The sequence below is a fragment of the Castor canadensis genome, chromosome 6 (assembly GCF_047511655.1).
Source record: "Castor canadensis chromosome 6, mCasCan1.hap1v2, whole genome shotgun sequence".
Lineage (NCBI taxonomy): Eukaryota > Metazoa > Chordata > Mammalia > Rodentia > Castoridae > Castor > Castor canadensis.
Genome location: NC_133391.1, coordinates 80,581,345 through 80,698,873, shown reverse-complemented (window position 1 = coordinate 80,698,873; position 117,529 = coordinate 80,581,345). Strand labels below are relative to the sequence as shown.

The 117,529-nt window shown below is 43.0% G+C and overlaps 4 protein-coding genes across 6 annotated transcripts in view; all 4 read left to right on the top strand.

The window, feature by feature from the left end:
- The first annotated feature begins 7,175 nt into the window (after window positions 1–7,175).
- On the top strand, window positions 7,176–18,798 carry LOC109701368 (protein FAM53C). 2 transcript variants are annotated; one of them, XM_074076926.1, is made up of 6 exons: window positions 7,176–7,345; window positions 7,790–7,879; window positions 10,237–10,466; window positions 10,838–10,895; window positions 13,671–14,455; window positions 15,805–18,798. In XM_074076926.1, exons 3-6 carry the CDS (start codon window positions 10,389–10,391, stop codon window positions 16,060–16,062), a joined length of 1,179 nt encoding a protein of 392 aa, XP_073933027.1. In that variant the 5' UTR covers window positions 7,176–7,345; window positions 7,790–7,879; window positions 10,237–10,388; the 3' UTR covers window positions 16,063–18,798. The 2 variants fall into 2 exon arrangements, with proteins under 2 accessions (XP_073933027.1, XP_073933026.1); XM_074076925.1 differs by lacking the exon at window positions 7,790–7,879.
- Window positions 18,799–21,978: 3,180 nt separating this feature from the next.
- Window positions 21,979–93,851, top strand: Kdm3b (lysine demethylase 3B). The gene is made up of 24 exons (XM_020156092.2): window positions 21,979–22,257; window positions 39,967–40,134; window positions 42,779–42,892; window positions 45,746–45,851; window positions 47,761–47,885; window positions 50,492–50,566; window positions 54,068–54,667; window positions 58,474–59,716; window positions 60,689–60,890; window positions 63,764–63,978; window positions 65,671–65,823; window positions 72,282–72,389; window positions 73,571–73,698; window positions 75,465–75,744; window positions 76,438–76,694; window positions 79,115–79,381; window positions 80,136–80,307; window positions 80,718–80,808; window positions 80,940–81,070; window positions 82,256–82,375; window positions 85,190–85,329; window positions 88,422–88,598; window positions 89,598–89,732; window positions 92,424–93,851. The coding sequence occupies exons 1-24, from the start codon at window positions 22,063–22,065 to the stop codon at window positions 92,502–92,504; spliced, it is 5,283 nt and encodes a 1,760-aa protein (XP_020011681.2). The 5' UTR covers window positions 21,979–22,062; the 3' UTR covers window positions 92,505–93,851.
- Window positions 93,852–95,925: 2,074 nt separating this feature from the next.
- Window positions 95,926–102,090, top strand: Reep2 (receptor accessory protein 2). 2 transcript variants are annotated; one of them, XM_074076923.1, is made up of 8 exons: window positions 95,926–96,098; window positions 97,873–97,945; window positions 98,295–98,371; window positions 99,646–99,766; window positions 99,999–100,112; window positions 100,467–100,608; window positions 100,714–100,844; window positions 100,927–102,090. In XM_074076923.1, exons 1-8 carry the CDS (start codon window positions 96,067–96,069, stop codon window positions 100,993–100,995), a joined length of 759 nt encoding a protein of 252 aa, XP_073933024.1. In that variant the 5' UTR covers window positions 95,926–96,066; the 3' UTR covers window positions 100,996–102,090. The 2 variants fall into 2 exon arrangements, with proteins under 2 accessions (XP_073933024.1, XP_073933023.1); XM_074076922.1 differs by having other exon boundaries at window positions 95,930–96,098; window positions 100,461–100,608.
- A 13,076-nt stretch (window positions 102,091–115,166) lies between these two features.
- The window catches only part of Egr1 (early growth response 1), a 4,027-nt gene continuing 1,664 nt past the window's right edge, over window positions 115,167–117,529 (top strand). Inside the window, exons 1-2 of the mRNA XM_020156091.2 lie at window positions 115,167–115,995; window positions 116,661–117,529. The exon at window positions 116,661–117,529 is cut by the window's right edge and continues 1,664 nt beyond it. Coding sequence (XP_020011680.1) covers window positions 115,698–115,995; window positions 116,661–117,529 — 1,167 coding nt within the window. The 5' untranslated portion in view covers window positions 115,167–115,697. The remainder of the gene's footprint in view (window positions 115,996–116,660) is intronic.

Sequence of the window (117,529 nt, the reverse complement as noted above, 5' to 3'; positions counted from 1 at the left end):
TCTCCTAACAAGCGATAATGCCCATTGGAACCTCTGTCCAGGACTGAACCCTATGGGGACAACAGGGTCTCGGTCGTTCCGTGGCGCAGACGCTAAGAACTTACCTCAAGTTTGGAGCTGCTTTTGAAGAAAGGAAAGTGGGCAGGGAAGCGAAGACTTGAGCGAATGAAAGGAGAATCTGAGGGAAACAATTAGCTAGAGTAAATTCTGCTTCTCGCTGAACAAGCATAAGCGGAGGCCTGACTTTGCGGTTTCTCTCCCCAGCTGTCTAAGTTTAGCCTGAATGCAAAATATCCCAACACCCACAAGGCTGATCATTCAAACCTTCCGCCCTCCCAACAACCCATCCCCGTCCGCCTGTGAGCTGTGTCAGCCAATCTCCGCGTGCCCGCCTTCCCCCCGCCCTCCGAGCCACGGCCAATCGTTAGATTCGTACATTACAGGGGGCGCGAGTTTGCTCGGGAAGGCGTACGATTTGTCCCGTCCCAGAGAATGGTGATTGGTCCAACGACATTCGGCAAACTGCTAGGTAAACGCCGATCTGCAGGGAACCTGGAGCACCATTGGCTCTCCCTCTGGCCAATCGCCACACCCTTCTTGTACTCTCTATTCCCTCGGCCCCACCAACCCCGGGAGGTTTAAATTGCGCCCAGCTAATGACTAACTCTTGCTTGGATACTACTAGAAGGGGTTAACTTGAGTGGAAGTGTTTCTTTTTCCTTGCTTCTTTTTCGTGTCGTTTCGCTTTAATTTTGCTAGCCTTCCACTGGAGATGGAGCATTTGCCGCGGGCGTGGCAGGTGTTGGGGCGTGACAGGTGTGTGTGTTTATGCTGAGTGTCATTCGCCACTTCCAAGTGCTTTCCTTTTCGTTATCCCTTTTTGTGCTCAGCCTCGCAGAAACGATAGGTTATGTGAGTAAACAGAAATTTCTTTTCGAGGAAAGTAAGGGAGTTGAGCCATCTTTTGACGTAATCCTTACAACAGTCCAAAGGATCTCGGGTCTAGAGGTGGCTCAACTGGTGGAAACTTGCCTTGCAAGTGCAAGGCCCTGAGTTCAATCTCCAGTATCGGGGCGAAGTAAAGGATCTCAGATAATTTTTTTCTTCACATACAAACCATGCAGAATCTCAAGCTTTGGATGTTTATGGAAACTTGAACATTGACAAGGTGATATTTAGAGATTATTATTGGCAGTGAGGATGTGGCTCAGTGGTAGAATACTTGCCTAGCATGTATGAGGCCCTGGGTTTGATCCCCACTATTGAACAAAAAACCCCCAAAAAACCCAAATAATATATAATAATTATTATTATTATCAGTGTTGGGAATCAAACCCAGGGCTCTGAGCATGCTAGGCAAGCACTAGTAGTCACTGACTACATCCCCAGCTCTAGAAATTTTTTTTTTTTTTCTGCAGCACTGGTCCTCCTTACTGTATTACTGGTTGGACTCAGATCCTCATACTTGCCAGGCAGGTACTCTACTACTTGAGCCACACTTCCACCCCCAGAAATTCCTAATGTTGGGGATTTGCTTTTAGACAATCCAGTGACGGTGGGGGCTGGGTATAGATGAGAAGAAGTGGCCACAAGTGTTGGGCAGTGGATGAGAAGGATCCATTATATCATTGCTTCTTAGTATTTAATGTACATACTAACCACCTGGAGCTCCTGTTAAAATGCAGATTCTGGTTCAGCAGGTCTGCAATTTGGCCTAAGATTCTGCACTTCTGACAAGTTCCCAGCTGATGCTGATGCCTCTGGTCCTGGCACCAAACTTTGAGTAGAAAAACATTATGCTATACTGTTTTTGGAGATGTAGTCTCACTATATAACCCAGGCTGGCTTTGAACTCACTCTATAGTCCAGGTTGGCCTGGGACTTTAGATCCTACCACAGCTTCTGAGTCCTGGAATTACATATGTATGCCACCTCATCTGGCTTGCTATACTCTTTACTGTGTATTTGAATTTTTTTCATAATTGAAAAATATTTAAGCCAGGTGTGTTTGTGCCCACCCAAAACCCCAGTCCTGGGAAAGATGCAGCAGGAGAACCACAAGTTCAAGGCCATCCCAGGCTACACAGCAAGACCCTGTCCTTCCCAAAAAAGTTTAAAATTAGAAACTTTAAAATGCAGGCTCCTAAAATGATCAAACAGGTCTATTGTGTAGGACCCAGGAATTATCAATGCCACCAGGTGCTACCCAGGCAGATGGCTTGCAGACCACACTTTAAGAAAAAGTCAGGGCTGGTGGAGTAGCTCTAGTGGTAGAGTGCCTGCCTACAAAGCGTGAGGCCCTGAGTTCAAACTCCAGTGCCACCAAAAAAAAAAAAAGTCAGAAATATAACCTTTACCTAATGTCAGAATCTTGTTGCGATAGTGGCTGAGAGGTGCAGTGCAGTCTGCTGGGATTCATCCTAATACCTCCTTTCTGCTTCCCCAGAAAGGAGGTGTGTGAAGTCTTTGTTCTCTAGGATAGAGATGGTAAGTGTGGGAGTCAGCACAGAGCCTCCTCATACCAGGTGAGTTTGAAAATCAGGCTGGGGATTAAAGAAGTGTGGGATGCATCGACTTCTGCTTTGATAACTATAATCACATTTTGTGGGGCACTGTATATTTCCTGCAGGTGGGAAGTTGAGACAGATGAAGTTGTACTGAAGCAAAGGCAAAATCAGACAGATTATGGGAAGCGCACACAGGGTTACCAGTACTTTCTGCAGCAGGTCCCCAAGTGAGTGCAGTTGTGGGTAGTCATGATAAGGGCATCCACCAAATGGCCCTGGTTCAATTTCAGGTGATGAAAAGATCCTAGAATCTGAGTGCTGTGACAAAGTCACAGCATTACTAATTTTCCTGCATTCTAGTTCCAAAAATAAGTTTTGATATTTTCTCAAATGAAAAAAAGTCATATTTGGCTCATAAGACTTTTTAAAGCTCTGTACATGCTTCCTAATGAAGTTTTTTTCCTCCCAAACATTTTTACCATCTCCTCCTGACTTGACCAACTACAGCATACTTGATTATATACATACATACATACATACATACAAATGAAATGAGTGATAGGGTAGAATGTCTTTATGTCAAATATTGTCTTATATTTTGACTTCCAAGGGAGTTGTAATATAACTAATTTACCCTTTCTAGAAGAAAGAATTTAGGGAAATTAGTGATAATCTGATTTGAAGATATTAGGGAAATTAGTAGTGTTCAATCTAATTTGAACAGAAAAGATTCACATTTCTGTTGGATTGAGGGCATTGATCCTACATCTTTCTTGGGGAATTCTTATTTAGGGAATTCCCCAACCTGACTCATATTTGTTGTTGCAAGGGCACAGCAGCAGCCAGGGCTTCACCCTCAAACACCAAACAAGAGCAGTAGGTATAGCCGTCGTTCCTGGGATACCCAGATAAGGCACTGGAGAAGAGCCCTGCATACCTGGGACCCCCCCCCCTCCAGTCAGCATCTGCAGGGTAGAGGGACTGAAGGGTGTGTTCATTATTCCTGGTTCCTTCCCTCACTACTTTGCAGAGGTTTAGCTTTTATCAAGTGGGAAGGGAGAGTCTGCTTCAGTGTATGTTCTCTGATTCTGTTGCCTCTCTAGGCAAGGAGTGGAGAGTCTCTTAGAGCCAATGGATTCTACTGGTTTAGCTGACCTCCTGGATAACTGGCTCCAGGCCAGAGGGGGGCCCAGGTAGTATACTTTGCTGAAAGCCACTGGAGTAGGGTCACAGATGGGACCTGACCCATGAGAGCACAATTCAGAGGGGGTTCAAAGAAGTGGCCCAAGGACAAAAGAATAAAGAGGGGGCAGCAGGAAAAAGATTAGACCATGAGTAAAGCAACTTGAGCCAAACTGGACATAGTGACATATGACTGTAATTCCAGCACTTAGGAGACTGAGGTAGGAGGATGTCAAGTTTGAGGGTAGCCTGAGTTACATAGAGAATTTGAGGCCAGCTTGGAATACATAGCAAGATTCTGTCTCAATAAATAAATAACAACAACAAAAAATCTTGAGAATTAAAAGTGGCATAAAGAGAACTGGAGGTGTGGCTCAAGTGGTAGAGTACCTGCTTTGCAACCACAAAACCCTAAGTTCAAACCCCAGGATCACTAAAAAAAAAAATTTAAAAAGTGGTATAAAGAGACTTAATTATGGCTGGGTGTTGGTGGTTCACACCTGTAATCCTAGCTACTCAGGAGGCAGAGATTAATTGGATTGTGGTTCAAAGCCAGCTCTGGCAAATAGTTGGAGAGACCCTGTCTCAAAAAACCCTTCACAAAAATAGGGCTGGTGGAGTGGCTCAAGTTGAAGGCCCTGAGTTCAAGCCCCAGTACCACAAAAAAAGGGGAAAAAAAAAGAATTATGAGAAGGAGTGTTGACTGTACAAGGAAGCTATTTAATTAATGATTTATTTAAGACTATGTAGCCCAGGTTGTCCTTGAACTTGACATCCTTTAGCCTCAGCCTCAGCCTCTTAACTGCTGGGATTACAGATATGTATAACCACACTTGGCTTCAGGCTTGCTACACCAGGCCCTCTGGTGCTATTTTTCCTATTATTATTTTTTTTTTTTTGTGGTGCTGGGGAGTGAACCCATGCACATGTAGGTCCTTGCACATGTAGGAAAGTGCTTTATCACTGTGCTATACCCCCAGCCTACAGTTCTATTTTATTCTTTTTTTAGAATAAAAAAACTGCGGTTTGAACTCAGGGCTTTATGCTTGCTAGGCAGACACTCTAGCACTTTAGACACTTTGCCAGCCCTTTTTGTGTTGGGTATTTTCAAGATAGGCTCTCAGGAACTGTTTGCCCTGTCTGGCTTCTAAACTTGATCCTCCTGAGTAGCTACAATTAGAGGTGTGATCTCTGCCTTCTGAGTAGTTATGATTACAGGTATGAGCCACCAGCACCTGGTCCACTATTTTATTCTTGATGAAAGAGATGTAACCTTCCTTTGAAATGAGGACTGAAACCTAACTTGTAGTGTTTGTCTTTATTTATTTGGCAGTATTGGGTTTTGAATTCAGGGCCTTGAGCTTAGTAGGCAAGTGCTCTACCACTTAAGCCATGCCTCCAGCTCTTTTTTTTTTTTTTTTTTTGTTGGCTTTGTGCTTGCATAACAGGTGCTCTACCCACTTGACCCACAACTCCAAGTTTTCGGTTTTTTTTTTTTTAATGGTACTGGGGCTTGAACTCAGGGCCTTCACCTTGAGCCACTGTACCAGCTGTTTTTGTGTTAGGTATTTTCAAGATAGGGTCTCTCGAACTATTTGCCAAGGTTGATCTCTGCCTCCTGAGTTGCTAGGATTAAAAGGTGTGAGCCACCAGTGACCAGCCTAAGTTTTCAAAATTTTAAAAATTTGTTTTACAGGTTTTTTTTTAAGTGTTTGTTTCTTTAATGATTTGCAAATGAGCCAATGTCAACTTCTTTTACTCAACCACTTAACTTTAGTAAGCATGGTTAATAATAAAAAGGGGAACAACCTAGTGGGGTAAACACCAAGGGTGTTTGTGACTTAGAGGGTTTTTTTTTTTTTTTTGGCGATACTGGAGTTTGAACTCAGGGCTTTGCACTTGCTAGGAGGGCTGTACTACTGCTTGAGCCACACCACTAGCCTCTGTCTCCGAGTTTTTGATGCAACCTTTACCTACCTCACAGGCAGTCACTTAGCTTCTCAGGTGGTTTTTTATCTTTCAGATAAGATTTTTTGGGATTATAAGCAAAATAAGAATACATATTAAAGAATGTAGCACAATGCCTGGCACATAATACAATAGGTTCAATTAAAGGAACCTTCCATGTCTCCTATACTTCATGGCTCCTGTGTGCTCCTCTTTGCCAGGGGGAAGTGTACAGTGCAAAATAAATCTCTCCACCCCCATTTTCTTGATTAGTATTTCATTTTTCTTCTACTATTCTTTTTCAGTTTGCAGACTTGGAGTCTCCTTGTTTCTTCCCCTTTCTAGCTCAGTGAAGATCCCCACCACTGACTACTTTCTAGCGATCACAGCAACTTACCTGTCCCAGACTTGAGTAGGGCACAAAATATTTAGAACATAGGTTTTATTTTAGGAGACTTGCTGCTAAGTGTAGTAGTAAAGTTCCTGGCTTTACTACTTTCCAAAAACAAACAAACAAACAAACAAAAAATTGTTCTATAAAGACATCACAACATGAAAGCATTGTTCAAAACCTCTCCTTTTCTTTTTTTTTTTTGGGGGGGGGTTGTCTCTTTGATGCTGAGACTCAAATTTACAGAAGAGCCAGGAATCAAACCATCTATCCAATCTCTTCACTTGCATCTACATTCAGTCTCTTTAAAAGGACTTAAATTTTGGCTGCCGTGGGAGGTGGTGGACTTAATAAAAAGTGGTTTCCTGTTACTGAAAAGGAAATATAGTGCCGTCGACTTCGTTTCCTCATCTGCCTGTTTCCTCCCTCTTTTTCTGTCTTAAGTTAAGTGGTCCAGCTGTAACCACCGTACTCCCCCTCCACCTCCTCCCCCCCACCCCAGCAACTGAACAGCCTATGATGTCATAATCACAATCCCATTACCTCATCCTGCTGGGGGGGGGAGGGCGGAGGAGGCATAGAGGGAGTGAACAGCCCTGGACCCTCCTCAGCTTTGCAAAGTGTTCTGAGTGAGGGCAAATTACAGAACCAAGTGGGCAAGGCCCCGCAACCGTTATAAATTCCGGGTTTATAAGGTTCAAGTAGATCCGGCAGCTGGAAGAGGGGCTCCAGGGGCTCTGAGCAGGCCCTAATCGGCGATTGGACTACATTTCCCAGCAGCCTTCGCGACGCGGACCAGTCCTTTGCTGGGGGAAGGGGGAATTCTTTTAGGAAGGTGGCCGTATCTGACTAGACAGAAGATAAGGTGAGAGGCTCCGTGGCTAATTCTGTTACGCGGCCGGAATGGAGTGAGAGGCTACAGCTGAGTGGATGTAGGGATGGGGAGAGGGGGCAGTGGCTTTGTTTACTTTCGTTCGACATGGCCTCCCCCGCGGATTTCATGATATGCCTCAAACTGGACTCGTCCACTTTCTTCAATATTTTAGAGGGGATGATTCGTTGGTGAACAAACCACCCCATCCTTAATAAAAGCGCCAGGCTCCTTCCCGACATCCCTATAGTAGGAAAACTTTGAGAGTGAAACGACACGGGGCCCTGGCCTCTGCGAGTTATTCAGAGGGATTCTGCAAACTAAAACGTTCCTTCCACTCTCCTCAGAGGCCTGTTGGTTCGCGCCGACGCCTTTTAAGGGCACCGTGGGGCGAACCGAGCGCTCAGAGCTGCTCCGGCCGCGGCCCTGGGAGCAGGAGGAGCAGCGGTAGGTGGAGAAGGGCAGGTGGCGCTGGGGCCTCGGGGCGGGCACCTCGACCGTCCCTCCCTCTCCTCGCTTTCCCCTCCCCCAGTCCAGCGGCCCGCGCGGCCAGGCCTTGAAGGCCGCCTCAGCGGGGAGAACAGGGGACCCGGTGGGGGAGGGGACGGCGGAGTGCTAAGTCCCAGACCCTTCCCATCCCCTGCGTCCTGAGTTCACTTCCCGAGGCCAGATGAGGGAACTAGAGTGGGAATCGGCGAGCAACAGCACCCCCTCCCGCGAGAGCCCTGCCCCCCCCACCCCGGGGGCCAGCGGACACCCCATGCCCCACCCCGCAGGGACAGGCAGGGTAACAGAGGGAGAGGTTGACGATTGGAGGGGGGCCTAGCCGTTTTCTTCTTCATCAGGGTGGGAGGGAGGCGCGCTCCCACTTGTCACTACTCTCCCCACCAGAACCATATGGAAGAAGAGCAGTGAGGTCTCCATTTACCTGTTCTTGCACGTTCCTGCCTCGCTCATGTTTTCCTTCAGTCTCTCCCAGAGGTGTGGAGCTTGGGAACTGGTGTGTGTGTGTGTCGGGGGGGGGGGGGTGTCCCTAGGGGATTTGTGACTCCTGTGTCTTGGTCTGACTTGATCTTAGGTTGTCCAGCTTTCAGTATAACCTCAGCATCCCTGAAACACGAGTGTCAGGGGTTACTGCCATCCAACAGTAGATGGGGTGGGAGTTTATTTTAGGGGACTTGTGGTGGAGGGAGAGCCTGGACTGAGAAAGTTGGGCCTGGTAGGGTTGCTGGGAGGGCCTAGCGGCCTGCTGCACTGTGAAGGTTTGATACCAGTGCCAGTAGTTAAGCTGAGAAGTTTTAACTTGTTTAGTGAATGTTCAGGGCTGTCTCTACTCCCTCAGATACACAAAATGGAAGGGGAAGAAGGCCAGAGAGGGCTTCTTACACTTTTTCAATGCCTGCTTGAGAAAGAGGAGGCCCCTTGCGGAGCTGGTTTGCCTTCTTTTGTGTCCTGGTTTGATTCCTTATGGCTTCCATTCTGTTCCCCCTCTCAGGCTGGCCTGTTTTAGGAAACTCAGCTTTAGAGTATCAATTGCGTGGTAGTAGTTGCATTGTTCCAATTACCACCGTGTGTGGCCACATCCCAATAATTAAAATAAAGAAAAATACAAAATCACTCTCTTCATTTGGTCCTAGAGAGGGCTGGGATTTTACTGTTTGTCCAAATGCCTCATGAAAAGCTTGGAAGAGTTTGTTTCACTCCCTGCTCCTCATTGCTGGTCAGCCTGAGGCCTGGGGTCTCTAAAAGTCGGCAGTTGGGTTCCCTCTCTGGTTGATCTTTGAAGGCAGAGTTAAGAAACTAAGAGCAGAAGTAATAAAAAGCTTTAGCTTCTCTCACAAGAATGTAGGGGAAGCTGCTGAAGGGAACTTTCAGGAAGCTGGAACTTTGTTCAGGGTGGTAATAATGATATGCATGAAATTGATAGCTAACTATAATGATGATTGATTTCTATACCTTTCTTCCAAAGAACTTCAAGTAACATCCAAGGATATTTCTTTGCTCTTCCTTATTGTCTCCCTCTGTGCTGGGAATGAGATAGAGATAATTCCCTTTTTTTGTAGAGGGTGAACTGCCCCCCAAGGACACAGAAGGAATAGCCATCTTGGGCTCTTCCTTGGTAAGAAGGTGAGGGAGGATGGCATCCAGCCAGAAAGATAGACCCAACCCCACTGCCTTCTTCATCTTAACGATATCGTCACTTCTGGCATGCTGAGGCTTTGAAGAACAGCAGATAGGAGGGATGAGAAACAGTCTATGTGAACTTCTGATTTTTAATAGGCCAGATTATAGCTTTTGTATATTTTGATATTATATCACTCATATTGTATCACTCCTGTGACAGATTAAGATTATTGTGCCTATTTTACATATGGGTAATCTGAAGAAAGTTAATTGATTAGCCAAAACTGTCTCAGGAAATTGGTTTAAGACTTAGATTTCTTGATTGTTGATTTTCTCTACTGCTTAATGCTAAATTTAGTGAGCTGTCTGCCTGTTGGTAATTTCTGGGGACAGAACAAAATCAAGACACTAAGTTAACATAACACTTGCTCTTTCCTTGAACAAGTTCCCTCAGGTAGAGTGGGCTTGAAACCTGTTCTCCATCATAAGAGTCAGCTTGCTTCTATCAGAAATTGACAACAAGAAAGAATATTGATTAATTATACCCATGTCTTAGAGTCAGATCAGGCTATAAACTTAGTTGCATGAAGTTATTTAAAAAAAAAAAATCTGTAGAATTACCATGACCATTTCCTTATCTTCTTCCCACTTTATAGGATAATATACACACTATCTGTTGGAAAACAATATATATATATATATATATGTATCAGCTAGTCAGGCTATGGGAGGAGTTAGAATCCTATTTATTCTGATCTGAAGCAGAAAACTATGCCTATAACCATTGCTCCCCACTGTACTCTTATTTCTGTAGTTTTGGAGAAGGGTGCCTCTCTGGTTTCTGACAGGAAGATAAAGAAAATACTTAATCTTTATGGAAATAACCATTTTGGGCATCTTTTTCTTACTTGAGCTGTTTTCTAAGTGGTGCTGGCATTCCAGGTGGAAACAGGAGAGCATAAGCCAGGATAGGAGTGGTAAATAGGTTTCCGTTTCCTTTCCAACTCCATTTTATTTTACTGGATATCTGGAGTGTCAAGTTCAGAATGTTTTGAGGCTTTCTTTAGGCATAGCAGGAAAGAGCTGTGATCAATTAATGATGTCTGTCAGAGGCCTGGCATAGGGGTGCTGTGATATGTGTGCCATGCGTTTTCCATCTCTGGACCAGGTACATCTCTAATGTCACTTGGGGCTGGTCCCTCTGTAATTGGCAGACTCAGCAGGCATGACTGGAGAGGGAAATCCCAATGGTGCTAGAATGGTGCTACAGTGGCAGAAGACGGCTCACAAGTGAAGTCTGGAAGAACGTCAGGGAAGGCATCCATCACTTGCTCCAAAGTGTGCAATTCAGATCCTGGGGAGAAACATGATAACTCTGATCACTGAGCAGCTACAGAAGCAGACTCTGGATGAGCTGAAATGCACACGCTTCAGCATCAGTCTGGTAAAAGACCAGTCTTCCTGCTTCTCCATGACCCCCACCCCTCCTTTTTTTCTGAGGCTATTTGTTGCTATTTGCCCTTGTCCTGTGTACTTGTTCTGGAAGAGCCCACTCTTAAAATCCAGCCCAAAATGAAGGGGGCAATGATTTTTTCCACTGGTAGAAAAGGGACACTAAAACTTGGGTGGAGAAGGGTTTCAGATATTGGAAGGTGTGAATTGTTTTACTCACTAACTTTGGGAAGACAATAGGAAGAAAACACTTAGGAATTTCTAGGAGCCTGTTAGCCCATAAATTACAAGGAAGAATTGAAAAGGTCTTGCTAAAAATCTGGTCCTGTCACCAAATTCTAATGGATATTCTTTCTCTCTTAGCCTTTGCCTGATCATGCGGACATACCCAACTGTGGGAACCCTTTCCAGCTTGTGTCTGGTAAGGCATAATGTGTGTGTTTTGTATATTTGTGTTTGCTCTTGTCTTTTTCCACACACTTCTTTCATTGGTTTCCAGTGACCAAGACTAGTTAGCCTACCTCTGAACTTTCTTGCTTGGCTCACCTTCTGTGATTGACATCTGACTTCATTTTATTGGCTTGCAGAAAAGTTACCTGGTTTAGTTTGTGCCTTTTTTTTTTTTTTTTTTTGGGTGGTACTAGGGTTTGAACTCAGGGCCTTGTACTTGCTAGGCCAGCATTCTACCTCTTGAACCATGGCTGAAGCCTACAGTTTGCTCTTATTGTAGCTTGTAGGTACCTTTCTAATGTTTTTGAATAGGTAATACATTTACATGGTCCAGAAATTTTAAAAATAACAACTAAAATATCAAGCCTAAAAGATTATACTAATAAAAGTCTTCCTCTTCTGCCCCTATCCACCCAGTGCTTAAAGTAATTCCTGGAGGCTGTGGCTGTGGCTTGTGGTAGAGTACTTGCCTAGCATGTGTGAGGCCATTGGTTTGATCCCCAGTACTAAAAACAAACCCCCCAAAACCGAAAAAACTCCTATTACTAGTTTCTTGTACATCCAACTAGAATTTATGCAAATAGAAGCAAGCCTATATTTATTCATTCCTTTTTGGGGGTTGGAGAGCAGTACTGAGGTTTTAATTCAGGGCCTTGTACTTGCTAGATAGATGTTCTACCACTTGAGCTACACCCCCAGCCATTTTCACTTTAGTCATTTTCAAATAGGGTCTCTCTTTTTTTGGTAGGACTAAGGTTTGAACTCAGGGCTTTGCACTTTCAAAGCAGGCACTCTATTGCTTGAGCCACACCTCCAGTTCATTTTGCTCTGGTTATTTTTTTGGAGATGGGTTTCCTGAACTATTTGCCTTGGCTGGTCTCTGACTGCGATCCTCCTGATCTCAGTCTCCCAAGTAGCTGGAATTATAGGGGTGAGCCACCAGCACCTGGCAGGTCTCACATTTATGCCTGGGCCAGCCTAAACTGCAGTCCTCCTGTTTACATTTCCCACTTAACTAGGATGACAGATGTGCATCATCACACCCAGCTTTTATTGATTGAGATGAAGTCTTGAGAACTTTTTGCCTGGCCTTGAACTGGAATCGAGATCCTCCCAATCTCCACCTCCTAAGTAGCTAGGATTACAGGCATGAGCCACCATGCCTGGCCTATGTTTTTTGTTTTTTTTTTAAACTTAGTAAATTTGGGAGATCTTCTTTCTGTCAGTGTGCTGAGTGTTTCCTTGTTTATAACACAGCTGCATATTATCACACTGAATGAATGCACCTTAGTTCATTTAACCATTTGCCTCCTGATGTATATTTAGTTTGTTTGCATTTTTTGTTGTTGTTGTATTGGGGGTACATTGTGACATTTACAAAAGTTCTTACAATATATCATAGTTGAATTTATCCCCTCCATCATTCTCCTTTATCCTTCTTTCCCCAATTCCTGGAATAGTTTCAATGGGTCTCATTTTTCCATTCATTTGCGATCTTCTGTTCACTACATGAGACTATAGTGAATAACCTCATATAGGTTATTTTTCACATGTGAAAATATATCTGAGATATAAATTCCTAGATTATGAATTAGTCAAAGAGCCTATGGTCATGAGTATAATTAGTAGACAAGAGAACTCTATCCCATGCTGCTGCTTGGTTGTTCTGTATCCTGTTTTCTTTTCTGGGATACCTGGTAAGGAAAGTAAGTTGACAAAAGCATCTTCATTCATTCTATTCTTCCTCTTTGCTGAGAACTAGGTATTGTGCCATAAGGGACCCATGATCCACGGCCTCAAGGAGGTTTGTAGGGGAAGAACTACTGAGCAAATTGAGTTTAGGTATGAGTTTTACTAAACTCATCTGACTTCAAATACTTGTGATTTGCTCCAAATATTCAGCCCCTGCAAAATTCCACCCAGAGGATATTGGAGTAGGCCCTTTGTTCCTTAATGAGTGATCTCCCAAAAGTTACAATTTTGGTTGGAATGCAATGAGGATCATTCTTTTTAATCCATTTCACCTTCCTTCTTTAGGTCGTCCCATCTGTTTGGTTTTAAAAGAAGGCCTAAGGGAAGGGGAATCAGTATGTATGTAGATGGGCAAACACAAAGGAACATGAGCAGCAAAAAGTTTTAGGGTTTTCTAAGCACAGGTTCTACCATCAACATCCTCACCCCAACCCCCTTTACTCTCCCCAGGAATAAAAATGATCTCTTACCTGTTTGAATACCTCTTACTTCTTGGCAGCCCTAACTCCTGTTTTGGTCCTGTTGATACATGGGAAGGGAAAAAAGCTAAGAGCATAGATCTGCTTTTCAGAACCCAGGTGGAGAGCAGGGAAGAGTGCTTGGCAGATGCAGCTAGGTAGAGTGGAATTGGGAGGAAGGGTTTGAGCAATGCGCACACAGATATGTGATTTACCTCTGAGAGGGAGTGGCAGGCAGTATATGAAATATGTTGATTCCATGTGGTTTCTCATAATAGAGGCTGTTACAGCATAGTGGGTAACCTAACGGCATCATACAGACCTCAGTTTGAATTCTGGTTTGGTCATTTGATTGCCATGTGATTTGGGGCAAGCTACTGAGTTTCTCTCACTTATGAACTGGGGATAATCACAGTAGTTACTTCATGGAGATTTTTGGGAAACCACATGAAGTACTTAGTACATTGTTTGTCACATAAACTCATTAAAAAATGTTAGCTATTAATAATACTATTTTTATTATGAATGCCTTCCAGAAGGTGCTTCCTGGAGGGGCCTGCGCCACTGTTCCTGTGCTGAGTTCCAGGACAGCCTCAACTTCAGCTACCATCCCTCAGGCTTGAGCCTGCACCTCAGACCACCCAGTCCAGGAATCTCCCCACAGGAACAGCCCCTGTCCCAAGTTCTAAGCCCTGAAACCCGAGACACAGAGAAACTTCCTGTACCCCCTGCCCCTCCATCCAAGAGGCATTGCCGTTCACTCTCAGTGCCCGTGGACCTGTCTCGCTGGCAGCCAGTGTGGCGGCCTGCCCCCTCCAAGCTGTGGACTCCCATCAAGCACCGGGGCAGTGGCGGAGGGGGTGGGCCGCAGGTGCCTCACCAGAGCCCCCCAAAGCGGGTCTCCAGCCTCAGGTTCCTCCAAGCTCCCAGTGCCTCTTCTCAATGTGCCCCAGCCCACAGACCCTACAGCCCTCCTTTCTTCAGTTTGGCCCTGGCCCAAGATTCCTCTCGACCTTGTGCCACCTCCCCTCAAAGTGGCTCCTGGGAGAGTGATGCTGAGTCCCTGTCACCTTGCCCACCCCAGCGCCGCTTCTCCCTGTCACCCAGCCTGGGTCCACAAGCAAGCCGCTTTTTACCCTCTGCCCGGAGCTCCCCTGCGTCCTCCCCAGAGCTGCCCTGGCGACCTCGAGGCCTCCGCAGCCTTCCCCGAAGCCGCTCACAGCCTTGTGATCTGGATGCCCGCAAAACTGGGGTCAAGCGGCGCCATGAGGAGGACCCCCGGCGTCTGCGGCCTTCCTTGGACTTTGACAAGATGAATCAGGTAGGACCTGCTAGACAAGAAGAGCATGGATGAGAGTGGGAGGACTCAGTTCTACAAAAGTTCCTCCTTTTGAGCTATCTGCTAGCTCCACACCCTTCTGGTAGGGCTTCCTTAGGAACTCTTTCCTGTCTGAACTTTTGCTAGGATGACTATCATGGTTTGCCCCGGACAGTACTGAAAATCTCCTTTGTTGTGAGATTCCTCAGTCATGGGGATTCCAGAAGAACTAGAGAGAGATCCATGTTAAACCTTCCAACAGGGATCCCAGATTGTCCTGCCAGAGGCACTCTCCCTCTTTGAAAGCACATAAGCCACAAAAGTTCTTTCACCAGTGCCCCACTTCTTATGCTTAGGGTTGGTTTTGCCACTTGCTCTTCAGTGCTTCAAGTGGGTCTATGGGACCTTAAGCAAGATGGGCAACAACATTGTTTTGAGTTCAACAAATGTTCTTTGACTTCCTAGTGTAAGTGCAGTTGTTGCATGCACTTGGCCACTTTTTTCATATTTTTCTTTCTAAATCATTGGGTCACAAGCCTTTCTTAGAATTTGTTTCCTTATTCATCCAGCCGTGAATCAAACATTTATTGAAAACTCACTTGACTCTGCTCAGGCACTGTCAGAACAGAGTAGCCAAGCAAGCAGATGGTGTTCCTGCCTACATGGAGCTTATAAAAGAGCTTCTATTTTTTATGAGACAGCATCTCATTGGCCCAGGCTAGCCTCGAACTCAAGATTCTTCTGCTCAGCCTCCCAGGAGCTGGAATTACAGGCATGCACCACCAGATCTAACCTGAGTTTCTATTTATTTTTATTTATTTATTTATTTTGTAGTGCTGGGCTTGAACTCAGGGCCTACACCTTGAGTCACTCCACAAGCCCTTTTTTGTGATGGTTTTTTTGAGATAGGGTCTCACAAGCTATTTGTATTTGCCTGGGCTGGCTTCGATACTTGATCCTCTTGATCTTTGCCTCCTGAGTAGCTAAGATTATAGGCGTGAACCACCAGTGCCTGGCTCTGAGTTTCTATTCTTGAATTTGATTTCAGAAACTAGGCTCTTTCTTCAGAGAAATGTGCATATACACTAAATTTTTCAAATTTTATCAAGGAATTTATTAATGTCACTGGAAAACCTAGGATTCCTGCTTTCAAGTGTATCTGAGAGGGACACTTTGAAATACATCTTAGGCATGGTTCAAGTGGTAGAACATCTACCTAACAAGCACAAGGCCCTGAGTTCAAACCCTAGTATCACTAAAAATGAAAGGAAGGAGGGAAGGAGGGAGGGAGGGAAGGAGGAAGGAAGAGAAAGAAAGACATTTTTGTCTTCTTAATTTTGTCTGTTTGACAGAAACCATACTCAGGAGGTCTCTGTCTCCAAGAAACAACCCGGGAAGGCAGCAGCATCTCTCCACCGTGGTTCATGGCCTGTAGTCCTCCACCTCTCTCTGCTTCCTGCAGCCCTATTGAGGGTTCCTCCCAGGTGCTGAGTGAAAGTGAAGAGGAGGAGGAGGGGGCTGTGCGGTGGGGGCGGCAGGCACTGAACAAGCGGACACTGTGCCAGCAGGACTTTGGGGACCTGGACCTGAATCTGATTGAGGAGAACTAAAACTGAGAGGCTACTTCTGGGGCCACACAGACTGACTCTCTTATGGCTACTAACAAGTGTCGAGGCCCCAAGGCTGAGAGCCCAGCCTGGGAATGGGGGTGAGTGGAGGGCTCCGACTCAGGGCAGCCCGAAATCTTCTCGCTCCAACAAGCTCGACATGCCAAGAAACTGGCCGGGACAAGATAAACGGAGTTGGTGGCGGGAGGGACAGCCCCAGAGCAGACCCTCCCTGTGGCGGCCCTGAGTGTGAGTATCCCTGCCACTGAGAGAGCAATGGGCAGGGAAGGAAGGGGTCTGCTGACCCCAGCTCGGGGAATTTCACTAGCCCCTTTGCTTCAAAGGGCATTTGTGTCTTAGAATTTGGCCAGGGTGGGGGGGTTCAGTCAGCCTCCTTGGAGAAATTGCGTGAGAGTGTGTGCATGCATGGGAGTGTACTGAGGAGAGGTGTGTTTGCGTAGCCTTAGGGAAGGAAAGCAGTTGCTCCTTTTAACAGCAGAGCATCATGATATCCCCAGGATCTTGAGTTTTTATGGAACAGTGGGCTTGTTCAAGGAGTCAGGAAGAGGGCTCCAAGTTTTCCTTTTTTCTAAATAGCTTTGGAACCAGGCTTGTAATACATAGCATCACTGGCTCTGCAAAGGATTCTGTTTTGGGGTACAACAGTGTCTAAGTGCTTGTGACCTCAGCTCTGGTCTTTTCCTCAGCCCCACCCTCTCCCTACTAGATAAATCTAGTATTGAGGACTGCTGGGGGCGGGTTGCCACATTTATTCTGAGCTGGCCTTTTTTTCTCATCAGAGGGTCTAGGCTGCAAACAATCTGCCTCTCTAGCCCTCTGAGTAGGTACAGATGTATATGGGCAACTGAGGCAGAGCTAAAGGGAGCTCCATCTCTTTTCTTCACTGAGGGACCTTTTCTTCTCATCTGATCTTCCAGGTCAGAGATAAGGTAGCAGGCCCTATATTGGTCCCTAGCATTTGTTGAGGCAGATCTGCAGCAGGAACAATGTCATTCAGTCCCCAGAAGACAGGGGTTAGCTTGTCCTAGCATTGCCCTTTGGAAGCAGACTGTAGGGAAACCTATTCTTACAAGATCCAGGGCTAGCCTCTTTTCTAACCTGCTGGAGAAAGAGGAAGGGTGTTCAGCATTTAATAGTTTGCTTGTCTTCCACTCCTGCCAGGAAATGTTTATTTGCCTCTAATTAGCCCTGAGAGACCACAGAGAAGCTGGAGCTCACTGAGGGATTGGCTGAGGATGTATAAAGCAAAGACTGAGAAGCAGCTGGGAGTTTGTTGTTGTTGGATTGAATTTCCTTTTTTGTTACTCACCCACAACTTGAGCCAGGGCAGCAAGTCCCAGTGGCTGCAGTGGTGGATTTAAGGACTGTAGGTACCTTGGTAGGGCTGGAGCCAGTGGTTATGCATTACAGAAGCTGTTACTACGGTACCCTGTGAGGCTTTGTCCAGCTTTGATAAGAAGATTCTACATGACCAAATTGGACCTGCCCTTCTGGTTTATTGCAAGAAGGGCATTTTTCTGTTCAATTTCCTCATGTTAGGGAAGACCTAGGTCTTTGTTTTTTTCTTCCATGTGGAATTGAGCCTGACATTTTCTGCATCTCCCACATGTTGGATAGGAGGTATCATTGAGGCTTCAGTCTCCTTCCCTCTTCTGAGAAAGTAGGCATGTCCTTTTGATCCTGTGACTGTCAGTACTCTACTCTTCCAGGTCTCTCCATCTCCTGGGTAGTTACCACGTATTACCACTGGGCTACCAGTTCTTTTGGGATTTGAGAGGGGCTCTCTGGAGAATCCAGGGAAATTGTGAGCCCAGGAGTTAGCTACACATCCTTGGGTTCATCCTCTCCTGGTTCTTCTGCTTTAGTCCATAATTTCCCTTGTGCCAGCTTCTTTTCCTCCTGGGACATCCTCATCTCTGGGCTTTCTGCTGCAGATTGGCTATGCCAGCTTCGAGTAAGCCACTGGCAGTACCAATGGGATCTCTGCAGGCCCTAAGCAGAAGTGAGGGCAATGATTCTGCCTCCATCCTGGCTTTCCCAGAATCCTGGGGCACCATTCTTAATTCCATTACTTTAAGTCTGGAAACTAGTCAGAACTATCACCTTGCTTCCCAGTCTTAAGTACCTGTAGCTCTGGAACAAGCCTTTTCAAGAGTGGTTCATTTTGCTTTATACAATAGATGTTACAACAGTTCTGTGTAAACCAAATGTTATTTTTGATGCATTTGGACTGCTGACCATTTAAAAGCCAGCCTATGATTGCTTCTTTTGTAAAGCAAGCAACCATCCCTGGCCCTCTACTTCAGCTGTTTGACTACTTGGGTTTTCACATATTGGGCTTACTCAGAGTGGAGCACACCTCTAGGGCTTGTGGCTGACACTGGGTAGATATCTGCATCTGTGTGGTGTGTGTGGTGTGGCTGGCCAGTAGGTGAGTATTCCTGCGTGTGTGAGTGAAGCCACTCCCAGGCTGGTGCTCTCCTTCTGTGCCCGGTGACTGCCCAGTGGCAGCCCTAGCTGCCCTTCACTCCCACCTGCTGCCAAAGTCCCTGTGCTAATGGGATTACAAAAACAAAAAGTGGAAAAAATTTTTTTCGTAAACTTTGTTTTATATTAAAAAAAAATCCATAAGTCTGTGTGTGTTAAACATGAGGTTCTGCCTCTGTGGCTGTATTTGAAAAATAAAGTTTTATTAGAATAATACATTTTCCCAAGCAACTTTGTGTACTACAGTGTCTTTTTCCCTTTCCCAAAAAGAAAGATAAGGAGCAAAGAGAAGGCCCCCTAACTTCAGCCCCTTTCTCCAAGAGATGGATGGGCCACAGCAGATTTGATCCTGTGACCCAGGCTTCTGTCCAGGCCTTGGTTATTTCTGAGTTTGGTGTGTTTTCTTTCACTGGCACTTATACCTGTTCCCTCTTCCTTGTTATCACTCTCACTGCTAGCTAGTTAAAATCAAGAATTAATGCATCCCAGTTCCCTGAGAAAATGCTTGATGATACAGTTAGCAACTTGTCTAGATTGGTTTATAGTCTTTGAATGGTGGGACGAAGTCAGAGTGGGAGATAGCCAGAAATCTCTTCCTTACTTTCGACATTAGGTCCTGGAGAGATGGAGATTTGTCATCAGAATTCAGGCAACCTCTCCATCCTAAAAATACTGCTTTTACAAAATTATCCTAGCAGCAAAGCTTCTCTTTTGTCCTAGAGGATGGTATTTTCCCTAATGCTTTAATTTGGAGTGTTCGTTTGCTGAAAGAAGCTGTGTGGCTTAAGTCTTTAGACCTTTCTATTCCACCCTTTCTTCTCCCTATGTTAACATTCATCCAATGTGTGTGGGTGAAATGTAGTTGCTTAGAGATCTAGGCAAGAGCTTCTGTCCCTAAGGTTTGGTCTTTCTTTACCAGCTGTGGTACTGACTTGCCAGGCAGCAAGAAGAGTCAAGTTGTTTAGCCTATGTCCTACTTTCCTGCTTCAAATTTGTAGCATTCATCATTGAATACCAATGAAGTTTGCAGGATAGGATTGGCTTGGCTACCTGGAGCAGGAACCTTTGGGAGGGTGAAAATGTACTGTAGAAAGAGAGAGTTGTTACTTGCCTTGGAAACAAAGGAGGTGGGGTAGAGCACTAGTGTTTAAAGAAGCTTAGAATTACAGCTTTTCTTTCTTTGAATTGTTCTGTTCCACTTTCTGCTTGAGCAGAGGTAAACTTTGAACATATAAAATGACTTTGTCCTGTTTTTCTTTTTTTTCTATAAAAGTTAGGGGGTTTGTTTGGTTTTGCGTATTTTTTGTTTTGCAATGCTGGGGACCCAACTTAGAGCCTCACACGTACTAGGCAAGTGCTTTCCTGCTGAGTTACACACCCAGCCCTATAGTTGGGTTTTCCTACTGTTTATTTCCAGAGTTATTTTATTTTTCTGTGAGGCCAAGTGTGATATTTTTCATTCCTGAAGTCCTACTAGTATGGGAAAGAATATAAACTCCCATGAGGGCAGGAGTTTTTACTTGCTGTTGTGTCCCCATCACTTTGGAAAGTTTCTGGCATGTGAGAAGTGCCTTCTGTATTTGTTGACTAAATTTTCCTCTTTACCCTTCCCATCTATGAGCTTAATGAAATACATTTGTTCCTGGTGCTGTGTGAAACCAGCCTTAATCATCAGCAGTTAATTTTGGTAGAAAAACCATAAGGCAGAGAGGTCCTGTATGGATTCTCCCTTGTTTTCCTCCTACCACCTAAAATTTACCAGCTATGTGCTTTTTATTTTTTTTGGGGTGGGGGTTGTTGGTAGTGGTACTAGAGTTTGAACTCAGGGCCTCACACTTGCTAAGCAGCCACTCTACCACTTCAGCTATTCTGCCGGCTTGTTTGGTTGGGCATTTTTTGAGATAGGGTCTCTTGAACTATTTGTCTGGGCTGACTTTGAACTGTGATCCTCCTGATCTATTGCCTCTTGAGTAGCTAGGATTATAGGCAAGAGCCACTGGCCCCAACTGGGCTGTGTGCTTTAAGAGAAGTCTCTTAGCCCAGTAAAACATTCTGAGTCAGGACTGAGGTTGGCTGTGGAAAATAGAACAAGGAGGGAATGTTTCCTTGGTGTTCCACAGGAGTAGTTTTAGAAAGACTTACCTAGATGTTTTGGGCTTTAGAACTGAAGTTGATAGTTGGTGCTCCCACCCCAGCCTTTGCCACAAGAAAAATAGGTCAAGGGTGTAGCCAAGGTTAGATAACTGAGTGTACACAGAAACCTTGGAGAGAGAACTAGCTAGTTACATGTCTGAAGGGAAGATAAATGAAAGAGCCACCTTTAAAACAACAGTCATGGTTTATTACTAAACTACTGTTCTGGTTTGTTATCTGCTTTGTATATACTCAGTCTCTGCATCCATGAGACCACTGAATGTTAGTCTGACATTACCAACATTAAATGATTGAGGTTTCCTATTACTTTAATCATTGTGAATAACAATCTAGCCAAAAATCTCAGCATCTCCTTTTGTATAACCTCTTCTTCTAATCAGGAGTGAACAGTATCTCACACTTCTGTTAGACTAATTCAAATAGGAGTTATGAGACTTTCTTTGCCTTCAACCCCACTACTCTTCAGAGAAGAGAATCCCTTTACTGCTGATCCCTTTCCAATTCCCCTAAAAGTTGAGTTGAGAAATTACATTGACAGAAAAGGAGAAGCTCTGTGGGTTTAACATAAAACACCAAGATGTTGGAGGCAAATTGGCCTTTAGCCAACATAAAGTGGCATTAGCACATCCAATGGATGTAATGCATTGGCCAATTGGAAAGGAACCTGTAAAGTACTGGCAGTACACAACAGGATGGTTTCATGTTATGGGCCAATGAGAAGGAAGGTAGTGTGTCCCATGGGCCAATGGGAAGAACATTTCCTAAAACATGACAGGGAGGACAGCTCATTTTCAGGATAGGAAATCCATAATGGAGTATTGGGGTCACTAACTTCTTAGCTCAAAACACCCACCCTCTAGGTACCTTACCCCTCATCCTCCCACCCCCTTAAAAGTCTTTGGTGTTCGAGAAGGAAAAAAACTAAAGCCTTCTCAATATGTAACTCCCTGAAGTAAGACTCGGTGCAACCAGGGATGGTGCCATGGGGGTCTGAAGAACCCGCTCACTCCTCCCCCAACCAGACAGAACCTGCAATTCCCCTCCCGGCCGCAGGGGGCACTGCAGCCCCCGGGGAGGTTAGGGCGGAGTGCTGCGAGGGGCCCAGAGCTGCCGCCCCGCTCCGGAGCGCGGGGGGCGCTGTGCCGGGCCCCGGCTGCGGCTCCGCTCCCGGCCACGGGGGGCGCTGCGCGGCGCCGGTGGTTGGTGGTGGCTGTTGGGGGGGGTAGGGGGGAGCGGCGGCCGCGGGTGGTGCGGAGGGAGGCCTTGCGGGCGGATCGGGCGCTCGGCGGCGGAGGTAGTGGGAGGAGGCGGGCGGGAGCGCGGGTCCGGCTGGCCCTGGCGATGGCGGACGCTGCGGCCTCTCCGGTGGGCAAGCGGCTGCTGCTTCTGTTCGCGGACACCACGGCCTCAGCTTCGGCCTCGGCCCCCGCGGCGGCGGCAGTGGCGAGCGGAGATCCGGGGCCTGCGCTGCGCACTCGGGCCTGGCGGGCCGGCACCGTGCGGGCCATGAGCGGGGCGGTGCCCCAGGACCTAGCGGTGAGTGGCGGCTGAGGCGGGCACTCGAGCCCGGGGCTGCAGGGCCTGTGGGCGGCCTCCCCGGGGGCCTTTGTGAGGGGGCGGTGAGGTGGGGGTGACCCAGTTCCGCGCCCCCGGTTGCCGTAGCGCCCCCCACCGGCACCCCGGCATGTGAGCTCTGCCCGGCATGGCTTCCGCGTCGGGGTTCGCGCCCCAGTTTCTCTCGTGGGGGGGGCGGCCAGGGATCTAGGAGCTGCTGCTTCTAGCCTGCAGGCCCCGCCTCCTAGGCGACCCTGTGCTTGTCGTCTCCCTCCCCCCCCCCCCCCCCCCCCGCTTCCACGCCTGAGGAACAGGCTGTGGAACCCAGGGTGCACCGGCTCCCGCAGAATTCGGCCAGTGCTGCCGTTGCCCCATGGAAGACTCAGGACCTGTAGTCCCCAGGCTCTCCCGGAGACGTGCGCCCTATTTAGTGGGGCGGGAATGTGGGCAGTTGTGGGAGGCACAGAGGCTGCAGTTGGAGCTGCTTGGGGGTTTTTTATCTGGCAGTTACTTCCTCCTTGTCTGAGCCGGGCTCGGCCTGGCTGGGTCCCCAGAAAGGCCATCTCGCGGGACTGTTTTCGAGCTCTCTTCTCTTTGCGCTTCTGGGTGACAGGAGCTGCTGTTGAGGCTTTTTGATAAGTTTGAGATCCGTTTTAGGAGCCGCATGGGGCTGTGATGTGGTGCTTTTTTGCTGTCTATTCGGTTACTCCCCCAACCTTGGGAGAGGTTTTGTTTTGAAACTTTGTGTTGGGGCTTGGCCACTTTTTGCGTGCTTGCTTTGGTGTATTTTGTGATTAAAATAGTTAAGTAATGGAACTTAAGTAGCATTTGGGACTACGATGTGTTGTTTTTGTTAATGTGGCGGCAAAATATTACCTTCGAGTTTTGGCAAGCTTCTTTAGTTCTTCATTCTAATAGCGGCCCAAGGTTCCCTAGTGAGATAAGGCTATGGAAAAAAGGGGAGGGGGACTGTAGGGGTGGTCTTTTGGAATGTAATAGATCCGCAGGTAGAAGGTAAATAAATCTTCTTGATGAACTTGCTTCTGCAGACACTTTATTTACTAAACAGGAACGCTTTTTTGTGAGATTCGGAAGTAATGTAGGTTTCTGATGTTCGTTTTTCTTCCTATCGATCAACAGTCCTGATATGCAAGCTTTATGGGTTGTTTGGCTTGCGACTGGCTTTGGCTTTGCTTCTGTTGCTTTAGTTCACTTGCTTTGATCATTCTCCATGCTCTAAAAGAAAGGCTGCTAGGGCGTTTATGAAGCTTTACTAGGACGTACTTGTAAAAAGATACCTCGAATATAAGGAGGTGGGGATAATGATTAAGACAGGGATTTGGATCTAAATTCCCCTGAGGTCTTTTTAGAAGATGGCTGGATGTTGGGGGACAGGTGTTCTTCCTTCTCAAATCTACTAATTCACCCTAAGAGGCAAAGCATATTTCATGTCTACACTTACGTGCGTATTTTGACCTGAGGCTTCCCTAGCTTTTCCATGGGGATTTATTTTCTAGTTCTTTCAGTGGTTGTTTCCTCCATCGGATGAATTGCTAATGAGCTCTGCACCTGAAATGGCCACCCATTCACTTTATTGTTTGGGGGACTCCCTAAGGGCATGGATTTTGAAGCTTACGGAGATGCTGAACACCTACTAAGTTAAATAGTGAATAATTTTACCACTGGGCCCATGAAACTAGGTTCTCAAACCAAGTAAAAAGTTGCAGTGATTCTTGTAAATTAAAGCAAGGTGTTCTTACAACCTTGAGGTCTTGCGTCAGCCTGGTGAATATAAAAGCAAAGGCAAGTTTGGGTTTTGAGAATGCGTTTATGCTTGTACGTTTATCCATGAACATAGATAACTCATCAACAAAACTCAGAGCCTTTAGACTTGTTTTTAACCAGCTCGCAAAATTGCTCAGGAATTGCTGTTATGTTCTAAGGTTCTGTTAATGAGAATGAGTAGTATAGGATCAGAGCTTGCCGTTTTGTTTTCCTTTTTCATTGAAGAGCTTTACTTTGGACCCTAGGCATGTGGACCTTTCCAATTTGCACCACACACTGTAGTAAACACAACTATCTTCCAATCAAAAGTGTTCTTCCTGTACTCAAGGGTGGAGTTTGCAAGCAGCTGGACTGTGATTGGGCAGATTTTCTTTCAGTTATGTTTAAGATGCTTTCAGGCATGCTTGGTTTTGAGTAATGCATAGCAGGGCGCCCCCTGTTAAGGATGAGTAATTGAGGGTTGGATGAATGAATTTCTGAAGTGATTGAAAACACATTTCTTGATTTTAGGCTCCATTAATATTATCTTCCTAAATACTTTTTGAACCAGAAGTCCTTCAGAATATGATACTAATACATTTAATGAACCCTTTTTTGAAAAACTATACCAAAACCATGTGCTACTTTAAGGTACGATTTTTATTAATTAGGGTCTTATAGAGGAATATCTTCACCAACAAATAACTATGTCAGTAGCTACTGACATTTTTGGCCAAATACAAAAACAACTTTTTTTCCTCCTGATAGTAGCTTTGACTTTCAAAATAGACCATTTATGGTAAAAATAAAATTTAGTTCAGTGGATTTTTACTCATTTATCTTTAGCTCCTTAGCTTTTTTCTAATTGAGTTGTACTCTGTGTTCCTAAATCATTATTGGATCGTGGAACTTTCACATGTGTAGGTACAATAGATGGACACCTGGACGGGAAAACCATGGATTTTTATTTTTGTCGTTTTAAGGAAAATTTACTATTTGTAAAATATCCAGTAAGTGAAAAACCAGCAATCTCTCATCTGCCAGCTGCCACTTACCAAAGAAGGATAAGTTATATTGGCTCTTTCTTAATATTTAATACAAGTTTTTCTTAATACTTGTTCAAAAAATATGAAAGCATATACCTGTATACAAAAGATATTTTTTCAAGCAAATGTTATCTTACTTCACAATAATCTTCAGCCTGCTTGGTTTTTTTGTTGTTGTTTGTTTTTAGTTTGACAATTTATCATGGGCATCAATAGTTATATATCTTAAGATGCCACACTCATACCCTCTTTGCTGAAGGTGAATTCCACTAAGCAGTACCCCCAATCATATTTTTTGATAACTAGTCCACAGAATGGATGTACCATAATTTCTTCCATAAAATGGATGTACTGGAATTTATTCACTCCTTTTAGTGGACACCCAAGAATTACTTAAAAGTTTTTTAGAATGTACTAAAAAAACAAGTATGTGCACTAATATACTTGTGCATATATCTTTTTGTAATCTAGGTTTCAGTTCAGTTTTTAGCTACCCAGGAATGGGATTGTTAGATTGAGTATATTTTGGTAATGCCAGGTTATTTTTCAGCATTCTCCAAACTCTTTTTCTAAAAATGTATCAGCACTATATTCTGAAGTACTTCTGGATCAAAAAGCATTTAGAAAGAGGATATTAACGGAACCTAAAGTTCAGAAATGTATTTTCAATCACTTCACAAACTCATTCCTCCAACCCTCAATTACTTATCCTTAACAGAGAGTGTCCTGCTATGCATACTCTCACCAGCAGTGCATATAGCATTTGTTTCTTTCACCCTTGCCATCAATGATGTCATCAGTCTTTTTCATTTTGCCAATATGCTCTGATAGGCGAAAAATATATAGGATTTTCATGACTACTGGTCTTTTTCTGTGTAATGCATTGGAGTTAGTTATCACTTTACAGGAGTTCTTTTTCTTTTTTTCATTCTTTCTTTTTTTTTTTTTTTTTTCCAGTACTGGAGTTTGAGCTCAGGGCCTACACCTTGAGCCACTACTCCAGCCCTTTTTTTCCGTGTGTGTGTGTGTGTGTGTGTGTGTGTGTGTGTGTGTGTGTGTGTGTGTGTCAGTGTGATTGAGATGGGTTTTTTTGAGATAGGGTCTCATGAACTATTTGCCCAGGCTGGCTTTGAACCTCTATCCTCCTGATCTCTCCCTCATCAGTAGCTAGGATTACAGGCGTGACCCACTGGTGCGCAGCTCTTTACGAGTTCTGTGTCTAGTGTGTTGCAGTCATTTTTTTCTCATTTGTCTTTTGGCTTTGTTTTTTGCCATCCAGAAAATTAAAATTTTAATGTCTTTAGCACTCAAACTTTTCTTAATGGCTTGTAGGCTTACTTGCTTGGAAAGAACTTCTCCTGTTTTAAGCTTTTATGAATACCCTTCAAATTTTCTTTTTAATATTTTCATTTATTTTTATCTGTGGATCTTTGGTCCATCTGGAATATTATTTTAATTGGCATGTGAAATGGGGGAATCTTAAGTTTTTTCTACTGAGTAATCAGTTGTGGTAGCAGCAATTTTATTAAACCATTCTTGCAGTGTGGTAGAATTACATGGTGCTATAAGTCTAGGATTGTTTTGAATGCATATTATAGCTATTTCAGCTGTTCAGAACTTGAATGAAAGCATTATCTGCCTTAATTTTTTTATCCCTTAATCTTTCATCTCTATTTCAGGGAGAGATGGGTTCTAAAATACTCTTCTCTGTTGATTTGAGACCATGTAATAGTTATAGCAGCATCTAGGCTAGTACCATGTTATTTCATTCCAATGGGAATAAAAGTCTTATCTACCTTAATTTTTTACACCAGCCTTTCCTCTTTGTCTCAGAATAGTGTTATCGGCAAACGGTTATTTCAGAAGATCTTGGTCCTTGCGTTCCTAGTCTGCCTCAATAGGATAAGATGGACTACCTGTAAAATACTTCTCTACTTTTTTCTAGATAATGTAATTACAGTCAGGTCCAGGATAGTATCATATTTCTAGTGTACAATTCATTATTCCTGTTCTCTACCTGTATTCAAATTCTAGAATTTCAGCCCTAATTGAAAGGGAGTTTGTGGCTTTAGTTTATCCTAGATAAAGTAAATTCACCAAATGCTAACTATAGTAGAGTTCTGAGAAGAAGCCATTCTTGTTCTGTACCAACTTCATGTTATAAGCTTTTCCCTTTCAAAGGAGAGCAACCACCAGGTAGAATAGGCAGCATCCAGTGGGCTTTTCAAGGCTAAGATTTAGATAGACTCACTTTGTAATTTTGATGCCCAACACTGTAGACACTTACTAAATGGTTTTCAAATCACTAAAAAAAAAAAAAGCAAATAAAAATAAAATGTTTATTCTAAGTGTCCTTTTCTATAATTCCAAAGTTAAATAAAAATGAGTGATATCATAATATCTTATGCTCTGTTTATTAAAGTAAATAGGATATGTTTTTGTGGCTCAGTGAATGTTTAGAGAGCTTTAAGAAAATGAGATCTGGCTTATTGTAAGAATGTATACTGTTTAATTGTGAGCCCCTCTAAGTACATTTTTATCATCTTACACTGCAGGTCCATTTTTGAAACAGTAAGCCATGGTTGAGTTTTTCAGGCACTCAAAAGTATTGCATAGTTCATTTAAATTTCTTTGAGATTGGCATCTTACTATGTTGCCCAGGCTGACTCCTCCTGTGCTGCCATGGGTCATAAGGAACTCCTGGTCTCCATGGATTCTTCTATTCTCCTGCCTCAGCCTCCTAAGTACCTAAGACTATAGGTAATTGCCACCAGGCCCAGCTCAGTTCTTTTTTTGTGTGTGTGCTCAGCTAGCCCTTTTTGTGATGTGTATTTTCCAGATAGGGTCTTGTGAACTATTTGCCTGGGCTGGCTTCAAACCACAATCTTCCTAATCTGTGCCTCCTTGGTAGCTAGGATTACAGGCATGAGCCACTGGTGCCCAGCAACTCAGTTCATTTTTTTAAAAGTTTGTCTTAGTTTGTGAGTATATGATTATTTATTTATTTATTTATTTTTGGCAACAGGGTCTTGCTGTGTAGTCCAGGATGGCCTGAAGGCTGCAGCCTTCTTGGTATATGTGATTTTTAATAGGAGTTTTTTTGGTGCTGGGGATTGAACCCAAGGCCTTGCATAGGCTAACCACATGCTCTGCCACTGAACTACAGTAAGCTACATCAACTCTTAAAAGCTCTATCTTAATTAAACTTTTCATTCTGTTTATTTCAGGACTATGCAGTATGCCTATCAGTGATCACACTGTATACCAGTTGTTTTGTCCAACATCTTTCTTTACTACACAATCAGATCTTTCCTCTTAATTACTTATTTATCAGGAATATCCTTTACTAACTCCCCACCAAGGATTTATTCTTACTTCAAACTCACTTGCCTGGGTCTTGTCCCAGTTTGTCTGGTTGCTTTAGATTCCTCCTTCACAAGCAAACTCAAAATGCGGTGTAAGGAATATGGCATTTGTTGGTGATTTTCTTTTTTTTGGCAGTACTGGGATTTGAATTTAGGGCCTTGTACTTGCCACCAAGCTCTCTACCACTTGAGCCACACTCCTACTACCTCTTTTTCCTTTTCCTGTTTCAAATAGGGTCTTGCATTCATGTCCCAGCTGGCCTGGACCATGATCCTCCAACTTATGCTTCCCAAGTAGCTGGGGTGACATGCACCCACCACCATACTCAGCCTTTATTGGTTTAGATGGGTCCTCTCAAGCTGTATCCCTCCCCACTCCTCCCATCCCACTCATTAGTAATTTTCTTTTTTGGGGGCGAAGAGGGACGGTGCTGGGGTTTGAACTCACCCTTGCCAGGGCCTCATGATTGCCAGGCAGGTGCTCTACTGCACTTGAGCTACTCTGCCAACTCTTTTTAAATTTTTAAAATTCATTTACTTATTGTGGTACTAGGTCCTGAACTCAGAGCCTTGCAGGTGCTCTACAATTTGAGCCAAACTCCTAGTGTGATGATTTTCTTAACATTTGGAGTGGGTTCCTGTAGGCTTTGCCTACTCAAGGCCTGGGGGACACAACACAGTTTTCCACTGCCTTTGTCAGGTTAGTGGTTTTTAAGTTCTCCCCTCTCCATTGTCCCCACTGCCAAAGCGTCTTTTATCCTTGTTCTGCTGGTGGGCAAAACTTGCCTGGTTGTTTAGTATTGACTCAAATGGTATGACCATTCATAGTTTTGCAAGGGTGGAAATTCCATTTTCTTGTGACTTCAGGGAAAATTGGACTCTAGGGGACTGACTAACCAAACTCTCTGGAGACTGATTTAAAAATCCATATGTAGCATTATTAATTTACAGTGGGAGATGTACTTATGCAGATAAAAGCCTACTCCTAGGTTACACAAGGTCAAGTTATAGATAAGAGACTAGAAGTATGGCTCAAGTGGAGAGCACTTGTTTTGTAAGTGTGAAGCCCTGAGTTCAAACCCCAGTTGCACCAAAAAAAAAAAAAAAAAAAAGTGACCTTGGGACCCATCACATAGCTGTAGCTGTGATCCGGTGTTTCTTTTTTTTTTTTTTTTTTCACTTTCTCCATACCTTTTACTGTGTCTTAGGAGAGACCTGGGTTTACCAGGCCAAAGTTTATGAAGCTCTTCCTGGTTCTTTTTTTCTTTTTTTTTTTTTTTTTCATTCATATGTGCATACAATGTTTGGGTCATTTCTCCCCCCTCACCCCATGGTGTTTCTATGGTATAGAAGTCCCACTCCATCTTAGGGCTGGAGGTGTGGCTCAAGTGGTAGAGTGCCTGCCTAGTAAGCACAAAGACCTGCGTTCAAATGACAAATTTGCAAAACAAATTACAAATAAGAAGGATCCTTGCCGTGTGAAGAATCAAAGGGAAATGGGTGTGGCCAGATGATAATTACAGCAAGCAACCCTAATTTGGTGATTCTCTACTTTTCTAGTACTTCAGGTCTTCCATTGCTTTATTTCCCCTTGCCATTTTTTTTTTTAATGTTGACATTCGCTGAAATTCCTAAGAAAAAAGACAGCCTGCCCATGCTTCAAGCCCATTCAGTTTTTCTTTTACAGATACATAACAAGATACATAGCGTGTTTATCTCCTTTGCTAGATTGTAAGTTCCTATAGGACAGGTTTGCAAGGCCTTCCCTGACCATCCTGTCTAAAGTAAAATATTTAGAAGATCATATTAGGTTGATATTCACTTCTGATTTATTATAGAATTTCTCTTCTGTGGCCCCATGATGTAAAGTAATTGTAATTCTTAACGTTTTTTTACATGCTTTTGTTGATAGGAACTCACAGCTAACTTTGTCTGATATTATTAGAGTCATATTTGGGACCCCAATCCAGGGTACACTGTCCCATGGTTTTTGTGATTTACATCTGAATTGTTTTCTCAGAAGCATTCAATGTTTTGTTTTTCTGATTCTAAAGTAATATATGCCTGTTATGGAAAATGCAGAAATTAAGTCTGGTGTGGTTGTGCTCACCTGTAGTCCCAGTACTGGGGAGGCAGAAGCAGAAGAATCTTGAGTTCAGGGCCAGCCAAGGCTACCATACAGTGAAACCATGACCCCCCCAAAATTTATTTTGTTAGGTGGGGGCCGGTGGTTCACAACTATAATCCTACCTACTCAGGAAGCAGAGATAAGGAGGCTTGAGGCTTGAAGCCAGCCCAGGCAAATACTTAGAGAGACCCTATCTCAAATAAAACCCTTCACATAAAAGGGCTGGTGGAGTGGCTCAAGGTGTATGCCCTGAGTTCAAACTCCAGTACCACACACACACTCTCTCTCTCTCTCTCGCTATATATATATATATATATATATATATACATATATGTATATAAACAATATTAAGAAGGAAAAAATCTAGACCATGTAGTCTCATACCCTATTAGAAACTGCTATTTATATTTTGATATATGATCTAATATTTGGGGGGATTTTTTAAAAGTATAGTTGAATTCATACCGTATCTTCAGTTTTGAATTTTGCTTTTTTACTTAATTTGGTGCTGGTGTTTGAACTCAGGGCCTCATGCTTGCTAGGCAGGTACTCTTACCACATAAGCTACTCTACCAACCTGCCATTATTTTCCTTTTCTACTGAAAACTCTTTATGGATAAATTTATTTTCCTTGGTGCTTTTCTGTATTTTCCACAGATAACATGTTTATAACTGGAGTAAAACAGTAAATGCTTTATAAGAATGTTTTATGGCTGGTCATGGTGGTCCACATCTGTGGTCCTGGCTTCTTGGGAGGCAGGAGGATCTAGTTTAAGGCCAGCTTGGGCAACATAGCAAGACTATGTAGAGAAAGAAAGGAAAAAAAGAGATGATATATATATATATATTTTTTTTTTTTTGGGTTGGATAACTAAACTGTTCTTTCCTTGAGTATTGTTTCAGATTTTAGGCATTGATAAGTGATTTGGTGGTAAGTTTTTTTTGAGACAGGGTTTTGCTGTATAACCCCAGGCTGGCCTCCAACTTTTGATTCACCTGCTTCAGTCTCTCAAGTGCTGGAATTATAGCACTTGTAATTCTACCACACCTGGCTCAGTGATTAATGTTTGTATGAATAAAGTCTTTTCTGTGTTTTGGGGTTATTTCCTAGAGTTATTGCTGAAGTGGTATGATAAGAGTATGCACATATTTAAGATTCTTGATATATAACATTTCTTTTTCTTTCTTCTTTGTTTTTGTTTTTTTTTTTAAAGATCATATCAATTTATATCCTGACCAGTAGTATGAGTTTGCTTAAGGATTGAGTGTTTATTGGAAGCCTGTGTGCTGCTAGGTATTTTACAGCTTTATTTCAGGTAATCCTATGGCAATCCTTTGAGGACCTTATTGTCCCTATTTACAGGCAAAGTGAGGCTCAAACAGGCTAATATAATTCTATGCTACACATAGCTAAGCAGTGGAGGAGTTAAGATGCAAATCCAGATCTTTGTGATTCTACAACCCCTAAAAGCACTTATACATGTTTGAATATTTTAGCAGTTTATTATATTTTTGAATTAGCATACATTAATAATACACAGTTCATGGACACAGTGTACTTTGAACAAGTTCAGCCCATCCATTATATTCCCATTCCCCAACTTTTTCAAACGGTGTTTGGTGGGGTTTTTTGCTTTAGGTTTTTTTTTTTTTTTTTTGACACTACTGGGGTTTGAACTCAGGGCCTCACACTTGCCACGCAGTTGAAGCTATTCGAGGAATGCATCTAAAATGCATATCCCAAGATATCCTCAATTTTGTAAAATTATTTGTCCTTTTTTTTTTAATCTTGCCTTCTGTAAAATCATTTGTAATGGAGTTCACATTTTGTTTAGAATATAGGTAGGAAAATTGGAGAAGTTAGGAACCTTGGGAATGAAACTTGCATTTCGTTTATCCTCCTAATCATCACTATATCCTGTTATTTTTATCTCTGATTTCTCAAATAGACTTTCCACTCATATAGTCTTAAGGATTTAGTCTAATGGTTTAGGCTTTTATTTATCTCTTAACTAGCTTATTATTGCTTTGTAATTGGTTTCCCTTCTTCCAATTTATGCCTTCCATAATTTATCTTCTAGACTGACCCCAAAGTAATTTAACTTTCCTTTGAAAAAAAAGTTAAGGGCTAGGGCTGTGGCTCAGTGGTTTAGTGTTTGCCTAGCATGCATCATGAGACCCAGTACAGTGGTGGTTCTGGGGTTTGAACTTAGGGCTTCACACTTCTGAGGCAGACACTCTTTTACCTTTTGAGCTATGCCTTCAGCTTGCAATTTCATGTTTGAGTATTGAGAATTTATTTCCCAGGTGACATTGTCTTTCTAAAATGTATTTTGCCATGCCTCCCCTGTAATTTAAAAACTATCAGTGGCTCTTCCAAGTCCTATTAATAGATATTGTATATTCAGATGCATCCTGGGGACCAGACTTATTAGAAAGAGCTAGGTAGGGAAAAAAGAGAATAAATAGGATAAAAGAAAAAAAAAACAAATACAAATAAAAAGCAAAAAGGTAAAAAAATTAAAGCAATTATAAAAAGAAAGATAGAAAACAAAAGCAAAGCGCTGGGTGACAGACCAAAAGGTGTAATAGAGATTGGCAATTGTGAGAGTGCCGATACTGGCAGGCAGTTGGCTCACATGATAGAACGCCTGCATAGAAAGTGTGAGGCCCTGAGTTCAAACCCCACTGCCGCTAAATTAAATATACAAACAAATAAATGGTATTGAATTCAGAGTGTTGATACGCCTAAAGATGTTTAAAAACGAACACTCTGCTGGCCAAAGAAGACACTTTAGCCAACAAGTTTCAATTTGTTATTTGTTAACATGCCACGCACAACCCTTTACTACAACCACTTCTCTCCAGAATACCTGATCTTTATGTTTCTCTGCCTTTGTACTTGCTGGAAAGTATTTCCCTTTTCTACCAGAAGAATGCTGCTTGTCTTTAAGACCCACTTGCGTACTCTTGCATACACTTGCATACCTCTTCTACAAAAACTGCTCTAGTTTCCCAGGACAGATGTCTAACCTAGCTTAACGTAGCGTGTTTAGATCTTTATTATTGCCCGTATCTCATAGCTGTATAAGAATTTCTGTACCTTCATTGCCTTGTCTGGGATATGAGTCCCTCCTGCCTCTTACTTTGATATTCTAGAGCCTAGCAAGTACTACCCATGTAAGAGGCATTCTGTTTTTGTTGAGTGAGTGAATAAATGAATAATCTTGTTAATCGTAGTAGGAATGACTGGGGAGAGCCAGAATCCAAATTGATGAATAAATACATGACAAACATGAAAGCCCATTATTGCCATAGGATAAAGATAATTTGATCTTTTTTAGGGTACCAGTGGCTCACGCCTATAATCCTAGCTACTCAGGAGGCAGAGATTGGGAGGATTGAGGTTTGAAGCCAGCCCAGCAAATAGTTCCTGAGACCCTATCCTGAAAATACCCATCACAAAAAAAGGGCTGTTGGAGTGGCTCAAGATGTAGGCCCTAAGTTCAAACCAGTATCGCTAAATAAATAAATATTAAAAAAATTATTTGATTTTTTTAAAAAATACTTGATTTTAATGTCACTAAAGTGAATGTAGGTCTATACACATAAGGTCTATATGTGTATAGACTTTAAAGAGAATTTTGAAAGGAAAGCAAGTTTTAATACTAAGTCACCTTAATGGAATACTTTGTGACTAATTCTTGGATTCTAACTATAGAATGTATAGTAATTTGCTACTTTTCTAAGACTTCTAAAAAGCCATTTTTAAACTGTTTTAAGTCCTGTTCTGTTATCTTTTGATCATCTCTGACTCAAGTCTACCCACAACTATTGGTTTTTGTTAGTTTATATACTTTTTTCCAGTCCTATGGCCTGGCCCACTATTTTGAAAATTTGTGTTCTATGTACTTTGATTTTAGATGATTCTTTACCTTGTATATTCCAGCTCCTTCCATTTCAATAATTATGAAGTAAGCCTTATTGTTGGGAGAATATGTTTACATACATTCACATTCCATATTGATCCTGAAACAATTTTTTTTTTTTTTTTTGTGGTGGGACTGGTGTTTGAACTCAGGGCTTTGCACTTGCAAAGCAGGTGCTCTACTCCTTGAGCCCCACCTCCAATCAATTTTTGCTCTGGTTATTTTGGAGATGGTGTCTCACAAACTATTTGCCCCAGCCATTTGCCTCAAACTATTTGAACTGTGATCCTCCCAATCTCAGCCTCCTAAGTAGCTAGGATTATAGGCTTGAGCCACAGGTGCCCATCTGAAAAACAAATTCTTATCCTTAGTTTGTAGCTATTGCTTGATCTCAGAATGTATAGTATATGCTGTTGGAAAGTTAAGCACTTTATTCCATATCATTTGTCCAGTCAGGTTTAGAGATAATTGCTCTTAAATTAGATGAAAACTGGCTTCCAAATACTTCAGCTTTTTCCTGACATTTTCAGATGTGTGATTATAGGATTCTCACACTAACTTTTTAAATGTCCAAGTTCTTATTACAAAGATTACAAATTGTTACAGCTTTAGCACAGTGACTATTTTAGTTTAACTGTTATATTTGTATGTTGGTGTGACTTAGAATTTTATGACTCCTATGCTGATTTTCAAACAGATGAGCACATTAGAACTCCAGCGTGGCACCAATCTGTCAGTGGCCTTTGAGCCTCTGCTGGTCTTCAGAGTGACACCTGGTAAAATACTGTGTCACTCAAGATCACATCCAGTCTGGGCTTTGAATACTCCATTCTGCTTTGGACAGCTCTCAAGGTTTTGTCTGTCTTCCAGCTATATTGCCTGCTCTTGGCATAAGTTTGTAGTTTTATGGGGACCTTTCCTCCTAGTCTAGTTTTTTTTTTTTGGCGACACTGAGGTTTGAACTCAGGGCCTCAAGCTTGCTAGGCAGGTGCTGCTCTTACATTTTGAGCTACTCTACCAGCTGTTTTTCGTGATGAGTTTTTTCAAGATAGGGTCTGGAGAACTATTTGCCTGGGGCTGGCAAGCATGATTCACCTCTCTGGCTCCAAGTCATTTTTTCATTCTCCGTTTTTTCTACATTTACCCAGCCATCAAGTTTTGGATAGGCTTGTAGATTTTTTTTCTCTATTTTTTTTATTAGTATGTATTTGTTGTACAGGGTGGATTCATTGTGACAATTCCAAAGGGATTTGTGGATTCTTATAATTATGAATTGCTTCCATCCTCATTCCTCTGCTCCCACTCTGTTTTATTACTACTTATTTATTTTTGTTTAGCTTTTTTTGGTGATACTGGGGTTGAACTCGGCCTTGAGCTTGGTAGGCAGGCATTCTGCCACTTTAGCCATACCCTTTTTGCTTTAGTCATTTTTCAAGTAGGGTCTTGTGTTTATGTCCAGACTGGCCTCTTAACCACAATCCTCCTAATCTCCACTTCCCTGGGATTACAGGTGTGGGCCACCATGCCCTTCCTTCCTTCGCTTCCTTCCCTTCCTTCCCTTTCTTCCCTCCCTTCCTTCCCCCTCCCTCCCTGGTCTCACTGTGTAGCCCAGGCTGGCCTTGAATTTGTGAATCTCCTGCCTCAGTTTCCTGAGTGCTAGGTAAAAATTATAGGTACGTGCCTTCCATGTCCTGCTTTTGCCCCCATTCTAGATCGTATAAGAACTTCTATTCTTCCCCTCCCCCCATCTACCCCACAAACACTAAACCTTTTATGGCAATTACATATATATACACATATACACATACACATTCACAACTTGCTGTGGTAGCTGGATGAACCCCCCATTTTGTTTTTTCAAAGAGATAGGGTTTTGCAGTGCTGCCCAGGCTTGCTCCGAACTCTGAATGAGCCTCCTGCTTCAGTTTCCTGAGTAGCTTGAACTGCAGGCATGTACCACCTTGCCTGGCCATATCCCCAATTTTGTTTTACAGTATTCAAGATCTTCTGTATCAACTCCTAATCTTTTTAATTTCATTTTCTGTTGCTTCCCAACAGTATGCTATATAGTTCTTTGTCATCCTAGAACTTGGTTGGGCCTTTTGTTGGCCTTAACCCCTACCAGTCCCTCTTCACACCTAGAGTGATATCTCTGGTCTCTGAACACCCAGCATACTTTATTTTACTCTATTTATAATTATGACATAGTATTGCCAAAATAGTGCTTTATAGTTGACCAAAGTGTTTTCAAATTTGTTGCTTTATTTTAACAATCAGTCTGTGAGGTAAGCAAGACAGTATGTCTTATCACAAACAAAGAAAGCTAACATTTGAGGAAGGAAGAGTGAGTTGCAAAAGTTTTGCAATTAATAAATAGTGGAACTGATACTCAAATCCAGATCTCCTGGACCATAAGCCCCAAGCTTTTACATTATGCTACTACCTTTCTTGGTTCCTGAGTCTGCACTTAATATTTAAGTGTGAATAATTCTCTCTCTTTCCAGTTGCTTATAAGTTACTTGAAGACAAGAATTGTTTTATTCCCCTAAAACATGTATGTGTATATGAATGAACCCACTGTATATGAAATACAGTTTCATGTTATCTTTCTTTGTAAAATCATGTTTCCCTGCCCCCTCAACCTTGCATCTACATCCTGTTTTTCAAAAAGTAGAAATGAAGCTTACTTAGTATATTTTAAATAATAAAACTAGGACTTTATTTATATAAAGAATTTAACTTTTGGGATAGTTTTTCACTAATGTATTTCAATTCACAAGTATTTATTTCCTTTGAAGAAATTAAGCCTCATGATAAGCTACTAGCTATTTTTCCACTGTTTTTTTAAGTATAAATAGCCTGAATTTTCTTAGAACTATGATTTTTATGTTAGTTGGATGAGAACATGCTTAGCAACAAAACCTATTATGAATTCAGTAACAAATTTTTTGATTTTTTTTTATTATAGCAAATATACATAAATTTATTGTAACTATATATAAAAATTTTAACAGATTTGGCTTTTGTTCATTATGCTATCTACATGATTTTGAAAAAAATGATAATATATATATATATATATATATATATATATATATATATGCAGTCAAATGCTCTATCCCTGGCTACACGCCCGAAAAAAATGATACTACATATATATATATATATATATATATATATATATATATATATATATGTATATGTATATACAAGTCCTCCAGTATTCTGTCTATAGGAATTACCCTTAGTACTTACAAATCATTGTGGTCACTCTGCAGTTGCCATTAGGAGCCATGGCTTTGGGAATTCTGATATTGTCCTGTATCACTGAGTGTTCCCACAGGAAATTTCATATAAGAAACTTCTTTTTTTTTTTTTTTTTGAGCATACAGGTAGGAAAGAATGAAAGCTCCCATGGGAAGGGAGAGGTCCTGAGTGGGTTGCATGTATATATTTATTTATTTTGCAGTACTGTTGAAATCAGGGCCTCGGGCTTGCTAGGCAGGCTACCACTTGAGCCATGCCCTAGCCCCATGTGAGAAATTTCTTACACAGTCAAGTGGTTGGAAAAGCTTTGCTTTCCCAAGTAATTGCCATATGTTTTCCTTTTAGGTGGTGAGAACTATGCAACTGAACTTGTGTATTTTCATGTTGGTCTTTGGAAATCTCAGAGCCAAATATGTCACTCAATCACAGCAGCTATGTGGATCCTTACTGACTGATACAGTTTTCCTTTTCTTCACTTTGATGTTCCACTTGTAGTTTGCTTGGCTTTGATTTTTTAGATTTATATTTTGTCATTTTATTGAATGTGTTTCCCAAAAGCCAACTAAAAAATTATTTTGGTGGGGGGTAGTACTGGGGGTTTGAATTCAGGGCCTCTAATTTGCTAGGTAGGCACTGTATCATTTGAGTCATGCCCCCAGTCCAACCAACTAAAATGTTTTGAAAATGAACTGGGAAATAAATAGGAATCTAGCCCTTCACTTGTGACCAGCTATATTAGGCACCAAGCATACCTGTTGTAAATACTGATTGTTACAGGTGTAGGCCTGGGGAACAAGTGGGGTTGGTTGGTTGTTTTTTGTAGTAAAAGTAGCAATAAAGTTCATTAGGAAAGGAATTTAGTATACAGGATGAAAGTGGGGAGAAAGCAGGGAGAGGGGAAGGGAGAAACATTTCCTGTTCTCCATGCAGAAAGTGAGAGTAAAGACTCAAATTGGGATCTAGGGCATGGTTCAGGTGGTAGAACACTCACCTAGCAAGCACAAAACCCTGAGTTCAAAGCCTGAGTACCACAAAAAGAAAAGGAAAAAAAGACTTGAAAGTGTAATACAGGCTGGTCTAATACTCATGATCCTCCTGCTTCATCCTCTTTCCCTCATGGATTAGGTACGTGCACAAACACAACCAGCTTGTTTTTGTTTTTGAGATGGAGTCTCACTTATGTAGCCCAGGCTAGTCTCAAACTCATGATCCTCCTGCCTCAGTGCTGAGAGTACAGGTGTGTACCACCACATCCCACTGTCTTGTTCATACTGTGTTGAATCATATTCAGATGTCAGAATTTATATAGAAAACCAAATCTAAGCATAACGCTTATTAGAAAAACACAGTTTCATTTACTACAGATCACTTTCAAGAACTCCTTACAGTATCTACTTAAGTGTATTTCAAGAAGAAGAGTATCTGTTTAGGGAGGAATCAAAACATGGTTGTGGCTGCCTTGGCTAGCAGTTAGGAGGTCACTACTAGAGGCAAGAAAATCCATATGTAGGGGCACCCTCTCTTAGAATCTTTCCCCCAACTCTGGGGACTTTACTTTCCCACTTTACACTTTTCTATCTCAATAAACTCTCCTGCTTTACACGTAAACAAGGAAGAAAAGAAATTCACATGTAGCTGGGCACCAGTGGCTTGTGCTTTTTAATCCTAGCTACTTGGGAGGCTGAGATCAGGAGGATCACTGTTCAAAGCCAGCTCGGGTAAATAGTTCTGGAAACCCCATCTCCAAAATAATCAGACCAAAATGGGCTGAAGTTGTGGCTCAAGTGGTAGAGCACCTACTTTACAAAGTCAAACCCCAGTCTCACTGGAAAAAAAAAAAAGTCTGCATGTGGAAGTGGGAAGGCAACTTTTTTTTTTCCAGTGTTTATCCTTTTGAATTTTGTACATATGCTTATATCACCTATTCAAAAAAAATTAAGAAAAGCATTGCTAGTAGAAGTATAAAAAATTCTCTTCCTATTAAACTATGAGCTCTCAGAGACCAGGAAATGTGCCAGATTCCTCTCTATTCCTGGCTCTGAAGATCAGTTTTTATTGGCATTCTTTAAAAGAACTTAGAAATTAGTTAGTAGAATTTTTCCTAGTCAATTGTTCAGAAACAGAGGGGTATGTTTATGTGTTGTTCTGTGGGATTTCCCAACATTTGACTTCTTTTTAATCCCTCTTTGCAGATCTTTGTAGAATTTGATGGCTGTAACTGGAAGCAACACTCCTGGGTTAAGGTTCATGCTGAAGAAGTTATTGCGCTTCTTCTCGAAGGGTCACTTGTGTGGGCACCCCGGAAGGACCCAATCCTCCTCCAAGGCACTCAAGTCTCAATTGCACAGTGGCCAGCCCTGGTAAGTGGTTTTAAAAAAAAAAAAAACTTTTATTTTTTTCAATGATGGAGATCAAACCCAGGACTTCTTTTATTGGGTAAGACCAATGAAATACAAGAGCTCTCCTCCTATACTGTAACTGTAGTATTTAACCAATAACTTCTTCAAAAACTACATGCTCTCTCCTTAACATACTTTTATTCTGAAGTTACCAAAGATTAAGAGATCTTTTATCCCGTATCCTCTAAAACTTTGTATTTGATATTTGATACTTTTTTTCCCCTAAGGAATATATTTACCTTTATTTAGTCTTTTCTCATAGCAAAGTTTTGAAATAATGTAATCCTCAAAAGTTTTCTTTTAATAAAGCTTTGTTTTATGAAGTGAGATAAAATAATGTTATAAAATTTAATTCTGAGAGTATACATTTGTTTCTATATACTTTGCTAATATCAGAGTACGGGCATAAATGGTAACTCTGTTACTAACCAAATTAGATAAATAATATTCAAATACTGAATGAGTAGTATTCAAATTAAACCTGTTGGTTGTATATTCACTTACTGAACTATTTTTTTTTTCTGGCAGCACTGAGATTTAAACTCTTGGGCCTCTGCTCTAGGCAGGTACTCTACTCCTTGAACCACACCTCTAGCCCTTCAACAGTCCTTCTTTTCTTTTCTTCCTCTCTTCCACGCTTCCTCCATTCCACCTCCTTCCGTCTTTCTCTTTCCTTCCTTCCTTCCTTCCCTTTCTCTCTTCTCTCTCTGTCTTTCCTTCCTTCTTCCTTCCTTCCTTCCTTCCCTTTCTCTCTTCTCTCTCTGTCTTTTCCTTCCTTCATTCCTTTTCTTTCTTTCTTTCTTTCATTATACAGGCTCTCACTATGTAACCCAGGCTGGCCTAAAACTGGTGATCCTCCTGTGTCACCCTGTGGAGTGTTGGAATTACAGGCCACCTCTTTTTTGGTTTTTTGGTGGTACCATGTTTGAACTCAGGACTTCATGCTAAGTAGGCTTTCTGTGCTTGAGCCACACCTCCAGCCTATTTTGTCATGGTTATTTTTGAGATATGGTATCACTTTTTGCTCAAGCCAGCCTGAGCCTCAGATGTCTTATTTATGCTCCCTGCAGTAGCCGGGATGACAGGCACGTGCTGCAGTACCCGTCTTTTTCTGTTAAGATGGAGTCTCATGAGTCCACGCTGGCCTCAAACCATGATCCTCCCAATATCAGCCTCTCAAGTAGTTGGAATTACAGGCATTGGCTTCTTTTTTTATTTTTTTTTTTGGTGGTGGGGACCAAACCTAGGGCTTTGTACGTACTGGCAAATAACTCTACCACTGAGCTACATCCCCAGCCCAAAGTGTGTTTGTTTACTTAGTTATTTATGACAGCACTGGGATTTGAACTCAGAGCCTTATGCCATATTCATTATTTATTTATTTATTTATTTATTTATTTATTTATTTATTTATTTATTTATGTGGTCCTGGGGATTGAACTCATGTCCTTATGCTTGCTAGGCAGGTGCTCTACCACCTGAGCCATGCCCCTAGCCCTCATTTGGTGTTTTTTGTTTTGTTTTCAGGGTTTTTTTTGGTTTTGTTTTGTTTTGTTTTACGAAGAACTGGGGTTTTAACTCAGGGCCACTTCACCATACCTTTTTTTGTGATGGGTTTTTCAAGATAGGGTCTCTCAAACTATTTCTCGGGACTGACTTTAAACCGAGATCCTCCTGATCTCTGCTTCTTGTTTAACTAGGATTATACGTGTGAGCCACTGGAACCCGGCCTTCATTTCTTTTCTTTCTTTCTGTTTTTTTGTGTGTGTGTGTGTGTGTGTGTGTGTGTGGTACTGGGACTTGAACTCAGAGCCTACACCTTGAGCCACTACACCAGCTCTTTTTATGTTAGGCATTTTTGAGATAAGGTCTCTTAAACTATTTGCCTGGGCTGGCTTTGAACTGCGTTCCTCCTGAGGAGCTAGGATTACAGGCATGAGCCTCCAGCACCTGGCTCATTTCTTTTTTAAGACTACTTTCCAATTAAACTTTTAGGAAAGCTCTTTTATAAAGGATTTGGGGATCTCAGCATAATTTTTGCAGGCTGTTTATGAAATAGTAGTAAGAATTTATCAAGCCAGGCATGGTAGTACATGCCTGTAATCCTATCATTTGGGAAGCTAAGTCAGGAGGATCATAGGTTCTAGGTTAACCTGAGCTTACTAGTGAAACCCTGTCTCAAAAAAGAAAAAGAAAAGAAAATCTACCTATGCATATTTATATCAGTGATTATTTTTAAAATCTCACAAAGATTTCGGGAGTTGTAAAGTGTAACTCTTTATTCTGGGAATTTACTGTAACTTAGCCCTCTTAAAGCTGGCAAGAAGATTAGACAGAACTCTAGGGAAAATGAGGAATTTCTCATTCCATTTGTCCTTTTTAGTGATAAATAAGAGTACTGAGCAGATTCTGCTTTGCTTCCTATGACTATTTGAGGAACAAGTGGTGGATTGGGAATGTTTCCAAGGACTTAATGCTGTAGCTTATCTGTATTGGGATGAAGATACAATAATAATGGATACTTTCTCTGAAGTTAGAGATTGATTGAATTGTTACTTATTTTCATTCTAAGTTCTAATCAATTTCTTGATATTGTACTTCACAGACTTTCACTCCCCTAGTAGATAAACTGGGTTTGGGTTCTGTGGTGCCAGTTGAATACCTTTTGGATCGAGAGCTTCGTTTCCTGTCAGATGCTAATGGATTGCATTTGTTTCAGGTACTTTACACTTGCTCTAGTCTTGAGCCTGTTAATTCTCCTTGGTATTTTGTTGTGTTGATACAGACTTGGGTATTTACCCTTATTTGTTTTTGTTGTGGTTAGCAGCCTTTTGAAAGTTCAGGTTCTTTGTTAAATATTGTTAAAGTATAAGCCTTTATTGTAAACATCTTTTTTTTCTTTTTGGTGGGCCTGGAGTTTGAACTCAGGGCTTCACTCTAACAAAGCAAGAGCTCTATTGCTTGAGTCACACCTCTAGCCCATTTTGTTCTGGTTATTTTGGAGATGGGGTCTTGCAAGCTATTTGCCCAGGTTGGCTTCCAACAGCGATCCTCCTGATCTCAGCCTCCCAAGTAACTAGGATTATATATGGGAGCCACTGGTGCCTGTCTGTAAGCACCTTTTTGAAAGGTGCTTTGGCTCAACAGAATATCTACTGCCTGGGCTGGAGGTGTGGCTTAAGTGGTAGAGTGCCTACCTAGCAAGCTAGAGGCCCGGAGTTTAAGCCCTAGTACTGCCAAAGTAAAAAAAAAGAAGCAAGACCAACTGCCGTAATTGCCACTTCCACCCAGGCCAGGGGGACTGGGGACACTTTAGTCCAACAGAAGACCTGTGTTTAGTTTAAACACAATCTTTCATTTGCGTAGTGGAGTGTACTGTGATTGATGCAAACCTGAAAGGACTGTTGTAATTGATGTAGACACTCTCTTCCTTCAGGCTACATAAGCAGACTGTTCAACTCACTTTGCAAGCAGCTGGGAGACACTAAGGGTAGTGTTACAACAAAAGCACACACAGTAAAGACTTTCTCTCCCATGGTCTTGTCCACCTTTGCTGAGCTAGTAAACATGAAGCGGAAGTGGTGGAAGCAGAAAATAAGGCTGGCAAGCTGAGCAACCTGGACAAAACTGACAGGACCAGCAAGGGGCAGGTAGTGGCTGGCAGCAGAGAAGATCAACAGGCAGTAAGGATTTGTAACACTCAGGGCCTCAGATCACCTAGGGTAAAAACAGCTGTGATACTTAAGACCTCAGGTCGCCTGGGATATGGGATTAGTTGGCAGAGAGTTCCTCTTCCTGCACAGGAACTATAATGTTTAGGGTTCTAAGTCCTGTGCTAGCTGTACCTAGCTATCAAAAGACCCAGGGCTGACTGCACTGCCCATTGTCATCCACTGTGTTGCCTGCAAATACCCCAAGATCCTGGACTAACTGTAGGAGCTTCTCACAATTATTCAGGATTTCTATGTGGGTAGAGCAAAAGAACCCAAGCTGGTTTGTGAATTGGTGTCCTCCCCTAAACCCCGGCTTTGGCTCCAGGTGGAAGGGGTGGCCAGTTCACGCCAGCAATTGGCAGCAGCTGGCCTTCAACGTGGATTTGGAGTGCAGGAGATTGTAGCCCCCAGCAAAGGCCTAGCTCTAGATGACTACCTGGGCCACAACCCTTCTTGTTCTGTGATTGCTGCTGGACCTAGAACCACTTGGGCTCTGCTAAAGAAGACCTCACAAGACTGGGAGAGCTACTTCTACTCTGTGGACACACCTTGAGCCATCACCAGTTCTGTCCTTTTAGCTGAGGCAGCCTAGGCACTTGCAGGGCCTAAAAGACCCTGCCTGGCCCATCAGCCCTCCTGTCCTGCTGTCCTTTAGTCGTCATGGGTGTGGCTGAGATCTCTTGGGAGGTAGGTGGCCTCAGGGCACATTCTTTGTCCTGGTTTGGGTGTTGAAAGGTTTGGTACCTACACAGACCATCTCCTTTGGTAACTCCTGGCCTTTTTTAAGCATTTCCTTGATTTTTCCAATAAATTACCCTTTGCCTTGTAAAGTTACTATAATCCCATGAGAAGCACATTTGGTGACTGAGGCTACTTGTACATATCTCCACCCTAATCTAAAGCCACCCAAGATTTATGACCACAACTCCGAGGTCTCTTCAGAAAGATGACTTCTCTGAGGTGGCTGCTTTTGTAACTTGAGTCAAGTGGGGTGGGTCTATGCTTACCTTAGTAGCAGGTAAACTGAGAGGAGTATGGGCTGGAACCCAATAGCATTAAGTATTAAAGAGTTTAGCATATCTTTAATTAACAAAGAAAAAAAGTAAATTGTAGTTTAGACAAATTAGCACTTAAGTTTAGTTTCAGACTTTTTATCATTTCATAATTTAAGAAAGGTACTATTTATTTCTCACTTATAAAGGTTGGTATCTGAAGTTTAAAGATTGAGAGACTTTTTAGTGTTTTCTTTTGTTACTGAGAGAGCTAAGAACACTATTTCAATACTAAAGTGTTCTGTGATCTTTTTGTTTGTTTGTTTGGTTGGTTTTTTGCGGTGCTGGAGTTTGAACTCAGGGGCTCACACCTTTCTAGGAAGGTACTTTACCACTTGAGGCACTCCACCACCCCAATTATTTTTTGTTATATGTCTTCCTTCCTTATAGGCATTATTCCCTTTCAACACCTTGCTTTATTCATTTTTGTAATCCTACTGTTTATATGAGATGGCAATCAGTTAATGTTTGGTAAATACTAAAGTAAGCGAAAGGATTTACATGGAATAAAATATCTTGTGATCAAATAAGTATGTGAAGCACTAGCCTACGCAGGTATCTTTTCTGTGTGACTGTTCAGTCACATAGAATATATTTTGTACAGAAATATACAGTAAGTAATATTTTCTAAACCTAATTGATCCTAGTATCCTTAATTTTTGCCAAGAATCTCAGGATACTAGAGTTTTATAGGCATTTTTGGCAAGTGTTATCATAGAGCTCATTTGTGTATGATTTTTCTTATCTAGTTAATGTTACTATAATTCATTTTAATATTTAGGTGTTTTCTTCTTTTATCTTTACCAGATGGGGACAGATAGCCAAAACCAGATTCTTTTAGAACATGCTGCACTGAGAGAAACAGTTAATGCTTTGATCAGTGACCAAAAGCTACAAGAGATATTCAGCCGAGGTAAGAACAAGTAGTGTTTTGACCTGAACTCTGAATCAAGTGAATGGTCAGTATTGAATAATAATATGCAACACCATTCAGATTTAATCATTTGCCCTTACCTTCTTTTTTGTGGGTGGAGTCTTAAATATTTACAGTTAGCTGGATCTCCAAAATAAACTAGCAAAACAAGATCTCAGGTAGATTAGTGTTTTCTGTTCATTTCACATAATGCACAATTTTTTAAACTTTAGTTTTGTTATTGCTTAAATATTTTAAGGAGTACCATATACTAGACACAATGTTGTAGTGAAAATACTGCCATTGGTTAGAAAATCTTTGTTTTTGGGTTGAGGGCTGGTTCAAGTGGTAGAGCACCTGCCTTCCAAGTGCAGGGCCTGAGTTCAAACCCCAGTACTACCAAAAAAAAAGGAAGAAAATACTTGTTTTTGCTTTTAGTGAATTTAATCTCTCTGCAAGTTTCTCAAGAACTAAAGACTTTTTAACTCTAACAAGTAACAGAGTAAAAAGTATTTTCATAAAATAATGTATCCATCGACTCATTCACATTAACAGCATATTATCTATAAGAACCAAAAAAAAGAAAAAACTACTGGGGAAGTAGCTCAGTTGTTGAGCACTTGCCTACTATGTAAAAGACCCTGAGTTTGATCCCCAGCACTGCAAAAACAATTTATGAGCTTTTCTCTTTGATCAAAATAAATCTAAACAGGGAAAAGTAGGAAAACTCACCTTTTAGGGAAAGAGAGTATAAGGATGAAACAATGTTTAATAATCAAGGAATGATGTAGAGGAAAGAAGAATGTGAGGGAAAAATTGGTAGTAGAGAAGAAAATTGAATGTCCAGAGTGAGAGGTAGTGATATAGAATATAGAGGTAGTGTGTATAGAAAAAAACTTAGTCAGGCACAGTGGGTCACACCACTTCTTGGGAGGCAGAAATCAGGAGGACAGAGATTCCAGGCCAGCCTGAGCAAAAAGTTAGTGAGGCTGCATCTCAACCAATAAGCCACATGGGGTGGTTGCATTCTTGTTATCCCAGCTATGTGGGAGGTTATAGGTTGGAGGATCATAGTCTGAGGTGAACACCAGGCAGAAACATGAGACCCTATCTAAAAAGGCAAAAATGGCTGGAGGCGTGGCTCAAATGGCAGAGCACAGGCCTTTGGTTCAAACTCCAGTACTGCAAAATAATAATAATAACAACAATAATAAAATACATTTTAGAAATTAGGAAAACTTAAGTATAACATTGACTGGGTAATGTTTCAGATATATAGCCTCAAATGTACTATATGTGAAAGAGAAAAACTGTCCTTCTAGAAGGTGCAACTGAAATTTCAGGGTAATGATACCTGCTGATAAAGTAATATCTTTTGAAACTGTATTCCTAGGAAGACAGGTGCTGCATTTGTTCAGACTATTAGTACAGAGGCTAAAAATTTCATATATTGAACCCTACCTGCTATTATTAAAAGTCAGGTAGCAAAATGTTAATGGTCATATATCATTCCTATGATCATTTGACATAATACCACATTCAACTTAGTGGCTTCCCACTCTTTTCATGTGCCTATCAGGTGTCTGAGTACATTTTCATACTACCTATAGTTTGCTTTCCCTTCCTGTATTACTTCCAAAATTTTAAGATGGAGAAAAGGTAGAATTGGGGGCCTGAGAGCTTTTAAGGAAACTTCAAACAAATGAAGAATTTACAAAGATCACTGGAAAAAAAATTGTGTTTTATTTTTAAATTACTGAGTATGGTAAAACTAGAATTGTTCCTTTATTGAGGTTTATTACAGAAAGTACCAACCATTTACATCATACAATTTTCCTTCTGCTTTTAGAAGTGATTATGAAATAGAGCTTAACTAAAAATATTCAATTCTGACTGATCTCTCCTTTAGGTCCCTACAGTGTTCAGGGTCATAGGGTCAAAGTATACCAGCCAGAGGGGGAAGAAGAGTGGCTCTATGGTGTTGTAAGCCATCAGGACTCCATCACCCGTCTTATGGAGGTGTCTGTCACTGAGGTGAGGCTCTATTATTCTAAGGTCCATCCCATCTCCTTACTGAGGATGGTGTAGAGAAAGTGAGTACTTCAGTACCTGTAAGAGAGCTTGGGGTCCATCCCTAGCTTTATTTATTTGAGGATTGTATGATCCTGAGAAAGGCTGTGTAACTTTCTTCTGCGTTCCCATGTGTTTACACATGTGTTCTCAGAACCTGAGAACTTTACATATTACTATGTAAACCTGAGAACTTGTGTTCTCACAGGTTCACTAACCTCACACTAACCTCACAACACTTTTGAGGACTGAGATAATGTATTTGAAAGTACTTTGAAGCTGGGCATGGTGGTACATGCCTGTAATCCCAGCTCTAAGAAAGCTGAGACAGGAGGCCAGCCATATAGCAAGACCCTTTCTCAAACATAACAACAACAAAAAAGCCAGGCACTGGTGGCTTACGCCTGTAATCCTAGGTACTTGGGAAGCTGAGACCAGGAGGGTAGCTGTTCAAAACTAGCCCAGGCAAATATTTCAGGAGACCTCATCTCCAAAATAACTAGAGCAAAATGGACTGAAGGTGGTAGAGCACTTGCTTTCCTGAATTCAAAACCCAATCACACCAAAAAAATTTAAAAAGTAATGAAAAAAAAACCTTGAGAGTGCCTTGCAATATGTAAAACAGTACACAAGTGTAAGTGGTAATATTTATCATATTCATAACGGTTAGTTGTTAAAAAAAATACTAGTTCAGTTAGCATTTGCTTCTGTAATACTAATGCCACTATATCCTAGATGCTGAAAAAATTGTTGCTAGCAAAAAAAGCATAACCAAAAGAAAAAATTAAAAGTGCTTCTAATGAAGTAAACAAAATATAGCATCTAGAGGTATATGGAGAATTATTTAGGAAAAACAGTAGATGAGTGTTTTGAGGCTGATAAACACGTGTTAATATCTTTGAATCTTTGAATTGGTTTTAGACTTTTTTGGGTTTTTTTGTTTTTTGTTTTTTGTTTTTGGCAGTACTGGGTACTCAGGCACTTTATCACTTGAGCTACTCTGCCAACTCTTTTTTGCATTGGGTATTTTTGAGATAGGATCTTGAGAACTGTTTGCCTGGGCTGACCTTGAACCTTAATCCTCCTGATCTCTGCTTTCCAAGTAGCTAGGATTACAGGCATGAGCCACCAGCACCCAGCCAGACTTACCATTAACAATCAAATGATAGTGTAAGCAAAACTGCTTTTATTTGTCTTTATTAAATTTCTAAGAATTGCTAAAGTAACAAATCTTCATTTAAATTTAAAACTTTCAAATAATAAGCAAATATGTGTACACACACACACACACACACACACACACACACACTCTCTCTCTCTCTCTCTCTCTCTCTCTCTCTGAAAGCTGCTCCTTCCCGTAGACAAACATCACTCCCTCACTGTTAATGGTAACCACCATTAACAGTTTGGTTTGTATTCCATATTCTTCCGAATCTTTTCTATGTATGTGTATCTGTGATAATTATATATGGGGTATTTATATGACAAATAATTCTATACATTATACTTCAGGAATAAATGGGGTGGCACAGTACATAAAGTCATATATCTTTTTTACCTAATTGTATATAACAAACATCTTTAATATGTCAATACAGAGATCTGATTTATCCTTTTAAAGTAGACATACACTGTCCCACTAAATGGATGTACTGTAACTAATCTAAAATTGAGGGATAATTAAATCATTGCCAATATTTTTACTAATACTAATAATGGTCCAATGAACATGCTTGAACATCTTTTCACATTATTTGTTGGAATAAAGTCCTTGGTTTGTAATTGCTAGGTCAAAGGTATGCCCAACAAATTTCATGCTTTTTGTCAAATTGCTCCCATTCCCAAAGTTCTTTTTATTGGTGGGACTAGTGTTTGAACTCAGGGCTTCACATTTGAAATGCAGGCACACTGTAACTTGAGCCACACCTCCAGCACGCCCAAAGTTTTTAATCTTTTTTTTTTCCCTTGGAATCAAGGCCTTGAACTGAGTCCAGGCGGGCCTCAAACTGGTGATCCTTCTGCCTCAGCTTCCTGAACACTAGGATTATAGGCATGAGCCACCACACTTGGCTAAGTTTTTATTTTTTTTAATAGTATAGTGTGGTACTGGGGTTTGAACTCAGGGCCTACACTTGAGCCCTTTTTTGTGAAGGGTTTTTCCAAGATAGGGTCTCACAAACTATTTGTCCTGGCTGCTTTGAATCCAAATCTTCCTGTTCTCTGCCTCCTAAGTAGCTAGGGTGACAGCCTGGCTAGCGTGATTTTTAATGATTGTTGGAGCTGAAGGATTTTCATATTTTAATAATATACCAAACAGAAATTATTTAAAGGTGCGGAATTTGAAATGAACATTCCTAAAAAGATACACTTATGTCTCAAACTCAATTAGCTCATTCATTCACTTAACAAATATTTAAGTATTTACCAAAGACCAGACCTTATTTCAGATGTTGTCACTAAAGAAATCGCTATATAGATAAGGAAAATATACAGTTATGTCTTGGTAGACAAGACATTAAATATCTCTTTCCCCTTTTTTCATATGTTCTGCTATCCTGTTCCTACCATAGAGTGGTGAGATCAAATCGGTAGATCCCAGACTAATCCATGTGATGCTGACAGATAACTCAACGTCTCAGACCGAGGTATAGTAATGGACTGAGTCTCTGAGGAGACTTGTGAGCTTGTGTTATTCTGCTACGTAGTGTCCTTCTAATGTATATTTTCTACGGATGACTTTTGGGTTCTTCAGCTTTGACCAATGTACTTTTTGCTTTCTCCACAGTCTGTCCAGTTAAAGGATGATACTCTCATGAAAGTGATCTAGTTTCAGCAAACACTCTCAATTACATTCTCTAGTTATATAATCCAAGGCCTCTTTCTTCTTAAATTCTCTCAGGTCAAATATATGTAAAAGATGTAGATAATTAAAACAGTGAAAAGCTGTAGTAATTATCATGACCTACTCAATAACAGGAAATAAAGGAAAAGCTACATCCTCTTTTTTTTCTTTCTTTTGGCTGTACTGGGGTTTGAACTCAGGGTGTCACCTTGAGTCACTCCACCAGCCCTTTTGTGCAATGGGTTTTTTTGAGATAGGGTCTCGTGAACTGTTTACCTGGGCTGGCTTTGAACCATGATCTTCCTGATCTCTGCCTCCTGAGTAGCTAGGATGGCAGGCATGAGCCACTGGTCCCCAGCTCTCTCTTTTCTTTTGTTCTTTTCCCAATTAGGTGGCAATGAGATCCAAGGGAGTCTGAAATTCTATATTCCCAAGTAGAATAGAATCAAATAGGTGCCTAGTTCAGTGCTCAGCACACAGATTTTTTTATAATTATTATTTACCAGACAAACTCTTGGTTCATTCAAAATTGTAACAGCAAAAAAAAAAAAAAAAAAAAGTATGTTACAAATCATTCCTTGAACCAATCAAGGAATCCTGTGTGAATTTCCTTCAGTAAGCCAACAGTCCTCATATTCTTCATAGTATTTTAGCACGTATTATAGGTATTGCTTTCTTGGCCACTCCTACTAAGTATATAGTCCTCCCTTATCTTTTTTATGCAGTCATTCTTGTCTTAAAACAAGTTCAGAGTAGGAAAAGAAGAACAGAATTAAATTTTACTTACATTACCATGAATAGGATAAATTTCTTGATTGTGCTTACATGGCTGAAAACACCTATTATTTTGATAATGTATTGGGCCCCAATTTTATTTCTTTCCTTATTCATTTATTCATTATATTTATGCCAGGTACTGTTCAGCTGGCAAGATATAACTAAAGAGTGTGCAATGATGTCAGTGTTCTAGGCTCCTACTCACATCTAAGTAGCTCATTGTATGTGGGACACGTACAATGTTCAAGAAATGGAAGGAGGTTGCAGCGAACCAGGCTCTGTAAGTTGGCTAGATGAGTTAAAAATAGGATCTGTGATTTTTAGCAGCATATATTGGTTTTTGCCTTTCTGGCTTTGCCATGAAGTGTGACAACTTTTTATTTTTTTGACTAGCAAAGTATAATTATTATTGATGGTTTGGCAAGTTTTATAGTAACTCCCCCTAAAGATCCATGATCACCTCATTTCCTTTAAGTGTGAATATGAGTGAATGAGCAAGAAAAGACAGACCTCACTGAATGAATGTTCTTTAGTTTCAAAACACTGAAAACTGGATGGTGATAGAGGTTGAACAAAGGAAAAAGTTGTAAATGAGGATCAAATGAAAACAATGTTTAGCAAACAGAAACAGTTCTTTTGTTTGTTTTTTGGTGGCACTGGAGTTTGAACTCCAACCCTTGTGCTTGCTAGGTAGGTACTGTACCACTTGAACCACTCTGCCAACTCACTTGCATTTTTTTTTTTTTCTTTGCAGTTCTGGGGCTTGAACGTGGAGCCTACACTTTGAGCCACTCCACCAGCCCTTTTTGGTGATGGATCTTTTCAAGATAGGGTCTCACAAACTATTTGCCTGGGTTGGCTTTGACCTTCAGTCTTCCTAATCTCTGCCTTCTGAGTAGCTAGGATTATAGTCGTGAGCCACCGGCACCCAGCCAGAAATAATTCTTGAATAAAAGATTTAGGAAAGTTAGCTAATATTACTAGAATTATACTAAGTATTTAATCATAATAAGTATATTACTATTAATTCTTACCTGTTACTATTACTTATCTATTTGGAAACTCCGATAATATTGCCAGAAATATGGGGAAAATTGAAGTAAATCTTACCTTTTTTTAAGAGTTGTTGAAGGAAATTGAAGGAGAAAAGATAGAAAGGAAGGCAATAAAAAGAGGAAAATATAGAAACTAGAATCACCAAGAATAATTATTCTTATATTACGGTAAAGATATAGCTCTGCAAAGAATGTACAATTATTAAGAACCATAAGAGGGCTGGGATGTAGCTTGGTGGTACAGCGCTTGCCTAGCATGCGTGAGGCCCTGGGTTTGATCCCAGCACCAAAAAAAGAAAAGACAAAAAAAAAAAAAGAACCATAAGAATAGATTACTTAAGTTGGTAAATATTAGTGGCTAAATAATTATGCTTATTACCACCACAACATGTGTTTCTGAATAAACCTGAAACCAAATACCTGCTTCATAGTGGGACACCAGTAGAATAATGTTCTAGATGTAAGACTGGTGTACAAAGATTGCTTGAGGAATGTTAGCTACATCTCATAGCCCACTGTCTTCCTCCTTCTCCTTCTCTAGGAAGAATAATGATTTTCCTTTCTAATCTGTATCTTATTAGTTGCCTGGCTTCTCAAATAAGACATAAATAAAATTTCATGATATAGGGCTGGGTGTGTGGCTCAAGTGGTAGAGCACCTGCCTAGCAAGTAGGAGGCCCTGAGTACCGTACCCCTACACACATACACATAGAGAGAATTCATGACATGAGATAGTCTAAAATTACTAGAAAGAGAAGAAATTTGGCTTTTTTGGCCTCTGCTGCCCTGTTTGTTTGTTTGTTTCCTCTTTCTAGTGTCTAACACTTCGAAATGAGGTCTTTCCAGTGTCTAATGCTTTGAAAAGAGGTCTGGAAATCAGTCACGACTTTGTATTGTCTATAAGTAATACAAACCTGTGTATGTTGGGTTCACTTTGGTCACAGACTTGCAAATGTTGATTTTAGTGACTTCTGGATAGAGGAGTTTTCATATTTCAATACTTAAAATGCAAGTTTCTATCAATAACAGAGAGATAAATATGTACTAAAGGAAGTTACTTCATCAAAGGGTAAATGAGCTGCCAGCCTAGTTATGACAGTTTGTTTTGTAAAAGAAATTCCAGAAATTGTTACAACTCTCAAAAAAAAAATCCATTTGAGGAAGTAGTATATTTTATGTAAGAAAAGGTTACCAAGGGAATTAACTTCTAATAGCTATTATCTTAGAGAGAGAGAGAGTGAGTGAGTGTGTGTGTGTGTGTGTGTGTGTGAGTGTGTGTGTGTGTGTGTGTGTGTGTGTGTGTTAAGTGAACCATAGGAAGATTGGAGCCTTCTGACAAAAGGGGATTTCTTAGAGCTGGCATCAGAACTTGGTAGTCATCTGTAGAAGCAGATGGGAAAGCACCAGTGGACTATGGTTTTCACAGGATGAAAGGTCCCTTACAATAAATCTTTTTGAATTTTGTTTTGTAGAGGGGTATGTTAAAACCAGTAAAATCTTCCAAAGGAAAGAAGAAGAGAGAGAGCATAGAGGGGAAAGATGGCCGCAGGAGGAAAAGTGCTTCGGACTCTGGATGTGACCCTGCATCAAAGAAATTAAAAGGAGACAGGGGTGAAGTAGACAGTAATGGGAGCGATGGAGGTGAGGCAAGCCGAGGGCCCTGGAAAGGAGGTAATGCCAGTGGAGAGCCAGGGCTGGACCAGAGAGCCAAGCAGCTACCATCTACATTTGTGCCGCAGATTAACCGCAACATTCGCTTTGCCACTTACACCAAAGAAAACGGCAGGACTCTAGTGGTGCAGGATGAGCCTGTAGGTGGGGACACACCTGTACCTTTTACTCCATATTCTGTGGCCACAGGTCAGGCACCTTTGGCCCCAGAGTTAGGTGGAGCTGAAAACAAAGAAGCAGGAAAGACACTGGAACAAGTTGGCCAGGGCATGGTGGCTTCGGCAACTGTGGTCACTACTGCCAGCTCCACCCCAACCACAGTGAGGATCTCAGACACTGGCCTTGCAGCAGGAACTGGGCCAGAAAAACAGAAAGGCAGCTGGTCACAAGCCTCAGGAGAGGTGAGTTGTTTCAGGGGCAGATCTGTCAGATGTTCGTTCACCCTTTCACCCTCCTTTGTTGTTATCACATTGAAATGCATTTCAAATGTCCCAAGGAAGGAATATTTCTGAGATGTGCTTAAATTGTACTCTGTGGATAGACCTTTACTGCTCATTGGGCAAATGTGTATATTTTTAATAACTTTATTAGTTACCTGAACAGTTGGGCTAATCAAAAAATGATTGTACAACCTAATTTAATGAGATATTAAAATAGATCTGGTGGGGAATCTTTTTAATTCAGTTATCTATTTAGTTTACATAGTGGTTGAACCTCCACTAGGCCTATGAGAGGCAAGGTTAATGAATTACAGTGTTGGTAATAGTGAGCACTATAATTAAGGCTATGTATGCAAACTACCATTACTCTGTTTTCAGTTCATTTTCTGTGATATTTTCCCTTCAGGCTGGGCTTTCTCCATCATTTGATCCAACCATAAAAGCTTTTTTTCCTTCCTAATTTCATCCTTTTAATAAATCTTACTCGAAAGATTTGATGAATTTAGAAATAGTAGTCTCTAGTTTACTACATTTTTTATCAGATATGTATATATTTTTACTAAACTGGACAATATGAAAATTAGTTATATAGACTTTTTGACTCATTTTGGTCACCAAAGTATAATTTTATGCTGCCAGTCATATTTTTTCTCAAACAGACTGTTGACTCAAGCTAAAATATGAAATACAAAGATTAAATGCTTTAAAATTTTTTTTGGAGTAGTGGAGCTTGAACTTGGGGCCTACATCTTGAGCCACTCCACCAGTCCTTTTTTGTGATAGATTTTTTTGAGATAGGGTCTCGTGAACTATTTGCCCAGGCTGGCTTGGATCCATGATCCTTTGATCACTGCCTCCTGAGTAGCTAGAATTACAGGCATGAGCTACCAGCACCCAGCTCTAAATGCTTAATTTTTTTAAAAAAATTATGTGAACTGTGTGTGGTGAAATGTGTCTGCAGTATCAGCCACTCCAGAGACTGAGACAGAAGGATTACATGCACCCAGGAGTATGGGGCCAGCCTGGGCAAAAAGTTAGTGATACCCTATTTCAAAAACAACCCAAGCATGGTGGTACACATCTGTAATCTCAGCTGGGCAGGAGGCAGAAATGGTAGGATTGCTGTCCTGATGCCTGCCACAGGCAAAAAGTATAAGAGCCTACATGAAAAGTAAACAAAAACAAAAAGGGCTGGAGTTGTGACTCAAGTGGTAGAGCACTTAGGCCCTAAGTTCAAACCTAGTTCTATCCCCCAAAAACCAAAGAAAATAAAAACAAACAAAATTATGTATAGTAAACTATAATGTGCTAAGTACTGCAGATTATAAGTAAATACTTCAAATCCTTACTTGAAGAAGCTCGCATACTAAACTAAAATCATTCCAAGGAAAATATGGTATATGGCTGTGGGTATAGCTCAGTGGTAGAGCATGCATCAGGCCATGGGTTCAGTCCTCAATACCACCAAACAACAAAAATCCATGGCATTCATAGTTCATCTGACTTCCCTTTGCCAGCAAATGCAGTTTTAAAATTCTTCATGTATAGAATCAGGGAGGGAGATGAAATGTCCAGACATAAAAGGAGAAGGCCTGTAAAAATGCAAATTTCACTCTGTTCATGGTTCTCTATTGACCAGCATTCCCAAGAACCAGGATCTTATGTGGATTTCCAGAGTCTGTAAATCATCATATGCCTGAGTTACTTAAAATAAACTCCATGTCAAAGAGAGTGTAATGGTTAATGGGCTTATAAAACAAACCAAGCTTTACATTCTACAAGAAGAGATCCAGTGAATTCTATTATAGTAACAAATCTGAATAGATGAAATGTAGATTCAATGGGTATTTCTTTCAAATAGATTGGAAAATTTTTATGACTATCAGTCATTTTGTTGATGCTTCAGCCTGGCTTCTGGGATATGATTTAAAGTATAGTCATGAATGTTTCCATTACAGTGCTTCATCTAAAACAGAGAAACAGTCACCAAGAAACTTCTTGCCCTAGAAACTAAGTTGAAATCAGTGTGTCATCACTTTCTTATAAGGAAAGGATTTGGAGTTTAATCACTGAAGGAAAATGAAAGACCATCCAAATTATTTTTCATTTCTGGGTGTATTTACATTTAAAGAGTAACTTTAGTAGCAAAACATGCAGGGTTCCTTACAGTCATGCAGGTTTCAAGGCCCGTGGCCAAATCTTGCTAGTGAAACAGCAGCAAAACCTAGGGCTGTGTCAGTCTATTCTATCCTTCTCTTTCATGAGGAGAGGGTTTTAGACAACGCTTGGTTGGTTAGTGAGAAGAAAATGAACTTTAATGTTTTAACTCTTAAAAAACCCTGAAGCAGACTCTGTAGCAGATGTCAGCTGGAGGTAAGTTGTAGGTCCTTGACCTTCCTTGGTTCTTGTACCTCTGTGCCATTTTTAAATGTGTAATTCTATGGTGCTTGGTTCATTCATAATGTTATGAAGCTGTCACCACTATCTAGTTCAACAAACTTTCCTCATCCCAGAAGAAGACCCCATATTTATTAAGTAATCATAAATAATATTTATTTCCAGTGTTTTAAAGTGAATGTTGGACTGGAGGTGTGGCTCAAATGGTAGGTGTGCCTAGCAAGTGTAAGGCCCTAAGTTCAATCCCTACTACTGTTAAAAAAAAAAAAAAAACAACAACAAAAATAAATAGTGAATATTTAGGTATATTACCTTCTACTTAAAGTTAATTTTTTAAATAATCTATGGTTTGCAAGTCAAGTGCTATGATCTGAGTTTTATTACATTAAACCAATCCTAAGGGCTCCCAGCTACCTATGAGTGTTTCTGTCCATATATGTACATTGGTCCAAGTGCATAATGTATATCAAAGTGCCCCACCCCTCTTTATACATACAAGCATTCACATACATAAGTTAATAATTTCAAGGTAAAAGAATAAAAGGATAATGTTTTATCATTTCATCCTTTAATTTGTCATGTTAAGTGTTTTTGTTTGGTGAATATTTCAATATTTCATTTTCCTTTTTAGAGCCTTATTAGAGGCTAATTATAGCAAACGTTCCCAGTAAATAACTTTTTAAAATTTATTTTCTTTAGGTCTAATGCTAATTGAAACAGCTATTCAATTTTAGGTGGACTTCAACACATAAGTAAATGGCCAGTTTTAAAAAGGGTCCTGTTTACAGAGTTTCAAATTAATGAAGAAAATAGCTTTTTTTTTTTAATGCTTTGCTTTAATGTACAGCGGGTTTGTTATGGGAGTGAAATCACTCCTGTTGGGCTATTTGCAACAGTTTAAGTCAATAAAAATGTCCAACAATAGTTCCTAAGGTCATTAAGGTGGATTGATATTACAGAGGTCCCTAAGTATGTATTAGAGTAAGAGCTGATGTCTATTCGGGAACTTTTTCTCCCATTCCTTAGTGGAGTCTCTCTCCTTCCAAATACTGTACATTTTAACAAATCTATACAGCTTCCTAGCACTATTGACCAGCTGGATAATAACCAAGGGAGTGGCAGGTTGAATGACATCCTGCTATCTTTGGCTCACCTTGCTAAAATAAAGATGTCCTCTGTGATCTGTGGCAGGTTTCTTCCCCCACCAATGCTTGTGAAATCTATTTTTAAGAGTAGATCCATGTAATTGTAGGGAAGAAAAGTTGATTGACTCACAAGAAATCTTGATAATAGTAGTGGCTAGGACAAGGCAAGTGATCAATAGGTTGTAAAAAGCCAACAAAACTAACTCAAGCTAATCTTCCTTTCAGAATTCAAGAAATTCTATTCTGGCCTCTTCTGGATTTGGAACATCTCTCCCAAGTTTGTCGCAACCAATGACTTTTGGAAGGAGCCAGTCCAATGGAGTTCTAGCCACAGAGAACAAACCTTTGGGCTTTTCTTTTGGCTGTAGCTCTGCACCAGAGTCTCAGAAAGACTCTGATCTCTCCAAAAACTTGTTTTTTCAATGCATGTCCCAAACTTTACCCACCAGTAACTACTTCACTACAGTGTCAGAGAGTTTGGCTGATGATTCCTCTAGTCGGGATTCATTCAAACAAAGTCTTGAGAGCCTGAGCTCAGGCCTGTGTAAAGGTAGATCCGCTCCTGGAGCAGACACTAAGCCAAGCTCTAAGGCTGGCAGCTCTGTGGACCGAAAAGTGCCTGCAGAGTCCATGCCCACCCTCACTCCAGCTTTCCCACGGAGCCTCCTAAATACCCGCACCCCCGAGAATCATGAAAACCTATTTTTACAGCCCCCAAAATTGTCCCGAGAAGAGCCTTCTAACCCTTTCCTGGCATTTGTGGAGAAAGTTGAACATAGCCCTTTCAGCAGCTTTGCATCTCAGGCATCAGGTAGCTCGTCCTCTGCTACCACTGTCACCTCCAAGGCAGCACCCAGCTGGCCTGAGTCTCACTCCTCTGCAGACTCTGCAGCTTTAGCAAAGAAGAAAACCCTCTTCATTACAACTGACTCCTCCAAACTGGTGTCTGGTGTTTTGGGCTCAGCTCTTACTGCTGGGGGCCCAACCCTCTCTGCAATGGGGAATGGCCGCTCCAGCTCACCTACCAGCAGCCTCACCCAACCCATTGAGATGCCTACTCTCTCCTCTAGCCCCACAGAAGAAAGGCCAACTGTGGGGCCTGGGCAGCAGGACAATCCACTCCTCAAAACCTTTAGTAACGTCTTTGGCAGGCACTCAGGCGGCTTTCTGTCCTCCCCAGCAGATTTTTCACAGGAGAACAAAGCTCCTTTTGAAGCTGTGAAAAGGTTCTCACTGGATGAGCGAAGCTTGGCTTGTAGACAGGACTCAGACTCCAGCACCAACAGTGACCTGTCAGATTTGAGCGATTCGGAAGAGCAGATGCAGTCCAAGATTGGCCTAAAGGGGATTCCAGAGCACCTGATGGGGAAGCTGGGCCCCAATGGGGAGCGCAGTGCTGAGCTGTTGCTGGGCAAGGGCAAAGGGAAGCAGGCCCCAAAGGGCCGGCCTCGGACCGCCCCCCTGAAAGGTGATCCCACTGGGGCTGTAGAGGGCTTTGCTCTAGCACTATCCTTTAATGCTTGTGCTCTTATGTGGCAGATGCCCTCATTTAGATGGAAAGTTCTGTAATCTCATGGAAGTAGATCCAAAGGGCCCTCATCAGACCTTGGTTCAGGGCAAGATTGTATATATACCAGCACTGTAAGAGGGTTACCTGACCACAAAAGAGGGCTCTTGATCTACTTCATCAGTCTGTTATTTTGTCAGTTTGTTATTTTTGATCAGGAATTGTGACCTTGTGTTTATCTAATTGCTTTCTGTTTCACTTTAGACCATCCTTAAATTTATTTCAGGGGAGTTACTAAAAATTGTTCTTCAGCCAGGTGTGGTGATGCAGGCCTGTAATCCCAGCACTTGGGAGGCTAGGCAGGAAGATTGTGAGTTCAAGGCCAGCCTGGACTATATAGTGAGATCCTGCCTCAAACAGAAAGAAACAAACAAATAAATCCCCATTCCCACATAGCAACCCTTTGTAGACTTGTTGAAGCAGAGATTACTCCTTCAGTTTGCTCCTCTTTGAAACATAAGAATCTTAACACCTATCAAAGTCCATTTGCTTATGATGTGAGTTTATAATCCAAAGTGTACAAGAGAAAATCTGCTAGTAAAAATAGCTATTTTCATTAGAAATTGATATCCTGTGGGAGCCAAGAGGCCTTGATTGGGAGAATAGCCATATCCTAAGGAACTAGAGGCAGGTGGTGACTACCTTATCCCTGCTTGCATTTTTCACACTTACGCCCAAAGTTTTCACTCTTTGGGACACTTCCCACAGTTCCCCAAGGTTCTCACCTCCCAACTGGTCACTTTGCTCTCCCTTTCTGCGTACAAAGAGTACTAGCCCAGGTCAAGATGAGTATTTGTCTCCAAGAGGATCATGTTATTGGGCTCTGTTCACACCTCTCATGAAAGCCTTTTTTCTCCTCCCTTCCTTGCACAGTTGGACAGTCAGTGCTGAAAGATGTGAGCAAAGTGAAGAAGCTAAAGCAATCTGGAGAACCCTTCCTACAGGATGGATCATGCATCAATGTGGCCCCTCACCTACACAAGTGTCGCGAGTGCCGCCTGGAACGATACCGGAAGTTTAAGGAACAGGAGCAAGATGATTCTACTGTGGCCTGCCGCTTCTTTCACTTTCGGAGGTACCCAAACTCCTATTTGCCTTCATTCCCGGTTTTCATTAGTGACAACTCCCACTCTTTCTCTGGGTGTATAAACCTATTTCAACCATTTTTTTCCTTGCTTTCCTTATTCCTTTGCTCTCAGCATCTGTGCTGAGGCTCTGTCATAGTAATCCCTTAATTATTGGGATTCACAATGACATGTAGCTTTGTCCTTGGAGAATTGAAGTTGAGCAGTCTTAGCCACAGCCCTGTGCTATTCCTTGAATTGTTCCTAACTCGGGTTCCATTTGAAACCAGTAGTATAAGCAAAAGGTCTCTATTTTATATTCTGGATCTGCCTGATCACTTACCTGTTTGTATTACTAGAGTGACATTAGAGAGAAGGGGAAGTAAAAAGGTTAGGAAATAAGATAAAGTGTCATTTTTTTTTTAATGGTGGTACTGGAATTTGAACTCAGGGCTTTACACTTGCTGGGCACTTGAACCACACCTACAGTTCTTTCTTTTTTTTTTTGAGATGGGGTCTTACTTTGTTGCTCAGGTTGGCCTGAGTTCAAGGAGTCCTCCTGCCTCAGCCTTCTGAGTTGGTGGGATTACAGGTGTGCACCATCACACCCAGCTAAGAATGTTTACTTTTTTTTTTTTGAACTCGGGTTTGCACTTGTGAAGCAGACACTCTATTGCTTGAACCATCCCTCCAACCCATCCTTAATTTTTAAAATAAAGAAATCTAAATGGTTTTATCAATTTGGTATAATTCCTGTATACAGCAAATATTTATTGAGGTCTTATATATACCTGCCATTTTTCTGGCAGTGAGGATTCAGCACTTGAATAAAACATCAAATTTCATCCTGCAAAAGGTTTTGAGAAGAGAAAAAAGATTTTAAAAGAAAGCTAATGACTGAGAAAAATCAAATAGGGAAAGAGAATTGAGATTTATGGAGGCTAGAAAGGATTTTATTTTAAATAGGATGATCTGAGAAAGAATAAGTTCAAATCAAGGCTGAAATATTGCTGGTGTGTCCATAGGACTAGGGTAGCTAAAATAAATAAAATAAGGGAGCAAAAGAGTTTATAAGATTTTAAAGGGCTACTTCAAGAGCCTTGGCTTTTACTCTGAATAAGAAGTCACTGGAGGTTTTGAGCTGATAAGTGATACTGATCAATGTTTTGACTACCTTTTTGAGAACAGAATATAAGGAAAAGGCAGAAACAGGGAAGTTAGGAGACTGTTGAAATTATTCAAGTGAAAAATGATGGTAGCTTAGACTAGGGAGATGGCAGTGCAGACAGTGAGAAGTAGTTGGATTTCAGGTATATTTTTGAAGGCAGAACACAAATAAGAGCCTCTTTGCTCTCACCTCCTACATGTCAGACAGGAGGTGCTCTTCTTTCCTTTGTATTTCTCCTTCCTTTGTCCAGCTTTGCTAAATACATCTTTGCTGGCCTTCCAAAATAATAATAATAAGTAGTAAACAAATAATTATATTATTGGACAGATGTAGAGCATGAAAAAAAGGAGTTAAGGATAATTGTACAACTGTTGTTTTTTTGTTTTGTTTTGTTTTGGCGGTACTGAGGTGACTCTACAACTTTTGACCTGAAAAGTAGAATAGGATTGCCATTTACTGATAAGGAGATTTCTCAGAGGAAAAATAGATTTGGGGAGAAAAATGGAGATTTTAATTTAGGCATGTTAAATTTGAAATGGCTATTAGATTTTTAGATGGAGATGTTGAGTGGATCTTCAGCTCTAGAGTTAAGAACAGAGGTCCTGTAATCTTAGCTATTCAGGAGGCAGAGATCAGAAGGATCACAGTTCGAAGCAAGCCCAGGCAAATAGTTCTCGAGGCCCTGTCTCAAAAATTCCCATCACAAGAAAGGGCTGGTGGAGTGGCTCAAGGTGAAGGCCCTGAGTTCAAGCCCCAGTACCACAAAAAAAAAGAAGAAGAAGCAAGGTCCTCATGGGGAAGATAATATTGGAGATATGACTAGGAAGAAGATAAGAAACTGCTCTGTAGGAGAGGAGAATATACCAGCAAACTGTGTGGTGACTGCTGGGCATATTAATGGCCCACCTGAGGTAGATGGTGAGTTTAAAAGTGTAACATTGAGTGTGGCTCTTTGTTTTTCTCTAGTCACATTCAGTGGCATGGGTGTGTAATATGGAGCAGCTGAATTGAGGAAACTGACAAGAAGTCTGGTGACAGCCTTGTAAAGAATTGAGACTTACTCAATTTTAAGCCTTCTTATTAGCAGAGACATATAGTTTGCCCCCCCATTTCTGCTGGTTCTACATCCACACATGTGTATATCCAATTCACTAATTGTGAATTGGAAACATATTTAGGTTTGCACTATATGGATTGATCATGTAGAGATTTTTTTCCTTGTCATTATTCTTTAAACAGTACTGTATAACAATTACTTGCATAGCATTCACATTGTATTTGATATCTTAAATAATCTAAAGATGACTTGAAGTATATATGAGGGTGACCATAGGTTATATAAATGCTATGTCATTTTACCCTTTTTAAGTTTTTGTTTGTTTTTTTTTTTCCCCCTAGAATTGTGGTTTGAATTCAGGGCTTTGCATTTGCAAAGTAAGTGCTCTACTGCTTGAGTCACATCTCCAATCCATTTTGCTGTGGTTATTTTAGAGATGGGGGTCTCTCAAGCCCAGGCTGGACTTGACCTCGATTCTCCCAATTTCAGCCTCCCAAGTAGCTAGGATTGTAGGCATGAGCCACTGGTGCCCATCATTTTATTTGAGGGACTTGAGCAATTACATTTTGATAGCTGGGACTGGGCAGTGCAGCTTGGAACCACTCCTCCTCAGATGCCAAGGGACAACTATATTTGACTTGTCTACTTTCCTGTCTCAGGTTGATCTTCACTCGAAAGGGGGTGCTTCGTGTGGAGGGGTTTTTAAGCCCTCAGCAAAGTGACCCTGATGCCATGAACCTGTGGATTCCTTCTTCCTCCCTAGCAGAAGGGATAGACCTAGAAACCTCAAAATACATCCTGGCCAATGTTGGGGACCAGTTCTGCCAACTCGTAATGTCTGAGAAGGAGGCCATGATGATGGTGGAACCACACCGTAAGACATCCTCTTCCTTGTCTTCCAGACTGTCTTCAGTTGGAAACTTTGATTTTCTTTCACTTAAAGGGAAGGTTGGGAGGAGTGGAAGATGACATTATGTATGGATAAATTAAGACTGATAAAACTTCTGTTTATTGCAGACCTCATTGTTTGTCTTTCACAATTAACAAACCAAAAAATTTCCTTCTCTGTTCACCCTTCATTTTTTAAAAAAATTTTTTATTAGCCTTTATTAGTTGTTCAGGGAGTTGTGACATTTACATACATGCTTACAATGTATCTTAATTAGATTCACCCCCTCCATCATTCTCCCTTATCCTTCCTTACCTCCTCTTAGAACAATTTTAACAGGTTGCATTGTTTAATTATCATACCTGTATACAAACTATATCTACCACATTCATCCTCCTTCACCCTCATGATTTACCTTCCCCTCTCCCACTAACACTGGTGCTCCTGACAGAACCTGTTTTATTTCCCTATCCTTCGTTTTACTTTTTTTTTTTTTTTGGCAACTCTGGGGTTTCAACTCAGAACCTTGTGCTTGCTAGATAGGCACTCTACTACTTGAGGCATGTGTCCAGCTCCCCTGTCCTTCATTTTTTTAAAGTGTATATTGATTATTCAAGGGAGTTTCACCTTATTTCAGACATGTGTATTTAGTACTTTAATTACATTAATCCCCTGTAATAGCTTTCTTTATCACCCTGCTCCCCTTTTATTTAACAGCTTACAATGCAATGTATTTCAGTGTTATTCACTCTCTTATTATTCTCTTTCCTCTCCTACATTCTCGGACAGACCCACTGTTCATATTTTCTCTCTCTCTTTCTTTTTGTGTTTGTGTGTGTATGTATGTGATCATATATGTATTTATGTATACATTTATTTTTTAGGTCTAACTTCCACATAAGAGAGAAAACATGTGACCTTTGTGCTTCTGAGCCTGGCTTACTTCACTTAACATGATTGATCTCTTGCCTTTCATTTTTGTCACATAGCTGCCATAAGACACATTTGGATCCTCATTTGAGTTTGGTTCCTAAATATTTTCAATTTGCTTTGACCTAATATCTATTAGTAAGCAGTACTCTATGATTTGTTAATAAGTAAGGTGCTACTTGGTGCCATGTTTCACCCATAGAACCCACATTATTTCAAACATGTATAATATATCCATGTCTAGGAGATACTATTCATTATCTCCACACCAAGCAAAATTATGCTATGACATTATGCTCTAAATTTCAAGAGAAAAATCCTCTTATTTCAAGCTTTCCCCAATTGAAAAGTTTTACAGTATCTTTTTTTTTTTAGGAGGAGGGGTGGAAACAAGGTAGTATAATGTATTCCAGGCTGGCCTTAAACTTGTGATCTTATTGCCCCAGCCTCCCAATTGCTGGTATTGTAGCCATCACCAGCACACCTGGCTAAAATTTGTAGTATCTTAAGTAGCAACTTGTAGCATTAATTTCCTATTGCTAAGTTATCATATCCTGGTATTATTGCAGCTCTAGAAATAATGGGAATTTCTTATATTTTGTATCTCTTACAATTATAGAAACACAAATTTCACGAATCTTTGAGTTTTATTGCTGGGCAAAATGGTGTGAGTGGGGAATTAGAGGATTTGGGGTCTTTTGCTATAGGTCAGGATAATGTCAACAGTATTCCTCTTCTTTCTACCAGAGAAAGTGGCATGGAAGCGAGCTGTGCGTGGTGTACGGGAGATGTGTGATGTATGTGAAACAACTCTCTTCAATATCCATTGGGTTTGTCGTAAATGTGGATTTGGGGTCTGCCTTGACTGTTACCGACTCAGGAAAAGCCGTCCCCGAAGTGGTAAGTAAATATTATCCAATGTGGTTCTTCTGTTCTTTTTTTGGGGGGAGGGGGGTAGTGGTACTGGGGTTTGAACTCAGGTCACATGCTTGCTAGACAGGTACTCTACCACTTGAGCCAAGCCACTAGCCCAGTTTCCTTGTATGTGAAACAAAGGTAATATCCCTACTTCCTTCACAGCTTTCTTATGAATATTAAATGAATTGTTGCATGTAAATTGTAGTATGACACCCATTAGGTACTCCATAAATGTTAGCTGTTAGTCTTCCACTCTTGCCCATTAAAGATTAACTGCTATAGGAGTAGCCTTCTTGCCATAAATTACAAGAAAACTGGGTAAAATGTGTGAAATCCTAGTTTCAGACATTGTCCATCAGACAACGTGGGACTGTGATCCATGAGAGAAGGGAAGAGACAACCTGGTTCCTGCAATTACTCTGCTTATTGCCTAGGGGTAGTTTCCACCTGTAGCCCTGGGAAAGGGAACCTAAATAGCTTGGCAACCTCACTGGGTGGAAACAGATCAGTCTGAAAAGAGCAAAGCAAAATACTAAAGAGGAAGAAGTGCACACAGATAATGTCGAGTTCTGCGGAGAAGATCCCTCATTTTTTTGTACACATACTGATCTGCATATGCATGAGATGAAAATTCTGGAGGCCCAAGAATGAATCTCCAGAAAACAATTTAGCAGAGTAATTTTCAGAATTGACGATTTGCATTCCCATCAACCAGAGTAAAGAGATAATTGGTAGAGTCCAGAAGGGTCACACCTTAGAAGTAAGATTAATTTAGTGTCAGAAAGTATAAAGCAAGCCTCAGAACAGTCTGATCTGCAAATTACTTAACTACACCAGACTACAGCCAAACATTCTTCAAAGGATTATAGCAAAAACCAGTGCTGAGCAACAGAAAAGTTACAAAACTCTGTAACTCAGTCAATAATTATCAGCTATGAAAAAAAAATAGCAGGAAATACTTAAAAATAACACTGGTGATGTAATTAATAGAAAGGGGAGCATATATCAGCTATTTTGAGCCTTATAAATATGCTAAGTGATATAAAAGAAAACATGAGTGTTACGAGAAGAGAAATAGAAGATATTGGGCTGGGATATAGCTCAGTAGTAGAGTGACTGCTTAAGATGTTCAAGGCCCTGAGTTCGATCAGCAACACAGCAAAAATGAAGCTCTAAATGGAATTTCTAGAGTTGAAAATAATCTAAAAACTTAACAGTAGATGATATTAACAACAGATTAGACACTGCAGAAGAAAACAGTGACCTTAAGGATATAATGGTAGAAATGATCTAAGACAAAGGATAGAGAAAACAAAAAGACATTTATAAATTGAAGAGTGCCTTGTAGAGCTGCAGGAAATATCAGGTGGCCTATAAAGCATATCATTGGAGTTCTAGAAAGAGCAGAGCCAAAAAAAGTATTTAAACAATTAAAACCAAAAAGTTTTTCCACTTTGGTGAAAACTGTATAGCCACAAAACCAATAAGAACCGGTCACTGGTGGCTCATGCCTATAGTCCTAGCTACTCAGGAGGCAGCGATCAGGAGGATCATGGTTCAAAGACAGTTCAGACAAATAGTTCCTGAGACCTTATCTCGAAAAAACCCATCGTAAAAATGGTCTGGAGTGGCTCAAGTAGTAGAGCGCCTGCTTAGCAAGCATGAAGCCCTGAGTTCAAACACCAGTGCTGCTAAAAAAATAGAAAGAAAGCTACACCAAAGTGGCACACACCTGTAATTCTAGTACTGTGGAGGCAGAGACAGAAGGATCATGAAATGGAGGCCAGTGTGGACTACTTAGTAATACTCTGTCTCAAGAAATAAGTAAAAGCCAAAGGAAGGTTCCTGAGGGCATAGCTTAAGTGACAGAGCTCTTGCCTAGCAAGTCTAAGACCGAGTTCAAACTCCAGTACTGCCAAAATCAACATAAAACAAAGAAGGGAGGAAGAGGTAGAGGGAGAGGAAAAAGGGGAAGGGAGAGGGAGAGAGAGACAGAGACACAGAAGGAGGAAGAGAGAAGAAGAAAAAGAAACACCAAACATGATCAAATTGCTGAATAGTGACAAAAAGGAGAGGTAGTAGGACACACACAGGGACTACTTACACATTTATATGTTAATGGAAAAGAATTACAACCAACTTGTCAGAAACCCTATAGTTCAGAAGACAGTGGAGGTTTTCAGAAGAAGGAAAGCTACAAGAAAATAACAGATCTATGCTATAATAAGATTAAAGAAGCTAGGCATGGTGGTATATGCCTATAATCCCAGCCACTTAGAAGACAGAGGTAGAAGGATCACAAGTTCCAGTTCAGCCCAGGCAAAAGATAAGAGAGATGCTGGCTCAAAAAGAAAAAGGGCTGGGAAATAGCTAAAGTGGTAGAGAACTTGCCTAACATGCTTGAGGCCCTGGGTTCAATCCCTAGGGTTGGAAGGGTGGTAGGGGGGAAATTAAAGATAGTTATTCAAGCAAAATAAATGACAAGATATGGAAATCTGAGTTCACATGAAGGATTGAAGAACATCCTATATGGTAAATATGTGAGTAAATATAAATGACTTTTGTTTTTATTTTAATCTTTTTAAAGATAATCATTAGGCTGGGCATGGTGGTGCATATCTGTAATCCTAGCTTCCAAGGTAGAGGCAGTTAGCAAAACCCTATCTCAAACCAAAATACAGCACTTGACTGCTTGGTCATGTTGCCCATCCTCAGTTTCCTTCGGGGTGTCCTATTTATAATTACTTCTACTTTAATGAAATGTAGCTTTTGCTTAAATTAAAACACACACACACAAAGGGGTGAAGGGCATGGCTTAAGTGGTAGAGTGCTTGTCTAACATGCTCAAGGCCCTGGGTTCAAGCCCCAGTGGAGGAGTGGAGATGAGAAGGAGCCAGGCTATATAGCAAGACATTAGTTCTCAAAAAAAAAAAAAAAAAAAAAGAGAGAGAGAGAGAGATAGAGAGAGAAAGAAAGAAAAAAGGAAGGGAGGAAGGAAGGAAGGGAGGGAGGGAGAGAGAAAGAGAGACAGACAGAGACAGAAGGAGGGAGAGAGAAGAAAAAAAGAAACACCAAACATCAAATTGCTGAATAGTGACAAAAGGGGGAGGTGGTAGGACACACACACAGACTACTTACAAACAGACTGGTGGTGTGGCTCAAATGGTAGCCCACCTACCTAGCAAGTAGGAGGACATTAGTTAATTCCCCTGAACTACCAAAAAAGAAATTGAATATTGTGTAAAGTCTATGGCAAACATTGCAAGATTTGAAAAGCTAATCTGAGTCTTAAGCATTTTTATTTGTTTGGGTGGTACTGGGGTTTGAACTCAGTTATGCTTGCTAGGCAGGCACTCTACTGCTTGAGGCACACCTCCATCTCAAGTCTAAGCATTTGGAATAAGGGATACTCAACTTGTATCCTATATTCCCCTTCCCTTGCAAGAATCAGATTTTGCCATAGAGAGTTGAGTATCCCTTTACAGATTGAACCCAAAATTTTCTGGGGACTAGGAGCAGTAGAGCCTTGCCTAGCACAAGACTCTGGGTTCAATCCCGAGCACCACAAAAACAAGATTCTTTGGAGTTTAAAACTGTTTGAGCACACAAATAGCTTCAGATTATCAGATTAGGGATGCTCAACCTGTATTATAATGGTTTGTGCCCTGTCAGAGGTTCAGAGTGCATAAACAGATAAACAATATATGTGGTATTGCATTTTGTAGGTCAGTAGTCAACATCATATTGGGATTATTTATTTGTCAATATGTAGAAATAAAAAGCATAAACTTGGCAAGAAGTACAGTGGTTTTTATTCTCAGATGACATGACTAAAAAATCCTATGAAATGTACAAAAGTGTTTAGCAAGATTGCCAGGTACAAAGTTAACCTACAAAAAATACTGTAGTTCTATAATGAAAGCAATTAACAATTAGGAACTGCAATTTTAAGTCAGTAGCATTTATAGTAGCATCAAAATAACATAAAGTGGAACTCTGGGGGTGTTTGATTACTAAGATGTCATCTTTTCCAAATTGATCTGTAATTAAATCAATTCCACATCAAAAACTTGATAGGTTTTTTGATAGAAATTGATAAGTAGGTTCTCATTTACATGAAATGCAAAGGACCTAGAATAACTAAAACAATAAAAGAACAAAGTTGGAGGACTTGTTCTGTACTTAATACTTAGTATCATGCTACAGTAATCAATATACAAAATACCCTAAGGTAGGACTATAGACCTAAGCATTAAACTGTAAAACTTCTATAAAAATAGAGAAGAAAATATTTGTGTCTTTGGGTTGACACTTGAGGTTTGAACTCAGGGCCTCATGCTTACTAGGCAGGCTTTCTACCACTTGAGCCACTCCACAATCCCTGTTTTGTGTTGGGTATTTTTGAGAGCGTCTAGTAAAGTATTTGCCAAGGCTGGCTTCAAACCTCAATCCTCCTGATCTCTGCCTTCCAAGTAGTTAGGTTATAGATGTGAGCCACTGGCACCCTGCAACAAATATTTCTTAAATAGGACACAAAAAGAAAAAGAAAAACAACAAATTAACTCAGCATTTAAAAGTTGTTCTTTAGGACACACTTAAGGAAATTAAAGAGAAGTCTCAAACTAAAAGATTTGCCAATCATATATTTGTTAAAAGGCTTGTAGCTATAATACATAAAAGACCTCTCAGAACACAATAACAAAAAAGACAAACTAGTTTTAAAGGGGACAAAAGATTCGAACAAATACTTCATCAGAAAAAGATCGATGGAACATAAACAAATGGAAAATATTATTCATTAGGCAAATAAAAAGAAAACCATAATGAGAAATCATTATTTCCACTAAATTGGCCAAAATTTAGTACCAAGTATTGAGTAAGATGTAGAAGAAATAAAACTCAAACATTGCTAGTAGAAATACATATTGGTAATATCACTTTGGAAAATAATATGGTTCTTTCTTAGAGAGTTATAAAATTAAAACTTAACCAAAAAATAAATTAAAAAACATATGGGATTGGGGGTAAATCCCAATATTTATAATATCAATATTATTATATATATCAATAATATATTATTGATCATGTGGTAAATAACTTGCCTAGCAAGCTGGAGACCCTGTGTTCAAATCCCAGTACTGTTAAAAAAAAAAAAAAAACAACCTGGCATTCTACCTCCAGTTTATTTATAAAAGAAATGAAACTGTGTCCACACAAAGACTTGCACATGAATATTTATAACAGCATTCATAATAGCAAAAAAATAGGAACAATCTAAATAGCCACCAACTTATGAGTAGATAAACAAGTTGTAGCACATCCATACTATGGAATACACTCAGATGTAAAAAGCAATAAATTATGGGTATGCACAACAATATAGGTTTCTTTTTGTTTCTTGGCAGTACTGGGGTTTAACTCAGGGCTTCACATCTGCTAGGCAGGTGCTCTGCCATTTGAGCCAGGCCTGCAGCCTAATACACACAATAAAAGAAACCCAAGCTGGGCATGGTGGCATGGCCTGTAATCCCAGCACTTCGGAAACTTATCACAGATCATTGCAAGTTTGAGGCCAGCCCTGATCTACATAGTGAGACTTTGTCTCATGAAAAACAAAAATATAAAAGAAACCCAACTCAAATGACTTTATCCTGTATGCTTCCATTTATATGAAACTTTAAGCAAAACTTTAGTATTAGAAAGTTGATCAGTGGTACTGTGCATGGTTGTATACAACTTTAATTCCATCCAGAATTGTGGTGAGGACAACCTGGGCAAAGAGTTGAAACCCTATCTCAAAAAAAGAACATGATGGGCATTGGTATGCAACTGTAATCCCAGCTATGTGGGAGGTTGGGAATAGGAGAATTCCTGGCCCCAGGCACAAGCTCAAGACCCTACCTTAAAAGTAAACTAAAGCAAAAAGGTTTGGGGACATGGCTCAAGTGTTAAAGCCTTGCAGCCCTAATTTCAAACCCCAATACTGCCAAAAAAGAATGAGAGAGGGAGAGAGACAGGGAGGGAGAAAAGAAAGGAAGGAGGGAAGGAGTTGAGCAGTGGTGGCAAAGGAAGGGGAGGAAGGTTGGTAGGTTGGTTGATCATTGGTGGCCAAGGTTGAAGGAAGGGGATTAATAGCAAAGAGCTCAAGATAATTTTTGGAGATAGAATGAGTATTCTCTGTCATGATTGTGGTTATATTCATACAACTGAATACATGTGTTAAAACTTAATGAGGAACACAGTTTAAATGGTTGTTTTATTGACTATAATACCAGACCAAAGCATCTTTTTTTAAAAAGTCAGCTGTTACCTTCTCTGGCCTTGAGAAAATTGGCCCTTAAGGCGTTCCGGAAGCCTTAGTGTCCTGAGACTTCCACTTTGAGAGAGATTCATCTTTTAAGACTCATAAAAAAACTGAAAATAATTCATTTCTGTTTCAGAGGCAGAGGAAATGGGTGATGAAGAAGTTTTCTCCTGGTTAAAATGTGCAAAGGGGCAGTCCCATGAACCAGAGAATCTCATGCCCACACAGATCATCCCTGGTACAGGTAAGGAAATTCCTTTTTTAGATTTGGTTTAAAAAAAAAAAATGTTTTTTGTTTGTTTTGTTTAGTAATTCAGTGGATTGAATCCTGGGCCTTATGCATTGCTAGGCAAGCACTTCTACCACCGAGCTACATCCCCACCTGTGGTGGGGAAAGAGGGAATTGTTTTCATTTGAGATTCTCACATACCGTAAAATTTGGTAAAATGCTCCCTACTGGTTAAGGATCTTAGCTTTTTTTTTTTCTTTTTTTTTTTAAATTCTCACCAGATTTCTCAGAACTTGGATCTTTAGATGTGTGTGAGTGCATGCTGCCACTGCCCATTCTGCTCCACCTTTTAGGTCATAGTTGCTCATCTTATTTCCAGATATCATTTCACATCCTTGTGGTTGACTAGATCAGAATGAAAAAGGCAATCTTTAGGCTTCCAAAAAGACCTGTAGTTTTAGACTTGTAAAAATCCCTTGAGCCTAAAAGGAAGGCAGCTAGTTTAAGAGGTGAATAGTCATATTTGCATCACAATCTCAGTTTAGCTGCAGTGATTCTTCCCTAAATTTTGTAGGCCCAGCTTCCACATTTCTGATAACATGCATGAACTAAAGGTAGTGAAGCTGCAAAACTATCATCTATGTTCTCCTTTACTTAAGGAAGCTTAGGGCATCCCTTAGAATGGAGTGTATATCCTATTGTTTCCAATCAAGGGTTTCCTGTGTGCAGTGCTTGGATGTCTGCTCCCTACTGGTTTAAGCATGGTTAAATATTTACTCATGTAAAATTTGTATCCATCTATTTTTATTAACTTTAAGTATAGTTTGTAGTAGACAATTCCTAATGCTTATACTCAATCATTAAGTAATCAAATCCTAGAGTTATGGAAGACTCCTTATCAATCTTTGTTAGAGAAGGTAAAAGTGTGTGTCTTAGTGGTTAAGAGTGCACAAAACTTTAGGGCTAGATATTCCTGGGTGAAAATCTTAGTACTTCCATTTACCAACTTTATGTACTTGAACAAATAAACTAACTTCTCTGAGTTTCAGTTTGATCACCAAATTGAGTATAAAAGTAATTACCACATTGAAATATGGTAAGGATTGAGAGAGATAATAAAAAGAAAGAGGGTCCTTAGCACAATGCATAGCACATACAAAGTGTTCTAATACTACTTACTGTTATCTTTTTTCCAGCTCTTTACAACATTGGAGATATGGTACATGCTGCCCGGGGCAAGTGGGGAATTAAAGCAAACTGCCCTTGTATTAGTCGGCAAAACAAATCTGTGCTGAGACCTGCAGTCACCAATGGAATGTCACAGGTAAAGTAGTGACGCTTAAATTCTAAGTGTCAGGAAATGCACCATTCTTTTTTTTTTTTTTTGGCCGTACTGGGGTTTGAACTTAGGGCTTCTTGCTTGCAAATCAGGTGCTGTACTGCTTGAGTCACACCTGCAGTCCATTTTGTTCTGGTTATTTTGGAGACGGGGATCTCACGAACTATTTGCCCAAGCTGACCTCGAACCCCATCCTCTCAATCTCAGCCTTCTAAGCAGCTAGGATTACAGGTATGAGCCTCGGGGTGCCTGGCTGAAAAACCCCACTTTCATCAATGTTTCTATAGGGTTCCTGGGAAATTAGGGAATGGGGAAGCCTTTCTAAAAACAACCCCAAAGTGTGTACTCAAGGGATTTTAATTCCCTCTGACTGGAATGATTTCTTTCCATCTTTAAACCAGGTTGATAAATAACATGGAGATTCTTTGTGTCTTGTCAAGCTGAGCACTTTAGGGTCTTTATATGGATGAAAAGTATAGACAGAATTACTAGGAGTGCTTTTGAGATGACCTCAGTCCTATCTGAGAAGGTACATGATCCCTATCATTGGTTCATGTTAGATATAAAGGACAGAAGTAGATTTTTCTCACTAAATTGGGCTTATTATATCCTCAAAGCAATCCCAAACCTCTTCAGAGTGTTTGATAGTGACTATTTTGAACTTTCTTTTTTTTTAAGAACCCTTCCCAAGCTGGCTGCAGTGACTGAACCCTGTAATGCTACTTTCTTGAGAGGATAGTAGCTCAAGGCTAGCCTGAGCAAAAAATCTGTGAGATCCTATCTCAACCAATAGCTCAACATACTGGTGCATGCCTGTCTTCCCATCTACTGGCTGGGAAGCATTATAGGAGGATCATAGTCCAGTCCAGCATCAACTTAATAAAGCAAAATTCACCAACACAAAAGAGACTGGCGGAGTTGCTCAAGTGGTAAAATGACAGAGTGCTTGCCTAGCAAGTGTGAGGCCAGTACTGGGAAAAACAAACAAAAAACAGTCCTCGCTACTTAGGAGGCTGAGGTGGGAGGATTTTAAGTTCATTGGCAACATAGTGAGACACCCCACCCCAACTCAAAAAAGAACCCAAAATCTATTGCTTTCATTTTTTGAAGCACTTTAAGGAACACCACTGACGCATGGTTGATTATAAGAAACACAAGGGGCTCAAGTGGTACAGTGCCTCCCTAGCAAGCACAAGTACCTGAGTTCAAACCCCAGTATCTCATAAGCAAAACAAACAAATAGGCACAGGGATGAATGCTGAGAGAACTAAAGGTATATTTTCAGTACAGTTGACATTAGAGCAGATCATTTGGAAAATTCAGTAATGTAATAAAGTAATAAACATTTATTGAGCATTTCTGTGTGCCAAAACTATGCCGGGCACTTCACACATGCTCCCTCATTTGATCCCCAGAACAACTGTTTAGGATCAAGTTTTAATCACTGATTTTCCATTGTAGAAATGATCTCAGACATGCTAAATATTTTTTTTTTTAGATTGTAAACTTTAATTCTTATTTACTTTGTTTTCCATAGAACCTAGCTTGGTTTTGGGCACATGGTAGAACTTAATAAATATGTATGTTGAATTTAGAGAATGAATGAAATAACTTTATGAGATAGTTTCAGATTATTCTTCTCAGACCTATGTAGTGTCAAGCAGTCATTGGTAGCCGTGTTCAGTTTTGTCTACCCACGCTCATTACTCTTAACAGCGCTTCTAACCAGTGCTACACTTTCCATGTTTTAGCTTCCTAGCATAAACCCTAGTGCCTCTTCTGGAAATGAAACTACCTTCTCAGGTGGAGGAGGAACTGCACCGGTAACAATGCCAGAGCCTGACCATGTTCCTAAAGCTGACAGCACTGACATCAGATCTGAAGAGCCCCTAAAAGCAGATGGTTCATCATCAAATAGCAATAGTGAGCTAAAAGCCATCAAGCCCCCGTGCCCCGACACTGCCCCTCCCTCCTCTGCCCTGCATTGGTTGGCGGATTTAGCAACTCAGAAGGCTAAAGAAGAAACAAAAGGTGACGTAAACACCAACCTCTACCCTAACTATGAGAGAAGCCTTTGGATTATTCTTAAACTCACATATTACCATCCACATTTGTGAAACATCCCACTTGCTTTCTCTGGCTGATTACATAAAATGAAGGAATTTCTGAATTTCTTTCTAGAATTGGAACTTTTTTAAAAAGGCACATGGCTTGGGCCCTTCACAAAACTTCTTTAGCCAGGATTGATATAAGGTTTTTATCAAGCTTTCCTGGTGTTTTTGTTCTGCAGCCAGAGTTGAAAGCTAGAGCAGTAGTTTTAAATGGAAATTGTTGAAAATACACATTCCTTCTCCTACTCAGAGTCCTTAAATCAGAATCTCTTGGGGTAAGACCAGCAATCTCCATTATTTTTAACAAGCACTCCAAGATGATTCCAGCACAGGTATTCTGAAGACCTAACAGTGTTAGAAAGTGAAGAAGATGGGATGGGAATAAAAGGAAGCATATAATCCATGTCCTGGAAAGAAAGGAAGAAGTAGAAGAGTTTTTCCTTGGCCCTGAGACCTCCTGTATTCATAGTATGCCCAGATGAACCTTTATATAGTTTGTGGGGCAGAGAAAGGGGGTCTTTCCTTTCTTCCCATTTGGCTGATTTATAGAAGTTAGTTGTTTGTTAGATATTCTTTATCGTGTCTAATACTATTCCTGTTTATGTTCTTACAGAAGCAGGGTCCCTGAGGTCGGTGCTCAATAAAGAGTCTCATTCACCCTTTGGGCTAGACTCATTCAACTCCACTGCAAAAGTCTCTCCGTTGACTCCAAAGCTTTTTAACAGTCTGTTACTGGGTCCCACTGCCTCCAACAACAAAACTGAAGGCTCTAGCCTTCGAGACCTCCTTCACTCCGGACCGGGAAAGCTTCCTCAAACCCCCCTGGATACAGGCATACCCTTCCCCCCGGTCTTCTCTACATCCTCAGCAGTAAGTGTCCCCTACCACTCTAACCTTTGCTACTTTTCCATGAAAGAACCATCAGAGATCTGATGACTGTGTTAGAGGGTGCCAAGATGACTTGTGTTCTTTACATGCTCAAGCTAATAAGATCTCTCTTAACATTAAGTTTTAGAAATGTTTGAGATCCTTTTAAGTGGTGAACCTTTTGTGCCATGTTAAAAAATCAGTAAAAATTGAAACATTGACATTTTTTTCTCACAGGCAGAAAAATAACTGCATTGATCCACTTGATTTTCTTGCAGGCATTAAATTGTTTTATATCTGGGCAATACATTCATAGTGTACTCTCTTGGATATCTAATATATGTATATCTCAAACCTTGAACACAAAGGTTTAAGACTGAACTCTAATCTGCCTGTATGCCTGTTTTTCCTTCATGTTCCTCTTGGTCTGCAGCATCTTTGTGAGCAACTGCTTATCCCAAACATCTTGGAATCATTTGGGGCTCTCATCTTATTTACATGTCATATCCAATTTGACAGTAAATCCTTTTAGTTTGATCTTCAAAATGTATTCACAATCCACTCATTTCTCGTAGCTCTACCTTTTCCTTTCTAATCTGAACCACCATCCTCTCTTGCCTAAATTTTTGTGGCAAATTCCTTACAGGTCCCCTTGTTTCTGCCTTTTATGATCTATTTTCAACATAGCAAATAAAGTAATCCTTTTAAAATGTAAGTCAAATCATGTTAAAATCCTCCAAAGGCTTCCTGTTTCTCTCACAGAGTTTACAGTGGACTGAGTCTCTGGCACTGTCTGTTCTTGTTTCCTCACCTCTCTAACCTTACCCTTCTCTTGTTTACTCTGTTGCAGCCACACCTACCTTCTTGCTGTCCTTGAGTGTGTCCCACCATACTTCCTTTGTAGCGCCTTTACACTGTTACTTCTCCCACCTAGAATTTCCTTCCTATATAACCACAGAGCTTGCTTCATCATCACCTTTTTTTCTTCCCTCCTGAAATGTCATTTTCAGAAAACCTTTCTTCATATAACACTCTTTGTGAAAATTCATCACACTCTCATCCTCCACACATAACTTTTCTCTGCTCTATTTTTTTCATAGCACTTATTACTGTCTGACCTACTGTGTTTTATTTAGTCTATCTCTTTCCTCTCCTAAAGGCATTTTTTAGTTTTATTCACCATAATAGATTAACAGTGCCATAGTGTTTGATCTGTAGTCATAGTGTTTTTGAATTAGTGCACTCACAAGGTACAAATTTGAAATCTAAAAAGGGTTTATGGTGAAAAGACTTCTTCCTTCTTTGACTCTCAAACACTCATTTTTCTTTCTGGAGGTCACCATTGTTTTTTGAGTGCCATTTCAGAAATACTGTCATTTCTATAGAGTTTTTTTTCCTCTCTTTACACAAATGTTCTCTCCATCTTTTTTTTTTTTTTTTTGGTGGTACTGAGGGTTGAGCTTGTATCTTGGTAGGCAGGTACACTACTACCACTTGAGCTACTCCACCAGCATACACAAATGTTCTACAGCTTGCTTTTCTGTTTTTTAGTTTATATGTCTTACAGATCATTTCAAACAAGTACATAAATATGTCTCTCATTTTATTTTATAATTAGTGACTGAAATCTGATGAGCTGTGAGTCTGTACAATTTGGGTTGTTTCTCTTTTGGATAAGTAACTTATAAGAACTATTACTGTATTCATACTTATTTTTGCCCTTAGTTCTCTTTTTTTATATGCTTTTTATAGAGATAGGGGTTAATGGTACTTCAGGCATAGAATTACCATGTTTACAAAAGCCCTCCCCTCCTTCCATTCTGTGACTTTACAAATTTTCTTCTTTTGGCCTGAGCTTTCCCATCAGCTGAAGCAGACAAGAAGTGCTCAGTGGGATAGTGGTGGGGGATGAATTGGAAAGTAATCAACTGCTTTCAGAATATACAGTTCCTCTTGGAAGCCCTGGTATACCTCATTGTTGGGGTAGATACTCCCTGGTAGAAAACCACTTCCTTAATAAGTCACTTCAGTTACTTAAGTTTTCTGTCCCTTGAACATGCCTACCAGAAACCCCAAACTAATGATCTTTTTAAAATCAGTTATAGCATTTTGTGAACTCTGCAGTCTACATGCATATGCTTAATACAACTAAATGCCAAAGACATTCCTTAAATCTCCAGTCTCTTGAGGATCTTTCTGTACTTTTCTTTCATAAATGTAAGACAAAATATAAAAGGTAGAGAAATTTGAAATACTAAAAAATAATGACTTTTTGTCTCCACTCCCATTTTGAAAGACATTTTAATAACTTGTGGAATTTAATTTGATAGGTCAGAATTGTAAATATAGTTGTGAATCACCTTTTTTAATGTTCTTTTCATGGTGCCTCATTCAGTCTTACCTGACGGATTTGTGTCTGGCAGGGAGTGAAGAACAAGGCCAGCCTACCCAACTTTCTTGACCACATCATTGCCTCAGTGGTAGAAAATAAGAAAACTTCAGATGCTTCAAAGAGGGCCTGCAACTTGACTGATACCCAAAAGGAAGTGAAGGAAATGGTGATGGGGTTAAATGTACTAGATCCCCATACTTCTCACTCCTGGCTCTGTGATGGGAGGCTTCTGTGCCTTCATGACCCCAGCAACAAAAACAATTGGAAGATCTTCCGGGAGTGTTGGAAGCAAGGCCAGGTAAGCAAAAATAAGTACTTCCCAGAACCAGCTGTCTGCCTGCCTGCCCAGCTAATAGGATAATTCCAGGCTTCTTTGGCAGATCTTTTGCCAGGGAGATTTACATAGTAAGTTTATTGTAGGTATCCTTGCTACTTCAAGTTGTCTTGGAGTCTTAAAAACAAGGAGATTCCTAAAAACTTTGTTGCATCCTTTTATTTCTAACATGTACTCTTAAAAGGGCAGTTAAAATTCCTCTTAAGTGTTGAGCTGCCATTGATGACACATTTGAAGGAGAAACTTCAAGTGTGATATTGGGTAGGATGAAGGTGTAGGTGAAAAAGGGTGGTGCTTTTCTAGGTAAGTGTTTGAAGGACACACAGAAGTTTATGTAATAGTGACACTCTCATTTTTATACTTTAGCAGGTGTTTGAGGAGGAAGGAGTTTATGGAATTGTCTAGATAGTTTACAATGTGAGGAAATGTTCTCAAAGTTGCATGTGTCACCTTTTTGTCCTGTCACTTCAAAATATAGTGGTAAGTAACCAGAGCAGCAGCATTTATTTTTCTGGCATGTTCTCAAGGGTAAGAATCCAGTATAACAATAGAGTAGAAGCACTCACTGATACGTAGAAATCCAGAGATTATAAAACTAGGAAGGAACCATAGATTTTTATGGACCCTTCCCCAGGATACCCTCCTACTTGGTCCTTTAGACCTTGGAGCTAACAGTGTTTTCTAGATGACTCTGATTGGGATAATTTTGTTTCCACAGCCAGTGCTTGTTTCAGGGGTACATAAAAAGCTCAAGTCTGAACTCTGGAAGCCAGAAGCCTTTAGCCAGGAATTTGGAGACCAGGATGTGGACTTGGTGAATTGCAGGAACTGTGCTATAATTTCTGATGTAAAAGTTCGGGATTTCTGGGATGGCTTTGAAATCATATGCAGTAAGTAACTTTAATATCTGGTTGAATAATGGCAGACTGGGAATTAAGCACCAATTCTTCCCCTGAAATAACAAACTATATCTTCTTGGTAGGAGGACCCTTCTGTCCTGGTGTGCCAACCCTATAGTTTATATAGCAATCCTTTGGCTCCCAGAATAGGCCCAGGCTTCAGCATGTTAGACTATAGGGGATGCAGAGTACCTTCATTTTGAGAAAAGGGGATCAAATCCTGTGAAATGGAGAAATATGCCATGTACTACAGTAGTGAGGAAAACAGAGCCCACCTAGATTAGTATGGGAGTTAACACTTCTGAAATAAAAATGTGTTTTCTCCTAAAACACTTAGTTCCTAGAAAATTGGGCAGTAGCCATCCCATCAGATGTTTATGGGAATGATATCTCTCTTCCAGAGCGACTCAGGTCAGAAGATGGGCAGCCAATGGTGCTCAAACTTAAGGACTGGCCTCCTGGGGAAGATTTTCGGGACATGATGCCAACAAGGTTAGTGTAGCCATCTTCAGAGACTTCTGCCTGACTGAAACAGTCACAAAGTAATCACAGCAAAGTGAACTTTACCACTTTGCTTTCTTCCCATAACAAACTAAGTTAGAATCTTTTCTGCCCTTTTATAGGTTTGAAGATCTGATGGAGAACCTTCCTCTACCAGAATATACCAAACGAGATGGCAGGCTCAATCTGGCCTCTAGGCTACCCAGCTACTTTGTAAGGCCTGATCTGGGCCCCAAGATGTACAACGCCTATGGTATGAGGGAGAATCCAGAATTGCCCCTTTTGGGGACTCACCTATAGAGGGAGATCTGTGATCAGGGTCATACATAGTGATGATTGAGGGCAGATAACAGGTACTGGAGAAGTTAATAGTATCCAGGGTAGTTTCGAATTTGTTTGCTTTGTCATTGCTGATTTGTGTAATATCCACATGGGCCCAATCAATGAGTTTATGAGTTTATTGCTTCTGTGGCCAATATTAATGTTAGTGTCACCCAAGCTAAAAATCAGTCTAAAACAATATAAGAGAGATAAGGAGAGTGATTTCTTTCTTTTTTTGTGTGTATGTGTGTGTGTGTGTGTGTGCTGAGAATCAAACCCAGGGCTTTGTGCATGCTGGGCAAGTATACTATACCACTGGACTACACCCCTAGTCCTGATTCCTTTTATACTTTATTATTTTGGCCATACTGGGGTTTAAACTCAGGGCCGTGTACTTGCTAGGCAGATGCTCTACCACTTGAACCACACTCCCTGCTTTATTGTTTTAGTTACTTTTTGAATAGGATCTCATGTTTATTCCTGGGTTGGCCTAGATTGTGATCCTACTATTTATACTTCCCACATAGCTGGGATGACAGGTGAGCACCTCCATGCCCAACCTTTCATTGGTTGAGATGGGATCTTTCAGACTTTTTGCCTGGGCTGGCCTTAGTTCTCCCAATATCCATCCCAGTATCCACCTCCCAAGTAGCTAGGATTATAATCATGAGCTGTTTTGTTTTGCTTGTAGTATTGAGGCTTGAACTCAAGGCCTTATACTAGGCAACTGCTCTATCACTTGAGCCATAACTCCAGCTCAAAGTTCCTTTTTTTTTTTTTCCCCCATATTGGTATTTGAACTCAAGGTCTCACAGTTGCTAGACAGAAGCTTTGCCACTTAAGCCACACCCCCTAGTCCCAGCCCTGCCTTTTTTTGTTGTTGTTTGGTGGCACTGGGGTTTGATCTCAGGGCCTCACACTTGCTAGGCAGGCACTCTTCTTACCACTTGACAACTCTGCCAACCCACAGCCCTGACTTCTTGATATGCAGGCAAACTTCACTCTCCCAACAGTACTCATCTAAATAACATCCTTGAGCATATTTCCAGTTGTAGGTTCTATATGGATTTTTCTGAATATTGCCCCTTCACCTAACATATTTTCCTTTCATGTTTAGGCTTGATAACAGCAGAAGATAGAAGAGTTGGCACAACAAATCTTCACTTAGATGTGTCTGATGCCGTTAATGTGATGGTGTATGTTGGGATCCCCATCGGGGAGGGTGCTCATGATGAAGGTATGATTTCTAGAGAAAAATGCTTCAGATGATGAATAGTAGAATTGAGTGTATCCCTTCTCAGGGAGAGTTGCTTTCTCTCTCTCTCTCTCTCTCTTTTTATTTCCCCCGGGGATTTTTCTTAAATTTCTTCAAAGCCTGATATATAGTTGATGCCCAGTGGATGTTTCTAGACAAAGAGAAATTCTAGCAGAGAAGAGTGCTGCTTGTGTACCTTTGACCAGAGCCTTTCTCTTTCTGGGAATAATTTTGTACTGAGCGTGTAGCCTCATGAAGAATAAAAAAGAAGGGCCCACCCCATGTACTAGGCTCATTAGCCAGATCAGCTATAGGGTGACAGATGGTAAAGCCAGGTCACCTGCACAAAAATAAAGCATAAATGTGACAATTTGCATATTTGCACTTCCTGCCATATCATGCAGTCTAAATATCTAACTTATCTTAAAGGCATTAAAGAAGCTATGATTCTCATTGTATTAATAGCCAGTAGGGCTTGGATACGTTGGAGAGCAGCTAAAATCTCAGTGTTAAAATTAATGAGTTTATTTATGGAAGTTTTAGGGAAAATGAGACAATCTTTTAAAAGTAACTTAAGCCCAGAGGCAGAAGCTCACATCTGTCATCCTAGTTACTCAGGAGGCAGAAATCAGGAGGATTGTGGATGGGGCTAGGGCTCAAGTGGTAGAGTGGCTGACTAGCAAGTATGAGGCTATGAGTTCAAAACCCTAGTAACAGGCTGGTGGCATGGCTCAAGTGGTAGAGCACCTGCCTGGCAAGTGCAAGGCCCTGTGTTCAAATCCCAGTACAACAACAACAAAAAAAGACGGGTGCCATTGGATTTGGCTCGTGCCTGTAATCCTAGCTACTTGGAAAACTGAAATTGGGAGGATCAAGGTTTGAGGCCAGCTATAGCAAGTAGTTCACAAGACCCCATCTCTAAAATAACCAGAGCAAAATGTCCTGGAGTTGTGACTCAAGCAGTAAAGTGAATGCTTTGCAAGCACAAAGCCTGAGTTCAAACCCCAGTACCACCAAAAAAAAAAAAGAATTCACATATATTTTAATTTGTATCAGTGTGTCTCACCTGATGCTTTCATAGTCTTCAGACCTGGATGAAGATCATGTGTGTACTAAAGGCCAATATCCTGGTGCAGGGCATCATCCACTTCTAGCAAAAGGCAAATGGGCCAGTTGTGGTATTTGAACACATTACAAGATTGCCTAAAGACCAGCATGGATTCCACACCCATCAGTTTGGAGATAATACACAAGGTTATCCTAGTTGAGGTCCTCACTTCAATCTTCTATCCAAAAAACATGGTGGCCCCATGGGTCAAGAGAGGCATGTTGAGCTAGGTACCAGTGGTTCACACTGTAATCCTAGCTACTCAGGAGGATCACAGTTTGAGGCTAGCCCAGGCAAAAAGTGAGACCCTATTTCAAAAATACCCAACAACTAAATAAAAGGCTGGCAGAGTGGCTTAAGTGGTAGAGCATCTGCCTAGAAAGTATGAAGCCCTAAGTTCATACTCCAGTACTGTCAAAAAGAAAGAGAGAGAGAAAAAAACACATGTATGTAAATAGAAAAATGAGACATACTGAAACTATTCCAGGAATGAGGGGAGAGGGGACAAAGGAGAATGATGGAAGGGTGAATTCAAGTGTGATATATTTGATATATTATGACTTTTGTAAATGCCACAATGTATCCCTAGCACAGCAATAAAAAATAAATGAATGAATGAGAGAGAGAGAGAGAGAGAGGCATGTTAGAAACCTGGGCACTGTTACTGCTGACAAAGATGGTATGGATAGTGTGTCCATTGAAGATTCTCTGATAATTGGCTGGGTGCAGTGGCTGAAGCCTGTACTCAGTCCTAGCTACTAGGGAGGCAGAGATCTGGACAATCAAAATTTGAGGTTAGCCCAGGCAAAAAGATCATGAGACCGCCATCTCAACCAGCGGCTGAATGCAGTGGCTCATGCTTGTCATGCAGCTACACCCAGAAGCACAGATAGGAAGATCTTAATCCATGCTGGTTACGGCATAAAGCAAACAAAAATTCCATCATTGACTATACAGTGATGGTCATGGAAAACCAGGTGACTTGAGCAAAGGTGGAAACAATGAAAGTACAAAGATGGAGAATGCTAGAAGTCACTTAGCCTGTGGTATAATTGGGATCACCCAGTGAACATTCCCTACCATGTGATCTGTGCTCCAGTAACTCTTCTGTTACCACCCTACTTGCTATAGAAATTTAACCTGATAAACATTAAATACTATAATCTTTAAGAGAGAGACACAGCGATAGAAGGAAAGGAAAGGGAGAAAGAAACTATACCTCCAAAATAGTGGACTAGCAAGAGTGGCTCAAGTGGTAGAGCACCTGCCTAGCAAGTGTGAGGTTCTGATTTCAAGCCCTAGTACCACCAAAAAAAAGTCACCAGTGGGGCAGCTCACACCTGTAATCCTAGCTACTCAGGAGGCAGAGATCAGGAGGATCACAGTTCGAAGCTAGCCTGGGCAAATAGATCTCAAGACCCTGTCTCAAAAAACCCTTCACAAAAATAGGGCTGCTGGAGTGGCTCAAGATGAAGCTACTGAGTTCAAGCCCCAGTACTGCAAAGAGAAAAGGTTGAGTGTTGTTCATCCTGTGTGTAAGAATCTTAGATCAATATGAGTTTTGATTCTTTATAGTATTACTCCAGAAAGATAAAGACTAGACGCCAAACTTGTTTCACATTGTGCTTTTTTATTCAGAAGTACTAACATGACTGGTTACTTTGAAATTGTCATTTTGCTCTTTTCAGAGGTGCTCAAGACAATTGATGAAGGAGATGCTGATGAGGTGACAAAGCAAAGGATTCACGATGGAAAAGAGAAGCCAGGTGCTTTGTGGCACATCTATGCAGCCAAGGATGCAGAGAAGATCCGAGAACTACTCCGAAAGGTATGCCCCTACGTGGGCTGTGCTCCCCAATCAAAAGTTAAGGGTCTGGAGACTGAGATAGCTGTCTCAGGTCTCTCATGTGGAGTCTCTTGGTATTAAAGATCTATTGGCACCCTGTAATCCCAGTACCAAGGAGGCAGAGGCAGGAGGATCTCGAGTTCAAGTCTAGTCTGATCAACATAGCAAGACCCTGGTTTGTCTGTCTGTTTGTTTGTTTGTTTGTTTTTGGGGGGTGGGGGCAGTATGGCACTGGGGTTTGAACTTAGGGCCTCATGCTTGCTAGGCAGGTACTCTTACTGCTTGAGGCACTCCACCAGCTCTTTTTTTTGTGATGGGTTTTTTTCAAGATAGGGTCTTACAGACTATTTGCCAAGGGCTGGCTTTGAACCTCGATCCTCCTGATCTCTACTTCTTGGGTAGCTAGGATTATAGGCATAAACCATCAGTGCCCAGTGAGACCCTGTCTTAAAAAAACAAGGGCAGGAGATGTAACTCAGTGGTAGAACACTTGCTAGCATGTCCAAGGCCCTGGATTCAATCCTCAGCACCACAAGCAAAATAAAAACCCAAGTCAGATGCTGGTGACTCATACCTGTAATCCTAGCTACTCAGAAGGCAGAGAGGCAGAGATCTGGAGGATCAAGGTTCAAAGTCAGCCCTGGAAAGTAGTTAGACTTTATCTCGAAAAAATACCCAACTGAAAATGTCTGGCAGAATGGCTCAAGTGGTAAAGCACCTGCCTAGGAAGTGTGAGGCCCTGAGTTCAAACCACAGCAACACACACAGAAAAAAAAGACCTATTGGCCAAGGTATCATCTCATGTCAAAATGCCCAAATGGCCACACCTAGAAGGTATTAAGTAGAATAAAGCAGATACTAGAAGCTGCTGGAGTGACTCAAGTAGTAGAGTGCCTGCTTAGCATGTGTGAAAGCCTGAGTTCAAACCCCAGAACCACCAAAAAAAAAAAAATTAATTTTTTGTGTATTTATAGTAATTCTCCCTTATCAAGGGGTAATACATTCTAAGACCCCCAGTGAATATGCAAAACTGGGTAGTACCAAACTTTTTTTCTATACGTACATACCTGTGATAAAGTTTAACTTATAAATATGGTACATTGAGAGACTAATAACAGCAACTAATAATAAAAAAGAATAATTATAGCAATATACTATGATAAAAGTTACATGAATATAATCAGTCTTTCTTCCCCTCTTCTTCTCTCAAAATGTCTTCTTGTAATTTTATCTTTCCACTTAAAGGAAGCACTTCATTAATTAATATCATCATTCCTTTAGTACTTTGAGACCATTAAGTAAAATAGAGATTTCTTTTTTTTTTTTTTTTTCATTTTTCTTTTATTATTCATATGTGCATACAAGGCTTGGTTCATTTCTCCCCCCTGCCCCCACCCCCTCCCTTACCACCCACTCCGCCCCCTCCCTCTCCCCCCCCTCAATACCCAGCAGAAACTATTTTGCCCTTATTTCTAATTTTGTTGTAGAGAGAGTATAAGCAATAATAGGAAGGAACAAGGGTTTTTCCTGGTTGAGATAAGGATAGCTATACAGGGCATTGACTCACATTGATTTCCTGTGCGTGGGTGTTACCTTCTAGGTTAATTCTTTTTGATCTAACCTTTTCTCTAGTACCTGTTCCCCTTTTCCTATTGGCCTCAGTTGCTTTAAGGTATCTGCTTTAGTTTCTCTGCGTTAAGGGCAACAAATGCTAGCTAGTTTTTTAGGTGTCTTACCTATCCTCACCCCTCGCTTGTGTGCTCTCGCTTTTATCATGTGCTCATAGTCCAATCCCCTTGTTGTGTTTGCCCTTGATCTAATGTCCACATATGAGGGAGAACATACGATTTTTGGTCTTTTGAGCCAGGCTAACCTCACTCAGAATGATGTTCTCCAATTCCATCCATTTACCAGCGAATGATAACATTTCGTTCTTCTTCATGGCTGCATAGAATTCCATTGTGTATAGATACCACATTTTCTTAATCCATTCGTCAGTGGTGGGGCATCTTGGCTGTTTCCATAACTTGGCTATTGTGAATAGTGCCGCAATAAACATGGATGTGCAGGTGCCTCTGGAGTAACAGTCTTTTGGGTATATCCCCAAGAGTGGTATTGCTGGATCAAATGGTAGATCGATGTCCAGCTTTTTAAGTAACCTCCAAATTTTTTTCCAGAGTGGTTGTACTAGTCTACATTCCCACCAACAGTGTAAGAGGGTTCCTTTTTCCCCGCATCCTCGCCAACACCTGTTGTTGGTGGTGTTGCTGATGATGGCTATTCTAACAGGGGTGAGGTGGAATCTTAGCGTGTTTTTAATTTGCATTTCCTTTATTGCTAGAGATGGTGAGCATTTTTTCATGTGTTTTCTGGCCATTTGAATTTCTTCTTTTGAGAAAGTTCTGTTTAGTTCCCTTGCCCATTTCTTTATTGGTTCATTAGTTTTGGGAGAATTTAGTTTTTTAAGTTCCCTATATATTCTGGTTATCAGTCCTTTGTCTGATGTATAGTTGGCAAATATTTTCTCCCACTCTGTGGGTATTCTCTTCAGTTTAGAGGCCATTTCTTTTGATGAACAGAAGCTTTTTAGTTTTATGAGGTCCCATTTATCTATGCTATCTCTTAGTTGCTGTGCTGCTGGGGTTTCACTGAGAAAGTTCTTACCTATACCTACTAACTCCAGAGTATTTCCTACTCTTTCTTGTATCAACTTAAGAGTTTGGGGTCTGATATTAAGATCCTTGATCCATTTTGAGTTAATCTTGGTATAGGGAAAATAGAGATTTCTTGAGCACAAGTACTGTAATTCCTAAACAGTCAGTCTGAACTGAAACAGATTTTAGGTGGTTATCTGGGTTCTTTGGGCAATGGATGATTCATATCCAGGGTAGGACAGAGCTGGACAGTGCAAGATTTCATCATGGTAGTCATACCATACAATTTCTGGAATTTTCCATTTAGTATTTTTATACCATGATTAAGTAAGAGTAATTGAAATTGCACAAAGAAAAACTGTGGATAAAAAGAACTACTGTGTTAATTTTCCCATTTTTGCGTTTTGATCATGGCTTCAGGTTGGAGAAGAACAAGGCCAAGAGAATCCCCCTGATCATGACCCAATTCATGACCAAAGTTGGTACCTGGACCAGACCCTCCGGAAGCGACTCTATGAAGAGTATGGCGTGCAAGGCTGGGCCATTGTGCAGTTCTTAGGTGATGCTGTCTTCATACCTGCTGGAGCCCCACACCAGGTAGAATACAAGTGGAGTTTTGGCTCCACAGCTCCATGGGCTTCCTTACTTCTACTTCTCTTTTTATTCTGGCAAGAAATATAAATACAAGATTAGACTAATTGCTCCTATACCATAACTTACTATTTTGTCTTTTAATTTTCTTCCTTGTAATTTTAAGTGTTTGTTTAAATATTTTTTAAGCAATGCAGACTATTAAAGAAAAAGTGAGGACTGGGGATATGGCTCAAGTGATAGACTACCTGCCTAGCAATCGCAGGGTCCTAAGTTCAAAGCGCAGTAACACACCAAAGACAAAAAAAGGGAAAGCCCCATTTCAGCTACCATTTCAATCCCCTCAGCCCCCCTTCCCAATCTCGTTTTCTTCTCTTGAGGAAGTTTGCTGTTAAACATTTGTTACATATTTTTCTATGTCATTTTTCTGTGAAAATATTAACTTTTTCTTTTTTTGGCAATGCTGAGGTTAAACTTGGGGCCTTGAACTTGCTAGGCAGGTGCTCTACCACCTGCCTCCACACCTCCAACCCATAACATTTTTATTTTTAAATTTATACACATGTTGTTTCTGTATCTGTTATAAAAATGGAAAGCTAGGCATGGTGTTATGCACCTATAATCCCAGCTACTCAGGAAGCTGAGGCAAGAGGATTGCTTGAACCCAGGAATTCAAGGCCTACCTGGGTAACATAGCAAGTCTCCAAAAAAACAAAAAGGCCAAGAGTGGTTGTTGATGCCTATAATCCCAGCTACTTGGGAGGCAGAAGTAAGAGGATCACAGTCTTAAGACCAGCCTCGGCAAAAGCCTGAGACCCTATTTGAAAAACAAACTAAAAACAAAAGGACTGAGGGTGTTTCTCAAGTGATAGAGCACTTGCCAAGCAAGCAGGAGGTCCTGAGTTCAATCCCCAGAACCACAAAAAAGAAAAAGAAAGAAAAGACTATTACTTGGTTTGTTTTACTATTGTGGGAATTTCATCTCTGTATTTTCCCCTACCTCAGGTTCACAATCTATATAGCTGCATAAAAGTAGCAGAAGACTTTGTATCTCCAGAACACGTGAAGCACTGTTTCCGCCTGACTCAGGAATTCAGGCATCTCTCCAACACTCATACCAATCATGAGGATAAACTGCAGGTAAATAACTCCTCGTCTGCCTCCCACTGTTTTCTCATCTTATTCCACATACATACACAGAAGACACATTGTCCTCTCCAAGGGTATTCTCTGGACATCTAACTGGAAGAAGAAACCATGTCTGAACACATGGAGTCTTTCTTTCAGAATGTTTAGCTAATCCTTTTCAGTAGTGTTTAGAGAGCACTCATCTTTTCACATAACCATTTCCAGCATAACATTCTATTTCTCTGCCCTTGAGAGATACAGTGTTTTTTTTTTTTTTTCTTTTCTTTTTTAGTGTTGGTAATGAACTAGACTCACCTCCCTGGTCAGAAGGGAAATATAGCAGTGTGTTCTAAGGTTTCCAAGAAGTGGTATGGCCCTGAAGCTGCTCCTCATAGCAAATATCTGTGAATTTTTTTTTTTAAATGATAGTATAGTCCTTGAACTCGGGACCCTGGGCTTGCTAGGCGGGTACTCTACCACTTGAGCCACACCCAGAGCTGCCAGACTCAGTTGTTTAGAGCCCTCCTAAGGATAGTCCATGTCCCTAAGAACTGTATTTGCAAGGATAAAGATTGTTTTTCATTTGTGGAGCCAAGATACACATTCACATTTCCTCTATTAAAATGGATTGGAATTTTAAGGTCAGAATTTTATTAATACATGTGATCACTTTAGTGGCATAAAAAGAATAAACACATGCTGGGGACATGGGTGAGTGGTAGAGAGCTTACCTGGCATAGTATATTATGAGGCCATTGGTTCGATTCCCAGCATCACAAAAATATTTTTTAAAAGAATAAAGAATAGGGGAGCAGGATTCTGTATGCAGAACTTCATCAGTTTAAATACACATTCTCCTGGCCTTTCATTATGGCCTCTTTTCTTCTGCCATTGCTTGTTTCAGGTGTGGCATCTTTGGTTGGTGACAAATCAGGTTGGAGGAGATTTTTCTTAATTACTTAGTAGATTCAGTTACCATCATCCCTGAACCTGATCTGCTTTTTCTTTTTAAAATCTGAAACATTTCAAACGTAAAGTTCTTATACGGAAATATTCACATTAGTATTATAGATACAACACAAATATTCAGGCACACATATTTCAGACCCCACCTCCTTCTGGTCTTTACTTATAGCATGCCATATTATCCATAAGCTCCTTCCTGACCATCCTGTTTAGAATAACATCAGCTCCTGCTCTAGCACACCCAATCCCCTTTTACTGCTTTATTTTCCTTTAATATTTTTTGCCATCTGACATACTATATACTTTTTTTCACTTGTCGCTACCCCCTAATAGAATGTAAGCTATTTAAGCTCTATGAAGGTAAGAATTTCACTATTTTATTCACTGTTCTCCTTAGAATAAGACACTCAGTAAATATTTGTTAAAGTAATAGAAAAAAATTAATAGAGACTAGCATAAAGGGTCATGTGTGCTGATCACAAAGTCATCCTTTTGTTTTATGAAACATCATATACATACATATACAATATCTATACTCACATATACAACAACTACATTATTGAAGCTCCCATGTGTCTTTCCCTTTTCTGTTTCTCCACTTTTCCCTCCCTAAAAATAATTACATTCTTCATGTCAGTTCTTTTAAAAAGTTGTCTTTAACCTGTTTATTTTAATAACTTTATTTATTTAATTTTCTTTGTTGTTGATGATATAGTGGGACTCAGGGCTCATGCTTGCTAGGCAGGCACTCTGCCATCCATATTTTGTGTTGGATATTTTCAAGATAGGATCTCAAGAACTATTTGCCCAGACTAGCTTTGAACCAAGATCCTCCTGATGTCTGCCTTCCAAGTAGCTAGGATTACAGACTGAGCCACTATGCCCAGCTAATAACGTACATATTCCAAACTCACACGTAATATTTTGTTCCTTTTAGACAAATTAGAAAATATATATAAGCAGAGGGGAAAATATCCTTACCTTCCAGTTTATTGCATCCTTATTAGCTATAGGACCTCAGGCAAAGTTTTTTGTTGTTGTTGTTACTGTTTTTTGAGACAGTGTTTATGTATCCCAGCCTCCTGAGTGCAGGGATGTAAGCATGTGCCGCCACCACACCCGAGTTCAGGCAAGATTCTTAACCATTGAACCTTGATTTCCTCAGTTTCTTATCTGTAAAATGGGAATAATAATAGACCCTACTTTATGTGACAAAGAATAAGCCTAGCACAATTGACTCACACCTGTAATCCTAGCCAGTCAAGAAACAGAAATCAGGAGGATCACAGTTCAAGGCCTGACAAACAGCAAGACCCTATCTCAAAATACCCAATACATAAAAGGGCTGCTGGAGTATCTCAAGTGGTAGGGCACCTGCCTAGCAAGGTGAGACCCTGAGACCCTGGGTTCAAACCCTGGTACCACAAAAAAAAAAAATAATAATAATAATTAAATGAAAGTCCACATAAATAGCTTAATAACAGTGCCCAGCACATTATATGCACATAGATGATAGCAATTGTATAGCCTTTTAAATGATTTCATCATTCTTTCATAAATGTAACCCTAATATCCTACATAACTTGTAAATCATTGTGGGGATTGATTTGAGAAGCTCAGTCATTGTTGAGGTTTCCTCATTAGCCAGTAGGCCTAGAGTCAAGGTAGAAAATACATTTGTATTTGTGGAACACAGCATGGAGCTGCCACGAACTGACATTGTTGCTTGTTCTCCAGGTGAAGAACATCATTTACCATGCAGTGAAAGATGCTGTTGGCACCCTCAAGGCTCATGAGTCCAAACTGGCAAGGTCTTAGGCACAGAGAAATCCAAGCTCTCCTGTGAAGCTGGTCTTTCACTCACAACACTTACAGGGAACGACAGGGTTCTCTGCAGGAGCAGAAGCCCTTTATCCGGATCCAGTGTGGTCAGTATTACAAACTCTCCAGCCACTCTTTCTACGCTGCCTCAACACTGAAGGTTGACACAGGAAAGTCGTACTGTTCACACACATAGTTTCAGACTCTAAGCCGAGGGTGCCACATCTCCATCCCGTGGCCTTTTGGGAATCCAGATTACTGAAGATCGCTGGGCTTTCTTGCACATTCTCCTAGTTTGAGATTATGGAAAGTAGGAATATGGGAACCCCTTTCTTTTGTGTTCCTCTTGTGCCTGCTTAAGTGGGAATGTGTTTGGAGATAGAGGAAATTATATAACTGGTACAAGTAGGGGTGATTGCTTAAATATGCCTGGTAGAAGCCTGACAGTGTGTCTGCACGTGACCTCTGACATGGCCCATCCCAGGATATGGGGTGCAGCCATTCCCCACTCTCTCCCTTGAACACTGGAGTCTTGCAGGACCCAGGGAGAGCCCAGTGCTTTTTCCAGGAGGCTCCAGGATTAGGAAACGTGTGTATTTAGTGAAAAATAGGTTTGTAGTGAAATAGTTCCTATTTCATGAAAGTAGATATTTTTAGAATTTTTGAAATATCACAATTGTTTTCCTGGATTATGAAGAAAGGCACATTACATTTAGTCTTCCTTTCAATAAAACTATTTGAAAAAATACGATTTTTAGAATCAGCTGCCCAGTATAGCACAAAATCAGCCAAAGCAGAATTTAGAAAAATTGGCTTTTTAGGATTCTTTTAGTTTTTCCCTCTCCCTCTCAGTTTTATCTTGAGGGAACAGTCACCTGAGAAAGAACATTGTCGTGTCTGAGCTGTGCTGTGTTCCCTGTGTGTGCACACACTGGTGACTCCAGGAACCATTTTCAGCTATTACCAGCGTTCCCTTGGGACTCCTTGTACATTTCCAAATCTGATGGAAAGTTTGATTTCCAACATGAGATTTTTTTGTTTGTTTGTTTTTTGGAGTTTTGTCCAGAAATATTTTCAGCAAAACTTTCCAACTCAGTGAAGTTTTTATTAAGAAGCTATTTGAAAATGATGGAACTCATTGGCCCACAGGTACATTGGGAAATGTATCTCTTTCCAGCTGTACTGTAGTGCCCTGCAGGCTTGTTTATATGTTCACAGTTACTTTTTTTTTTTTTTAAATAAAAGTCATTTACTGTAGAATACTTTTAATTTTACTTTCTGTATTTTAATTTTGTTGAAGGGCTGATTGGGATTTCCATGTTCTTATTAAAAATCTAACAAATTGTTCAGAGTGGACTAAATTCTTCCTGTGCCAACAAATCTTCTAAATTCAAGATCACATTAAGAGCTGGGTTAGAGGTGGGAGATTCATTTTCAAGTCTTCATTATTGTGCTGCACCTGATCATTATTCTGTTTCCTGAATTGTGCCCAGTTGGGAGAAAGGAGAGTGCCAGGTTGAGGTCACTGGTTTTGGGGGGTGAAGGCAACGAACTACATGAGTTGATAGGTGGAAAGGTGGGTTTTCCCAGTTTACACTCTGTGAATGGAGTGGAAGAAGGGGGATCTTCCTTCTGAGGGCAGAGTGTGCAGCCTGAACAAGATTTTGAGCAGTTATTGGGATTCCTCAATGCAGGAGGTCTGGATGCCTATATGTAAAACATATGACCCTAGATCTCAAAGATGGTGGGGAAAGGCCCAACTGAAACTTTTGGGGGGAGAACAGTAGTACTGGAGTTTGAACTCAGGGCCTTGCACATGCCAGGCAGATAGTCTATCGCTTGAGCAACATCCCCAACCCGTTTGCTTTTCTTATTTTTTAAATAGGATCTTGTTTTTATGCCCTGTGTAGCTGGGATGAGACTACTGCACCTGGCATTTTGTCGGTTGAGATGGGTTCGCTAGGACTTTTTTCCAGGGCTGCCCTTGAACATCCATCCTTCAGATCTCTGCCTCCCAAATAGCTAGAGTTACAGGTATGCGCCACTGCACCTGGCTGGGATTTGTTTTTAAAGTGTCTCGAAGGGTGAGAACAGACTGCATTCCAATTAAAAGAGACCTTTTGGAGAAGAAGTTGTAAAGTATAGCAAGAGTGGTCATCAGAGGCTGCTTTTCTGGAATCTGTTGGAAAATACCTTCCAAAGCATTTGAACCTGGAAATATAATTATCAGATTGGAAATAGAGGCCTGGGATATAGCTTGGTGGTAGAGCGCTTGCCTAGCATGCGTGAGTTCCTGGGTTCGATCCCAGCACCAAAAAAGAAAAGACCAAAAAAAAAATAATAAGAGAGATTGGAAATAGACCATTGTGTGGTTTGAATAAAACCACAACTCTTTGAAATACAGAACTCTAAAATATGTCTCTTTACTCTGGATGGGCTGGGTTGATGCTCTGTTCACCAGGAGTACACCTCCACTTAAAGAGTAGAGGAATGTAGAAGCTTTAAAATGGGACAAAAAAGGAGAACAATTGGGGAGGGGATGCTTTGGAATTTAGTTGCTTTGGTGAAAGTCAGGAGGCAGGCTAGCCTACATTCTGGATATAAATGTCTTCAGAATTAGGACATCCACTGCCACTGGTATTTGCTGATGGGAGTGCAACTAGAGCCCCAGGCTTATGATTGACCTGGGTCCAGGTCCCTCTCCTAGCCCCTCTGTTTGAAATGAAATCTCTACAGCTCTGTTCCCCTCAAAGCTTACTGAAAAAAAGCAGATGAGATGCACCAACTGGGGATTGGTGATTGCAGAGTAGGGATAGGATGAGCAGGTGCGGCTGTACCTGACCTCAGGAGCTCAGGTGGATGTCCATAGGGTGTATAGTTTGTTAGTCAGCAGTTGGGGGATGTAGCCTGTTTAAAGTAGACTTCCTGAGTTCACATCATAGCAGCATAATTTAGTGGTTTTTTTAACCCTTAGCAAATTAAACCTCCCTAAACTTATCATGTCCTTATCTTCAAAATGAGAATAATTATAACTTCTGCCTTATAGTGCGGTCGTCAGGATTCAATGAAATAATGCATGGGAAGCGCAAGGGCTTGTTCACAATAAGTCAATATTGTTTATTATATTAAAATAATCCTCGTGCGATATTTTAAGTCTTCAGTCTGACGGGGGCAGGGCAAGAGCTGGGCTGGGGCTAATGTCGGGATGAAACCAAAAAGACTCTTCAGGACCTCAACCCGCAGCTCGAAGCCCAAGAAAGGTGAATAAGCGACCAGAGGAAGGCCAGGCGCTGAGGGTGAAGGCGCATGCCCAAGCACAGCAGGTGCTGGGGGGCGCGCCGCCGCGACGGCCTCCCCTTTAAGAGCCGCCACCGCCCACGGCCAGCCGCTGCGGCAGGACCTCCCCTTTAACGGCGGCGGCTCCGCGCTCCGCTGCCCCCGCGGCGGCTGCTGCTGCTACCGCAGCTCTTGCTGCCCCTGCTGCGGCGGCCGCTGGGCCTCGGGCAGCTGCATCCTCGGCCGGGCCAGGTTCCCGCCCGGCGCAGCACCCGGCCCCGCCATGGTGTCCTGGATCATCTCTCGCCTGGTGGTGTGAGTGCGGAGGAGGCGGTGGGGCGCGCCCCGGTGGGGGGTGACGAGGACCACGATGGAGGGCGGGGGTATTAAAGCCCGGGATGCACTCAGGGGCTCCAGGCAGCAATCACCTACAGGCACATCATGCCTATCTGTGGTCCCCAGAGACAGAAATATGGGACCCATGACTGGAAGGGGGAACACTAGGGGAACATGGCAGACCCATCTTCCCAGGGACCCCACCCACATTATTAATAACCCCGTTTATTCTTAATTGCCCTGCTCCAGCACCTCCCCATCCTAGAGGCTGAGCAGTGCCTGATTTATAAGGGGAGGCAAGCGTGTCCCCTCCCCCACCTAGCAGATCTGGGAGGGAAGAGCCCATTAGAACAGGCACCCACACACACACCTCTCCCTGGGAAAAGAGGTTAAAAGAGAGTGGGGAGCAAGGCCTGACTTCATCATTTCCTAGCTCAGAGCCTGGTCCACTCCCTTGGCCTCCACAGAGGGCTCAGGCCCTCCTCCTGCTTCCACTGTCAGGAGACTGAGGATGAGGACACCTGCCCTAAGACCCCCAGGAAGGAAGCCTAGGCATCTGGAAGCAATAGATGCTGGGAGGACACAGTGTGGGAGGTAACTGGGAAAGGCTGTGTATGCTCAGCCTGGGACTGTGAAAGCCACTGCAGGGGAGAACGTTTGGTGGCCTTCATTCCCTGCTGCCAGTTATATTTTAAAGCCATGTCCCTGGCACCTCCTCCAAGTTCCAGGAGTGAACACCCCCCGCCCCAACACACACACAACCCCAGACTTTGTCCTTGGGGTTTCTGCTGGCTCTCCATCTGCACTGGCCAGTTTGGAAGTGTTTGCTGCTCCCACCAGGCAGCACCCACCTATTGTCAAGGTCAGGGCCTGATGGACTCCTGGTGGGCTTTAGAGCTTCCTTTGCTTTTGCTTAGGACTCTGCCCCTTGGCCTCCACTTGGGAATTAACATCTCAGCAGCCTTACCCTGCTGCCTTCTTATTCAGTGTTCTTGTGTCCTGGTTTTCCTTAGACCCACAAGAGTCTCCTCTTCCCACCCCACCCTAGAGGGAGTCTAGGGTGTGGTCATCAGGATGACTGCTTTCTGGCCTGGGCAACTCCCTAAGGGGCATCCAGCCTCTTCCTCCCCTACCTGTGTCCTGACTGTGGTCTGTAATGGATCACTAACCAGGACCTTGAGCCCAGGGCCTTCTCCTAATCTTAGTCCTGGGAGAATAAATTTATTTGCCCCTACCAGGGCCTCCTGCCCCTTTGCTTACTGGTCTCCAGAGCCACAGTAGTGCTCTGATTGCCTGGTCCATTTGCCACCTCTGTTAGGTGGTATCAGGGTCTCTTGTAGAGATGGCCCTACCCAGCCTGGCTCTGAGATACGGAGGAGGGTTGAAGAGGCATGAGACTAAGAAGGAAGACACCCCATGGAAGTGACCAGACCCCCACTCCCCATGACAGGCTTGTACATAGCCAAGGATCATGGCTGAAGGAACCACATTGGACCCTCTGGCCTGAATTTTTCTATATGTCAAAGGCTAGGGAAGTGAACAGTGGAGGGGAGACAGCCATCACCCTCGCTAACTGAGGACCCCATGCATGGGTATCTCCTAAGTCTTGACTGCTTTGGCCTGAACCCCTGACCAGAGTTTATCAGTTTAGCTGCTGTGGCTCTCTGGAGTTCTGTCCCTTCTCCCCTTACCTACTCGGGCTGATGCAGAGCTAGGAGGGGGAGGGGCCCTGTAACCATTCCTGCCTCCCTAGGCTCATCTTTGGCACCCTATATCCAGCCTATTCTTCCTACAAGGCCGTGAAGACCAAAAACGTGAAGGAATATGTGAGTGGATGACCTATATCCCCTACCCAACCCACATTGGCTGAGATGGGGAGGGCAATGGTAACAATACAGACACAGGTGACTTTGTGCCACACTGTCAGCCATTAATAAGACCCTGGGCAAAGGAGGTTTTGGGGTGTTTCCTTCCCCCAGCCTTGGTGTGATTCACAAAATTGCGATCCTGGCTATCCCTCCCCTGCCTCTACGCCCAGTATCTCCAGGGTGATCAGAGGCAGAGATAGGATCCTGGGTTTCCAGTTCTGATATGAGGATCTGGTAGTCTGGGGATTCTGGGTGTCTGTGGCCCTCAGTCCTAGGCCCCAGTAAGTGCTGCCTTTTGTCCCCTCAGGTGAAATGGATGATGTACTGGATCGTCTTTGCCTTCTTCACCACGGCTGAGACACTTACCGATATCATACTGTCCTGGTGAGGCCCAGTATCCCTTCCCTGAATCTAAGGGCCCAAGCCTCTCCCTTTCTGTAACCAGACAGAAAATTGAGTCCCAGGTTAAAGTTTCCTTGACTCCTGACACTTCCTCTGGATCCTTCAGTTCCTCTCCGTGCCAGACTTCAGCAGAATGAGGACAGATATAAACCCCACATTTGTTCTGGTAGCAGCCAAAGCACCCCAATAGAATTCAGGGAACCTGCTTCTGCCATACTTACTGTGGCCATAGCCAGGTCTACACTTTCTTAAGGTCTCAGCTTCTCTTATCATTGAAATAATGTCCTACAGTTATTGGATGCTTGCATTTCCATGGCAGGCACTATTAAACTACGTGTGTAGGAGCACATTGAGGACAGGGAATATGTCTGAATCATCTGCGTATTCACAGTAGGAGCTGAAAAATGTTCACTGAATGAGCAAATGCCTTTTGGAAGACTTATACCATAGTACACTGGAAGTCAAGAGAAGAGTTTTACCAAGGGATGGAAGACAAAAGATCCTTGCATTTGTAGATAAAGCCCTTGTATTTGAGAGCAACAGTTTTAGCAGAGGAAGGTGATTAAAGATTGAAGGTAGTGAGTCTAGATTCCCATGACACAAGTGAAGAAGAGAGCTTTGATGAGGATTTTGTGAGAACCTAGGAGACCTGAAGGAGTTTGTAGCCTGAGCAGAGGAATAGAGAGCAGTCCTTCAAAGCAAGGGGTGCTAGTTACAGTGGTGTGCACCTGTAGTCCCAGCTACTCAAAAGGCTGAAGCAGGAGGATCATTTGAGCCATGGAGTTCAAGACCAGCCTAGACAATATAGTGAGACTCCATCTCAAAATAAATTGTTACTTAAAAAAAAATTGAGAGGGCATATCATGGCAGCAAGGATTGGGATCCAGAGCCCATCCAACTCCGCTTCATCGAGAGAAAGCAAGGAAAGAATGGGGTGAGAAGAAACAATGGACCTTGAAGGATAGGGAGCTTGCCTTGATCTTGACCCCAGGGTAGAGGAATGGGGGTGTTCTTTAGGAGTGAGGGGGCTGGGATGTGAACAGAAGGGAGCAAGTAGAGCCACTGCCAGGGGAAATTTCTTCCAGGGACACTTCTTACCTTCCACCTGAAGTCTCTGCTGAGCCCGAGAGCCTTGTGGAGACCCTAGGGCACCAAGGGGTGGGGAGTTGTCCAGGGCCAAGCCGGGGGTCAATGTTGCTGAACCCAGAACACCCAACTCTCTGCCCTGTGCTCTGTGCTTACCTCTATCCCAACAGGTTCCCCTTCTACTTTGAGCTCAAGATCGCTTTTGTGATATGGCTGCTGTCCCCTTACACCAAAGGTTCCAGTGTGCTCTACCGCAAGTTTGTGCACCCAACACTGTCCAACAAGGAGAAGGTTTGCTCCCACTCTGAGCTCTCTTCCCAGCCTGCCCCGGCCAAGGCAGCCCCATACCTGCAGCCATATGCTCCTGACTCTCCCTGTGGGTGCTCAGAGTCCAGAGTGACCTGGCAGGGTTCTGGTCACCTGGAGCAGGTAGTACCTTTGTGTAGGTGTGAACCAAGATCAAATAGGGCGTTGACTACAGCCCCCACCTCTCACCTCATCCTTCTTCCCCTCCCTCACTCAGGAAATTGATGAGTACATCACGCAAGCCCGAGACAAGAGTTATGAGACCATGATGAGGGTGGGCAAGAGGGGCCTGAACCTGGCTGCCAATGCCGCGGTCACAGCTGCTGCCAAGGTGAGATGAGGGCAGGCCCAGACTTCCAGAGCCCCCACCTTGTTCATCTTGTGCCCCTGGCTACGCCTCTTGGGGGTCCGCCTTGTCCTCAGGGCCATGGAGGCTTCAGGCTTGTGCAGCTTGGGGATCCTATGCTGGTTCTGCCACTCTCCAGTCACTTCCACTGCCTGACCAGTTTTCTCAGCTGACCAATGAGAAAGTCTGGTCCCTGCCTCTCAGCCCTTTGCAGGCCTGGATGAGGGCAGTGGGGAAAGCACTGCTCACGGGGGCAGCTGTCAGCACCATGGTGACCTCTCTCTCCACCCCGCCCCTTCCCTTGGCTCTCTCGGTGCGTGGTGGTGACCCTAGGGCCAGGGGGTGCTGTCAGAGAAACTCCGGAGCTTCAGCATGCAGGACCTGACCCTCATCCGGGATGAGGATGCATTGCCTCTGCAGGGGACTGATAGCCGCCTCCGACCTGGCCCTGGTGGCCTCCTAGACACCATTGAGGACTTAGGTACAGGCAAGGACCCAGGGCTAAGGGAGAGGCATGGCACAGGATTGAAGAGGCCATGTGAAAGAGGTCCCGGGATCCCTGTTCTTCTTTTCTCCCCTCAACCAGGAGATGAGTCTGCCCTAAGTTTAAGGTCTAGCACAAACCAGGCAGATCCCCGGACAGAAACCTCAGAGGATGACATGGGAGACAAGGCCCCCAAGAGGACCAAATCCATCAAAAAGGTGCCCAAAGCTGAGGTGAGAGCATGGGCCAGAGCTTGGGGAAATGGGGGTGAGGTGGTGGTGTCACCAGGTGAGTCCTATCTTTCTCCCTCCATAGCCACTGGCTTCCAAGACACTGAAGGCCCGGCCCAAGAAGAAGAGCTCTGCTGGGGGTGACTCAGCTTGAGGTTCTCATCCCCCAGGTTATGGAGTGAGGAGGAAACCCCAAGAAGGGCCCTAGCCCCAGCCCTTGCTCCACACTGTGCCATTAGCCCAGGTGTCTCAGGCCTTGCCCCCCCCACCCCCTGCCCAGCGCTGTTGCCAGGGCCTACCCAGTGGCTGTTCCTCTGGAGGAGACTTGGAAAAGAAAACAGAGGCTCAGTTGTGGGGGTTGAGGCTGACCTAGAGACTGACAGCCCCCAAGGAGGGCTCTTCTCCCTGCTGCAGCTCCACCCCGCCCATCCAGTGCCTTGATGAAGACAGCCGCCATCCCCTTCTCTGAGACCTCACTGCTCTCCCTAGGAGGCGGCAGGAGGGGGTCAGGGACACAGCCCTGACAGACCGGAGGGGCCAGAAGGCACCTAAAGAAAAGAAACAAATGGGGCAGGCCTCAGGGAACCTGTGTGAGGCCTCTAGATACAGCTGTGAGTGGAGGACATGGGGTTTAAATAACCAGGATTGCCCTGCCATAGCTGTAGCTGGTAGGGCTGTGTGCTATGTGTCTGCCCTAAAAAACAGGTGAGGTTCCAGGGGTGTGTGTGAGAGTATGTGTTTATCTTACTGGGTATGGGATTGAAGGAAGTTGAGTAAAGGCCTCTCTCCCCAGTGGCCACCTCCTCCTACCCTCGGCCCTGGTCTTTCCCATTCTTGACCCTTCCCAGTAGTCTCTGGGCCTCAGAGGACCCAGTCCATGACAGAATGGAGCTTTAGGGGACCTCTCACCTCCCCCTCTATCACTGATCCCTTTCACCTCACCCATTCCTGCCCTGCTCCTGCTCTATTCCTTGGGGCCAATTGTAGAGGCCCTGCTGAGCTGGCTTCTTTCCTCTCTCCCTGGGGGCCCCCTCCCTTCCCGCAGGGTCCCCCTCCTGTGCCAAGCAAATCCCTGTCAGAGCCAGCTTAGGCCCCACACTATTCTTGCCCCACTTCTGCCATGACTTCAGACAGGCCAGGAGGAAGCTGTGAAGAAAGAGAAATGCAAGAGCCCAGGAACTCCCAATTCCTTGGTGCCCATTGGACCTTTGGCACTGGATGAGCCAATAAACCAAACTCTGGCACCTTCCTTATTGCAGTCTCTGCGTTTTTCTTGCCCCATCCAGTTCATAGGTAGAAAAGACCCCAAGTGAGAAGCAGGGCCCTGCTGTGAGGGGGAGGAGAAGAAAGGCTGGACTGTGAGTCACAGGAGCTCTGATCTCCAGGGAAGAGACAGGCAGCCTTAAGTTAGTTCATCTGGGAAAATGGCTTGGGGCTTCACGATAAAGTCGGGTACTAAGGAGCCCCAACCCCCAAGAGATCTTGCCCCTCAGAATCCTACCCAGGGACCCTACTGAGGTACCTAGGGAAAAGGAGGGGATAGAAGGCTGCTGGGGAGAGCTGGAGATGGGCGGGGGCCAGGGGAGGTCCTACAGACCAAAAACTGCTGGAGGAGAGAGTCATAGGCCCTGAAGTGGTTGAGAGAAGAGGCAGAAAAGAGAAAACTAAGCAGCTGTGGAAGAACCAGCCCCACGGGTCTTGGTGAGTGGGGGTGAGGGGGTAGAGCAAGACACCTGGGCATAACCCAGTGTGGCACCAGGAAAGAAAGGGGTGGATCCCTGAACTGCTGGGTTGAGTTGGAGGAGAGGAGGAGAGGGAGGCAGCAGGGCATAGGAAGTGCACTTGACTGAAGATAAGACCCTGGAAGGCCAGAACCCAGGAGAAGAAAGGGTGGCATAGGAGCAGAGGCAGCAACGGAAAAGAGATTAACAAAAGAAAAGAGAGGAGAGTGAGGGAGAAGGGAGCAGAGAAATAGCCTTGTGGAAGGAAAATGGAGGAAGCAGAGCATGGGCTGGGGTAGAGGATATAAGTAATGACCTAGACCCAAACTCTACACCTCATTTTGACAAAATGCCCCTATGCCAGGCTTTCTTCCCTCTTCCTGGCATCACAGGGCATGTCTGTCTGCCACACTTGATCCTAGCTACTAAAAACCTCTTAAACTAAGGTCAGAGTAAAGCCAGAATGCGAGGTCTCTTTTGTCTGCCCTGGAATCGTCTAGTCAGCCAGCTTTCTGAAGGCCATCCCTTTCACCAGTGGCCCCTGAAGAATCTGGTCCCTTTATCAGAAAGGAGAGGAAGGCCAGGTGCCAGTGACTCACACATGCAATCCTACCTACTGGGGAGGCTGAGATGAGGACTGTTGTTCAAGGCCAGTCCAGGCAAATAGTTCAAAAGATCCCATCTCCAAAAATAACCAGAACAAAATGGACTAGAGGTGTGGCTCAAACAGTAGAATGCCTGTTTTTCAAGTACCTGATTTGCAAGCACAAAACCCCGAGTCCAAACCCCATCCCCACAGAAAAAAAAAAAAAAAAGGAGAGAAGGTACCAGGGTAGCAAATTCAAGGAAGAGACTCATTCATCATAGAAGATTCCCCAGATGGGCTAGTGGAATGGCTCAAGTGGTAGAGCGCCTGCCTAGTAAGCATGAAGCCCTAAGTTCAAAACCCAGTACTGCCAAAAAAAGAAAAGGAAAAACAAGATCCCCAGAGAGTAAAATGCTAGGAGAGTCCCATGCTAGGAGCTACCATATGGCAGGAAACCAGGGTAGGTTCTCTTTAAATTTCATTTGCAGCATATCTCTCTCTCTCTCTCTCTCTCTCTCTCTTTCTCTCTCTCTCTCTCTCTCTCTCTCTCTCTCTCTCTCTCTCTCTCACACACACACACACACACACACGTACACAGGTACATGTTTGTACCCACAATGACTGGTGGCTAAGGAGGTCACTGCCAGATTCTGTATTGCCAGGCTCTCTATACACATCTGGCTTTCCTTGTGTCAAAAGGAATATGCTCACATTTCCAAGCTCATTGGTCTGTTGCCATGGAAATATTCAGGCTTCCAGAACTCTGGGCATAGGGCCTGCCCACCCCCCATGGTGCAGGGGAGGAAAGGAGAGGTGGAGGGTGACAAAAAAAGAATGGAAAAAAAGAATGGGTGAAAAGGAGGCTGACTGGTGGGACATGTCTGGGTCTAGGTGACCCCTTGCTGTCCCCTCATTTCCTGGGACCACCTGCCTTTGGTCCTCTGACTCAGTAGATTTCTCCAGGTCAGGGGAGAGAAAAAGAGATGTCAGAACAGAGGAACACAGCCAAAGGTAGGGGGAGGGTACTGGGTCCCAGGGACATTTTGATAGGTATTAGTTCCACATTGAGGACAAGGGCTGGATTTGGTCCTGTGTCCCTCCGTGGGGACATTGGGCCTCCCTACAGGCATACGTCCCAGGCTGTGATGGCTCAGGCCTGGAGCTGCTTCAGCTGGCTCTTCCTCCCGTTCTTGCTCCACACCCAGAGAACCTGCTTAAAATGGGATTTCCAGGCCCTGACGTCAGAGGAAAGCCAACAGTTCCATCCAGCCTGTGCCAGCTCTCCCTTAGTAGAGCTAAGCCCAGCCTGTCACCCTGGAGGGGGGCGGGGCAGGCAAAAGGAGGGGCATTTGTGGGCTCTGGGCCACAGACCTTGGTGCTCCTATCTGTGGCATCCTGTATAACAGGAACAAGCTGTTTCCAGGTCAAAAGCCCCTGCCGGCTTCCCTTTCAGTCAGTTGCATGATCATCTCCTTCCCCAGTTTTTTCCTGTTCGTGCTGGGTCACGCCTGGCCTGTGGAGAAGTCCTTTGAGCTGGACAGCGGCTCGCATTTGCGTCCTGAGAGTAAGTCCCACATCTAGACCGAACACAGCTATGATGGGAGGGCTGCCTGCAAGGCGGAAAAAACCCCACTAGGTGGCGCAGCTCCCTCCCAGTGTGGGATTTCGTCGCCTGGCAGAGAACAATCCTCTCCCACACAATCTGCCGCCCAAGGCTTGGTGAGCAGAGTATCTCATGCTCCACTCCATGGGGCGGAGACTCATGAAAAAAGCATCCTTGAGGGTTGACAGGACAGCTGTGAGTTCTCAAGCAATCTGCTAAGCCCAGCCTGTGTGCGCACACCCTGCCTCTCAACCCCAGAAAGCATCCCTTGAGGTGAGAATCAGGCACCCTCCAAAGAGCAGGGAAATTGCCAGGCTGACCATGGGAAGAACCCATTCTGAGCTTCTGAACTGGCAACTAAAGAGGCTACTGGAGCCGATTTCAGGGTCGGAGGGGAGAGGGGCTAGGGTTGGGGTTGAGTCCAGGGGAGGGAAGCTCATACAGCTGCATTTGTTTTCTGGACATGGCCACAGTGGCCAGGTCAGACCTGCTGCAGTTTTCCATGACCCTGTCCCTTATGTTCATCTAGGATACTGTGGGGTTGGAATAAGAGACAAAGTCCCTATTCTCCAAATCCTGAAATCCCCAAATAGTCCTGCAGGAGCTGGGGGTGGGTCTCCTCAATGACCTACCTTTTCTTGAACTGACCCCAAAGCCAGTATCCCCAATGAATTACCTTTTGTCCTAGTCAGATGACTGATCAATAAATAATGTTGTTTGAAATATTGATGGTGAGTTTTATACCAACATCCCTTAGCTGTGCCTGCCTGTCATTTTCGGAACTTGAGCAGACAAGGAAATGCATAGCTACGTCACCCCTCCCGCCCCGCGCTCCAGACAGCTCTTTCCCATCTCCAGCTGCACAGGGTCTTTCTTTGCCAGGATTCACGCAATCCCATCTCAGTCGGAATCATAACTCAGTCCCATAAACTAAGAGGAAGAGACCCCAGAGATCAACTCAGCAGCACCTGGGAAGGATGGGTTAAGCTTAGCTAAGCAAGGGAACCTTCCTCATACCTTGATTTTCCATGGTGCAAATCCAGATCCTACTTCCACTGTTCCTTGTCCTTCTTGGGCCTGCCAGGTCCAGCTTTTTGAGTGGCCAACACTCAGGAGATAGCATCCTCCCTGCCCCGATCCAGACTACTAAGAGCTTGAGCAAAAGGCATACATGTGCTCCCAGACCGCTCTGGCCCAGGTCACTTTCATATGGTTTGTTCCGCAGGAAGAAGGGGAAAAGGGAAGGGGCGGGGGTAGAGATAGGAAATATAGGAAGCTCTTGAACCAACTTACCCAATACCAGCTTCCTGCAGTGCAGAAGCCAGGCCCACTCAAATCTTTGTGCAATTCCTGTTGCCCAAGCTCCTTATTCTCCTGCTGCACCAGGTCAACTCCTGCAAGTACCCAAGTCTTAGCTCAGAAATTACTGCCCTGCCCCATCCCCAAGCTGTCTGATACCCACTCCAGGCCCTGCCACACCTGTCCTTCTTGCTATGAGCACACATCACCCCCATTGGTTACTGCCTGTTTTCAAGTCTATTTCCCCATCAGGCTGAAAGCCCAAGCATAGGTAATGGGTCGAGGTGATTCACCACTGTTTGCCCAGCATTTAGCACAGGTCTGGCACACAAACACGCCACACATTTTCATGGAATGTTTGAATGATGCCCCTCCAGCATTCTCCCATTCCTAGAAAAACAGCCTTCAAACCTCTGCCTAGCTGCTTGCCTGCACTTGAGGATGGGTGTCTGAGCTGCACAGGAGCTGCCCTCGTTCTGCTTCCCCCAGCAGGTGCCCACGCTCCTTTCTTTTTCCCTCTTACATACAGATGGGAGTCAGCTTTCCAGCCACATTTCAGTTCTCACTTTAATTTAAATGCTAAATTGGGAAGAACAGCAGCTTCACATTCCCGATTTAGCCTGGGAGAGAAAAAGTGAGACAGCCTGGATGTTGCCAGGGAAAGGAGAAGGAAGTCTCCTTTAGGGCTGGAGGTGGTGGCAAACCTACCCAAAACTCCAGAGAAGACCATGAAATCCCCACCACCCCGCTCCTAAAGCCAAACCACCCAGAGATCTGATCCTAAGAGGACACCTAAAGCCCTTTTCCCACGCCAAACCAGCCACTCTGGCCTTTTGGGTGTGGGATAACTGTGGGGAAAAAGGAATCTCTGGTTATTAAATCTATCCAGAGCAGCCAGGTGTGGTGGTGCATGCCCGTAATCCAAGTACTCAAGAAGGCTGAGGCAGGAGGATCACAAGTTTGAGGCCAGCCTGGGCTATGTAGTAAGACCTGTCCCCCCAAAAAAAGCAGGGTGCCATTGGCTCACGCCTATAATCCTAGCTACTCAGGAGGCAGAGATCAGGAGCCAGCCTGGGCAAATGTGGTTCTTAAATCTGATTTTAGCCCCCCTCACCACAGCTATAGGTTATTACCTCTGGTTAATGAATTAAAACTCTAGTACCATGCTTGGTGCTGGTGGCTCACTCCTGTAATCCTAGCTACTTGGGAAGCCAGCCCGGGCAAATGGTACATGAGACCCTATCTCAGAAATACTCAACACACAAAAAAAAGGGCTGACAGAGTGGAGCAAGTAGTGGTAAAGTGCTTGCCTAGTAAGCATGAGGCCCTGAATTCAAACCCCAATACCAAAAAAATAAAAATAAAAAAAACCTTTGGTACCACAAACATATATTTGTACAACAATGTTTTTAGCAGCACTATTCACTATAGCCAAAAAATGGAAACTACCCTTTGTCCATCAACAGATGAATTAATACACAAAATGTGAAACATATATATGATGTACATGTCATATATATATATATATCTTGATACATATGTCATAGAATATTACTCAGTCTTAGAAAGGAATGAGATTTTGAGAGATGCTACAATATGGATAAACCATGAAAACATTATGCCAAGTGAAATAAACCACACAAAAGGCCCCATAGTGTGTATTTGTGAGGTTCCAAGAGTAGTCAGATTCATAGAGGCAGAAATTATAACAGAGGCTAGCCGCAATTGGAAGGAAGGGGAATAGAGAGCTATTGTTTAATACGTACAGACTTTCATTTTAGAATGACGAAAAAAGTTCTGAAAATGGATAATGGGTGATAGTGAATTTTATACTTAAAATGGTAGATTTTATGTGTACAATATTTCACCATAATCATTTTTATGGTGCTAGGAATCAAACCCAGGGCCTCACACATGCTAGACAAGTACTCTACCACTAAGCTATAGCCCTAGCCATAAAATTAGATTGCAATTCAACAAATTCAAATGTAGCATGTAAATGCAAAAATGATACCTGTTGAAACTATTTCAGGAATGGGGGAGAGGGGAATAAAAGAGAGCAGTGGAGGAAGTGAATTCAAGTATGATATATTTGATACATTATAAGAACTTTTGTAAATGTCACAATGTATCTCCACCCAGCACAGCAATAAAGAAAACAAAAACAAAAACAAAAAAACAAATTTAAACTTAAAAGAGACTGAGTCCAGTGTCAGTTCCAAGACACTGTCACCCTGCTATGGTGGCCCTCCCTGCATCTTGGCTAGACAGAAACTGGGTCCTGTAAGCTCCAAGGAGCCTTTCAGTTTGCCCATAGTAGCCACAGCAGTACTGCCTCTGGCCAAGTGAAGTAGAGGCCTCCCTGCACATGCTCTACGGTCAGGAGCTGGTTCTCCCTCTGCTGCTTGTCAGTGTGGTATCTGCACTGAGCTACTCCTCTGATATGGGCTACCAGCTTCCTCTCTACATACTCATTTTTATTTTGCCCTAATCCAGCATTCCCATATAGAGGGAGTCAACAGAATGGCTGGAGGAAGAAAAAAGAGAGGCCTCTTCCATCCAGCCTCCCTACCACTCTGTTGCCACTGTTCCAAGTGAAATGGATGCTCTTTTAGGCTGAGCTGCCTGTCAGTGAATTTAGGTGTCAATTTTTCTCAATGTTTTTCTGCCTCTGAGCGGGAGGCCCCTCGGGAAGCCTCTGGACTTGTTGGTGCAGATACACTAAGATCTTCTCCTCTTCCTGTGCCTTGGCTGGTGGCCCTTTGGGCTCACCACGCACCCTCCCCAACCTAACCTCCTGCAATTATAAAACGGCAAGTTGGCTCTCTGGTTGCCTAGAAAGCACTTGAGGGGGTGGGAGCTAGATTAGGGGCTCCCACACTTGCTGTGTTTCCCCCATGAGAGCACATGTCTGTCACACTGTTGTCATTACTTCTTTACTTGTCTGTCTCCCCCACTAGGCTGTGAGTTGCAAAGCAGGCAGGATCTTTCTTTCTCTCTCTCTCTCTGCGGTATGGGGGTTTAAACTCAGGACCTGTTGGTAGGCAAGCACTTAGTACTTGAGCTGCACTTACCACTTGAGCTACACCTGCAGCCGTCCTCATTTCTCTTTAAATATATTTGATAAATAAATGCTGAATGATAAAAATGATCTGTTCTCTTTGACTCCCTTCTCTAACTTAACTCAAGAATCTTACAGGGTGAAAACTTTGCCTGATTTGTTCTATGACCCCAGACAACAGTTCTTGGTACAAGCTAGGTTCACCACAGGATTCTGAAGTCAAACCGTCTGGTTTGGAATCCTGGCTCCACCATTGATCAGCTCTGTGACTTTGAACAAGTTCCCTGCCCTTTCTGAGCATATTTCCTCATCAATGAAGTGGGGGTGAGACTGATAACCTACCTCATAAGGCATTGTGAAGATAAATGCTGTCAAGTGTTTCGCACAGTCTATCACAGGGTAAATGTATGTTGGGGTGGGGGCAGAGCCTGGAGAATGCATTAAGGAATATCAGAGAGAGCAAACATCACTGATATTATTACTGTTCTCCCTGCATTCTAGGTTTGTTGGGGTGAGGATGAGTGAGGCCAGTGCCAGAGTGGAGTAACCCCAGAGGCCACCTGCCTCCTCTGTCCCTCCTCCTGCCAGGTCTGCAGAATCCAAGCTCACCCACCAAGAAGCTAAGCTGCCTCAGCACTGGGTGGTGGTAAGGGGCCAGAAATAACTGCTGCTGCTATTCCTGCCTTTCTGGGCTGGATGGAAACTCTGCCTTTCTAATCTAAAAGCTGCTCTCGACTTCCTGCACATCAGTAGGTTCTTATGTAATGCTCTCCTCCCTCTCCTGCCCAGTGAACTTCCAAAGATTTCTGTAGCCTGCTGACTCTGCTTCACACTCAGCTGGGGGTAGAGGATGCAAAGAAACCACCACAGGCTGGATTGTCCTCTGAGTCCAGGATCCTGCTAGCCTCAGACCTGGAAGAGGGCTTCCCCGAACAAGGCAGAAGAACTGATGCTCCAGGACAGCAGCCTCTTTCTGCACAGGGTAGAGCAGATCCTGACAGCCTTATCCACAGCTCCTCCCCTTAGAGATCTTCTTGAGGACAGACTGTGCCATCTCACCAAGTTACCATGCCCCAGTGACTTCTGTTTTCAGCTTACCCTAACTCTGTTTGACATATCACTCCTCAGCAGACTTTGAGGACTTAAGTTGCTCAGATCCCAACTATCTGAAGCAATAACCTGGGACCAAATTCTCTATGATCTTTTTCTTGGATCCTCTCTGGGGTGTGCCAGGCACCCTCTTATCTCTGTGTGAGTGTGTGTGTGTGTGTGTGTGTGTGTGTGTGTGTGTGTGTTTGGTGCCGGGAATTGAACCTAAGACTTTGCACATGTGAAGCCAGTGCTCTACCACTGAGCTTCACCCCTGTCCCTTACCATCCGCCTCAGGCTCCAGCATCACTCTGCACAGCCCTTACCACTTATCCTAGGTCTCAGAGTTGTCCTCTAGCACCTGTAATTGGAGTAGAGGAGATGGCTTCACATCTCAATACTCAGGGATGATTCTCTCATCTCCCCATGGCTCCCCATTTGTCCCCACCCTCTCAGTGCAACTTCTGTTCCATTCCATGTGCGACCTCTTCAGGATTCTTTTTATTGCTCAAGGCCCTCCCTGGGTGGGAGCAAAGCTGTTTTCAGACCCATTCCAGGCCAAGTCATCTGGGCTTCCGGTGGAGCCCAATCAGCCATCGGAAAGTGTGACAGGCAACCTAGACTGAACCCAAGAGACAGTCACTTCCTGAGCCCCAGGCCGGCCACAGAAGTGGCAAACCACGGCCTAGAAGTACATGGGGGTGCTGACGTAGCCCCACACTAGGAGGAGGAAGCAGCAATGGAAAAAGGGGCTTGTTTTCCTCTGAAAGCTACAGCTTGCTTAGCCCTGAGTTGGGTGTCTGAGGCAAGATTGCTCCACTGGCTTTCTTTGGAAGCCTCTGGTGCCTTAGGCAAGTCCAACCTGTCACCTCTACCTCCTCCTCTTCTTCTCCAGCTTGCAAAGAAAGCCTGAGTGCAGATAGCAGCTCTGACCTGCAGACCCTCCCAGGGTCTCTCATTTCTCCTAGGGCTTCTGGCACCAGTCACTTTGCAAGCAAGATCTGAGAGCCCCAGGTCATCCCTAAATTATCCCTTGAGATCCAAGGGATTCCTCCAGACCAGGCTGCAGGGGTAGCTCAGCAATTTTCTTACCTCCAACTTGGCTTCCTGTAGGCCCCAGGACAGTTGTTCCATCTGCATTGTGGGTACAAGTTGAGTGCTCACAAGCTCAAATTGAGATTTGGCTCCTTGGGAGGGGCCAATTCTTTTCACTCTGTCTCCTCCCCTTCCTGCTCCTCCAATCACAGCAAGCAAGCAGAAGTGTGCCACTGGCCACCAGGCAGATCAGAGGAGGACTGCTGAAAAGTAAAACCCTCTCTAAGGAGTTGATTTTCAGGCCTTTCTTCTCACTGGCTACCCTTGACAGAGGGCTGCAGTCTGGGCAATGCTCAGGGGCTTTTAACTCTTCTCCTTTCACTGTTCCTGGGCAGATGCTGTCTTCTTATGCCATGGAGACTGGGCAGGGTTAGGAAGGGTTCCTTGGACTAGAGGTGTCGTTCAAGTGGTAGAGCGCCTGCCTTGCAAGTTCAAAGTGCTGAGTTCAACCCCCAGTACCACCACCAAAAAAAAAAAAAAAAGAATAAATATCTTATTTAACCTTACCTCCTTCTACTTTCCAATAGGAACTTCTCTACTTCATCCTTCATACTTTCAAGCTTCACTTTCCCCAAACAAGTCATACATAGGCCCTTCTGGCCACCCAACACCGAATCCTGGCCTAATACAGCATCTCACTTCCCACAAAAGACCACAAAATTTGGTCCTTCTTGTGTTTTTTTCTTCTCCAAAATCTTTTCATTGTTTCTGCCCTTCTCCTAGTCCCCAAGCACCTCTTCCTCCTCTTTATCTCTTGGCATCACTGACATCTGTTGGGATTACTTACTGTTTTGTTATTGTTGTTCTTTTTGAAGTACTGGGGTTTGAACTCAGGGCCTCATGCTTGCTAGGCAGGTGCTCTACCATTTAAGCCACTCCATCAGTTCCCTTCTTTTTAATTCCCTTGTACTGTATATTCCAGGCTCTTTCTACCCAACTGTAAGCTACTTAGGTGCAGAGCCTATGCTATAGCCCTTATTCTCAGTCTTTGCCCAGAGTAGTTCCTCAGAGTTTTGGTTGGTGTTGATAAAGGGTGTATTAATTACATTCTGTTGGGTTACAAGTAACAGAAACTAAATGAGACTATTTTATTTTATTAAATAAAAAAGGAGTCCATGGCCTGCATAACTAAAAAGCCCAAGCTGAATGCAAATACTTACACTTGGTATGTACAGCTCTTCCCTCTGACTTCCTCTGCACTGGCTTCACTCTTGAGCAGGCTCTCCAATTCCAAGGGCAAGATGAACTCCAAGCTTACATGCTATTGGCTTAGTACCACCAGTGAAAGATAATTCTTTCCCAACAGTTCCAGAAAAAGCCTCCAAAGTGATTCTGACTCAATCACTGTGGGAAAGAATGCTCCTAGACTGGATCATCCTACATGGATGGTCAAGTCTTGGTTCCAGATCTACTTTTAAATTTAGGATGAGGTTATCTTCTTCCAACCACATGAATAGGAGTGGCTCCTCAAGGCAAGTTGCTGGCTGGGGAATATTACAATAATAATTGATCTTGGACACACAAAAGATGTGAAATAGAAGGGTTTTTGGCGTCCAGCTTCAGCGAGGACATGAAGATTCTTAGGTCAGCTTACATGTTAGAATTTTAGGGGAACTGATTTACCCTCACTACCCAGAGGCAACACAAGGATCCTAGGCTGAGGTGCTGGATCCTTCGTACTTCCGAGTTTAGGGAAGATTGTGATTTTGTTGGTCTAAAGTAAAAGCTTTCTTTTCTAGAGCTCCACATGTGATTGAACAATCAAGGTTGAATTTTTTTTTGCTCTAGAAAAAGATGTTCTACTGCAGCAAGAAAGGTTCAGATTAGTTCTTAAGAACAATATCCCCTGTGTTAGTACTGGAATGCTTCTCTCTGCACAACTTTTCAGAAAAAGATCACTTGAGTTTTCTTGGAGGCTGAGGATTGGTGGGTGAAATGTGGGTGGTGCTGTGGATCCAAAGCCCCTGACAGTAACAATAGCCACTGTTTATTGAATGCCAAATGCAAGGCAGGCACTGAGCTTTGGGACTTCACAGATGGCAGCCCCGTGTAAATTTCAGTCTGCACAACATAATCCTTTTATGTGGATATCATTAATATTAGCCCCATTTTACTGTTGAAGAACGTGATACCCCAGTACTGCCAAAAAACAAAGAAAGAAGAAAGTGAGATACAAAAAGTTTGACCAAACCACTCCACCAGAGAGTGGCAAAATGGCCATTCAGAGACAGGGCCCACCCTACCTGGCCTGGCATTACTCCTGCCGCTAATGAGCAATTCAGGAACAACTCGCCCCAACACATAGTATGAGGAGTTCAAATAGAAAGGAGGGCTGGTTCATTGTCAGATCCCTTAAGTTGATTTTTATAAGAAAATGAGGAGGGGAGATAAGGAGGCAGAGTCAGTGGGATGAAGCCCAATAGAGGCCATCCCCCCACCTCCATCTGACCTCCTAAGCCTGGGCTCACCGTCACCCGCCCTCCTCTTTCTGGTGTTGTCAGCACCTTCCTTTCACACACACACACTCTCTGCTTTTTAAATTAAGAAAAACAGCACCTCCCCTAGATGTAGAGCTAGAGCACGAGTCTTTCCTTCCCGGAATCCCTGTTTTCTCTGGGGTGTGTATTTGACTGCGAGGTGGGGGCGGGAGGGCATCCTGGCTCACCTCCTGCTCTCAGGAGGCCTGAGGAGATCACCCCCCTTCCCTCCGCCGTAAGCTCATGGCCCTTGGCCTGGCTCGGGGAGGGGAGTGTTATCCTGAAGTCTGGGTGCCTTGGCAGAGGCGGTTCCCTAGAGACTGCAGGGAAGGCCCAGGCTGCGGCGCCTGCTCAGTTCGCGCTCACTGCGTCTAAGGCTCCCCGGGCCTGGCTCCGCGCCCAGCACAGCAGCCGGGAGGAGGAGCGAGGAGGCGGCGGAAGAGCCCGCCCGAGCCGGGGCCGGGAACCGCGCTGGAGAGATCTCCAGGGGGCAGCACTGAGCCGCTAAGCAGGTGTGCTCCACGCCAAGTCTAGGGTCCCCCCAGCAGCCGACAGAGAACTCCCTCTTCAGAATCCTGCAGGGTACGCCCCGCCGCTATCTGGACTGGATAAAGCTGGGGAAGTGCCCAGCCATCACAAGAACCATTAGCTTCTGGTGGGAACAGGACTCGGGACTGTCCTAAGGCACCCAAAAATGGGTTCTTTCCCCGCAGGGACCAGGGAATAGCCTTTCGGTTCTGCAGGCCCCAACAGCAGCAACACATTGACAGGAGACGTCTGAGAAGCAGGCATCCCAAGAACCACGTGGCCACAATTTCCTAGCCTCAGTTTCTCCAGTGACACCTACAAAGTCACCATGCCATTGGTCGAGGCCTGGGGCCAAGGCCCCGCCTCTGCTGGGCGGCCTCTGCCCTAGCCTGCCCAGCCACTCCTCCCCTCAGCTCAGGGCTCGCTCCCACGGTCCCAGAGGTGGGCGGGAGAGCCCTGAATGACGGCTGCAGAGCACAGGCCCGACCCGCCCTCGCCCCCGCTCCGGGTCTGGGCTTCCCCAGCCTAGTTCACGCCCGGAGACAGTCTGAGCAGCCACGCGCCCAGTGCTAAGCACCCAGCGCCCTCCCCATCCCGACGTCCCCAGGTTCTGCGCGCTCTCGGGCTCCCGGCAAGGAACCAGGGAGGAGGGAGGGAGTGCTGGAGCGGCACACAGCGACCCGGAAACGCCATATAAGGAGCAGGAAGGATCCCCCGCCGGAACAGCGCCTTATTTGGGCAGCGCCTTATTTGGAGTGACCCGATATGGCCCGGTCGCTTCCGGTTCTGGGAGGAGGGAAGAAGGCGGGGGAGTAGAGGCGGAGGCAACGCCTGGAACTTAGGAGCTCTTGGTCCAAGAGGCCCCAGCTGCGGCTGAAGCACTAGGTATCCCGAAGTCTGGACGTTCAAGATGGGAGAGCGGGCGCGGGACCCAGGGTGCAGGATGCAGGTGCCCAACGCTCTTGGAAGGGGTCTTCACGTCACTCCGGGTCCTCCCGGCCGGTCCTGCCATATTAGGGCTTCCTGCTTCCCATATATGGCCATGTACGTCACGATGGAGGCGGGACGCTGCGGTTCCAGACCCTTGAAATAGAGGCGGATTCGGGGAGTCGCGAGAGATCCCAGCGCACAGAACTTGGGGAGCCGCTGCCGCCGCCATCCACCGCCGCCAGCTTCCGCCGCTGCAAGACCGGCCTCTGCCCCAGCCTCCGCAGCAGCGCCGCGTCTGCTTCGGTCTGCGTCAAGGGCTAGCTTGGGGATCCCACCTGTACCCTCCCCAGTGTGCCCTGAGCCCCGCATGTGACCCAGCCAGTCCCCCGCGAGTGTGTCCCCGGTAGCTCCGGCCCTGGGCTGCGCCAGCCCGCTCCAACACCAGCTCTTCAGCCCGCTCGTCCGGGATGGCCGCAGCCAAGACCGAGATGCAACTGATGTCTCCGCTGCAGATCTCCGACCCGTTCAGCTCCTTTCCTCATTCGCCCACCATGGACAACTACCCCAAGCTGGAGGAGATGATGCTTCTAAGCAACGGGGCTCCCCAGTTCCTCGGTGCCGCCGGGGCCCCAGAGGGCAGCGGCAGTAGCAGCAGCAGCAGCGGGGGCGGTGGAGGTGGAGGGGGCGGCAGCAACAGCAGCAGCAGCAGCGCCTTCAATCCTCAGGGGGAGCCGGGCGAGCAACACTACCAGCACCTGACTGCAGGTAAGCAGTGGCCTACGCAGAGGATGAGCCCATTCGCCACCATCCTGACGTCCAGTCCTTCACCACGGAAGTACTCCTGGACCTAGGGATACAACTGGGGTTTCCCTTCCATTCCTCGCATCTCCAGGGTCTTGTGTTAGAGGGATGCCTGGGGACACCCTTTACCCTCGATCCTAGCGGTGCGCAGAGGACCTAGCATTTGTTTTGGATGGAGAGCTCTGGAGCTGCGTGGGTGGGAGGAGAGGGGGAGGGCTTGTTTTGATGAGCAGGGCTGCCCCCCTCCCTCCAGAAAGGCTTACCCTGCTGCTACCTGTCCCCAAGAAAAGGCTGACATCTGTGGCCAGGGATGTCCCGGCAGCCCAGGGTAGGGGGCGCGCACTAGCCGCAACCGCAGGGGTGCTGGCGGGAATCCCTCGCCCGCTCAGCCGCTGCTGCGGAGCGCTTGGAGCTGCAGTAGAGGGGGATTCTCTGTTTGCGTCAGCTGTTGTTGAAATGGGCTCTGCCACTGGAGCAGGTCCAGGAACATTGCAATCTGCTCTTATCAATTATTAACCAGCTCGGGAGTCAATGGTAGCCGGTGACCTCTTGCCTGGCAGCTCAGGTCCTCATCGTCCTCCAGTGATTGCTCTCCAGTAACCAGGCCTTCCCCTTCTCTCTCCTGCCAGAGTCTTTTCCTGACATCTCTCTGAATAACGAGAAGGTGATGGTGGACACAAGTTACCCAACCCAAACCACTCGGTTGCCTCCCATCACCTACACTGGTCGCTTTTCTCTGGAGCCTGCACCCAACAGTGGCAACACCTTGTGGCCTGAGCCCCTCTTCAGCCTAGTCAGTGGCCTGGTGAGCATGACCAACCCACCAGCCTCCTCATCCTCAGCACCCTCTCCAGCGGCCTCTTCTTCCTCTGCCTCCCAGAGCCCACCCCTGAGCTGCGCAGTGCCATCCAACGACAGCAGTCCCATTTACTCAGCAGCACCCACCTTCCCCACGCCCAACACTGACATTTTCCCTGAGCCACAAAGCCAAGCCTTTCCAGGTTCCACGGGCACAGCGCTCCAGTACCCGCCTCCTGCCTACCCTGCTGCTAAGGGTGGCTTCCAGGTTCCCATGATCCCCGACTACCTATTTCCACAACAGCAAGGAGACTTGGGCCTGGGCACCCCAGATCAGAAGCCTTTTCAGGGCCTGGAGAGCCGTACCCAGCAGCCTTCTCTTACTCCACTCTCTACTATTAAGGCCTTTGCCACTCAGTCGGGCTCCCAGGACTTAAAGACTCTCAATACAACCTATCAGTCCCAGCTCATCAAACCCAGCCGCATGCGCAAGTATCCTAACCGGCCCAGCAAGACACCTCCCCACGAACGCCCTTATGCCTGCCCAGTGGAGTCCTGTGATCGCCGTTTCTCTCGCTCTGACGAACTCACTCGCCACATCCGCATCCACACTGGCCAGAAGCCCTTCCAGTGTCGCATCTGCATGCGCAACTTCAGCCGAAGTGACCACCTCACCACTCACATCCGTACCCACACAGGC

What these genes read in the sequence shown, in the direction of transcription:
- LOC109701368 (XM_074076925.1), top strand. Translation starts at nt 10,389, where the DNA reads ATGATAACTCTGATCACTGAGCAGCTACAGAAGCAGACTCTGGATGAG. An exon ending in CACGCTTCAGCATCAGTCTG is followed by an intron (nt 10,467 to 10,837) that starts GTAAAAGACCAG and finishes TTTCTCTCTTAG; the next exon opens with CCTTTGCCTGATCATGCGGA. An exon ending in ACTTTGACAAGATGAATCAG is followed by an intron (nt 14,456 to 15,804) that starts GTAGGACCTGCT and finishes TCTGTTTGACAG; the next exon opens with AAACCATACTCAGGAGGTCT.
- Kdm3b (XM_020156092.2), top strand. Translation starts at nt 22,063, where the DNA reads ATGGCGGACGCTGCGGCCTCTCCGGTGGGCAAGCGGCTGCTGCTTCTG. An exon ending in GATGATGGTGGAACCACACC is followed by an intron (nt 63,979 to 65,670) that starts GTAAGACATCCT and finishes TCTTTCTACCAG; the next exon opens with AGAAAGTGGCATGGAAGCGA. An exon ending in ATCATGAGGATAAACTGCAG is followed by an intron (nt 89,733 to 92,423) that starts GTAAATAACTCC and finishes CTTGTTCTCCAG; the next exon opens with GTGAAGAACATCATTTACCA.
- Reep2 (XM_074076922.1), top strand. Translation starts at nt 96,067, where the DNA reads ATGGTGTCCTGGATCATCTCTCGCCTGGTGGT. An exon ending in ATCATCTCTCGCCTGGTGGT is followed by an intron (nt 96,099 to 97,872) that starts GTGAGTGCGGAG and finishes CTGCCTCCCTAG; the next exon opens with GCTCATCTTTGGCACCCTAT. An exon ending in AAAAGGTGCCCAAAGCTGAG is followed by an intron (nt 100,845 to 100,926) that starts GTGAGAGCATGG and finishes CTCCCTCCATAG; the next exon opens with CCACTGGCTTCCAAGACACT.